The 144,179-nt window shown below is 44.5% G+C and overlaps 1 long non-coding RNA gene across 4 annotated transcripts; it reads right to left on the bottom strand.

The window, feature by feature from the left end:
- Window positions 1–63,315: 63,315 nt before the first annotated feature.
- LOC103350940 (uncharacterized) lies at window positions 63,316–127,175 on the bottom strand. Of its 4 annotated transcripts, none has more exons than XR_011381497.1 (6): window positions 121,154–127,175; window positions 120,869–120,966; window positions 112,627–112,733; window positions 109,882–110,691; window positions 86,761–86,887; window positions 63,316–69,263 (listed from the first exon to the last, which is right to left on the bottom strand). It is a non-coding gene; the product is annotated as an uncharacterized lncRNA (long non-coding RNA). The 4 variants fall into 4 exon arrangements; XR_011381498.1 differs by lacking the exon at window positions 63,316–69,263 and adding an exon at window positions 80,943–83,665; XR_007909683.2 differs by lacking the exon at window positions 63,316–69,263 and having other exon boundaries at window positions 85,167–86,887; window positions 109,882–112,528.
- Between the last annotated feature and the right edge of the window lie 17,004 nt (window positions 127,176–144,179).

Below are 144,179 nucleotides of genomic sequence, written 5' to 3'. Positions count from 1 at the left end.
TAATCTAAATTTTAACCATGGAGAAATGAATAAAATGTTATATATAACAAAATATCATACAACTGTTTAAACAAATCCATTAATGTTACATATTTGAACACTAAAGATCTAAAAAGTGTAGAGTGGAAATAGTGGGTTAAAGATCAATATGCGGAGTGATTAGCATTTATGTAGATAACACAAACGTACAGGCTAGCCAAGCCCCCCCCCCCCCATACAGATTCACACGGAGCTGAGACACACACCATTTCATGGCAATGGTTGCTCCTGGGGAAGGAGGAAGGGACTGGAACTTCAGGGGGTGTCACCTTTATCTGCACTGTTCCAGGCATGCACACAGGGATGAGCACATACACACCCATGTATTATGCCCAGATGGCTGCATTTACTAATGAATGTACAGATGTGTTTGCTAACATATTCTGTACTTCCTGTGTTAAATTTTTCTTCAACTTCTCCAAGTGTGCTTTCACTTAAAATTTTTTTTTAATTTATTTCAGAAACCAAAAGAGAAATCTAAGATCACTCACTTCCCAAATGCCCACAATGGCTGGAGTTGGAGCTGGACCAGGTTGAGGCCAGGATCTGGGAACTCAATCCAGGTCTCCCATGTGGGTGGCAAGGAACCACTTACTGGCACCATCATCTGCTGACTCCAAGGTCTATGTAATGGGAAGTTGAAAAGTAAGGAGCCAGAGCCTAGAATTGACTCCAGGTACCCTTACTTGGGATGTGGGTGTTTTTTTTAAAGACTAGACTAGGCTAAATGTCCAATCCCTAAATGTTCAATGCCGCCTGCAGCACCAGAACCCCATTTGGGCACCAGTTCAAGTCCCAGCTGCTCCTCTTCTGATCCAGCTCCCTACTAATGCACCTGAGAAAGCAACTGAAGATGGCTGCAGTGCTTGGGCCCCTGCACCCACATGGGAGACCTGGATGAGGCTCCTGGTTCTTGGCTTCAGCCTGGTCTAACCCTGGCTACTGGGGAGTGAACCAGCAGATGGAAGACCTCTCTCCATGTCTATTCCTTCTCTCTCTTTGTAACTCTGCCTCTCAAATAAATAAAATAAATCTTTAAAAAGTAAAAATTATGAATTTCCTTGGGGAGAAATGGTCCCCTACAGTGAGCATCTCTGAATGTTGGGATTATGGAGATTTAGTGTTTCTTCTCTGAATCTTTATGTTTTCTAATTTTACAAATTAAACTGATTTCTTTTAATAAGAAAAAATGGTCATGTATAGGGAAATTCTTATTGATTCTAGGATCAATGTGCAAAAGGAGTTTGTAGCCTGAGCAAGTCAGAGTTCCCTCCCGGGACTCGGGCGTTCTGGTGGAACAGGAGAATCAGCACCGATGCTGTCTCCATGGAGGCGCAGCTTGGGGTCAGCCCTGATCTGCACACAGCACATGCAGCAATGTTCGTCTGTGGCAACGCACTTTCTGCAGACCAGAGGGAAAAACTGTCTTCCTTTCGTTTTACAAGACTTATTTATTTATTTACTTATTTATTTATTTGAGAGGCAGTTACAGAGAGAGAGATTGAGAGACAGAAAAGTCTTCCACTGGTTCACTCCCCACATGGCCACAATGGCCAGAGCTGGGCTGATCTGAAGCTAGGAGCCAGGAGCTCTTCCAGGTCCCCTACGTGGGTGCAGGGGCCCACACACTTGGGCCATCTTCCACTGCTTTCCCAGGGCATAGCAGAGAGCTGGATCAGAATAGGAGCAGCCGGGACATGAACAAGCGCCCATACAGGATGTCGGCATGGCAGCCAGAGGCTTAGCCTACTACACCTCATCGCCGGCCCTCTCCATTTTCCTTTCTAGCTCAGAGCACAGCTCTGAAAACCTGCTGGCTTGTTGTATATATGTTATCAAAACACATGAATGCCTTAAAATGATTTTGATTTCTTAATCAGGAAGTTATTACTTATTAGGAAGAAGAATTTGAGTTGACTGATACTTTCACTGAGGCATCAAGATAAATGAACATATGAACTAGGGCTTCTTGAGAGAGAAAGGATGGCCGACACAGAGCATCTTCAGAAAGCTCAAGGGAAATGCATATCACCAAGCCATGCATGGATATCAACTTTTTGCACCAGAATAAATTCATCATTTACATCCATTTCCCCACAAATTTTCCGAGTACCTGCATAGATCAGGACTACCCTAGACATGGAACTTAAGGCCACTCTGACTGTGACTGTTGGGAGTACCCAACCCGGGCTGCCCCGCTCCCAGCATTCATTCTGTCATCCAAGGGGCATTTAGTGAGCACATACCATGAGCCAGGTGTTCTGCGTGTCCTGGGGAAATATCCGTGACAGGATGGCCCCTACTGAGCCCATCACCTGCACTGAGAAGCCTGGTTGACTCCAGAGCTGACCAGCCCGAGCCAGAGCTGCATCGAATTCTGGCATTTTGAGCCATGCATGTGCCGTGTTATTGGATTCCTGCAGTGGCAGTGGAGTGGGGTGGGGAGAGGAGGGCTTTAGCTGAGAAGGAAACCACATTGGGACATTTGGAATTACATAATTTCTGACTTGCAAGTGTAACGAGTGACATGAGAATCCAGGGTATACAACAACAGGATCTCACCTGGTTTAGGAGCTCACAGCTTTTCCCCAAGGACATGACTTTCAGGTGGGACGTGAGGAGTAACAGGAGCCCGGTGGGAGGGAGTGAAAGCATTCCGTGCAGGGGCCCCACACATGCAAAAGCAAGAAGGCAGTGCAGTGTCACGTATGGATCTGGGAGGCCGACATGGCTGGAGAAGAGAGAAGACAGTCATGTGGATCTTTTCTCTACCTTCCTACGTGTTATTCTGAAAGCAAATCCTGGTCTTGAAAACCACACTCTACGTCCCGCTGCTTCCTGGGGTAGGGTTTGATCTTGCAAGTGGCCTGGAAACCCCGTGTCCATGGGACCAGTGCCAAAAAGGAGCCCCATGTAGGAGAACAATGTCTGATGATGGGGACAAGTCAAATCCAGCGCTGGTAGGAGTAGGCTCCCTGCCTCTGTAGCACTGGCTCTGCTTGTTTGTTTGTTTCCTGGAGTACAAGTTTCCAAGTCTGGCCCTGAGTGTGTACGGCCTGGGTGGGGCAAGGTAGATCTGAGCTGTTGGATCTGTGACATGTAACTGCATGACAGAGGGTCCACCAGAGGAATGAGCAAGCTCATGGGGTGGGGTGGGGTGCTGGGGGGAGGGCTCAGCAGCATTAGCTCCCTGCAGTAAAGGAGCTGCTACAGGGTGGCCGGCGCTGGTTCCCATAGGACAAATGCAGTAGTTCTATAAAGTTGTGCCAACAATGGAACCAAACTCAACACAAAGAAAACAACATAGTCTGGAAAATCTGAGCTTGAAGACCAACTTTGGGTGACATTGGATAAGTCATTGGATTCTTCAACTGCAAAATGAAATCTCAACACCTGCTTTAACTATGTATGTATGGTCAGGATATTATTGTTATCAGTAGTTATCCTGTTGTGCAGTAGGACATCACTCCAGACATAGTTTCACCATGTATCTTGAACACTTTCCTATGTCATCATATAATCCCACAATTCTCAAGCAGATGGACATACCATGATTTTTTTTTACCAGTCCTCTATTGTTGGATTTTTCTGCTTTTCCAAACATTTTGCATTATAAATAACCCTGTATATTTATAAGATACTTATACATACATCTCTGCATATATTTCAGATTATTCTTTGAAGGCATTTCTGGAACATACTCTATGCACATTATAAGGCATGGACAAGTATTGGTAGAGAGAGGTCCAGTCCCCTCTTTTTTAATATTTATTTATTTGAAAGACAGAGTTACAGAGAGACAGAGGCAGAGGCGGAGAGAGAGATCTTCTATTTGCTGGTTCATTCCCCAGGTGGCCACAATGGCTGGAGCTGGGCCGATCCAATGCCAGGAGCCAGGAGCTTCTTCCGGGTCTCCCATGCAGGTGCAGGGGCCCAAGCATGTGGGCCATCTTCCACTGCTTTCCCAGGCCTTAGCAGAGGGCTGGATTGGAAGTGGAGCAGCTGGGACTCGAACCTGTATCCATATAGGATGCTGCACTGCAGGCAGCGACTCACCTGCTATGCCACAGTGCTGCCCCCCAACTCTTAATATACTAGGTAATCCTTTGTCTACACTTGCCAGTTCTCTTGTACTCACTTAGAAATATCCTTACTATTTAGTTGCGGCATCATTGTTTTAACTAGAATTTTTATTAGTGGTGAGTCTAGAAATATTTTCTAATATAATTTGGCCATTTTAAATTTCTTCTTTCTGGAATTGCTTGTTAATATGCTTTCCAATTATCTATTGAACGGTTGTCTTTCTATTACCAAATTATAAGAGCTCCTTATATATGTTGCATTTTCCCCCTTTTTGTCTTTTTCCTTTTATTTTCATGATTAAAAACAGAATTTATTAAATCCAACAGGCATTTTTGTTGTTGTCTCTCCCCTTGACCTCTCCAGTGCACCTCACAGGCTGGACCACGGGGGCCTCTGCAGTCTCTCTTCTTCCCTTGGCATTCATGCCGTCACACTCTTCTGCTTCTCCTCCGACTTCTCTGGCCAATCCCTTGTGGTCTGTCTCATAGGATGCCTCCTCTGCCCATGACTCAAATGTTCGTGAACGTCTGCCGTTTGCCACGGCTCCTCTCATGCTGTCCTCTCCCTCGGTGATTCCATCTCAACACCAGTCTTTCACCACAAGGAGACATTAAAAAGTTCGTGGAAATGTGCATTGGGAAAAAAAAATATGCATAGATGGGGCCGGCGCTGCGGTGCAGCGGGTTAACGCCCTGGCCTGATGCGCTGGCATCCCATATGGGTGCCGGTTCAAGACCCGGCTGCTCCACTTTCGATCCAAATCTCTGCTATGGCCTGGGATAGAAGTAGAAGATGGCCCTAGTCCTTGGGCCCCTGCACCCATGTGGGAGACCCGGAAGCTCCCAGCTTCTGGCTTCGGATCGGCACAGCTCCAGCCGTTGCAGCCAATTGGGGAGTGAACCAGCGGATGGAAGACCTCTCTCTCTGCCTCTCCTCTCTCACTGTGTAACTCCGACTTTCAAATAAATAAATAAATATTTTTTAAAAATATGCATGACTTTAAAAATGTTTTGCAGCAAAATACATGTGCCACTGTATTGCTTTCACTGTCCATGAACTTCCTGAATCCCCTGTGTGTACGCCGAGGTCTCGCACGGCAGGGCCACGTGCTTCAGTCTTCCCCAGGCCTCAGACCCTGCATCGAGTGCCTATTGAGCTTCTTCAGATGGATGTCCCTCCAGATCCTCAAACACTCGCCACTGGGACCACGCTCCCTCTCCTTTGTTCCTTATTTTCCCTGCCACACACCCAGTTGCTCATATTGGAAGCTGGATATCAGCCTTGACTCGCCATGCAATGTCACACGGTCAACAAGAACGAAGGTGTCACCTCCTAAGTCTTGCTCCTCCGTGTTCTCCACCACACACCTGCAGCCCCAGGCTTGACAATGGGTGGCTCCCAAATCTCCACCCCACACTCGCCTCCCATGCATCCTTCACGTTACAGACCGAGTTGTATTCCAAAGTATACAAATCTGATTAGCAAATTCCCTGTTAAAATGGCCAGATGGCTTCCTTGTTACACTTGGGACACATTCAAACCCCTTAATCTGCTCTGCCCACCTGATGACCCTTCCAGCCTTTTTTCTCACTGCCTTTTACCTTTTGCTTTCTATTGAGGTCCAACTGGACTACTTGATTTCATTAAATCTGAAATATCTTTGGAAAATTCACCATTTATGTGACAGTAAGAAAAAGATTGCCAATTAAAATTATAAAGCACCTTATATTGTAAGGCCTATCTCATTTCAGAGATGCGGAAAACAGGGGAATTATGGATTTTGCAACCATGAAACACACTTTTTCCATTAGCTCTGTGGGATCAGTTTTCATCATCTACCTGGGTCTTTCCATGTGCTATTTCCTCTTCCTACTTCCACCGCCTGCCTCATCACACACACACACACACACACACACACCCCACACTACTGTCTTTAACAAAATCAAGCATTAGGTGATACTGGTCTAGTACACCCATCTTCTTTGCATCCTCTCCTTTACCAAAGCATTTCCTTCCCCACTGGGCTAATGTTGGAAAGAGCCCTCCTCCCCAAAGGGGAGGCCCCCCTGGATTTTCAGCGGGATGGGCAATGAAGTCTCTCCTCTCTCAGAGATCTGGCTCTCCGGTATTTCCCAGCACCCTCTACCTCCACTTCACCCTCAGTCCTATAGAAATGGCTCTCCAGGAAGTAGACAGTAGCGTCTATTACAGGATGGTGGTGCCCTGCGCATGCACCACCCAGCCCTCACCGCACACTTCCAGACAGAGGCAACTAGAGATTTCCAAGGGCCCCATTCTCTACAGCTCTCACTTTTCTTTTTCATTTTTTAGACTTATTTTATTTATTTGAAAGCATTTCAGAGAAAAAGGGAGGGCCACAGAGCGATCACTCACCAAATGGCCACACCAGCCAGCGCTGGGCCGGTCAGAAGCCAGGAGCCAGGGGCCAGGCCATGTTCTGCTGCTTTCCCAGACAGGGAGCCGGATTGGAAGTGGAGCAGCTGGGACTTCAACTGGTGCCCATATGGGATGCCAGCATCACAGGCAGCAACTTTGCCAGCTATGCCACAGAACCGGCCCAAAGCTCCCGCCTTTCTTTTTTTCTTTTTTTTTTTTTTTTTTTTTTTGACAGGCAGAGTGGACAGTGAGAGAGAGAGAGACAGAGAGAAAGGTCTTCCTTTGCCATTGGTTCACCTTCCAATGGCTGCCACGGCCGGCGCACCGCGCTGATCCAATGGCAGGAGCCAGGTACTTATCCTGGTCTCCCATGGGGTGCAGGGCCCAAGCACTTGGGTCATCCTCCACTGCACTCCTGGGCCACAGCAGAGAGCTGGCCTGGAAGAGGGGCAACCGGGACAGAATCTGGCGCTCCGACCGGGACTAGAACCCAGTGTGCCGGCGCCGCAAGGTGGAGGATTAGCCTGTTGAGCCGCGGCACCGGCCAGCTCCCGCCTTTCTATTGCTGCTTTCTGCAGATTCCAAACATGCTGCTGAACCAAGACACCAGCCTCCAGCCATGGGGATGGAAGGGAGTCCTGGGGACCCCTAGAAGCACATTCTCTGGAAAAGGCATCAAGTGAGGCCCTAATGAACACGGACAGCTGCCCCCCAGTACTACAGAGGCCTCCAGTGCAGGTGTCGGCCGTGGAATTCTAGAATCCAGTGCCCCTGAGCTGTGGGTGCCTGGGACAGGGAAAGGCACCCCCAGCAGTGTTGTCACAGTCAAGGGTGGGAAATCAATTGTTTTAATGCTAATTGTTCTGGAGACCCCCCGCCAAGATCTTCCTTTCAATGTGGCCTAACTATTCTCCTCGCAGGCACGGTGAAGGGATTACTGTTTATTCAGCTGCTGACATGCTGCTGATTGGAACACAAAGGAGGGCAATCAAGGCTGTTGTTTTTTTATATGGCTTTTAACATTTACAAGGAAAAGGATTTCAAGGGAGACCGGGTAGAATGAAACCAGTCTGTAAACAGTTCCCAATCAGCGCAGTCCTCCGCCTTCTAGGAGTAGTCCCTCCACCTGCATATCTTAGCAGCCTCGTGCCCTGCAATCAGGAGCTGAAGGCAACTCGAATTCTTTTGTTCCTGACCCTGAGTGAAGGAGAGGGAGGGTCCGTCTCAAGGGCATCCCGGGCTCTGGGATCCCAGATCCGGTCTTGGGTAACTTCACGAATCTCCCGCCAGATGCTGCTGCAGGAAGGTGGCCGCACAGGAAGCCCCGCTCGAGATGAGAGGAGCAGGGCCAGCAGCCGGGAGGCTGTGCCAACTGTGCCCTCTCGGGCTGCCCCGACCTGCTCCTCGCAACTCAGAACTGCACCTGGGCCTCCGTCAGGGCCAGGGAGTGTGAGGCGAGGGCTACCCATTCCTTATTGAAGTCCTTACTCACTGGTGCATTGAAAAAAATGGCTTTGGGGGCCAGTGCTGTGGCTCAGTGGGTTAAAGCCGTGGCCCGCAGTGCCGGCATCCCATACGCGTGCTAGTTCGAGTCCCAGCTGTTCCACTTCCAATCCAGCTCCCTGCTGATGTGCCTGGGAAGGCAGCAGAGGATAGGCCAAGTGCTTGGGCTCCTGCACCCACATGGGAGACCTGGAAGAAGCTCCTGGCTCCTGACTTTGGTCTGGCCAAGTCCTGGCTGTTCATTAGGGGATTGAACCATCAGATGGATGATCTCTTCCTCTTTCCTTCTCTGTGACTCTTTCAAATAAATAAATAAATCTTAAAAAAAAAAAAAAGGAAAAAAATGGCTTTTCTTCTGAAGTCTTGAATCCCCAGAGGTGTCTCAGGAGACACATGGCCATATCACCTGCAAGACTTGAGAATATCGAGGTCGCCGGTCCCGTGGCAATATAATTCAGATCACCCGTGCACCCTGGGGGATGGGCAGAGACGCTGAAGGCCGAGGCAGGATCCAGCCGTGACAACATTTGAGGCTTCTCCTTGGTGTGTTCTTAGGGGCAGGCTTCCTCATCATCCCTCAGGCTGCTGGAGGGTTCCAATGTGCCTGGGACTTACAGGAAGAACACCGGATGGAGCCATCAGCCAGCCTGTAGATGGATGTGGTAAGTGTATCATTACTTAGTGGGTCACCTTTTCAACATGATTTTTAAGCCAAGTCCAGCTTTTTGACTCAGGACAAGAAAAACAGCTGTGTGTCCTTGGTGCCACTATTTCATTTTTCTCCTCCAGTTGAGTGTTTCTAACTTAACTAAAAGCCGCCATGCCCCCCGGGATTTCATGTTGTGTTTGGTTAATTCTCCTGGCTGAGAGAGGAGGGCCAGTGTTAGCGGCTTGCATCTGCACGTTCGCATCACGATTATCCTTCCTCCATGGCTCATGGAATCCGTGTGGGGTGTCCCTTCCCCCGTTGGGAAGTAGATCCATTCTGATTATTTCCCCAGGGATCGGCAAACAGCCATAGGGTAGGTCCATGACTCGGTGGCTCCCCTGCCAGGTGATTTACTTCAGTATACCTCACTGTGATGAGAGGCCGTGATGCCTTCTGGGATCTTTGGAATCAATGACAACCCGGATCTGATATCCAACAGACTTTAAACCATCTGGCTCCTTTTTCCTCAGCTGCCACTGGTGTGGGTTAAATAGGCAGGCAGCTAGACAGGGCTGTGTGAGCTGGAAGTCACTGGAAGGCCCCAGATGTAATTCTATCCTCCTACTTGTCAGTCAAAATGCCCCTTTTCCCAGGATGCACCTGCTTCACCCATGACCTAAGGGGGAAACCATGAAAATATGGAAATTAAGTTCCATGTGGAACCGATGGAGCTGTCATAAAATTCCCAGGTAGCTTCACACCCGTACAAACACCACCCCTACCCCCACATCATAAAAGGGGCCAACATCGGGGGAGACTGTCTCATTCTCCTTGACCAGACTTTAGCTGGAAGTGCTACACAGGTGTGCTCTCCTCCCCCACTCCTCCTCCTTACAGGCAAGCCTCTGGCCCACTGCCCACTCATGATGGGCATTTCTCCATGTGGGGCAACCCTTGTTCACGTGTGCATGGTGTTCACTTTCTCACGTCCTGAATACATTTCATGATCAGTTTGTGCACCTTGTAAGTAATCTTTGTGTAAGACAAGAATCTGGAGTAGTAATTAATGCACCCTTGGCCACATGGTCAGCTGGGGGAGCTAAAGCTGCCCTGCAGTGGGCCCCTCAGTGCAGCCAGCGGCCAGCACCGCCCCGTGGCCTCCCTCTCCAGGATCTCCTGCACCACTCCTCCTCCGCCTGCACCGTGGCGGCCCTCATGAACGACAACACCAGGGCCCTCCCCGATGCAGCTGCCGTGAGAGTTGGATCTCCTGCCCTGGTCTGTTTTCAGTGGCTCTGGCCGGTGCCAGCATCAGGACACTGGAGCCGCTGGACCTGTTCCAGCGGAAGGCTCTGTCCCTCCACCGCCACTGCCCCTGTCGACGAGGAGAAAGCAGAAGAAGAATCTGAAGAGTGTGATGACATTTTGGCTTTGGTCTTTTTGACTAAATCTCTTTCCAAATACACTCAATAAAAAAAGCTAAACCCTTAAAATAAGAAAAACGTTCTACTTTTTCTCTTCTCCCCAGCGTAGCCACTCTGGTAAATTCCTGAAGATCCTTATGAAGGAAGGATTGGGGAGATCAGCACCACCCTCAAAGACATAGTCACCGTACAAGTCCCCACTGAACTCACCTTGTTGGAAATAGCAGCCGGGTCCCTGAGCTAATAGTATTCTTCTCACTAGCACATCTTGAGCCACACTGGTATCCTGACTGCTCCTAAGACATTGCATGACCACTCCCACACAACCTTTGCAGTGTGGGGTTCCCAACAGCGGCACCTATTTGCACAGCTTGCTCCAGCATCTCCAGGTTATTCCATGGTACCCTTTCAGTGAGGCATCCCCCTGGCTACCTGCAACCCACCCCACGTGCCCTGTGCTGCTTCCATGCTCAGTCTTTCTCCGCAGCACTTAGGATCACTAAGGGTTTATTATTCACACTCAATTATTTTATTGCCTAGCTCTCCTCCCAAAGGTAAGTTCCAAATAAGGAAAGGAGCTCAGATTCCCAAGTCTCGTTCACTGGTCCATCTCCAAGGGCTAGGAAGAGCCATGCATAAGACAGGCGCTCTATCAATGGTTGTTGAGTGAATGACGCTTGCGTCATACCCACCCCTGCAGGCAAACCAGCCTTCTGCGAATGCTGTGTTATCACTTTCAACTCCACTGCTACCACCCCTAACCTATCCTGAAGAGCTCCTTTATTCCCTGAAGGCCCAACAATGTAGTTAGAGAAAAACACCACAGCCACCACCACAAGTGTATCCTTAAAAGTTTGTGAAAAATTAAACTCATTTTGGTACCCCCCAAAATTGAAATCCATGCATAGTTTTTTCATAATGGCACACTCTCCATGAACCTCTTAAAGATCTCTCATATGCATGATGACAAAATTCCTCCCACCACAATAAGTGTGTCTTTTTATGCCATTTTCCCACAACCTTTTGGAAGTACTCCTGGATGTTTCACGTGGGCTCCATTTTGGTTTTGCTTTCAACTGAAGAGTCCTTCAAAGGATCGGATCCATCATCCCCATCACAGGAAAGTTGAATCCTTATTTTCGTCTCCTTTTGAATTCACTTTGTTATTAATTTCCTTCATACTTTTACTTCTATTGTCTTAGATTAAAATGATTTGTAGATCTCCTCTGGGGTTGTCTCCTATCTTTGATGGGATTTAATGCTACTGCTAAGCTATTTTTCCAAATATGAAAACTGCTTTTTCGCTTGTCATTCCTCGCTCCAGGAACTACGTGTGTGGCACAGGGATTATCAGGGGTCTGAGAGGATGTGCTCATAAAATCTCTGGTCACAGTGTCTTTGTGGGGAGGCAGCTATTGTAATTTCTGAAGCTTTCTCTGATGTGTATCAGTCTACTCAGGCATTACAGACCTTCCCGCAGCAATTAGATACATTTAATATTTTCTGCAAAATGAAATCATGGATCCCAGTCACATTTTTTCACTGAGCACTACAGACTGTGTTAATTTTAAACTTCCTATAACTGTATTATACTCCGTATTTTGTTTCTAGTTTTAGTTCAGATAACTACTCTTTTCTTACTGATTAAAACTATTAAAATTGTATTTTATTGTTTTTCATAGACCCAGTTCTTTGATGTTTTTAATCTGCTATATGTTTCTAATTCATTACTCTCTTTTCTGTCATTTATTTATTCTATTTTCCTTAAGATTACCCTATTCTTTTTCTTTTTGTTAAAGATTTATTTATTTGAAAAGTAGAGTTACAGAGAGGAAGAGGCAGAGGCAGAGAGAAAGAAGTCTTTCAACTGCTGGTTCACTTTCAAAATGGCTGCAATGGCCAGGGCTGGGCCAGACCAAAGCCAGGAGCCAGAAGCTGTATCCAGGTCTTCCACATGGGTGCAGGGGCCCAAGGACTTGGTCCATCTTCCACTGCTTTCCCAGGCCATAGCAGAGAGTTGGATTGGAAGTGGAGCGGCCGGGACTTTAACCGGCGCCCATATGAGACGCTGCTGCCACGGAGGCAGCTTAACCCGCTACACCATAGCACTGGCCCCCATACTTTTTATTTTATAAAAGAAGGGATTGGACATTTAGCCTAGTCTAGTCTTTAAAACACCCACATCCCAAATAAGGGTACCTGGAGTCAATTCTAGGCTCTGGCTCCTTACTTTTCAACTTCCCATTAACATAGACCTTGGAGTCAGCAGGTGATGGTGCCAGTAAGTGGGTCCTTGCCACCCACATGGGAGACCTGGATTGAGTTCCCAGATCCTGGCCTCAACTGGTCCAGCTCCAGCTCCAGCCACTGTGGGCATTTGGGAAGTGAATGATCTATAGGTTTCTCTTTTGGTTGCTGAAATAAATGAAAAACAATTTTCAGTTAAAGCCACAGTGCTGGTCCCTACCTTATTATTTTTCTAATTTCTTTAATTAATTATTGTATTTAATCACTTTATTTTATAAATAGGAAAAGGATTTAAGGTTACAGTATTATAACCTTAAATATAGTATTAACAGTACCCTATAAATATTTTCTCGAAGTAAAATAATAAAGAACTCGGGAGGCATGTTTTGGCGCAGCGGGTTAAGCCGCAGCCTGTGTTGCTGGCATCCCATTCTGGAGCACTAGCTTGCACCCCAGCTGCTCGGCTTCCAATCCAGCTTCCTGCTAACATTTCTTGGAAGGAAGCAGAAGGTGAGCCAAGCACTTGGGCCCCTGTCATCCACATGGGAGACCCAGATGGAGTTCTAGGATTGTGGCTTCCGCTTGCCTCAGAGCTGTCTGACTGCTGTGAGCATTTGGAGAGTGAAATCAGAGGATGGAAAATCTCTCTCTCTCTCTGTCACTGTACTTTTCAAATAAATAAAATATATCTTTCTTTAAAAAAGCAATATCATAAAACGTTGGTCTTTGTCCTGGGTTCCTTGGAATTCCCTGAGTGATGAGCATGTCTTTGTAATTCATGCGGAGTCTAGGACCACACTGGAGTTTATGCTGAGCAGGTAACTCAGGATAGGGGCTGGCCACACCTGGAAAAACCAACCGTGTGATTAGAGGGTGGTAGATTTGACACCCATGGTACTGCTGTCCCCCTGCTTGTGTGCACACTGCCTTACAAACACTGCCTCCGCCTTCTGTAAACAGGGTATTTCTTTCTAACCACAGGCCTGTAAGAGAAAGGGCCAAGTCATGTCAAAGACCAAAACATCTCCACAGACAGCAAGGGGTTTGGGAATGTATGGAATTAGGGTAACTAACTACTCTTGCAATTCATGTACTAGTTACCCTAAGTAACTAGGGTAACAGAGCTGGCCAATGACAGAGCATGACAGCTGCAGAGGGAAAGGATGGGGGAACGTCCTCTGGGCACACAGCTTGACAACTCACGTCTTCACATGCATGGCCTTCCAAAGACGGCTGCGAAAACATCACTGGACTGTGTCACCTAACGTAATTCTCCGGAAGGGGACTCCCTGTCAGTCTGACCTTCACAGGCTCCAGCTACAAGGCTGCCTGTAGCCACTGCGGTCCAGTTTTATCAGGGACCCTGCAAAGACAGCTCGGCAGATCTTTTTGTAAAAGCAACTATTATGGGATGGCAAGTTACCATGAAACCAGCGGGCACAGAACGGTTATGGGCTATTACTATGTTAGGCAGAAATGGGAAGCTTGCTGTGAAGCAAGGGGGTGGGCAGGATCCTTTGCTGTTTCAGTATTAGTCCAACCTCCCTCCCCACTGCCAACCAGTACAAAGCCAATGATCGCATCAGGCATGCCTGCCTAATGAATCCCCAGTAAAACCTCTGGACGCTGGTGCTCAGATGAACTTTCTGGTTAGCAATCACACTGATGTGCCAGGTGGGCGACACATGCTGATTCCAGAGCAAAAAGACACAGAAGCTCTGAGTCGGGGGCCGGTGCTGTGGTGCAGTAGGTTAATCCTCCACCTGTGGCACCAGCATCCCATATGGGCGCCGGTTCTAGTCCCGGCTGCTCCTCTTCCAATCCAGCTCTCTGCTGTGGCCTGGGAAAGCAGTAGAAGTTGGCCCAAGTCTTTGGGCCCCTGCACCCATGTGGAGACCGGGAAGAAGCATCTGGCTCCTGGCTTCGGACTGGCGCAGCTCCAACTGTTGCAGCTACTGGGGAGTGAACCAACAGTTGGAAGACCTTTCTCTCTGTTTCTCCCTCTCACTGTCTGTAACTCTACCTCTCAAGTAAATAAATAAAATATTAAAAAAAAAAAAAAAAGAAGCTCTGAGTCAGGACCTCACTGAAGTGTCTTTTCATTTGATGGCTACTGATGTGTAGCCTTCAGAATAAAACTGCACTAGTAAGATGAGCAGTTTCCAGACTTCTGTGACTCAATCTAGGGAAATTTTGAAAAGGAGGAGGTTGTGAGAACATCCTCAAATTGGTAGCCTAGGGACTCCGAAACTGTGGAGCTGGTGTCAGGAATGAGGACAGTTTTGTTGAAGAAAAGGCACCTCACCTGTGCTGTCTGTGCTAATTCCAAATGGTTACTGTCGGAAGAAATCTTTTTGCTCTAGTGGATTAGTCAAGGTTCTATAGAGAACCAGAGTCGACAGGACAGGTACATATGTATACGGAGGGGAATTTATTGGTATAACTGGCTCACCTGATTATGGCAGCTAAGTCCCATGCTAGGTTTTCTGCAGGCTGGACGGTGGTAGCATGGCCCACTACATACAAATCTGAGGGCCTCAGAACCAGGGACACCCAGGACACAGTTCTCAGTTCAAGGCTGAAAGCCTGAGTAACAGCGAGGAAGCTGCTGGTATGAGTCCTAGAATCCAAAGGCCAGCAACTGCCGTCCAAGGAAGGAGTCCAGTGAATCCCAGCTCTCAGAGGAACAGACCATTTGTCTTCTGTATTTATTCCCTCTAGACCCCCACCCCGTGGGTGGTGTCCACCCAGAGCAAGGCCAAGTCTTCCTATCTGGTCCACCCTGACTCACATGCTCATCTCCTTTGGAAACCCCCTCCCAGACACCCACAAAATAATGTTCTAAGGTTTCTAGGCATTCCTTAATCCAGTGAAACTGATACCATGTAATTAACCATCACAGCTGGCAATGTGACATACCTTCCCATACATGAAGACGCAACTTGTAGGCTGTTTCTTTTTATTTCTGTTGTTATTAACAAAGAGCAGAAGTGTGGGGCCGGCGCTGTGGCATAGCGGGTGAGGCCACTGCCTGCAGTGCCAGCATCCCATATGGGTGCTGGTTTGAGTCCCGGCCGCTCCACTTCTGATCCAGCTCTCTGCTATGGCCTGGGAAAGCAGTAGAAGATGGCCCAAGTCCTTGGGCCCCTGCACCCATGTGGAGGACCTGGAGGAAGCTCCTGGCTCCTGGTTTCAGAACAGTGCAGCTCTGGCCATTGTACACTGTGGCCATCTGGGGAATGAACCAGCAGATGGAAGACTCTGCCTCTCTCTCTCTCTCTCTCTCTCTCTCTCTTTCTCTCTCTCCTTCTCTCTGTGTGTAACTCTGACTTTCAAATAAATAAATAAATCTCTAAAAAAAAAAAAAAAAAAACAAAGAGCAGAAGCATAACCACCCCAGCAACACACAATCCTGTGATCAACTCACAGGATTCTGTAGCTATCCTGTAGTCAGAGTTCTCTGTAGCTATTCAAGTTACGTCACCAGTTTCTACTTTTTTTTAAATTTTATTTTCTTATCCCATGTTTGCATACTAATTTGATGGTGAGAGTCAGTATGACATTAGTTAGCCTTTAAAGGTGCTACTCCAATAAACAACGATTCACAGTCCATTGTGATCAAAGAAAATCATGCCTTGGGAGGAGATGAGAGTGACAGCCTATTAAATTCCCAGGGTTCCTCCACGTGCAGGGTGGTGGAGGCCCATGTACACTAGGACAACATTACCCGTTTCCATGTGTAAGGAAGGCCAATTTTAAAGGAAAGCAGAGTGGAAACCTCACAAGTATTGTGGCAAACACTGCTGAAATCAGGCAGGCCACCTTGGGAGAAAGCTGCTCCAGAAGTCAGCACTGGATGGGACCCAGGAAATCTTTGCTTGGTCAGCATTTTCTGAGTGGGCGTCTTCCTAGCCCTCTTAATCTACAGGATTATGCTGGAGATGCTGCAAGATCCTCCACGGATGGGTATAGCCTCTGGCAATTAAGCTGACTTCACTGCCTATGAAAGAGGGAACATGCTGACTCGTTCTCCAGAAAAGAAAAAAACCCTGAAGTCAACAGAGAAGCTCCAGGGAAAATGACAATCATATAAATATAGAACTCATAGAACTCTCCTTACAGGATATTTTTTCTTTTCTAGAATAAATATATTTCCTCAAAATAATATATAGAGATGAAAATAAAATATTGGAACTCAACTGACAAGCATACTGAGAATCTCACCTGCAGTTTTGTTGGTTGATTGTAGAACAGGCAGCAAGTAGAATTTTTGGTCTTTTTTTTTTTTTTTTTTTTTTTTAATAGGCAGAGTGGACAGTGAGAGAGAGAGATACAGAGAGAAAGGTCTTCCTTTGCTGTTGGTTCACCCTCCAATGGCTGCCACAGCCGGCGCACCGTGCTGATCTAAAGGCAGAAGCCAGGTGCTTCTCCTGGTCTCCCATGGGGTGCAGGGCCCAAGCACTTGGGCCATCCTCCACTGCCCTCCCGGGCCACAGCAGAGAGCTGGCCTGGAAGAGGGGCAACCGGGACAGAATCCGGTGCCCCGACCGGGACTAGAACCCGGTGTGCCGGCACCGCTAGGCGGAGGATTAGCCTAGTGAGCCGCGGCGCTGGCTTATTTTTGGTCTTTAATAGTAATTTCTTTTTAAAAATATGATAACTGCTGGTTAATGGTGATTTATATATTGTGCACCATGATCTGAATTGGTTAGAATCCAATGAATATGTTTTAAAGCTCACTAAAGTTTGGAAGCCAGAACATAGCACATAAATTGCATTCACAGCCAGCATCCAGCACAAAGTGTCTTGGCTCATCAAACATCACAAGAGGAGTCCAAAGGCTACTGGGCCCTTGAGCTCCAGCTACCACCTTCCGATAATTCACCAGAACACAAGCACAAAGGGAAAGAGGACAGGCACCTGCTCCACGTTCTCTAGGCCTTTCAGAAAGCAGGAGGCATCTCTTTGGCCACATCCAGAAAAACTCACAAGAAAGGTGACACTGTAGGCATCAAGAGAATGGGTATTGCTAAAAGGGAGTGCCCCGTATGTTACCATGGCCAGACAAAATCTACAGTGCTACCCAGAATGCTGTTGGCATCACTGTGGACAAAGAAGTTAACAGCAACGTTCTTGCTAAGAGAATTACTGCACATATTGACAGTCCTAAGCACTAGTAGTAGCTTTCTGAAACTCATGACGGACCCACCTGCCACATTTGTATATGCTCCTTGTTAGAACCAATATAGAAATATTTGACAAAGTAACAAGACAAAATTTAGGGTTGACATTAACCATTTAACTACAAAGAGTTAGAATAAGATTCTTGCCCACCTCATCTGTGACAGCACCCAAGGCCTCATAATTCTTCTGCCAAGCACTGCGGTTTTCAATCAATTTCAGGCAAAGGACCCCTTTGAAAATCTGATAACAGTTACAGGACCCTTTCCTTGAAAAACAGACCAGTCACACTTTTATTTTCTCCTATTTCAGGAGTTCCCAGATCTCCTCAAGTCCATTAAAGTGTCCCAAATCAGGAAAGTGGAGGCAAGAACATAGTTACAAGAACTATACTACAGAAAAAATTTATTTTTAAAACAATGGGGTTTTAAAAAATATTTATTTATTTATTTGAAGGGCAGAATGACAGAGTTTAAAGCCATTTTTAAAAGATCTATCTATCTATCTATTTATTTATTTGAAAACCAGAATGATAGAGGGGAAGGGAGAAATACATATAGACAGAAATCTTTTATCCGAATGCCCCAAACATCCAGGCCTGGGTCAGGCCAAAGCCAGAATCCGGGAACTCCATTCAAGTTTCCCGTGCAGGTGTCAGGAGCCCATGCACCTGGACCATGTTTTGCTGCTTTCCCAGGCACATTACCAGGGAGCTGGATCAGAAGCAGAGCAGCCAGGACTTGAATCTGCACTCCAGTATGGTTGCTGATGTCACAAATGGTGGCTTACTCCACCGTACATGACATGACACCAGTCCTAATAATTTATCTTTAAAATGACCCAGAGCCTTTGCCTTCAGCAAGACTTCTCAGTGATCAATCTCTGTGACTTTCATTCACATTTTTAACCTGTACCTGCCTGGTGAGCTTCACAGAACAAACCAGCTGCAAAACACATAGCACGATTGATTTAAAATCCAATTTGATTTCAAACGAGAAGATATGGCATTGAAAAAAGTATAGTCCCTGACTCACAATGACTGACCTTAGCAATTTTTCAACTTTACAATGGTGTGAAAACAATACACATGCAGCAGAAATTTTCCTTTGACTTTTGAATGTTGGTCTTTTCTTTTGATTTCGATGTTTTCCGGGGCTCTTAAGATGGAGTACGATTCTGTGTCCTGAGGCTGAGCAGCTCCCAGGCAGCCTGGCCTCGCAAGCCTGGGAAAGCAGCAGTTACTCCACAGCTGAGTGTTGCGATTTGGTAGGCGTGGGGTATAAGTGCGTATTTGACTTCTGATATTTTTGGCACACATGATGCGTTCCCTTGGGGTGTAAACTCTTCATAAGTCAGGGAGCATGTGTACCGGCAAATAAAAGTCCTACATTTCTTCTTCTTGGAAGTAAGGATGACGGCGCTCCCCGACCACCGTGTTCCTCCAGGAAACAACCACAGAGCTTGGCCATGATACGAAGGCCACCCCACTGAAGTACTGCAGGATAAAGGGAAGCAGGCGGCCCCTGGTGCAGAATGCAGCCGGCTTGCAGGAGGGGCCGTGGGGATATGGACCAGTCGGTTCTCACCTGCCAGGCGGGTAGCACAAGGCTAGGTGGAGCCTGTGTGGTGCACATGGGGACAGTGCGGGCCACAGGTGAAACACAGGTCTGGGAAACCTGAAAAGGGAAGCCAGGGAACTGAGAACACGGAAAAGAGTGGGAGAATCTTACAAGGGAAAAAGCCAGAGAGAGGGTCCCCCAGTGCAGCCTGTCCACCTCGTTCACTGACCCGTGAACCATGTGTCGTGGAACCGACTCCAGGCGGTTCAGCACTGGCAGGAAATCCGAGCACCCCAGGGTCTCAGAATGAGCTGGCTGTCTGGACTTCAGCCACTCTTTCCTCTGATGCACACAGACGAGCAGTGAGCTGTGGATGCCACCTGTCAGACATCCCATGAGCCTCAGAAAATGAAGGCCAGCCAGGGTCACGGCAACGCTGTTTCTCAGAATGTGGAAGATGCTCATGACCCTGCAGATGCCAAAGGCTCTGCTGCATCCTACCAAGCACGCTTTCTGGCCGACTCGCTTTTCTAGGGAGCAGGGTCTGACTCCTGCTCTCCCCTGCCAGACCCCAGCTCAGCTGTGCCAACCATCAGTTCCCAGGGATGTTCCCCGCTGCACCTGCCTGGTGCAGAGGTCTCCTGGCAGTGAAAGGATTTCTTGTTCTTTTGATGCTAAAGGCTTCTTTCTCAATGTCTCATCTAAAGGACCGAAGAATACTAGGGCTTTTGTGAGCTGTGTTGCTTATGAGGAAACACAAGTCCAAGCCATGTGCTCTAGATGTAAAAGAGGTAGAAATCAAAAGGGAATAATGGCGGTAAAGGAGCTCTTCATGGTCTTGGCACATGTAAGAGAAGTGTCGGGTCTGATGAAACAGCTATTTTTAGCAGCAGTAATTTCATGTTCTCTAAACACAGCAGCCTGACTGCCTTCAGGAATTCAAGAGCTGTCTCCTCCACTGCTTAGCTGTGGGCAGGTAGGCAAGCTGCTGAACCTCCTGGAGCCTTGGTCTTCTCACCTGTAAAATGGAAACAGTGGTAACTACTCTCCAGAGATACTTTGAGGACATCAGGGGATATTCTACAGAGCGTGGTACAGAGCTTAGCATGGTACTGGGCACATGGTAGCGGCTCATGGATGCTGTTCCTGCCCTGAAGCGTGACCCTCAAGGAAAGTCTCCAAGGGACGAGTGGTGCTGGAGACTGCGGCAAGCCGGGGAGCTGGCAAGGGAGCGGGGTGGGTGGGGGAGAGAGCAGCGGGGTGCTACAAGTACATCTACTCACCCACGCCCCAGTGCCGTCAGTGCTCTGACATATATGCTTCCTTAAATGGCACTAGGGGGTGGACGGTCCACTTGCAGGGGTGGGAAACCTTTTTCTGCCAAGGCCATATAAAATTATCAACTGAAAAATTAGCCTGCTCGGCACTGTTGTGCAACGGGTAAAGCTGCCATCTGTGACACCAGCATCCCATATGGGCGCCGGTTTAAGTCCCGGCTGCTCCACTTCCAATCCAGCTCTCTGCTGTGGCCTGGGAAAGCAGCAGAAGATGGCCCAAGTGCTTGGGCCCCTGCACTCATGAGGGAGACCTGAAAGACGCTCCTGGCTCCTAGCTTTGGTCTGGCCAGCCCCGGCTGTTGTGGCTACCTGGGGAATGATCCAGTAAATGGAAGATCTCTCTCTCTCTCTGTCTCTCCCTCTCTCTCTGTAACTGTGACTTTTAAACAAATACATTTTTAAAAATTAGCCTGCTATTCATTTATTGAATTTCAAGTCTCAGCTGCGGCTGCCTTGACAGGGCCAGATCAAGTGATCACGGACCTTATACGGCCCATGAGCCTGACGTCTCCCAGCCCTGGTTGAGATTAAGCTCAGGTTGGGTTGCCCTATAATTGTCTTCGGAGGACCTGAGTTCAGCTCTGGGCTTCAGCTCCTGCTTCCTGCTAATGTGGACCCTAGGAGGCAGTAGCGATGGCTCAAGTGGTTGGGCTCCTGCCCCTCATGTGGGAGAGACCTGGACTGAGTTCCTATCTCTCAGTTTGGGTCTGGGCCAGCTCCTGCTGTTGCAGGCATTTGGGAAATGAAGCAGTGGATGGGAGCCATGTCTCTCTCTTCCTTTCTCTCTTTTTAAATCAATAAATTAATTTTAAAAAGCTACTTGAAAAATTTTTCTTGAACTAGGAAAATATAAGGGACTTCAAAAAGTTCATAAAAATTTAGGATTGAAATAAATTTATTTTGGTGCAAAAGTTTTTTAAATTTATATTTTTTCATTAAACATTTTCCATAAATGCATTGAAGACCCTAGATAGATTTTTTTAGAAAAAAAATTTAGATGGTGGGGAGATGGCTCTACTTGTCTAAGGAAGGAAGAAAGAGTTAAAAGTTAAGTCCTGAAAAAAAAATTGAGCAAAAAAGTGGCGAATAAGCATATCCCTAGACTTGCCTAGACTCAGAAGCCAGAAGGAAGCTTGGCCAAGAGCACACGTGACACACGGATTCATAAACATTTTGGTCTCGGGACCACTTTACACCTAAACAGTACTGAGGACCCCTGAGAGCTCCTGATGACATGAGTTGCATCCATCACTGTTATAACTGAGAATTTCAGACAGCACATGCATCAAATGGCTTCTTAAAAACAATACATCCATTACATGTAAACATAACATTTTTTAGGACCGCTGTGTTTTCCAACATGAAAAGAGCTGCGCTGTTTTACAGCTTTGCAGACTTATTCACAGTCTGGCTGGAAAGCGACCTTTGACCCTTGCTGTGAGTCCCCACCACCACCACCACGTAGTGGTCCCTGGAACTACAAAAAGATGGTGCCTCGTGTGGAGATGGAGTTGGAAGAGGAGGACCTCGTGGGGCCCCCAGAAGGTCCCAGGAATGCTGAGAGGTCCTCTCAGAGATCAAGGTGCTCTTTCCCAGTGAGAGTTTGGACTCCTGGGAGGTTGGGGAGTGGATACGCACTCGGTTTCCACCGTGTGGACTTGGCAAGTTATTTGATCTCTGGAGGACTTGGTGGCCTGCTCTATAGACCAGCAATGGCACTGTTACCGTGCACCGCTGCCGAGAGGATTAACTGAGGTGTTTTCTGCGTGTAATGTGCTTAGCACGGTGCCTGACTCGTGGTATTAAGTTAGTGGCTATTCTTTAAAAAATGTCATTATTAGTAATAGTAACAGATAGTCATGGATTTGACTTGGATCAACTAGAAGTGCCTGCACATTCAGGCTGGGTTCTGTGCAACCGTCTCCTGAGGGTTCAAAAGTATCCTAAGTATCTCTCAGTCACAGTCTTTGCACTCTGAACATCGTAAGGGGATGTTTCAAAAAGTTGAGGGGAGGGGGCACAGGGGTGGTACAGTGGTTACGATGCCACTTGGGACACCTGGGTTCAAGACCTGGCTCTAACGAGCGACTCCAGCCTCTTGGTAATGCACACCCTGGGAGGGAAGGAGGGAACAATGCCACCCAAAGGGGAAACCGGGATTTAGGTCCCAGATCCCAGGATTGGTGTCCCAGGCCCAGACATGGTTGAGCATTCGGGGAGTGAATCAGGAACGATGGCACTTTCTGTCTCTCTCCCTCTCCACCTCAAATATACAAAATAAATAAATAATACAAGTTTGGGGGAAAGTTCATGGAAAATTGAATTAAAAGATAAATTCATTTTCGTGCAAAAGAATTTGTGACCCATGCATAATTTTTTCATAATACATATTTTCCACAAATTTTCTGAAGACCTCTCCTATACAAACCAATGATCATTAAAAGAATTTTGATAGAGAACTATAAATATACTAATTTTTTAAATGAATAAATCTAAGACTAATAAAGAGTCATTAAAATGTCTTATGGGAAAACAATAAACTTTATGGACTCAATTAGCAGAATCTGGAGATTTTACCAAGTAATATGAGAGGACCAAACATGTAACTGAAGGCTGAGAATCTCAGTATGAGTCCCATTAGAAATTCTGACACATATTTTAAAACCATTAGCAGATTACAAGACTCACTCTTGAAAAACCTAAAGCCATTCTGGAGCTAGAGGAAGGAAGGGAGGAGGCAACGCCACTCAATTCCAAAGTGAAGGAAGAGTCTGGAGTCTGTTTGGGAGCGAGAGCACCCTGGAATTCTCTCTGTGTCCTGGTCTCTTCTCCTCTTCTGAGAGGGACACAGGACGTATTCAATTAAGGACTTACCCTACTTCAGTGTCACCTCATCTTAACTAATAACGTCTTCAACACCGTATTTCCAAAAACGGTCGTATTCACAGGTGTGATTAGGACTTCCACGTATCGTTTAGAGCTGTAGGCATTTGGTGCAGCCGGGAAGTTGCTGCTTAGGATGCCTGCATCCCATCGCAGAGAGCTTGCTTTGCGTCATGGCTCCTCCATCTCTGATCCAGCTTCCTGCTAATGCATATCCCGGGAGGCAGCAGTGATGGCTCAGGCACTCATGTGTCCCTGCCACCCACGGGGAGACCAGGTTGAGTCCCAGACTCTTGGCTTTGGGTTGACATAGCTCTGGCTGTTGAGGTAATTCAGGGAGTGAATCAGTGGATGGAAAATCTCTCTCTCTCCGCATTTCAACTAAAACAAACAAAAATAAAATTTTAAAATATGTATCTTTGTGAGAGACCCAATTCAGCTCTTAATGATCTCCCTAAGAAATGTACCAGAAGTACAAGCTGACCAAAGAACTCAAGGAGTTATCAGTTTTACCCCAACTAAATAAATAAGGAGGGACTTGCATTGCGGTGTAGCGTGTGAAGCCTCCACTTGCAATGCCAGCATCTCATATAGGAATGCCAGTGCAAGTTGAGGCCACACTGCTTCTGATTCAGCTTCCTGTTCATGAACCTGGGAAGGCAGCAGAGGATGGGCCAAGTACTTGAGCCCCTGCCACCCGTGTGGGAGGCTAGGATAGCGTTCCTGGCCCCCAGCTCCAGCCTGTCCCAGACCTGACTGTTGCAGCCATTTGGGGAGTGAACCAGGTGACATGCAAGATCAAGCTCTCTCTTTCTCTCACTCTCTCTCTTTCTCTCCATCCCTCCCTCCCCCAACTCCATCACTCTGCCTTTCAAATAACTAATCTTTTTAAAAATAAATTAATTAAATTAAATGAGGAGAACAATTAAGCCAAAGAGAGAATTAAAGTAGTCCAGAACTATGTGTTGCTGACAAAGTAGTTGGAATCTGGAGTGGGGAAATAAAACCCAGAGTATTCACTATCAGAGAAGGCTGCCTAGTGAAAATGGTCTCTAAGAATAAGCAGGACTTAAACCAGCGTACAATCGGGTAGCCAAATCCCAGGAGGTGGGCATAGTCTACAGGTAGGAGGCAGCCCAGGTGGTGCAGGAAGCAAGGTAGTACCTGCATTTATTAATTTAATTAGTGTGGAGTGACAGACTTTTCACTTCATTTTTACCCTATTCAAGCATTTCCAGAAGTCATTCTTTTCTACGCCCTTGCTCTTCGCACTGTCGATGCTGGAGATCAGAGGCAGAGGGAAAATGGGAGGCAAAGCAAGAATATGCTGTTGAGATGATCTTCTTGACTGGAAGAAGCTCGGTAATATAGTCTTTGTTTATATGTACTTGTTCTTTCATGTGTTTGCTCTTTTGAATACATTTTCCAGAATACCATATTATCAGACCAACATTCATGTATATAGTCCTAAGGAGGACTTGTCTTTAAGAATATGTCAGTGCTGGCCGGCGCCGCGGCTCACTAGGCTAATCCTCTGCCTTGCAGCGCCGGCACACTGGGTTCTAGTCCCGGTCGGGGCGCCGGATTCTGTCCCAGTTGCCCCTCTTCCAGTCCAGCTCTCTGCTGTGGCCAGGGAGTGCAGTGGAGGATGGCCCAAGTGCTTGGGCCCTGCACCCCATGGAAGACCAGGATAAGTATCTGGCTTCTGCCGTCGGATCAGCGCGGTGCGCCGGCCGCAGCGCACCGGCCACAGCGGCCATTGGAGGGTGAACCAACGGCAAAGGAAGACCTTTCTCTCTGTCTCTCTCTCTCTCGCTGTCCACTCTGCCTGTCAAAAAAAAAAAAAAAAAAAAAAAAAAAAAAAAAAGAATATGTCAGTGCTGACGTGGACTGAGCGCTTGGCACATGTCAGATGCAGTCACACGTTTGTAAGTCATAACCCAGATAATCTTCCCAGAACCTTTACAGCTGAAGAAAATGAAAGACCGAGAGGTTAGGAAAGTTGTCAGAAGTCATACAGGAATGGAATCACGAAGTATTCTTAGCATCCTTAACCACTCTCCTACACTGCCTCTCCTATAAATGAAGAGAGTATATGGGATATACATGATTCTTATGACTATATTCTTGTTTTTCTTGGTCTCAGCTGCAGCAGCAGGCATATGGAACAGAGACAAGTTCAAAAGTTCTAAAGAAAAAGGGGTATTTTTCAATGAAAATAAATTATTAAAAGGAAACAACTTGAGGGTTGGTGAATTGGCCATGTAGTAACCTGGAGACTTGGTAATGGGACTTTCACAGAATCAACCGGTTTTCCTCTCACTCCTGACTACTGTACTACCTCAGTGACCTGGGGTTGATCACTTCACTGCCTTAATTGGAAGTATCATTAATTTCCTTAACCTGCCAGCACTGTGCCAACACGAGGTGGTTTCCAACAGTTCATGGAAAATGCACATCATGGATTTCACACTTTCCAAAATAAACCTTTCTGTGAACTGCTTCAAGTTCTCCTCACAGAGTAGCCACCAGCCACCTGTGACCTTTTTACATTTAACTAAAATGGACACAACTAAAAATGCAACCTCTCTTCCAGACTAGCCACAGTGTGAGTGCTCAGAGCCACGTGTGGTCAGTGGCTACTGTGGTGGCCGGTGCAGATACGGAGCATGCCCATCGCCACAGCCAGTTTCAGGGGACACAGCTCTCTGCTGTGACTCCAGGCCGCTCCAGTCCCGACATCCTGTGACTCTGAAGCTGAGCCTGTGTAGTGGGGGCTGTGGGCAACAGGTAGTGAGATGCAGCACCTGGAGCTCCATGAAGGCAAAGGCAAAATGCAAGCTCAGGCGAGTGCTTGCACAAGGCTGGTTTCTCTGTGTCTTCACAGTGCAACAGTGCAAACAGAACACGGGTCTGGTGGTAAGGCAATAGCTGCTGTCTTTCACGCTTTGAACACAAGGCTATTATGTAGAAGGTTGCCTGGCCATCTCAAGGTTCTGCTTCTCTCGAACAGAACCAGCCATCCAGAGAGAGCTAATGCCTCAGAATATGAGCCTCATGTCTTTCTGGATAAAAGTAGTTCCCTGCAGGTTCCCCCACAGCATCCTAGCTGGCTGCCCGCTAAGAATGTCCTCAGCAGCCACTGACAACAGGAATGCACCTGTGCAGAAGCCCGTCCGCCCACGGGCACGGAGGCCGCTTGACCTCTGTCACTCCTCAGCCTTGCAGGTGGAGCCTGGCACCCGCTGTCTCGGCTCTGCTCTGAGCCCCAGGGACACAAGGAAGCTCCGCCTAACGGAAGAGTCCCCGAGGAGCTGGCTCGATGTACATTTTATTCTAAACCCATTTAGTGTTGATGCAAAAGAAAGGAAAACATCTTTGAAGTTCTGAAAAGCAGGACTTCAAAGATGCTTTCCTTTCTTCTTCCTACAATCTACTTTTTTAGACTCTTTTCTGCATATCTAAACAAAAAAAGCCTTTGTTGAGAGATTTGAGATCCCGACTGGCTTAAAAGAGGCTTTGAATCAAGGGACAATTAAATTTACTTTTCGCTACGGAGAAGGGGGCACGGTATCCACCACTGGCAAGCATTGCGGGGAATCCATCCTCGTAAAATCCTACGTTTCTTAAATTAAATTATAAACCCATTTCCCTGGGGTTTTGTTATAATCATGTGGCCAGGCATATGCTACTAGGGGTTAGATTTCTTTAAACACTTTCCCTCAAAAAAAAAAATTTTTTTTCCCAAAGCTTGGTCGTGCCTGCTAAGTTTTCTGTGCCTGCTTTGTTGAAGGGATACAGGCGGGCAGGAAGGCTGAAGGAGGCCTTGGTCACTGTTCTGGGGCCGAAGTTGAGACAGGCAAGCCCCAGCGTGAGCGGTGCAGCTCGGCACCACACAGCCGTTTCCGTCCCTGGCCCTCAGCTGATACAGAGCTGCGTGGCTCTGGGGGTTTGTTCCCCTTTTGGCAGCTCTTGATTCCTCATCTCCCCTGAAGCGTGGGCTAGTCCCACACACACAGTGACACAGCCCTGCCTCCGTGTCACTCAGGTGGAGCCCACAGACAGCAGGAGATGACACAGCAGATGGAAACGCGACTCAAATCCTCAGAGCAAGGAATGCCTGCACCAATTTGAAGGAGTACAAAAATATCACCAGAAAGAAATCACAGGGCGTCCAGGGAAGCAGCCCTGCCTTTGTTGTGGCGAATTCCTGATTATGATACTAGTGATGCTTGGTATGTACATGGCACTTTTCACCCAAGAACATTGAAATCCACAAAAAAAAGTAAGATGAAAGAATCTTGACCCCTGTGATGGTGCAGGATTTAGGTCTCTATTTCAAAAAGAGTTCATACAACAGGAATCCAGCCCACGGTCTAAGAGGCTTTGAAGTCTCCCATTAAGGGTAAAACATAAAAAGAAAGCACAGTTTGGTGAAGTCAGGGGTCATGCCTTTAGTAAGCTTCATTTGGTGTTTAGGACAATGTATATCTAATAAATGTTCAATAACAAGCCTAGGTTACTACCTAGCTTATTACTAAGCCAGTGCATCCATCATTTTCAAAGGCATTGCAACGTAATAAGTGAGGCAAGCAGATGGTTATTAAGTGTTATTGTGCAAAATGGAGCGCATTTAAAAATTTTTTTAAAGATTATTTTATTTATTCAAGAGGCAGAATGACAAAAAAAAAAGGGGGGGGGGGAGAGATAGAGAAATAGACCCTCCATCCAGTGGGTCAGTCCTCAAATGACCACAACAGCCACGGCAAGGCCAAGCCAAAGCTAGGAGTCCAGAACTCCATCCAGGTCTCCCAAGTGGGTGGCAGGGGCGGTCCCAAGGACTTGGGCCACCTTTTGCTGCCTTTCCAGGCACATTAGCAGGGAGCTGGATCAAAGCAGGGCAGGTGGGACTCAAACCACACTCTGATATGGGATACCGGCATTGCAGGTGGCGGCTTAACATGCTGCACCACAACACCAGCCCCTGGATCTCATTTGTAAAGAAGACCATTACTGGCCGGCGCCGCGGCTCACTAGGCTAACTCTCCGCCTGCAGCACCAGCACCCCGAGTTCTAGTCTCAGTCGGGGTGCCAGATTCTGTCCCAGTTGCTCCTCTTCCAGTCCAGCTCTCTGCTGTGGCCCGGGAGTGCAGTGGAGGATGGCCCAAGTGCTTGGGCCCTGCACCCGCATGGGAGACCAGGGGGAAGCACCCGGCTCCTGGCTTCGGATCAGTGCGGTGCACTGGCCGCGGCGGCCATTGGAGGGTGAACCAACGGCAAAGGAAGACCTTTCTCTCTGTTTCTCTCTCTCTCACTGTCCACTCTGCCTGTAAAAAAAAAAAAAAAAAAAAAAAAAAAGAAGAAGAAGAAGACCATTATTGCCCAATTCCTTTTGTCATCTCCTCTGTCAAAGGATATTAAAAGCAACTTGCTGAAAGCAGGGAAGGTGACAGGAAGGCAGGGGGCCACATCCCCTGTTGTCATGAAGAAGCCAAGAAAGCAGTGAATCCCCTGCACGAGAAAAGGCCTAAGCAGGCGGTGCTGACCCCAGGGACTCACCCACTCTGTCGGATGGCCTTGCTACAGCCAGCTACAGCAGCGAAGGGCTGGCCTCTGGAAGCAGCTGAAGGAGCCTCGTGTGTTTCACCGGTTCACCCAGGCTTTGGGCCGCCACAGAGCTACTCAGGTGCTGAAGCTGGCCCACAAGTGCAGACCAAAGAGGCAAGAGGCACAGTCTGGGCCGAGAAGAAGGCTGCCACTAGAGCAAGCAGGATCCAGCTAAGAGGAAGGACCCTTGTCCTTGATGCGAGGATCAGCACTGTCCTCCACCCCTCAAGGTGGAGCACAGGAAGGCTTGGCTTATGACGATGACACATGACATGGGTCTGTCTCATCAAGCTTAGCACCATCCTCTCTGTGTCTCCTACTACGCCATCAAGGATAAGGCAAGGCTGGGGCTCCTGGCCCCCAAGAAGACCTGCCACTGTCACCTTCAAACAGGGGAACCCAGAAGACAAAGGCACTCTGGCAAAGCTGGTGAAAGCCAGCAGGACCAATGACAAGGATGTATGTGATGAGATCGGCTGCCAGTGGAGAGTCAGGGTAATGGCTGCAAAATCTGGGGCTCACCTTGCCCAGCTGGACGAGCCAAAGGCTAAGAAATGGCCACTACTGAAATCGGACAAGACCCTCCTAAAATTCACACTGAAATGTGGCCCCTTAAAGTTCCCTAGAAATGCTATCCGGGGTGCCACATGTACTACTGAAATTTGGGGTGCCTTACAATTTCACCACGGGCTTATTATAAATCCCCAATATTAATAAGCCCAAGAGGGTTCTTGCCTAATATTTAGAGAAGAATTCTAAATTTCGGCACAGATAAACAAGGCAGCATGGTACGTTTTAAGCTTTTATTTAGTGAGAAAGATGCATAGGAGAGTGAGAGCTTTATTTAAGAGAGGTGAATAGGGGTTCATACCAAGCACCAGGAACCAGCCACGTGGATGAGCATCTAGGCCTGTATCTGGGCCAGGAAGCCTAGAGCACATGGCCCGGAGGCCATGCACCCTGGAGGCGCAGGGCTACAGCAAGCCCCCTCCTGACAAGAGGCCAGGGAAAAAGAGCAGGCTGGGCCACACCATGTCCCGGCTTTTAACCCATTTCCAAAGGGGAGTGGTTAATTACCTTAATTGGCTGGTGGGCACCCACGTGTGGCCAGGTAGGGGAATGAGGCCACTCAGGGGCATGGCAAAGGCATCAGGTAGGGGCATGAGGCCATACAGGGGAGTTGCAAAGGCGTGGTCTTCCAGTTCACAAATCTAACAGTTTTAACCTGTATGCCTGCCTGCTTCACTATCTGTATCCTGCTGAGGCTTTTGTACATGCAAATAATCAAACTTCTCCTACCGGAAGACGATAACCAGGAAGGTGCACTAGCACTGTGGGCCTTGTGGCAAAGCTGACTTGGGAAATAAGCTACACTCTTCTGCGCTCTCCAGACTTGCCCACTCTCAGCATCCACAGGTCACATGTCCCCACTCCCTGTGGCAGCATTAACAGCACATTTCCAGGGAGCTGCAGGACAACAGCCATCTTCAGGTTAACCTACTGAGCCAGCCATCTGGACATGGTTGGCCATTTTCCCTCATCAACAACCCTGCACGTGGCTGCCGAAGTAGCTGTGAGCTGTGAGCTGTCCCCTGGAATGCCTGCTCCCAACATGGGCACTAACTGCTATTATACCGCCCCCACCTGGGATGATACACACACACACACACACACACACACACACACGCACACATGCGCGTGCGCGCCAGAGACCTGCCTGTCCCAAGGCGGATCTGGAAGAGCCTACTCAGAAGATCCCGACAGTCTGATAAGATTCCAACTAGACTTTCAGCATTGCCTGTGACAGCTGGGCAGAGGAAATAACAGGGAATTGCTGTCATAGTAAGTACAGAAATAAATTGAAAATAAATTATTCGATGGAAAGCAGTCCTGGGCCAGGAGATTTTATGAAATGGCATCTACTTGTGGCCTTCTTGCCTGACGTCCTTTTAATTTATTTTTTTATCATTTCTTTTTTGATAGGCAGAGTTAGACAGTGAGAGAGAGAGAGAGACAGAGAGAGAGGTCTTCCTTCCGTTGGTTCACCCCTCAAATGGCTGTTACGGCCGGCGCTCTGCGCCAATCCGAAGCCAGGAGCCAGGTGCTTCCTCCTGGTCTCCCATGCGGGTGCAGGGCCCAAGCACTTGGGCCATCCTCCACTGCCTTCCCAGGCCACAGCAGAGAGCTGGACTGGAAGAGGAGCAGCCGGGACAGAATCCGGCGCCCCGACCAGGACTAGAACCCGGTGTGCCGGCGCCGCAGGCAGAGGATTAGCCTAGTGAGCATCTACTTGTGGCCTCCTTGCTTGATGTCCTTTTTTTTTTTTTTAAAGATTTATTTTATTTATTTGAAAGGCAGAGTTACAGAGGGAGGTAGAGACAGAGAGATCCTCCATCTGCTGGTTCACTCCCCAGAGGGCCGCAAAGGCTGGAGTTGCACCGATCCGAAGCCATTGAGCCAGGGGCCTCCCACACAGGTACAGGGGCCCAAGCACTTGGGCCATCCTTCACTGCCCTCCCAGGCCATAGAAGAGAGCTGGATCAGAAGAGGAGCAGCCAGGACCAGAACTGGCGTTCACATGGGATTCTGGGGCTTCAGGCCAGGGCTTTAACCCACCACAGCACCGGCCCCGTTGCCTGGCTTACGTGTTATCTCCCTCTCGCCTCCCTATTTTATTCAGTCCTATTGCTTATTAAGGGCCCAACTCAGCTGCTATCTTGTAAGCTCATTGTAGTATTTAGTTAAGAATCTCTGCTGGGCTGGGCTAATGGTGCAGGCATGGGAACGAAACAATCCACAGCTCCTAAACCCGAAGAATTTGCTCCCTCATTGTGAAGAGACATGGGGCTGACAGTCACACGGGGGCTGACAGCAAGACAGAGATGAGCATGAAGCTGGGTAGCACAGCGCCCTTCTTTGCAAGGGCGTTTCCATGAAGGCTTCATGCTCTACATTTTCTCTGTGATCAGAGGTGGGCGGTGTTTTTTTTTCCCCTTAGCCTTTATTATTTTTAGTTGCAAAGCTAACGCATGTTTATTACAGAAAAATGCAAAAAAAAAAAAAAACCACTAAGCTGTGGGGTTGGCATTTGGCCTAGCAGTTTAGACACTGGTTAGGATGTCCCAGTGCTTGGGTTTGATTCCCAGCTCTGGCTCCAGACTACAGCTTCCTGTTAATGGGAACCCTCCCCGTGAGGCAACGCTGCTGGCTCAAGTACATGGGTTCCTACCACGCGAGCAGGAGACCTGCATGCAGTGCCCCACTCCTAGCTTCAGTCCCCTGGCCGTTTGGGACATATGGAGAGTGAATCAGCAGATGGGAGTTCTTCTCCATATCTATCTCTCGAATACATTTTTTTAAAACAACCAAGCTGGGGCCAGTGTTGCGGTACAGCAGGTAAACCTGCCACCTGTGACACCAACATCCCTTATTGACACCGATTCAAGCCCTGGCTGCTCCACTTCTGATCCGGCTCCCTGCTCATGGCCTGTGAAAAGCAGCAGGTGATGGCCCAAGTGCTTGGGTCACGGCCACTCACGTGGGTGACCTGGCTTCCACCTGGCTGAAGCAGCCATCTGGGGAGTGAACCAGAGGATGGACAATCTCTCTCTCTCTCTCTCTGAATCTCCCTCTTTCTCTGTCACTCTTTCAAATAAATATTTTTTAAAAATTAAAAAAATAAAAACCACCAAGCTGAATTTTGATGGATGAGTAAGAGTTAATCCTATGAAGAAATGGGAGACAGGCAGAACTACTTGGGCAAGACCTGTGTGACAGAGAGGGCAAGGTGGAGAATGAAGAACACGCTGGAAAAGGCAGGAGAGGCAGATCACATGGTGCTAAAGAGTTTACACTCTGACCTCCTGCCAACGGGCAGCCACTGGCATACAGGGAGGGACCAGGGTGGGGAAAACAATGATGTTCACAAGACCCGCCCTGGGATCTCCAGGTCTGTCTGGGCCAGTGACAGCTCGTCCTTCTTTGATCATCCGGACACCTGCAGATGGCACACACAAAGGGCGTGACTTCATAAAGGACTGGAGGGCAGAGTGAAGCAGGGGAGAGAGGAGCACCCCTAAGACCAATGCCTCTGAGAAGATGGGACCCACCAGACGGGTGGGGCCGAGGAAGGGGGCAGCAGTGGAATCCGGCGAGGCCGCAGCTGGGAGGAGGGCTGCCTGCGGGAGCCGCCCCTGCAGTAGAACGCAGGCTCTGCCAGCCGGCAGACCCCAAAGCGCACACTGCAAGCTGACGACTTTCTTTACCCTACGCCCAGTCTCACCGGTGTCTCCACTCACTACGTTCTGCTAGCAGGCAGGGGCAAGGTAACTCATCACCCTTCCCCGAGCTCAGAGCAGAGGAAAGGCACAGGGGCACGGGTCTCCGCCTAGAACCCCCCTCCTGCTGATGTCAGCTTTTAGTGACTGCTCAAGCAGGCTATCTGTCGTTGGTCTAGCACGGTGCTGGCATCTTGGAGTTGCCCAATAAAAACATGTGTAACTGAATTTCAGTTTGGAGTCACTAAATGAAAGGTTCCTGTTTTTTTATTTCTCCTTCCTTGGCCTAATGAAGCTAAGGATTCCAGTTCTGGCATATTCCAAAAAAGTTAGGTGTGCGAGGGAGTGACTGAAGGAGATTTATGACATGAGTTAAAATAATGGCTGATGCTCGTTTTGTAAAATGGCCAAATACAGAGTATATGGCAGCATCTGTCTGAGAAGCCCACTAATTTATTCTGCTAAACATCTGGCTGCTCATCTCCAGGCTCTGTCTTGGTGAGTGCACACAAGGTAACTAGGACAGCAAGCTCTTTAGGCAAACGGGACTGGAAACCCAGCCCACATCATAAATGTTTTAATTATCCAATACTAAGAATTTGAAAGGAGGTGTGCATTTGGCACAGTAGCTGCTTGCAATGTCTGCACCCCATGTTGTAGTACCTGGTTCATGGCCCAGCTACTCTTCTTCTGATCCAGGTTCCTACTGGGAAGCACAAGATGGTAACTCAAGTGCTTGGATCCTTGCCTCCCACCTGGGAGACCTGGATGGAGTTCCTGGCACCTGGCTTCAGCCTAGATCAGCCCTGGCTGTTACAGACATTTGATGAATGAACCAGCAGCTGGAAGATTCTCTCTCTCTGCCTTGCAATTCAAAATAAATAAATAAAACTTGAAAAAATAACTTGAAAGGATTTTATAATCTGCCCAACTCTTCAGCTTACAAATGAGAAAACAGATGCTTAAAGGGTTAACAACCCAGCCATGGCTTTGAGGATGAAATGCTGAACTCCTGTGATGTCAGCATATCTGTATCAAGCATATCAGAGATTGCATTTGAAATTCATTTTTGGTTATCAAAAAATCCTTAAAAATCCTTTGGCAAAAAATATGAAAACATCATCAGAATTATAGATCACAGTATTACATATTTTCAGTGTTATGTATTGATAATTGCTTATGATTGTTCATATTTTAAAAACATTATTCACCTAAGTATATTAAAAATTTGTCTTTTCTTTTTACTATTTTATTTGAAAAGCAGGGAGACAGGGAAAGAGCAGATCTCCCATCTGCTGGTTCCCTCCCCAAATGCTGGCAACAGCTGGGGCTTGGCAAGGCTGAAACCAGAAGCTGGGAACTCAATCCAGGTCTCTCACATGCATGGTAGGGATCCGGCTACATGAGCCATCACCACTGCCTCTGAGGGTGCACATTAGTAGGGAGCTGGAATTGGAGGTGAAGCCAGGATTTCAACCCAACCACTCGGATTCAGGATGCATGCATTCCAAGCCATGTCTTAGTGACTTCCTACACCAAGTTCTTAAATATACTTTTTATAAAGCTACAGGGATTTAACTTTGACTATGGAAATAGGCCTCTGATATTTTTCTTTGGAAATATACTTTAATTAACACATTTTTTTTTTTTTTGTAATTCATCTCTTTGGGAGCAAAGCAGAATCTCTTTATGTGACAATTGTTACTACTCCGGGCCTTCCATATTATGCAGAATGCCAATAAGCTTTTAAAAAATTCTGGAATGATTTTAGGCTAAGCAGACAGGTTGTGAAGATAGGACATGGAGTTCCCAATACTGCTCACTCAGTTTATCCCCTTGTTAATTTTTTACATTATCAAGTCACATTTGTCAAAATTAAGGAACTGGCACTGGTAGATTATTAGAGTGTCACGGACACTCCAGACTGGTTTGGATTTCTCCAGTTTTCCCATGAATGCCCCTTTTCTGTCCCCAGATCCACCCTGGGCTGCACATTGCATTTACGCGTCAAATGTCCTTATTCTCTCTGCTTTTTGACAACTGCTTCTCCATCTTTCCTTGCTTTTCATGACCTTGACCATTCTGTTTAGTACCAGTCAGGTACTTTCTAAAACATCCCTCAGTCTGGGTTCCTGTGATGTTTCTCTTCATGATTAAGCTGGGATTATGAGCCGTTGGGAAAAGGACCACGGAGGTGAAGTTCCCTCCCAGATTTCTGTGCCCTGTCCCACCTCTCTTCCCACCGCACTCCCGTCTCCATACACATGTTTATGCACACTTATTTATATGTTTATCTTGTGGAACCATTTGAAAGGTAGTTGTGCATGTCATGACACTGGGCTCCTACCACCCATGTAGAAGGACCTAATGAAGTTCCTGGCTCCTAGTTTTGGCCTGGTGCATCGCAATCTGCTGTGGGTATTTGAGAAGTGAACCAGCAGATGGAAGACCTCTCTGTCTGTCTCTGTCTCTCTGCCTTTCAAATAAATAATCATAATGAAAACATTTGGTAGGAAAACTCTACTGATATTGTATCCTTCTCAATGTATCCTATTGGGAGACACATGATGTCACTTGTCCCACAGTTATTGATGCTAACTTTGTTTGCTGGACTAAGGTGATAACTTCTAGATTTCTCCATTGTAAAGGTACATTTTCTTCTTTAAAATTAGTAACTTCTGCGGTTTTGAGACTGTGTGACTCTCCTTTTCCCTAGTGTTCTTTCACCTGGAGGCTTTAGAATTCCCTATTGATTCTTTTCTAAATCAGCTGCAAAAATAGTGACTTAAAAATTATATCATTCCTGGCCGGTGCCACGGTTCACTAGGCTAATCCTCTGCCTTGCGGCACCGGCACACCGGGTTCTAGTACCGGTCGGGGTGCCGGATTCTGTCCCGGTTGCCCCTCTTCCAGGCCAGCTCTCTGCTGTGGCCCGGGAGTGCAGTGGAGGATGGCCCAAGTACTTGGGCCCTGCACCCCATGGGGGACCAGGAGAAGCACCTGGCTCCTGCCATTGGATCAGCGCGGTGTGCCGGCCACAGCACGCCAGCTGTGGCGGCCAATGGAGGGTGAACCAACAGCAAAGGAAGACCTTTCTCTCTGTCTTTCTCTCTCTCTCACTGTCCACTCTGCCTGTCAAAAAAAAAAAAAAAAAAAAGCTTATTTTAAAAATTATCTTCCCCATGCCTCCCCCTGTACCATGAAGCATTACTGGAGAACACCTTCTGCCTGGGAAGATGACATCATGAGGTCAGAGTTACTAAGTTCACTGGGGCCCAAAGAACCAAGGTGATTACGACATTTCCATAGGCAGCTGCCAAAGCATCACACGTCACATGTGCCTACGCCCACACCAGTCCTTCCTTCTTCTATCTTGTTGTGAAGGCACCAGTGGCTGTCTCCTCTTGTCTGTGTGGTTTTTTTGGGCCACCTCTACTCTACTTCTCACTTTTTTTTTGCCTTTCTAAGAACTTACATCTACTGATGATCCCACTTCTCCTGGAGTGTCAAGTTCTCCTGCTCTGTGGCTCCTTGCCATCTGCATCTAGATACACTGAGTCTCTGGGAGAAGTAACACAAACCTCTTTTTCCACACATAGCCACTTCCATCCAGCCACTATTCTCTTCTTCTCATCTCCTTCATGACAAAACTTTTTTTTTGTATACAGATGTATTTTATTTATTTGAAAGGTAGAGTTACAGAGAGAGAGAGAGAGAGAGAAAGAGAGAGAAGGAGAGAGAGAGAGAGTGATATTTCCCATCTGCCAGTTCACTCCCCAACTGATAACAACAGTCAGTGCTGGGCCAGGCCAAATACAGGAGCCAGCAGCCAGGAACTCCATCCAGGTCTCCCACGTGGGTGGCAGGAGCCCAATTACTTGGGCCACCTTCTACTGCTTTCCCAGGTGCATTAGCAGGGAGCCGAATCAGAAGTAGAGCTGCCAGGACTCCAGCTGGCACTCTGATATGGGATGCCAGCACTTCAAACAGTGACTGTACCCACTGAACCACAATGCCAGCTTCCATGATAAAACTTCTTGTCAGGGCTGTCTGCACTTCATTACTCTGTCCCTCCTCCAAACATTGGCTACTACCCCACCACTGCATTGAATCTGTTCTGAGAGACCTCAGCAAAACATGTGGACAACTCAACCCTGTCTTTTTGACGGTATTTGACAGTCAACATTCTCCTTTATGGTATTATCCACTGGCATGGCTTCTGCAACACCAAATTCTCTAGTCACTCTAGTTACTCGCTTTCTGTATCCATTCTCTACTCTCCCTTCTCTAATCATTCCTTCAAAACCGGTGTTCTTTAGAGAAGTCTATCCATCCTAGACTTTCTGCTGTCATCACTCCATACCTGCTCCCTGAGGGATTGCATCCACCTAGTAGCTTAAAGTACACTCGTAGGATGAGGGCTCCCAAATTGATTGTTCCCTCCACCCTCTGCTGAGTTCCGGAGTCCTATGGATATCTCTATTTGGAGGTCCATACAAAGACTTACGTATCTCCTCCTCCCTAACCCAAATCTGCTCCTCCTCCCAGTGCTCTGGCTCATCACCCATGTTTCAAAGCTGGAACCCAAGGCCATCATTCAGGACTCTTCCCTTTCACTCTCACCAAGTCCTGTTGATTCTACTTCCAAAGTCACTCTAGCACCTGCTCCTTCTCCCTTCTCTTCTGTCGCTGCCTCTTTTCAGGCAATCATTATTTCCTCTTTGTAGGCCCTACTCCTATCTAGATCACTTCTTAACTTTCTTCTCACTACCCCCAGACTATTCAACATGGCATGATGGCATCAAGATCAGTCCCGAACTTCTTAGTACGACCTCCAAGGGCCTTCATGACTTGGCCTGATCAGCACTTACAACTCCTCCCTTATGCTGTCATGAATGCAGAACGCTGAGGTTCCCAAGGTGTGTCAGCTTCCCTTGTCTTGGCATTTCCATCTTGTTCCCTCTGGCTGAAATACTTCTTTCCTGTTCTTTTCCTGACTGCCTCCTGCTCATCATTCTGCTCTCAGTTCATCTTACTGAATGCCGCATGTGAGCTGAGCGGAGTGTAGATTCTGCTATTGGTAGACGAGCTAGTAGATAGATGTTAATTATAGCTAGTTGATTGATGAAGTTGCTGACTTCAGCTATGTCATTACTGATTTTCTGCTTGCTGAATTTGTCCATTCTGATAGAGCACGTTAAAGCCTCCAATTATGATCTATTTCTCCTCGAGGTTCTATCCGTTTTTGCTTCATGTGTTTGGTGCTCTATCGTTGGGTACATACACATTAAGGATTGTTGCATTCATTCCATAATGTCTCTTTATTCCTGGTGACTTTCCTTGTTCCAGAGTCTGCTCTGTCTGAAATTAATAATTAAATTGTGCTATTCTCCCTTTCTTTTGATTAGTATTGGCGTGGTATACCTTCCTCCATCCCTTTACTTTTAATCTGTATGTTATTAAATTTGAAGTGAGTTTCTTTGTAGACAACACAGTTGGTTCTTGCTTTTTGATCTACTCTGACCATCACTGTCTCTTGATTGGTGCATTTGAGCCACTGCTGTTTACAGTGATTCTTGATGCAGGATTCACGTATCCCCCATTCCCCACTGTTTGCTGTTTGCTGCTCTTGGCCTTTGTTTTCACACTTGTCTTCCACTCTTCACTGCCTTTCATTGTCCAATTGAGCATTTTTATCACACCATTTTCTTTCCTTTCTTAGCGTCTGTCTTTCTTTAATGGCTGCCCTAGAGTTTTCAATCTACATTTACAACTAATCCAAATCCAGTCTCCTATAATACTCTATGGCTTAACAGGCAGTACAAGTGCCTTATAATAATAATAATAATGCTCTACTGCTTCTTTGCTCCTTACATCATTGTAGTCATTCATTTCACATACACATTGCAGGCATATGTAAAAGTTAATGGAACTGAATACATTATTGCTATGATCATTGTGAACAAACTGCTAGTTAAGAGTAACAGCAGTGTTTATTATACTTTCATTTATCCATTTTCCAAATCCCTTCCTTTCCTGATGTAATTCCAAGCTTCTTGTGGGTATGTGTAGGTGGTTTTTGTCCTCAAGCCACATCTTCTCTGCATGTGTTGGTCCTTTTGAGGACGGCATGTTTTTCAGATTCTCTTGCTTTCTTCTCTACCCCAAAGTTTGACTTCTGCTTCTATTTTACTCAACAGTCACACAGCTTTACTTCTGTTATGGCTTGAGTGTGTCCCCCAAAATTTTGTTTCTTGGAAACCAAATTTCTCGAGACAGCAGCCTTGAAAAGTGGGACCTGGTGGGAGATGTTTGGAGTACAGCAGCGGGGGCCTCACCCTGACAGTCGGATTCATGCTGTCACTCTGGCAAGAGTGGCTTAGTTACTGGAACAGCAAATCATTCCCTTTCCTTTGCACGCCCCCACTTGCCCCTCCACTTTCCACTGTGATTGAAGCAGAATGAGGCCCTTGCCAGATGTGGCCACCTGGTCTTGGACTTCTCAGCACCCAGACTGAGAGCCAAACTAAAACCTCTTTTCTTTATATTACCCAGTCTCAGGTATCGTTACAGCAACAGGAAATGGACTAAGACACCAGGGATTATGCTTTGGTAAGATTCCTTTGGGTTCCGTTCTTTGTGTTGTGAGTTTCACAGTCTGCCTATCTCGTTGGTCCTATGTTCTCTGTGAGGCAGGTCTTGATTTTCTCACCTCTCAGACAACCTGTTCTTGGTTGTAGGGTCACTCACTGGTGACCTCTTTCTGCTTTTGCTTGCCTTTCTGGTCACAGGTGCTATACTAGCAACTGTCGCGTATAAACCAGTCTCATCTGCTGAACCTAATGGAAATCATTAGGAAATGGTACACAGATTCCCCATCCCACAGTAATCTGCAAAATTAATTTTCCTTCCTACCAGGTGGGACTGGACTGCTCTAGCCTTATGTGCGAGACAGCTTCTAGAGGATGTTTTCCTGAAGCAACAGATTGTTTTCTCAAGGATGCTACCTTTGTCCCAAAAAAATTATAGCTAAAATTTATCGAGTACAAAGTGCCAAGCACTGTAACAAAGCACTTAAAAAATTTTTATTCTGCACTATAATCCTACTATTATTATTCTTATTTTATAGAAGGGGAAGAAACTAAAGTTTGCAAGTTCCAAAAACGTGTCCCAAGACAAGGCATGGATCAGATGTTTGTGCCGTCCCTTCCTCTCTTCCAAGAAATTCGCAGTCGAAGCCCTAACCCCCAGTGTGGTAGGCTTTGCAGCTGGGACCTCTGGGAGGTAATCAGGTTCAGATGAGGTCATGAGTGGGGTCCTCCTATTGGGATTAGTGTCCTCGTAAGTAGAGGAAGAGACTTGAGAGCTAGGTATTGCCATGCACACACACACACACAGCAAGAAAGTAGCCATGTGCCAGCCAGAAAACGGGTCCTCATCTGAAACCAAATGTGTCATCATGGTGATCTTGGACTTCCCGGGCTCCAGAACTGTGAGGAATAAACACCTATTTGGTTGTTTGTTGCTGCTGTTTTTAGATTTATTTATTTACTTGAAAGGTTGAGTGTCAGAGGCAGAGGGAAGAACAGAGAGAGATATATCTTCTGCCCACTGGTTCACCCTTCAAATGCTCCTAACAGTTAAGGCTAGGCGAAGCTGAAGCCAGGAGTCTGAAGCTCCATCTGGGTCTCCCACATGGGTGGCAGGAACCAAGCTCTTGGGCCCCTGTACACTGCCTCCTGAGCACATTAGCGGGAAGCTCAATTGGAAATATGGAGTAGCCAGGACTTGAACCAAGCACTTCAATATGGAACGCAGGAATCCCAAGTAGTGGCTTAAGCTGCTGCGCCACAGTGCCCTCCGTCAAATATCTGTTGTTCAATCCCCTCCGGTATTTTGTTCTAGCAGCTCGAGCTCAGATAGACAGTCAGTGACAGAAGATTATGACTCAGGTGCAGGACTAGCAAAGCCCAAGCCCTTAACCTTTGTTAGGACTGAACATGAAAACTCAGGTAGGTCTTTTGTTAACAGTTAAGGGTGGACACTGGATCCAATTCCGCCTCTAGGCCCTGGGCCTGGTGCGAAGTCTTGGGCTTGCCTTTGGAAGGAAGTTCTCCGGAGAGGATTGGTCATGTAAGCTGAGCCAGCTTGCTGCATCTCTCTCTGCCTCCTGGCCCCCCATGATCATTCCTGTATGCACACTTCATCACTGCCAGCCTCAATCGGACGCCAGACTGTGCATTTTCAGTCTATGTGCCAAAATCCTCCTTTCCCTTCCCAAGGAGCTCTTACCAGGTTTTTAATTAATGAAAAGCTGACTAAACAACCATACTACCTGTTCATCACTTTTGATGAATGTCTAAGTTGTCTGAACTGAACGTTCATGATTTACTTAGGTAGTTCTTAACTGATTTGGGGTATAGCCAGTTTCTGATCCCTAAGAGTAGTGCACATAGAGTTTTTTATTCTTTTGAGTTATTTCCTTAGCATGGATTCCCCAGGAAGGAGCATCTGGTAAGTCACCTAGCTCCTGGTATGTACTGGTGTCTGGCCAAATGTGCTGTTGCTGAAGAATTTCAGATCTCAAGACAGTTCATTAAGCTGCTTTTGATAGCACCAAGCACTGACATGAAGCTTCAACTAAAACCACTCTCCTAGCAAGGAGGACGAGGAGCGTTTCAGCCAGTAACTCTAATTTATTTCCATCACCTGTGTTCTCAGCAAAACCATGCTTGGCATGCCCCCTTTGCCCTCCTTCATCTCTCTAAATCCTGTTTAACCATCAAGACCATGCACTGATTCTGGGTCACATGGTCCTAGCCTGAACAAAACATACATTGTGTTTTTATCTTTTGTTTCATATAATGACAGGGAGACACTGTTAGTATCCTTCCTCCTCTCTCTTCACACACAGACCTTCAGTTTTAGTGAGAGTAGTTATGTGTCTGGCAAAATGGTACACTCACCAGCCCTTTGGAGTTAGTGCAGGAGAACTCCCCAAGACTTGTTGGGGTAAGTGCTACAAAATTCAAAAACTTGGTCCCCTTGCCTGGCGTGCAGCAAGATAACAACAGACCCCAGGATGTTGGAAGAGAGTAGGAGTTTATTCGCAATACACAGAGCAAGGAGCCGGGCAGCTGTCATTTAGTTCCTGAATTCCCTGAAGAATTAAAGGCACATAACTTATAGAAAGTTGGAGTTCAGCTGTGCATGATAAGCTTGTGTGTGGGTCTTGGGTTGGTCCGTAGCAACTGCGGCCTCCCTTTGGCTGGCCAGCGACAGGAGGCCGGCGCGTTCTGAAGATGCTGTGTTGGCAAATGGACTCTAGGCTGAGGTCCAGGGGAAGATTGCTTCTAAACGTGTTTGTACAAGGCTTGAAGCTCCTGAAAAACATCTCAATGAAGGCCCAGCATCAGGATGCTAACTCTCTGGGTGACAATTGAACGCTGAGACCTACCACTCAGCTTCCTACAGAGCCAACCCACCCGTGCACCACTCCCCTAATTTAATGAGTTACTCTTTAGAAAGGACCCGCCTTGTAAACACCACCTTGAAGACAGAGGAAGCCGCAAGTTGCGGAAGAGATACTGGGGCCTGATAAAGTCTCTACATCAAAGCCACTAGTTTAGTGGCAGTCACCTGACCTGGTTCTGGGCAGTGATAGAAGCAGACATCCCTGGGAGGCTGCCAGGCAAACCAGTTAAAGAGGAACTGACTCAGCACTGGAGTTTTGTTCTTTTCTTTCTGCCTGGAAATTAGTCGTGGTGCTTGGAGCATTAACAATCTTCTGATAAACATGAAGATGAAGCCCACATCCCAGTGCTAAAATCTGATCTGGGTATGGATGGCATCAGAGAGCCAACATGCTGGCCCTGGCCTGCCTACCGTTAGACTTCCCAGTACATGAGAGACAAATGGATCCTCATTTTTGTGCAAACCACTGTTATTTGGAGTTTCCGTCTCATGCAGCTGATACAGTTTGTATCTGATGTCTTTGAGTTTGTGAGAATCTTCAGGAGATGCAAGGTTCTTTGCCATTGGTTCACTGTATTTATAACATAGTTCCTTGCAAAAGGCAATCAAATTACCAGAAGCAATTATTGATCATAAAACCCCTAGTGAGATAAGAAAATGGGGCACCAGCTCAAGGTGCTTTCCCCTACTGATAAGCCACTTGGGGAAGAAGGAGCCTGGCGCAGATTCTCCTCATCAAAGGAACCTCATCAGCTACCATCCACTCAAGGTTCAACACCAGTGTTTGGTTTTGTTCTGACACAATCTACGCATTTCCTAGAAACCAGCCAACAGAGATATATCTAACTAGTAAGGACAGGGTTGAACCTTCAATGGCAATGAATGAAGGCTTGGATGAATGTTGTGGTAGCAAACGTACAGCATGAGGACAGCTCTGGTTTCGGGTTTTAGCTATTTCCTGAAGCAGGCGCAGGGTTTCTGATGAATCAGTCTCTGGACCTTGGTTTCATCATCTGGAAAATAATCCAAGTGGAGAAGAAGAGGACCTAGAACCATAAATCAAAAGCTGTCTAAATTCTCCTAAGTCTTTAGTTATATAGTTTTTGCAGGAAAATTAAAAGATAGGCTCTACTACTGACAAGGAAGCTAAAGTGAAGATTAAAAATAACATACAATTAATTCATATTAATTCATAGGTTTAACTATATCATTTGCAATCCCAATGGATTACATGTATAGAAATTAACAAAATAACAACTAAAATAAATGTGAATAAAAGGCATATTTTTATAATAAACACGATGATGGTAAAGTATCCTCATGAGATATTAAATTGACTTGCCAAGGAACTGGGGCTATCAAAATGGTCTGCAGATTGGGATAATAACTAAGAGACAGATCAAAGAGATAAAATAGAGATTACCTAAATTGATACATATATAATATATCATAAATAAAGAGACTTAAATTATTTAATATATATTTTGGGAAAAAGTAACTATCAATATAAGGAAAATAACCTGAGCATCCAAGGTAGAATCTAAGATTGACAAAGTACTTCAACCAAAAGAATTAGTTTTTGAATTAATATACTGTGTATCTATATGTATATACATACAAGAGAGTTTCAAAGAATTTGTAAAAAATGGAATCAAAAGATAGGTTTATTGTGGCACAAAATATGCAATTTTTAATATGCATTTTCCATGGATTTCATAATTTCTTGCACCAAAATAAATTTATCTTTTTTTTTTTTTTTTTGACAGGCAGAGTGGACAGTGAGAGAGAGAGAGACAAAGGTCTTCCTTTTGCCGTTGGTTCACCCTCCAATGGCTGCCACGGCTGGCGCGCTGCGGCCGGCGCACTGCGCTGATCCGATGGCAGGAGCCAGGTGCTTCTCCTGGTCTCCCATGGGGTGCAGGGCCCAAGCACGTGGGCCATCCTCCACTGCCTTCCCTGGCCACAGCAGAGGGCTGGCCTGGAAGAGGGGCAACCGGGACAGAATCCGGCGCCCCGACCCGGACTAGAACCCGGTGTGCCGGCGCCGCTAGGCGGAGGATTAGCCTAGTGAGCCGCGGCGCCGGCCAAAATAAATTTATCTTTCAATTCATTTTCTGTGAACTTTCTAAAGTTTCATTGTATATGTACATATGAAGTAAAATAATGCTACCTACACAGGGACTGGCACGGTGGCACAGCCAGTTAAGCCTCCACCTGGATGCCGGCATCCCATATGAGTGTTTGTTTAGCTCCAGTCCTGGCTGCTGCACTTCTAACCCAGCTTCCTGCTCACGAGCCTGGAAAGGCAGCAGAGGATGGCCCAGATATTGGGCACCTGCCACTGGTGGGAGATACAAATGGAGTTCCAGGCTGCTGTCTGGTTCAGCCCCATCTAGTGCAGTCAATTGGGGAGCGAAACAGTGTATGGAAAAGCTCTTTCTCTCTGTCTCTCCCTCTCTCTGTATAAGTCTGCCTGTCAAATAAGAGAGAAATCTTTTTTTTAAATGCTACACGTACGCAGTCTGAAAAAAAATGTATTTTCTGACAATGGAAGAAATAAATGATAAGGTTGACAAGTTTAGGTACATAAAAATGTAGACACATACCACAAAATAAGGAACAAAAGGTTCCCCAAATTATGAAAATAGCAAGGATAATAACAAGAGAGCACTGTATATAAGCAATTCAACATTCAACACTGTGTACATAGCATTCTCTCAGGTCTGGGCAATACTCGGGTGTGACTGGACAGGTGGTTAAAGGACATGAGCAGATGGTTTTCACAGGGAAAATACAAGTAGTGAACAAACACTGGAAAAAATGATCCACCTTCATAATAATGAAAAAATTGCAAATGAAAACAGCCCAGTGTCATTCCTCATAGATATTGAATTATTAATTAGAGATTTTTTAGAAAGAAAAAATGTGGGACACAGGTGCTTTCACACACGGCCTGTGGAAACGGTGACATGTTTTCTTCTGGAGAGAAATCTGTTGTGTACAACAGTTGTATGATGGTTCTGGAAAGAAACCAGAACTCATTGCATCACGTGATATGGCAAATCTGCTTTGAGGAACAAACTCTAAGGAATGAGTTCAACAGCAAAGCAAATACTATTTTTGCAAATGTTTACAGCTATGTTTTTGTTTGTTTGTTTGGCTTTTTTTTTTACAGCTATGTTTTTCATAATAACAGATGAATACAAAATCATTAGGAGCCAGGAAATGGCTAAGTAAACCTCAACAGTGATACAATGAAGCATTATATAGCCATTAAAATGGCAAATATGGGGGCCAGTGCTGTGGTGTAGTGGGTAAAGCCACTGCCTGCAGTGCCAGCATCCCATATGGGCGCCGGTTCAAGTCCCAGATGCTCCACTGCCCATCCAGCTCTCTGCTATGGCCTGGCTATGGCCTGGGGAAACAGCAGAAAATGGCCCAAGTCCGTGGGTCCCTGCACCCACGTGGGAGACTCAGAGGAAGCTCCTGGCTCTTGGCCCTTGATTGGCCCAGCTCCAGTTGTGGCCATCTGGGGAGCGAGCCAGCAGATGGAAGACTTTCTCTCTCTCTCTCTCTCTCTCTCTCTCTCTCCTTCTCTCTCCCTCTGCCTCTCTGTAACTCTGCCTTTCAAATAAATAAATAAATAAATAAATATTTTTAAATGGCAAATATTAAGAGTATCTGGGTTGCTGGAATGGTCTAGATAAAAAAAAAGTCAAAGAGGAAAAAGTAAACACAAAATAGTTACTACATAACAATAACAATGTGTAAGAGCAGGCACTGTGAAACTGAGCTGTTCTGAGGCATGAAATTTTGGAAGAGGTTAGCATTATTTGGTAAAGAAATTCCTTTTCGTACTTTTCTCTTATTTTTCTTCAGATTTCACAAACATTTCCTATTCATTTTAGATAAATTAGAAAATAGGAGTTCACTGGAGCTGGCACTGTGGCATAGCAAGTAAAGCTGCTGCCTGGGACGCCGGTATCCCATATGGGCACAGATTCCTCCACTTCCCATCTAGCGCACTGCTCATGTGCCTGGGAAAACAGCAGAGATGGCCCAAGTCCTTGGGCCCCTGCACCCATGTTGGAGACCTAGAAGAGGCTCCTGGCTTCTCACTGTGGACCAGCCCAGCTCCGGCCATTGTGGTTATTTGGGGAGTGAACCAGTGGATGGAAGACCTCTCTCTCTCTGTCTCTCCCTCTCTGTTTCTCTGTAACCCTACTTTCAAATAAATAAATAAATCTTAAAAAAAAAAAAGAAAATAGAAGTTTATAAAAATTCTTGACTATTACCTCCAAATCATAATATTTTAATGTATAGTGTTTCAGTCTTCTTCATGAATACTGTGAATGACGTTTCAACGACTTCCTCTTTTCCCTAAACCCTACTATGATTTTCTCTGACAAATAAACTCCTTCTTTCAGTCCCTTTCCTCAGCTAGGTGACCTGGATAGGATGGATATTCACAGAGTGGCGCATCCCAGCACTGCAGACATTGGTGTCAGAGGATTCTCTGGTGGTGCATGGGTGGGGGAGGAGGAGGGGGTCACAGCCACCAGGCATTGGAGGAAGCTCCGCAGCGCTCCTGGCACCACCCAATGGATGCCTGCAGCATCCTTCTCCAGTGTACCAACCAAAAACATCCCCAGAGATAAATGCTCCTGGAGGTGAAGTCTCCCTCAGTTCTGAACCACTGATCTGGACATAGCTCCTGAAGACGTAAGCCACTTAGCTGATTCCTGCTGTTTAAAACCCCAAGGATCTGATCTGAGACAGGCACACAACCAAACAGAACCACACAAGGCAACACGGCCGTTCGCCAATCCCACGGGGAAGGAGAAGCTGTGTCATTCTTTTCCTGGACAGTGTAGCATGAGAATAAGACCTGAGATCTGGAATTGCCATGAGGGAGCGTCTGTAATTTCGGTGGCCAAGCTGGGGGCATAAGGTAGGATTCATGAGGAAGCCACTGACTTGTAAGACAGAGGAGACAGAATCTGGAGACTCCGGGTCCCTGGCCACGTGGTTTGAACCGCTCGACTTACCTAAAGGTTCCATATTGACTTTCATTCACTTGAGAGTCCCCACCCCTCTTCATTTTTAAATGTTTATATGTTTTTACACATATTTGAAAGACAGACAGAGAGAGATCTTTCATCCCCACATTCACTTGTCAAATGCCTGCAACAGCGATGGCTGGGCCAGACGGAAGCCAGGAGCCTGAACTCCATCTGGGTTTCCTGCGCTTGGGGGGCAGGGGCCAAGCACCTGAGCTGTCATCTGCTGTTTCCCAGGATATATTAGCAGGGATCTAGATCAGAAGCAAAACAGTGGGGACTTGAACCAGCACTCTGGTATGCAATGCCAGTGTCCCAAGCAGCTGCCCAACCTGCTGTGCCAATGCCCCCCTTTTAAAAGCCAGTTTGAAATGAGTCATTATTTTTTTTAAATATGTATTTATTTAAAAGGCAGAGTGACAAAGAAAGAGAGGGAAAGAGAAAGACAAACAGACAGACACACGCATGCACACACACACACACAGGGGACGGGGTGAGGGGGGATGAATATCTTCCAACTGCTGGTTCACTGCCCAAATGACTGCAATGGCTGGGACTGGGCCAGACCAGGGCAGGAGCCTAGAACTCCATCCAGGTCTCCCTCCTGGGCTGCCTTCCCAGGCACATTAGCAGGGAGCTGATCAGAAGCAGAGCAGCTGAGACTCCAGCCAGCACTCTGATACGGGATGCCAGCATGGCAAGTGGTGTGGCAAACTCGCTGTGCTACAGGGGGGGGCCCAGGTCTCTTATCTTTAAAACCTAGAGGTCTAACGGAAATGTTTGTTTCTCACGTAGTGGATTGACTATATCTTTTAAAAATTATCATGTAATTAGGAGACACCTCAGTGTAACAATCTGTGTAACCACTATGGTGTGTTGACAGACAGTTTGAAGTACTTCATTTTTGCCTCAGATTTTCTGTCTCCCCTCGCTGCTTCTTCTCCCTCCTCTCTGCTGTCTCTGGCACATGACACGACAAGTAAATTCCCATTCCCCATTCTTCTCCTTTGCCTTCCTCTCTGATCTCCCCATTCTCCCCATTTCCACGTGTAGTTTCTGTTCTTTTTGCAACCAATGAATGTATGCTGAAACAGTCTGAAGTATTGTTCAGTGCATTTTAAAACCTCACATAAGGGGCTGGCGCTGTGGCATAGCAGGTAAAGCTGCCACCTACAGTGCTGGCATCCCATATGGGCACCAGTTTGAGACCCAGCTGCTGCACTGCCGATCCAGCTCTCTGCTGTGGCCTGGGAAAGCAGTAGAGGATGGCCCAAGTCCTTGGGCCCCTGCACCCATGTGGGAGATGGGGAAGAAGCTCCTGGCTCCTGGATTCAGATCGGCACAGCTCCAGCCATTGCAGCCAATTGGGGAGTAAACCAGCAGATGGAAGACCTCTCACTCTCTCTCTGCCTCTTTCTCTCTCTGTGTAACTCTTTCAAATAAATAAATCTTTAAAAAAAAAAAAAAAACCTCACATAAGAGATATCACACTGTCAGTATAACTTGGGCAAATTGATATTATCATTCAGTATTATATTTTTATTTATTTTTTAAAAGATTTATTTATTTATTTGAAAGTCAGAGTCACACAGAGAGAGGAGAGGCAGAGAGAGAGAGGTCTTCCATCTGATGGTTCACTTCCCAATTGGCTGCAACAGCTAGAGCTGTGCCGATCCAAAGCCAGGAGCTTCTTCTGGGCCTCACACGCAGGTGCAGGGGCCCAAGCACTTGGGCCGTCTTCTACTACTATCCCAGGTCATAGCAGAGAGCTGGATCGGAAGAGGAGCAGCTGGACTAAAACCAGCACCCACATGAGATGCTGGCACTTCAGGCCAAAGTGTTAACCTGCTGCGCCACAGCGCTGGCCCCTATATTTTTTATTGAGATGTAATTCTCCCATTTTAACTGAATAGAATCCATTGTATTAATAAACCAGAAGACAGCCATTACCCTATTCGGAGACAGTAGGAAGTTTTTGTTCTTCAGCTATTACAAACCATGCTACTGTGCTCCAGTGAGTGACTGTGCAGGCCTCCGTGTGCGTGCACAGTCTCCTAGGGTGGACATCCAGGGGTGGAACTCGCTTGTCAGGGAGTGATGCTCATCTTCAGCCTGCCCAGGACTCCCGTTTTGCTCTTTCACAGGGTTCCACCAACAACGTGGATGAGTCCTTGTGTCCCTGTATCTTCACCGAGGACAGATGTGATATGAGAATTACTAGTTTTGGCCAATAGAATGGGTACAGAATGGGGGTCTCATGGAGTTTTAAATTCTCATCTTCTTGATTTTGGAATTTAGAATCTTTTCAGATATTTACTAACCATTGTGGTGTTCTCTCTCTGAATTTTGGGCATTTTATCTCCTTTTTCTTTTAGATTATTTTTCCTTTATTACAGTCTTGTTGGAATTCTTCATTATTATGCATATCAATTATTTCTTGGTCACATGGATTTCAGTGTACAGTGTTGTAAATTTTTAAGTAGATTTATCTACCATTACCTTTGTGTATTGCATTTTTTCATATTTATTCCCCTGTGTGTGCATATTATTTTCCCCAAAAAGTATATATTATAGTCTTCATACTGTGGTATCATTTCCCAACTTGCTTTTCTTACTCTATATTTTGTTTTAAAGTTTTACCTACATGGGTCTTTAAAATCTATTTTATTTAGTTGTAAAAATCTTATGTAATAATGGTATTCTCCTATGTAGTCTTTAAAGTTTACAGTCTTGCTTTACTCATTCAAAATTTTTAGTCTACCTGAAATTGTTTTTGGCATATAAAATGAGTTAGGTATCTAATTTTGTCTTTCTACATGAAGAGTCACTTGCAAGAACTATTCATTAAATATCCATTCATTAAATCATTTATTAAAAAGTCTGTTGTGTTCTACTGACACATATTTATGGAATACTATGTGATGTTTTGATCTATGGAAAGTTTAAATTAAGCTAGTTAACATACCCATCATCTCATTTCATCTTCTTGTCATTTTTTCAATAGTGAGGTTTAACATCTATTTTTTTACAAGTTTTGAAATATGTCCTGCATTATGGTCATCATGCCATGCAATAGATCCCCGAAACTAACCCACTCTGTAACTGGAACTTTCTTTTTTTTTTTTTTTTCTCTAAGATTTATTTTATTTATTTGAAAGACAGAGTTACAGAGAGAGGTAGAGACAGAGAGAGGTCTTCTATCACTTCCCAAATGGCCACAATGACCAGAACTGAGTTGATCTGAAGCCAGGAGTCAGGAGCTTCTTCCAGGTCTCCTATGTGGGTTCAGGGGCTCAAGGACTTGGGCCATCTTCCACTGCTTTCCCAGGCGCATTAGCAGGGAGATAGATCAGAAGTGGAGCAGCCAGGACTCGAACCAACACTCATTTGGGATGCCAGCACTGCAGGCTGGGTTTTTAAACTCACTGTGCCACAGCATAGGCCCTGGAACTTTTTACCCTTTGACTAATACCTCTCTTTCCTCACTCCTTCCCTGCCTCAGTCTATCAATCTACCCATCAATCTATTTTTTATTTCTATGATTGATTTTTTTTTTTTTTAGAATCTACGTGTAATTCAGATCATGCAGTATTTTTCTGCCTGTGCCTGTTTTATTCCATTTAGCACAATGTCCTCCAGGTTTACCCAATATTATTACACATGACAGAATAAAGCCATATGGTGTTCTACTATGTGTATTACCTACACCGTATTTTTTTATCCACTCATTTGGATGGACACTTGAGCTGCTTCCATATCCTGGCTTTTATGCACAATGCTCAATGAAATTGGGAGTGCAGACATGCCTTTGATATATCAATTTAAATTCCTTTGGATATATACCCAGGAGTGTATTACTGAATCAATACTGTAATTTTATGTTGTCTTAGTATTTGAAAAATATAAATTTCCCTCCACCAAAAATATATTTACTATTCTTGTTTCTTCATTCATCCAAGTGAAATCTAGAATCACCTTCCTATGAAACCTAGTAGCCAAGATATAATCTGATTGGAATGTTGGTTGGAATTGCATTGAATTTATAGATTCAGGGTCAGGCAATTGCAATTTTCAGAAAACTTATTATCAAAATAATAAATTAATAAAGTGCTACTGTACCTCTCTAGAGCTCTTAGGCTTTCTTCCATATTTTTCTATAGTTTTATGCTATTGCCCATAATGGGCTTATACATCTTTTATTAGATTTATTTATAGAAAATTTGTGATTTTTATTTAAGCATTCTAATTTCTAATCATTGTGTATTTGCATATAATTTTAGGATACAGGTATTTTTATCTACTAATATGTCATACTCTCTTCTTAAATCTTACAGTTTATCTTGAAGAGTTTCATGTATTTCCTAGGAAAGCAATCTTATCACCACATTACCCTTCTTCCTTTCTTGGTCTACACCTTTAATTTCTAATTGTGCTGGCTTGGATCTTCAATAAATGCTTAATAGCAGTAGTGATAACAGGCACCCTACTTTGTTCCTGACTGATTAGAAGCATATCTGTTACAGTCAGGAATGGCTATGCTTCTAATAACTTACCCAAGCACAGGATACAGGGCTTTAGGTTTTTGGTAAAATTTGCTGGTATATAAAAGATCCCTTCTGATTCTACTTTACTAAAACTTTTTTCATGGATAATTGTTGAAATTTATTTATTGACTTTCCAGCATTTAGTGATGGATCAAATTAATCTTTTCTTTTGCCATATTAATATAATATATGATACTACAACAATAGATTTTCTACTAATGCTAAACCATCACTGGCATTTTGAGATCAATCCTACTTGGTCACAATGTGAATCCTTTTAATTGTTATTGTTTTACATGTTTTAACATTTGGTTGACTAATACCTTGCTTGGGATTTTTATATTTATGTTCAAAACCAAACTGGTTTGTCATTTTCCTTTCTTGTAATGCCATTTTACACTAACCTCAGCCAATGCATCTAACAGCCTATGGATACAGCTGACATCAATCTGTGTTATATACAATTCTAATGACTTCACTCTTGTTTGGATGAATCCACAACTTATTTAGATAGTTTGTTGGTTTTTTTTTCTTCTGAAGCAAATTTTATTTTTATTTTGTTTTTCATTGACACATAGTTATTGTGTATTTTACGGGGTAGATACTTCTACACAAATGTATTGCGCAATGATCGGATCATGGTATGTAACCATGTATCACCTCGAATATCATTTCTTCTATTATTATTTACTTATTTGAGAGACAGAGAGAGCTAGAGGTCATATGTCACTCCTTAAAGCCAGACCACCACCAGGAGCCAGGAATGTAATCCAGGTTTCCCACCTGTGTGACAGGGACCAAATCACTTGGATCCACATCAGCAGGAAGCTGGAGCCAGGAACCAGAGCCAAGAATTGAACCAGGTCCCCTGATGTGAGACTCTGGATCTCAGCTGCCTGGCCCCATGCCTGGCCCTCTTTGCTTTGCGGTCACAATGCTCAGAATCTTCTAGTTGTTTTGAAACATATCCTACCACGTTGCAGATGGGTCCCCATAAAAGATGGTGAACATGTCATGGGACCAGTTTTCTAAAGAAGCTGTTGGGTTTTCTCATCTTTCTGGCTCTGTCTACTCTTGGAGAGATTTCCTGGCCAAGTGGTAGAGGGCACTGCTTTTCAGTGACAGCCAGCTCCTTTGCCAGGGGACCAAGGTCTCCTCGGCCCTGAGGAGGGACATCATCTCAGGACGACCTGCAATGGCTCCAGTCCGGGCTGGTCCTGCCCTTTGGTTGGTGATCTTCTGCACTCTTCCTGCGTGGCCGTCTTGTCTCCGTCCTCACACTCTGCTGTCGCATTTCCTCTTGTTGTCATTCCAACATGAAGGTTTTCTCTGCCTCTGAGGTTCCTGTGGGTCTTGCACTTTCTGAGGCTAAATTTGCTTCTTCATTCCTCAAGGGAGCAGGCTCTTTTCCATAGCTCTAGGATAGATCCAGAACGGAATTCTAACTGGGGCGGTTCGCTGGCAGTCCCACCTACCCCTATTCCTGTCGGCAGCAGCTTGGCTGCTCTCTCAGGCAGGGCAGCCCCACTGGCTCACTGCCATGTCTTCCTAAGGACTCAGGTGGGGCCCTGGAATCCAAGGTCACCTTTCTACGGCAGAGGATCACTTCTGCTCAGAGAGTGCTCCCTGCTCTCCACTGGTCGCGATTCCATTTTCCCAGGCCCGTGAACAAGGCTTCCCAAGGAAACGTCATTTGTCGCATCCGCACCTTCAGCACCTTAACCTCGTGCTGGCAAACTTCGGCACACACAGCCATGGGATGGTGCACCTTCCCTCCCTTGATGGCTCACTGCGACAAGTTCACCCCACTTCTTGTTGCTGGTAATTGAATTCCCCCAGAAGGAAACGGCTTGAGTTCCATGGACATTTGATGTATGGATATTTCTAAGCAGCCTGACTTGGAAAAAATTAAAGCAGTCTCATAGTCCCACTCCCTCAGATCTCCTCACCAGTAAGACCCAGATTTTAATCTGCTCCAGGTGGCTACACTGAGGAAGGCTTCTCTCTCTCAGCATCTTCAATTAATGCCAAGTGTGATGAAAACTGGCAACGTTCAGGGAGTTCTGGCATGATTCAGGGCTGGGAGCATCCCGGCCACATCCTATCTTTTGGACCGCACTTTTCATAAGAGAAAGCTACCAGGATGGATGAGCTCCAGACAATCAGTAATCCTCTAGACTTAAAAATCGGCTCCATGGAGGAAAAGTAAAGGCAAATTACTCTCCACAGCCTTGAGATTCTTGACCTCAAAAGCTGTGTGCAAATTTTTTTTTGGAGGCCCTTTGCCTTGCAGACAGCTGAAATCTGTATCTGAGTTGACAGAAATTGCCAGATGCTCTTTATCAGGGTGTGTATTTGTTGCAATGCGGCTCGTGAGCTCAGAGGCATTTAAAATTGACCACATTGAAAAGCATCAAAATGCTAGTTTTCAGGAACAATCACACAACTGGACTTTCTTTGCCTGTTTGAGTTCAAGTTCAAGGCCATACCAAGTGGGATATTTCTAGAGGGACAATCCTAGAGTGGAAAACTGTGATCACTTGATGCTCCCTTCATCAAACCATAAAAGCCCAATAGAAAACCTGTAACTGGGCTGGCGCCGTGGCTCACTAGGCTAATTCTCCGCCTTGCAGCACCGGCACACAGGGTTCTAGTCCCAGTCGGGGCACCGGATTCTGTCCTGGTTGCCCCTCTTCCAGGCCAGCTCTCCGCTGTGGCCAGGGAGTGCAGTGGAGGATGGCCCAAGTACTTGGGCCCTGCACCCCATGGGAGACCAGGAGAAGTACCTGGCTCCTGCCTTCCGATCAGCACGGTGTGACGGCCGCAGCACGCCGGCCGCGGCGGCCATTGGATGTGAACCAACGGCAAAGGAAGACCTTTCTCTCTGTCTCTCTCTCACTGTCCACTCTGCCTGTCAAAATAAATAAATAAATAAATAAAAATAAACCTGTAACTGAACAGGAACTTCAGAGCAACATAGGAGTCACAACAAATGTTTTTCTTTCATTTTATGGCTCTGGTAAAGTGTGCGTGTTTTTTTTGTTTGTTTGTTTGTTTGTTTGTTTGTTTTTAAGGAGTAACGGGGAGTCAGCACTGTAGTGTAGCGAGTAAAACCACCACCTGCAGTACTGGCATCCCATATGGGTCCCGGGTCGAGTTCTGGCTGCTCCACTTCCAATTCAGCTCTCTGCTAAGGCCTGGGAAAGCAGTAGAAGATGGCCCAAGTGCTTGGGCCCCTGCATCCGTGTGGGAGACCCAGAAGGAGCTCCTGGCTCTGGCTCCTGGCTCAGATTGGCCCAGCTCTGGCAACTGTGGCCATCTAGGGAGTGAACTAGTGGATGGAAGACCTCTCTCTCTCTCTCTCTCTCTCTCTCTCTCTCTGTCTCTGCCTCTCTGTAACTCTGCCTTTCAAATAAATACATAAATCTTAAAAAAAAAGGAGTGACACTTTTGAATTCCACTGAAAACACAAAGAAATCAGAGTTAACAAAGATGGAGGAAAGATTAGTCCTTATGTGTAATGCATCTGGATAAATACTACCAAGATAACAGAGTAAAAAATCTCCTTCAGAAACTACAATGGAGTACAGAATTTTGATGGAGGTAATATCTTGGCTTTTATTACTGATAAGAGGTCATCAGAGAACAAGAAAATAATGTTCATGCTTTCTGAATAAAGTAAAAAAGCTTAGTTCATAGCATATTAAAAATTGCTTTAAATCACTAAAGTTTGTATTTAAATTAGATTTAAATTTTATTGACTTCAATGCACATTGTTTGAAAGGCTGGAGAAATAGAGTCAATTTTGTTTTATCGCACACATTACATAAAAGTCTTGGTAATGACTTGTTTTATGAGGCTCTCTATCAGTTGAATGTATTGTAAATATCCTACTCCACAGTGTATAGATGGAGAAAATGAACCACATGGAGGCTGACTTCACATTACAACAGCAGTGACGGAATTAAATCCAAGTCATTATCTGCGAAGCAAGAATCTGCCCTCCCTCACACTTGAAACCGGGAGCTCTCCCCGTGTGTGCACAGAGAGCAGCTCCAGAAAGGTCAGTTCCTGACCTGGAGAGGGGTCCGTTCTGCTCTGTGGGACAGGGCCTTTCCCTTGCGTCCGCCAGGGCCCGTGTGATGTTCCACTCTGAAGAACAACGACAAAAGACGGATCCCCTTAGCACAGTCCACACGGACTGGCGTCCCAGCAAAGCGAGCAAATGCGAAAGGAAATACACAGAATCAAGCCTCCTTTCACCGGTCCTGTGTCATCATCTGATGCTATCCCAGCTTGACCCTTCCTCCCAGGGTTCCCTTCTGCCCTGCCGGGTCTACCATAAACACACCCCTGCTTTGCAGCTGGAGTTCCTCACGTCTACAACCCTCGTGGCCCGTGCCCCAGGCCGGCCACCTGAGGCTTCCACACTCCGGGAGGACATCTGCACCTGGCTCACTGTCTTTCTCTCCAGCCCTGCTGCAGGGCCACCTAGAACTCAGGCCGAGGACTGTGCAACACTTGCACCGCACACTCTAGCCTCCTTCACTAATGTCTTTCTCTCCATCAGATGCTCAGACTGTTTGTGCCAGGCAACGCACATAAGAGGCTGTGCACAAAGCCTCTTGTCTCAAGCAGCTGCAGTAAAACTATCAGTGGAATCAGGAATCTCTCGATCGCCGGGGTGATAATTGTTTATGTTGGGGTGTGCTGCATCTGTGACCACGTAGAATTCCCAAACCTCCTGTTAAAAGTCCTTGGTAGAAGCCGGCGCCGCGGCTCAACAGGCTAATCCTCCGCCTTGTGGCGCCGGCACACCGGGTTCTAGTCCCGGTCAGGGCACCGGATTCTGTCCCGGTTGCCCCTCTTCCAGGCCAGCTCTCTGCTGTGGCCAGGGAGTGCAGTGGAGGATGGACCAAGTGCTTGGGCCCTGCACCCCATGGGAGACCAGGAGAAGCACCTGGCTCCTGCCTTCGGATAGACGCAGTGCGCTGGCCGCAGTGCGCCGGCCGCAGCGGCCGTTGGAGGGTGAACCAACGGCAAAGGAAGACCTTTCTCTCTGTCTCCCTCTCTCACTGTCCACTCTGCCTGGTAAAATAAATAAATAAATAAAATAAAATAAATAAATAAAAGTCCTTGGTAGGAAGGTTCCATAAGTTTCTCCTCAGCACAAGATGGCAAATGCAAATGACTAACAACCCATTCATGCTCAGTTAGTGTATATAAACTGTCATCATATGATATGAGGGCCGGCGCCGTGGCTCACTAGGCTAATCCTCTGCCTGCGGTGCCAGCACCCCTGGTTCTAGTCCCGGTTGGGGCGCCGGATTCTGTTCCAGTGCCCCTCTTCCAGTCCAGCTCTCTGCTGTGGCCCGGGAAGGCAGTGGAGGATGGCCCAAGTGCTTGGGCCCTGCACCTGCATGGGAGACCAGGAGAAGCACCTGGCTCCTGGCTTCGGATTGGCGCAGTGTGCTGGCCGTGGCGGCCATTTGGGAGGTGAACCAACAGAAGGAAGACCTTTCTCTCTGTCTCTCTCTCTCTCACTGTCTAACTCTGCCTGTCAAAAACAAACAAACAAACAAAAAAAAAAACACTGAGTTGGTGCCTGCTGCATGTGATGCAGTGAGTGCAGCAGGATCCCCAAGGGCTCTTCCCACAGGAACTGAGTCTCCTCGGGGACCATCACACTTGACTTGGGTTTATTTGTTGTTTGTTTTCCATTTGTCCCATGGGGTGGGGGTGGCGGGTGTTTATTTTTATCTCATTCCCTAATTTTTTTGGATTGTGTTTTTTGGTTTTCGATAATTCCATTTTTCTCCCAATGTTTGCTTTTTGAGTTATACCTCTTTCTTTTCAATTTTTATGTTTGCTATAGAGGCTAGCTTTACATCTTTAACTAGCTCATTACCTCTTCCCATATGAAACCTTAAATCATATACATCCACTTACCACACTCTATCTTTGTGCTATTGTTGTTATACAACATATTTCAACATATGCTATAAACGCTACAATATGTTATTACACTTGATCTTAGCCAAAGGGCCAAGAAGAAATTGCAATGTTATTTATTTTGCTCTTAAACAGTCAGTTTACCTGTTGAGGATTTTTTTTTGTTGTTGTTTACAAAAAGCTCTTTTACATTTACGCACGAATTTGCCATTTCTGGGGTCTCTTCATTCTCTTGTATAGATCTGAATTTCCAACCGGTGTTATTTGCCCTGAGCCTGAAAAGTATCCTTTTGCACTTACTGTAGCCCAGGTTTGCTGGCAACAAAGTCTCTCAGCTTCCGGTTTTTTTTTTTTTTTTTTGGGGGGGGGGGAACACCTCTTTCCACCTTCATCTTTGAAAGATATTCTAACTGGCTGTAGAACTGCCCTACCCCTCCCTTCAGCACTTCGACAACGCCACTCCGCTGATGCCAGGCGGACTCTGTGTCCGGGGAGAAGTCACCGGTGATCTGTTCTCCCACATGTACTGGGACCCTGCCCCCAGCCCAGCCCGCTGACGTCAGCCTCTGCTCCTCAGCATTTGACTACTGTGTGCCTCAGTGTGGACACCGTGCCTATTCTATTTCAGCTTTGCTGGGAGTCTTCAGTCTATGGGCTGACATTTTTCTATAAGTTGGAAATTAATTATTTCATTAAATGCTTTTTTCTTCCTCAACTTTTATCTTTCCTTCTTCTGCGACTATTTGTGTGTATATGAGACTACTGGATACTGTCCCACAGGGCACCGAGGCTCTGTCTATGTTTTTGGGTCCTTTTTTCTCTCTGTCCTTCAGTTTTGATAGCTTCTATTATCTTGGGATTTTCACCAGCCTCTTCCAGCAGTGTCCAGTCTGCTACTAAGCCAACATAATGCATGAAAATTTTAGGTACAACCGCTAATGATTCATTGTTGAATGTGCTACCAAGCATCACAATCCTTTATATATTCATAGAAAAGTATATTCACATTTATCATATTCATTTTCCAAAAAGTGATTAATATATGGTATCTGATAGTATTCAAAAAATCAATCCACTATGGTCATTTTCCATAGCAGCATGTATTTTTCTGCATAATTATATGTTGTTTCAATACATTGAAATTATTATGTTAATTATCAATTAACATTGATGGTATTTTTCTTAACATCCCATTGATGAGCAATGCATTTTCCCCAATATTTGCTATTATCAATACCTTAAAAAAGCATTCAATTAAAAATATAAAGAAATTTTTATTTCAGATATTTTATTTTCAGCTCTATACTTTCCATTTAATTACCTTTTTATTATTTCTCATTTCTTGATTGAAATTCCATATCTGCTGACTACTTATGTCAATATTCTCCTTTAAATCCCTGAGCAAATTTAGAATACCTGTTTTAAAGTCTTGTCTACTAATTTTAATGTGTCATCTTTGGGCTTGTTTCTATTGATTTTTTTCCTTCTGATTTTAGGCCACATTTGCCTGCTTCTCGTAACATCTGGCAATTTTTTTATTGTGTTCAGGGCCTTTGAGCGAGCAAGCTACTGGTGCCAAATTTTGATGCTTACTTGAGTTCACTTCTGGCACCCAGTTAATTTACCGATGGAGCCATCTGAGTTTGCCGAGACTAACCTCACACTACGTTGATAACTCTAGTTCTAGGACCGTGTGGCCCTTCTTGCTTTCGCCTGAACACCTGAGGGATTCCACAAGTGCTCGTGCTTCCGGCTGGCAGGACTCCAACACCTTGCCGTTCTTCCTGACCTCCAGCACCTCTGCTCCTCTCAGAGCCCTCCAGCTGCAATCCTCGGCCCCAGAGGCTCTCACCCCGCACAGGCACAGCTTGGTCTTTAACCAAAGACTCCAGGATCGAAAGGACCCTCCAAGAATTTGAGAAGTTTCCTTCTCTGTTGTACTCCAGTCCCTAAATCCTCGCTCTCCTAACAGCCTTGAACTCAGTCTCCGTTTCCTCACACCACACAGACCGCTACTATCTGTTGGGCTACATTCTCCTGTGCCACAGTTTGGAAAGTGTCCCCAGCGAGACTGGCGGGCTGAATCCACCACTTCCTTGCTTTCAAAGCCCACAGCCCTGTGCTCTGTTGTCCACTGCCTGAGAGCAGTGGCTTTTATATTTTGTCCAGTTTCGTAGTTTTTATGTTGGGAGGATTTCTTGTTTCATCAGGATCAGAACCAAAAGTCAGCTCAAGGGCTTTCATAAATATGGATCCTTAAGTTTGGGAAAGGAAACACTTTATTTTCATTTATTCTTTTGTATTTTTTAAATGTCACTGGAAACACTTCTACCGCTCTTCCTTTTTTCTCACATTTCCTCTTCTCTATATCCAGCTTCTTCTTTTTCTGATTATCCTTTCTCAGAGCGACTCAAAGTTTGCTTATATGCAAACTGGAATTCTGGCAACTACAGGAAAGTTTTATATGCCAGTAAATCTGCATGCACTAAAATTCTACTTCAAGGAAGCAGAGAAGGTTGATGTATGCAAGGCATACAAACAGTGAGGTTTGGAAAGCCAAGGTAAATGTAGCGTGCACAAAAATGTTTGCTTTAATTCCCTCCCAGCTCTACACGTATGGCACCTAGAGCACAGTCTTATTCTATTTCAAAGGTGCTCTCAACACACCTGTATTTTTCTCCAACAAGACCAAAGAACCCCAATTCAAGCTTCCTCACTTCCCTGAAACTTCGGGTTCAAGTGAAGAGCAGGACTTCTGTGGTCTGTCCTGTGACTTTAGTCACAATTAAAGCAAATCCCCACCTTCCATGACAATGCTTTCATGGTACAATAATCCTGACATTCCTAGTTAAGAACAGAACACATAGTACAAGACGAGTTTATCCTCCCAAGGCTGTGTAAACATCGTGTTGAAGCTTAGAGTGGAAGGGCCCTAGAGATCATCAAATTCAACTTCTTAACTTGCATGGCACTCAAATGAGGTCCACACTTTCTCAAAATTCACATACAGGCAGGCTGGTGGCTGTGTTTTCTGTCAGTGTAGGTTCTTTTATGCAAATGAAGGATTTGTCTCTTCCAGTTCTTGTGTTTTATTAGGTGTGGATCATTTTCCCAAAAAGTTCCATGTACTAGACGTCTCTGTAGAATGCCATAGTGAAACAGCCATATTGATTTTGCTTTGACTACACTGATGCATTCTGTTTCTTAACGCTCAGTTTGTTTCTAAAAGGACCACGTTTTGAGTCTACTTATTTTTATGTGATAATGAATTCATGTATTTTATTTAAAAGGGGTTCACATTACTGCACGTCTTACCAGCTGAAAAAGCAGAACACTGCAGCCTGTTTTGATTGCATTTTACACACCTCTTACATACCTGCATTTGTCTAGGTTTTTGGATGATTGGCTTATAACTAAAAGAAGAACATCACATACTGCTTCTATGAAAGCCCAGTTTATGTGGATCTAATAATTATCCACATAAGGTATCATCTATTTTCATGTCTTTGTCAAGAAATAATCTTCACTTGAATAAACATATTTGCTTCTTGACTACTTGTTATTTAAAATTTTGTAGAGTTTATACTTCCAAATTATTAATTAAAGAGGAATCACCTGTAAACTCTGAATGTTATAGCTGCCAACATATTTAAGGACTTAAGTCCACTAGTATTTATTAAGTGCTGTAAAAGGTCATGAAACAAAGAGCATGGTGTTGGGGCCAGCACTGTGGCGCAGTGGGTTAACGCCCTGGCCTGAAGCGCCAGCATCCCATATGGTTGCTGGTTCAAGAGCCAGCTGCTCTACTTCCGATACAGCTCTCTGTTATGGCCTGGGAAGGCAGTAGAGGCTGGCCCAAGTCCTTGGGCCCCTGCACCCACAGAGGAGACCCAAAAGAAATTTCTGGCTCCTGGTTTCGGATCAGCATAGCTATTGTGGCCAATTGGGGAGTGAACTATCGGATGGAAGACCTCTCTCTCTCTCTCTGCCTCTCTGTGTAACTCTGACTTTCAAATAAACAAATAAATCTTTATAAAAAAGAGCATGGTAGGCCGGCGCCGCGGCTCACTAGGCTAATCCTCCGCCTAGCGGCGCCGGCACACCGGGTTCTAGTCCCGGTCGGGGCGCCGGATTCTGTCCCGGTTGCCCCTCTTCCAGGCCAGCCCTCTGCTGTGGCCCGGGAGTGCAGTGGAGGATGGCCCAGGTGCTTGGGCCCTGCACCCCATGGGAGACCAGGAAAAGCACCTGGCTCCTGGCTCCTGCCATCGGATCAGTGCGGTGCGCCGGCCGCAGCGCGCTGGCCGCGGCGGCCATTGGAGGGTGAACCAACGGCAAAAAGGAAGACCTTTCTCTCTGTCTCTCTCTCTCACTGTCCACTCTGCCTGTAAAAAAAAAAAAAAAAAAAAAAAAAAAGAGCATGGTGTTATTTCTGTTTCCATGGTCTCTCTAGCCAAGTTAGGCCGTTAAGATACAGATTCAAATGAATGGAGACATTGTGGATGAGAGAGGGAAGTCAGAGATTTTTCCATAGAAAAAGTTTGAGGGAGGAATGAGAAGAGCTAGAGAATTTGTGAAGTTAGAAGGAATATATTCAGAGCAAGAGTAGTAGAATCAACAGACACAGGGACAAGAGCAAGCAGGCTGTCTGTGGGCACTAAATTAGGTGAGAAATAAGAACCAATATCTGGGATTTCTTGAATTCCAGGTCACTGATGAACATGGATGGGGAGTAACCACTATGTTGTTTTTTCTTTCTTTCTTTTTTTTGACAGGCAGAGTGGACAGTGAGAGAGAGAGACAGAGAGAAAGGTCTTCCTTTGCCATTGATTCACCTCCCAAATGGCCGCTGCGGCTGGTGCACTGCGCTGATCCGAAGCCAGGAGCCAAGTGCTTCTCCTGGTCTCCCATGCGGGTGCAGGGCCCAAGCACTTGGGCCATCCTCCACTGCACTCCCAGGCCACAGCAGAGAGCTGGCCTGGAAGAGGGGCAACTGGGACAGAACTGGCGCCCCGACCGGGACTAGAACCCAAGGTGCCAGCGCCGCAGGCGGAGGATTAGCCAATTGAGCCGCAGCGCCGGCCGGGGAGTAGCCACTTTGCAGAGGGGCCCAAACCTGCAGGAGCCTGAGAGCAGCGCTCCTGGTTGTGGGCATCTTCCTGAACTCTGCAGCAGCAGTGGGGATCCCCCAGGAACTTGTCAAGAATACAGTCTCGGGTCTCAGCCCATACCTACTGAAGTGGTTCCCGTGAGATCAGAGCTCAGCACTCCCCAGAACCCAGAGGACTCTGATGTCTGCTGCTGTGAGAACCCCTGCTCCATCAGTGTAGGGTGAGAACAAGTGCCCGGAGTCGAATCCTGCTACCAGAGCAGTGAGCCCACTTCCCTTTCCTGTACTTGCGTCTCTCCAGGTTCACTGGATGGAACACTGAGGACTACTTTTCTTTTAGTCACTTAGGTTTGGGGGCACAACTCCTTGACCTCAGTTAATGATGTCAGTAGTTTCTTGACTGTTTACAGTGGGACGATGATGTCAACAACTTGTGTGGTTGGAAGCTAATCTAGAAAGATCCTGAACATGGGCCCAGCCCAGCTCATTGCCCAACCCTGATGACGGGCACATCAGGCACAAACAACCAGGGCCACATTACTCTTTTCACTGCAAGCTTGATACTCTTAGTACTTGAGACACTCAACTTCTGTCACCCTGCCCTACAGTGACTCGTTCATCCTCCGGGACACGTGTGGGAACTGTTGCTCTTTCTCAGGAAGTGTCACTATGCCTCTAAGCTTCTTTGTTGTCACTATGAGACCAGGGACCTCAAATCAAATCAATTTGAACAAGGTAGGGATTAGCATCTATCAAGTAAGACCACGGAACGAATTCCTGCCTGCATGAATCCATTATGCCGCGGTCACACTGCTCACGTATTTATGTCCTGCCATTCATCAGGAACTTTCGAACTCCTACTAATGTTTCTTTAAAAATGCCTGAATGGAAACACGATCCCCATTCCAACCTGAACTTGAGCCTGCAGACGATGAGCAGCTTCCCTGCCTTCCAGAAGCAGCAGTTGTTAATGGAGATGGTCTACCAGCTCAGGTATGCACGAACATCTGTTAAAAGTACTTGGAGAGGATCGCATGAATTATAGATTAGGAAACATCGCCTTAGCCAAACATGCGCTTTTATGGCTTCACGGTGAAGTTGCCCAGGGTTCTAGGTGGAATTTTCAAAGTCGCGAGTTAAACAGCGTGCTGCCGTGCGGGGCTGACTGCACAGAGCAGGTGTTCAGGAGGCACTCTCTGCCCATTTAAAAAGAGTGAGCCAGAACTGGGCTGGGCCTCGCCGCGGCGATTCCTGAGGCAGCCTCCAGGGGGAGGCTTTCCCCGTCAGAGGGAAGGGGCCACGTTCATGAGCATTCAGACGCTCTCAGGTGCAGTCAGCAGGCGCGAAGAGCCCGAGCTGTGTCAAGCCTCAGGGTTGTACTTCCACCCTTTGCTCTTCGTGGGGTCACAGCTCTGCGTCACTCTTTACTCCACAGCCTGTCGCACGCTGCTGTGGGGTTGCAGGATCTTAGAGAGAATTCCTGATGAAACATTGTTGGAAAGCACGGTGACGCACGGCTCTCTGGGAGAGTGAGGGGCCAGAGCCGGTGGAACCATGACAGGTCAGCAGGGGCTTGGTTTTGCCAGTCCTGCTTCAATCCTTTCTCACTAAAGGCACCCTCCGCTCTGCAGTCTATGGTGTCTGTGGGATTGAGCACAGCGAGCCCCACTAGGGGGCGCCCAATGCCTCAACACAGTTCACCTTCCTGCAAAGTGAGCAGCTGCCAGGCCCAGTGCTGGAGGCCTCCTAGCCTCCTCCTCAGCCGTGTTCCTGGAAGGCCATCACCTGGAAGATGATGGCTGGACAGAGAACAGCACTGCCAATCCCCAGACGGAGGGATGAGGCAGGGGGTCGGGAAGGAGGAGAGGGGCTGAGAAGGGAGGAGGGGCCAGAGAAGCCTGGGGAAGAAGGGAGGGGAGAGAAGGGGAAGGAAGGGAGATGAGTGCAGGAGAGAGGAAAAGTGGGGAGGGGAGAGAAAGGGAAAAGAGGGGAGGGCCGCCTGCTTTCTGTAGGACTGGAGAGCTCCAGAGACAGTGGCCCACGGTGTTTCTGAGGGCTCCATGTGTGCCTGGGAAGAGTCACTTTGGGGTCACATTAGGAGATGCTGGTCCTAGGGCTTGGCTGTCTGAATCTTCCCAGCCTTCTGCGCCACCCTGCAACATTCATAACTTTTTGTTGCTTTAGCATCACAACCTGCTTTAGTCCAGTTCACCTCCTGGGAAACATCAACCGTCCACTCTGATGTCAGTACACGCCCAGGGGCAGCAGGAGGTAGGCCACAGAAGGTGGCTTTGGTAAACACTTCCTCCCTGTAGAATCACTCTTTATTACTGACAGTTTTGAACTGTGAGAAGAGGAAAAAGAAAGGAACTTTTCCTCATTTAGAAAAAATGTTTCAGGCTGGGCACTGGGAAGAGCAGGTACGCCTCCACTCGAGACAGCTGCATCCCACACTGGAGGCCTGGTTTTGAGTCACAGTTCTGCTGGTCCACTTCCCTGCTGACATACACACTGGGAGGCAGAGCGATGGCTCCAACACTTGAATCTCTCAATGCATGTGGGAGATCCAGACTAAGACCCCAGCTCCCAGCTCAGGCATGGCCCTGCCCTCATTGTTGTAAGCAGCTGGGGAATGAACTAGTGGATGGGACATCTCTGTCTGTCTGTCCATCTCCCTCTCCTTCTGTTTCTGCATTTCAGATAAGTAAAAAATGTAAAGAAAAGTTTCAGACTAATAATAGTGTCGACTAAGCTCTTACTATGGTCTAGGTACAAATGTAAGCATTTAAACAGTCTAATGCCATTTGAGGCTTATAGCAACCCAACAGAGTAGGTGTTATTACTTATCCCTGTAGATGGAGATTAAATGACTCACCCAAAGTAATACCACCAGCAAGCTTGGAGCCAAAATTACGAACCCAGACATCTGACATGAGAGTCACACTTAAAATTAGCTATAACTGATGTCAGCTAAGTGATGGAACCGGAACTTGAATTTAGATTTTCAAATTCCAAATCCTATGTGTCTTCTATACTCTTATATGATTCTCAATATTTTTGGTCTCATGAACTCTTTATATTCTAATTTTTTAAAATTTTATTTATTTGAGAGAGGAAGAGGGAAAGAGAGGGAGGGAGGGGGAGAGAGCGAGAGTGAGAGAGAGCGCTTCCATGCTAGGTTCATTCCTCTCACATCTGCAATGGCCAGACTGGAGCAGGGCCAGTGTCAGGGTCCAGGAATGTAATCCAAGTCTCCCACATGGGTGGCAAACCTGATTACTTAAGCCATCACGGCTGCCTCCCACGGGCGCCCTGGCAGGAAGCTGGAGTTAAGAGCCAGAGTCGATGTATAATGTGGGCATCTTAATCACTAGGCTAAATGCCTGCCGCTATACCACAGCTACTGAAGTCTCTGAAGAATATTGTTTCTGTAAGTTTTATCTGTCATTGTTTATGGTACTGTAAACTAAAACAGAGGAATTTAGATATTGGTTAACTCATTTAAAAGTAACAATAACACCCATTCTAAGGAATCATAAGTGGCATCTTTAGGAAAAGTAACTATTTCCAAAATAATAATAGAGTAACTGGGAACAAAAAGGCTTTCATTTTCTAGTAAACGTAGCACTATCTGGTATAGGAAACCATACATAAAAGCACAAAGAAAAGACAAAAACCAAAATCATGTGAAAATCCTACCTTCTAAGAGGAAGCCATGGGGCCGGCGCTGCAGCATAGCAGGTAAAGCCACCACCTGTATTGCTGGCATTCCATACAGACACCAGTTCCAGTCCCGGCTTCTTCACTTCCAATCCAGCTGTCTGCTATGGCTTGGGAAAGCAGCAGAAGATGGCCCAAGTCCTTGGGCCCCTGCACCCACATGGGAGACCAGGAAAAAATGCCTGGCTCCTGGCTCCGGATTGGCACAGCTCTGGCTGTTGTGGCCATCTTGAGAGTGAACCAGCGGATGGAAGACCTCTCTCTCTCTGTCTCTCCCTCTCTCTGTGTGTGACTCTGACTTTCAAGTAAATAAATAAATCTTAAAAAAAATAGGAAGCCACTGGGGCCATTTTTTTTTTTTTTTTTGTATATCGCTCAGCCTTCATGAAAGACTATGAAATGCACAGAGTTGTATCCAGACACCAAGACAGCAAACTTGAGTTGCAGCAATTTGATAGCAATACAATGCCTGTAAATTCAGAGTGGGGTGTCTCACGGTTGTCCCATGAGCAGGAGGGGACCACAGAGTTCTAGACTTGATGGGAGAGCGTGGAGCTCAGGGCACATTCAAGTTCATTAGAACTATGCAACGTACACCAGTCAAATGACCTCGCCACATGGGTGTCACTTCCTCTGCCAGGAGCCAAAGCTAGGCCATTCTAGACCCACACAAAAAGCTGCCAGGAGAGCAGAGGCAGGTTCCATGTGTAGCTCGGAGAGCCAGCTGTCCACAGCTGCCTGCTTTACACGGGTGGAGCGTATGGCCATTTCCTCTTGAACTCTGTGTTACAGAGAGATGGGGTTTGTGGAAGGTGAGGGGAAGCCAATCTGGCAACAACCAGCTGCCCAGTGGTAATCGCTGGCCAACAGTTTCGTGTTTTGTGATTCGCTGTGGCAGGACAGCCCCAGTATCCCAAGAAACCATGTGATGCCTGCCTTTTACTTAGGCCCACGCACACACACTGGCGAGCTATTGCATAGCTCTTTCTAGGGAGGTGTTGGGGCCAGAGGCCTGTGGCCGCTCATGCTCCAGCTCTCCTCAGCCTTTGCAGACTTTGTAGGGGATCTAGAACTTACTGCACGCCAGGGCAAAGTGGTCAGTGACAGGCTGACAGAAGCCTGTGGTTACAACAAGGAAGCTAGTGAAGATACAGAGTGTGTGGCCAGAGGCAAACAGTGGGGGCATGGTGTCAGCCCTTGTTGGAAACAGTCGGATATCATCAGCTGTCCAGCAGTGGCCACCTCGCAGCGCCCAGCAGCTCTACAGACCAGTGACCAGCCAGGCACTATCCTGGGGACTCGCTGCATGAAAAGCCAATGGGAAGTCTGCGGTAGCAAGCACTGAGTTGCCAGACTGGGTGGCCCGAAAAGGAATGTCGGATGACAAGTGACAAATCTAACACGTTTCCTCCTGACTCTGAATCCCAGCGAGTGCTCCTAAATAGTTAAAGCAGTTGCCGAAGGTGGCTTATTCTCTCGCAGAAACTCATTCCTCCTAACATTGCTTTCTGTTTTCTCTAAATGGTGACAAATGTAAGGTTTTAGTTTACGAAGAGAACGTACAGTCTTACTCCATCTAAGACTTCAGGCACAGAACACCTGCTCTTGCTACCAGGGGAGATGTCTCCCTTCAGCTGTCGGCTGTTGGCCGCCTCTCGTAGACTGGTCTGAGTTGGACAGGAATGGTTTTGAGGGAATGCTATCCATAGGATACGGACTCAAAATTACATGTTCACAGCAGGGAGAACAGAGGCAGGAACCCACGTGGACGTCAGACCAGCTCCCGATTCTCGTGCCCATGCCGTGTGTCTCGTTTCCTTGCCCTCGTTTCGCATTTCAGCACAAGCAGCTCCTTGCCATCCCTGTGTTTATTTGACCAGTGTCAACTAAGAATGCCACGGGGTGATTTGTGGTGGGAGAGATGTGTTCACTGGGCCCGGCCTGCTATCCAATACCGGCCATGTAAACCTCTTCCTGCAGGGTTAAAAAGGAGCCGAGCCTTTCGGAAAGTTTACCTTTCGTTTTCTGAGGACTTCCAATTTCTTGGTTGCAGCTGGCCATGCTCTCAGAGCAGATGAGATTCCCTGGGAAAGAAAAGATCTGCGGACATCCAGCCCAGCTGGGCGCAGGGAGCGCAGGGGCCTTCCCAGGGCAGCCACCTCTCCGGCCTGGCTCCAAGGACGGCAGAATCCCAGGGCTGCTGAGATTCTCCAGGGATACCTTCATCCAACAAAACAAAACCTTTCAGTTCCTATATCCAAAGGAACTTCAAAAAGTTAGCAAAACATTGAATTACAATTTATTTTGGTGCAAAGCAATTTGAAACCCGTGCACGAGTTGATTTCAAGAAGCTCACTGGGGGCCGGCACCGCGGCTCACTAGGCTAATCCTCCGCCTTGCGGCGCCGGCACACCGGGTTCTAGTTCCGGTTGGGGCGCCGGATTCTGTCCCGGTTGTCCCTCTTCCAGGCCAGCTCTCTGCTGTGGCCAGGGAGTGCAGTGGAGGATGGCCCAGGTGCTTGGGCCCTGCACCCCATGGGAGACCAGGAGAAGTACCTGGCTCCTGCCATCCGATCAGCGCGGTGTTCCGGCCGCAGCGCGCCGGCCGTGGCAGCCATTGGAGGGTGAACCAACGGCAAAGGAAGACCTTCCTCTCTGTCTCTCTCTCTCACTGTCCACTCTGCCTGTCAAAAAAAAAAAAAAAAAAGGAGAAGAAGCTCACTGGGTTGCTCTTGCATTTGGTGCCATCAACCAAGCATGCTTTGGCACGTGTTTGCTGAGTGCCTACCTCATAGCAGACACTGTGCACATTTGCCAACTGTTTCCTCGGAAGACATTTTCCAGGCAACATGGGTTGTTGACGGTTAGCTGAAAGCCGTACCTCTCTCTGAAGCGCCTCTTGGCTTACAATTAGATCTTCTTGGGAGAAGACCTTCCCTAGCTAACCAATGCCCTATGTTTACGGAGAAGGGACAAAGTTCTTAGCACGTGTTCCAAATAAAAACGAGAGCTGAAGGGGTCTGTGAGGAACCTAGCTTCCGTGTTGATGTTGCCCTCGGCGCCTGGGAAGGAGTCCTGACTGGCAAGCAGGAGCCTTCCCCAAAAGTGAAAGAAGCAGTTAGACAGTGGGGAGGGGCAGGGACAGGTCCTGCTGCCTTGGCTTCCTGGGTGGCATCTGGAACAATGGCGGCAGGGAACTGCCACTACTGCACATCTCTCTCCCTGAGCAACGGCCTCCACATCTGTTCCAGGCCTCTAATTACAAAAGGGAAAAATAGCCATTTTGCAATGGCATCATAAAGAAGAGAAAATAGAAGTGATTTAAGAGCAGTTCTGTGTTAGGCTGTTCCTGGGTTACACACGCCAAGCAGAGAGAAACTGCTCTCTCCCTGGGCTGAGAGAGGTCCCTCACCACTGCTGGTTCTGCCTTGGCCTGAGTGTGCATGGGATAATTTCCACAGTCGCCGAGGAGGAAGAGCCAGGCCCTCCAAAATGGGACAGCCTCCAGCTGCCCTGACAGGAAGAGGTCTGCCGCTGGGGTCACTGCTCACTGATCCACGACAATCGGTCGCCGTGACTTCTAGAATATTTGACTTTCTTGGGGAAAAACGTGATATGGACATGGTACTATGAGTCTAACTAGGAATTAAATTATTTTCTTTTCAACTGTGCCAGTGATCCAGGGGTGAGGGTGATCAGGTTTAGGACATGCTACCCCAAACTGTGGCACACTGAACACTTCAAGCTGAAGGAACCCAAGTGGATGACACAAACGGGAAGGTCATTCTCACCCTCGCCTGCCCTGCTCCCTCTAACCGGATGTTCAGCCCTGATGTGACAGGGAAGGAACATGCTTATTCCTGAAGATGCAGGGTCAGAGGGAGCAATACGATCAAACCAACCTTGCCAAGTTCCCCCGGCTCCTGACCGCTCATGCCCATCCTTTTGTCCACTCAGACTTCTTGTGACTATCCGCTCTTCGTCAAGACTAGATACAAGACACACAGCTTCACCTGCTTTGTGTAACAACGGCCCCAGGGTTGAGTAAACCGTATTACGTAAATGTGTTCACTTTTCTCTTGTCCATCCGTCTTTTGTCACAGTGGCCTCAGCCTTGAATCCAAGATGGGCAAGGAAAAGATCTTTCTCTTCCCCTATAAGGGTGTATCCCAAATTTTCTTAAAAAGAAGATGTATGAAAATATACAAATCCTCCGCCTGCAGCGCCAGCACACAGGGTTCTAGTCCCGGTCAGGGCGCCGGTTTCCGTCCCAGTTGCCCCTCTTCCAGGCCAGCTCTCTGCTGTGGCCAGGGAGTGCAGTGGAGGATGGCCCAAGTGCTTGGGCCCTGCACCCACATGGGAAACCAGGAGAAGCACCTGGCTCCTGGCTTCGGATCAGCGCGGTGTGCTGGCTGCAACGCGCTGGCTGCGGCGGCCATTGGAGGGTGAACCAATGGAAAAGGAAGACCTTTCTCTCTCTCTCTCTCACTGTCCACTCTGCCTGTCAAAAAAGAAAAAAGAAAAAAAAATATACACAAAGCCTTAGAATTTCCTTCTCCTGCCCTCCTCCTCCTCCCCCTCCCCCTCCCCACCCTACCTGTGCTTGCTACCCTAATTGCAGAGCACCTTAAAAATCATCTGTAGCAGCAGCAGCATGCGATAGAGGACCGGGCACACAGCGTGAAGCTAGGGACTTCTAGGTCCCTGCTGTGCTGGGCCACGCGGAAGCCATGCACACCAGAACAGGTAACCACTTTCCTGAGCCTCATGTCTCTTGGGTGTGGGTAGGGCTGAGTGGGACTTGCTTTGCCTCCCTAGTGACTATAACCATCACGTGGATCCAGACTGGGTTGGGCTTGGTAGACCAGAAAGCACCTGTAGGAGGATGTGTACTGGGATCCACACTTCTGTCCCAGAGGTGAGGAAACGAGGCCAGGAACCTGCAGTGCTAAGGTGAGAGACTGACCTTGCATTTGACCCCAGCATTCACCCATTCAGCCAGGGGTAGATGGCACTTGTTGGCATTCAGTACCATGCTTCTCACTAGAGAAGGTGGATGGGCAGAGGGAGGACAGGCTGCAATGGTGGCCACACAGAGAAGGCAGACTCTTTGCCCTGGCAGAGCTCGTGGGTCTTGTTGCACCTCCCTAGGGAGTAGAAAGGCAGCTTCCCACTGTGAACACTGCCAGGGACTTACTGAAACCTTGCGGAAATCCCTTGGTTTCTCTGGGCTTCAGCTTATCCCCTCACCATAAAGTAAAAAGGTACAGAATGATATGTAGGAGTTCTTAAAACTCTAAAATCCTCTTGTGAAAATATTACTGAATTTCACTGGGACAATAGCCTTTATTTGTTGTAGACCGGAAACGCTCATTTTCTCTAGGGATTCTTTGGTTGGCTGCTTTAAGCATATTTGTCATTTCTGTCTTTGATGATGACATACATGTAATAAGGAAGATAATACATAAAAGTTCTTTCTGAAAAAAAAAATCATCCACAATTGATGTAAATGAACTCTAAATAAGCCTTTATTGGGTTATTTGGAGGAAGGAAAGTAATTTATTTTTTAGGACAAACCCTGTTTAGAATAATTTTAGTGCAACTTTGAGGTGTTAAGTTCTTCCTAGTTGTTTTGCCGATAATTTCCATGCCGGAGCCGGGAGGAGAGGAGCAGGAAGCTCAGGTTCACTTTGGCTAAGGGGATGCGGTCCTCAGACCACTATCGTGGTGATGACTGGTGGGGGAGCTTATTCAGCAATCTTGGATTATCTGATGTGAGGGGAAACGACACAAGTCAACCACCTAGCCTAAGCTGACTTTTTTTTTAAAAGAATTACTTTATTTATATGAAAGTCAGAATTACATACAGAGAGAAGGAGAGGCAGAGAGGGGGGGGGGTCTTCCATTCTTCTGGTTCACTCCCCAAATGACCGCAGCAGCCAGAGCTGGGCTGATCCGAAGCCAGGAGCCAGGAGCTTCTTCCTGGCCTCCCACGCGGGTGCAGGGGCCCAAGGACTTGGGCCATCTTCTACTGCTTTCCCAGGCCATAGCAGAGAGCTGGACTGGAAGAGGAGCAGCCGGGACTTGAACCGGCACCCATATGGGATGCCGGCACTGCAAGCTGGGGCTTTAACCCACTGCGCCACAGCATCAGCCCCATGCTGACATTTATTTTAAAAGCCGTTCTTGCATGCTGAGAGGACAGCAAAGTGGGAATCCCTTAGTGTGCGTTATACCACTGGCCCCTGGCTCGCGTGCGCTTGCCTGGGCTTGTGTGGGAGGTTTGGACCTCCCTCACCAGGCACACCCAGGCACATTGGCCGAGTTTTCCTGAAGCATGCAGAATCCCTGAGACCACCGGTGTGCTAGAGAACATTCAGAGTAGAAGCAGGCTCGGCACAAATGGAAAAGAAATCAGACACCACGAGTCAAGGTGTAAGGAGAGGCGGCAACGTTCCCACGTTCATCTGGCGTTCTTAGAGTTTCAAAGCCTGTCAGAAACAGAGGGTGGGCACTGTGGTGCAGCAGGTCAGGCTACAGCTTAGGATGCCCCGATCCCAAGCCCGAGTGCCTGGGGTCAGGTCCTGCCTCTGCCCACCAAGCCAGCTGCCTGCTATGCACCTGGGAGGCAGCGGATGATGGTACAGATACTCGAGTCCCTGCCACCCACGTGGGAGACCCGGATGATTCCTGGATTCAACCTGGCCCAGCCTGAGCTGTTGCTTTTTGGGGAGTGAGCCAGCAGTTGGAAAATTCTCTCTCTCTCCCCCCCTCTCTCTCTCTCCATACACACACACACACACACACACACACCCTTTCACCTTTCAAATAAGTGAAGTTAACAAATAAACATTTAAAAGCATCTTACAGAAACAGAATAAGAATATAGCAAAAGAAAATAAAACAGAAATACCAGAGAATCTTCCTCAAAAGGAAAAACATGTGAGCCACTCACTCCCATAGAGAAAAGATGGAGAAATTTCAGAAAACCAGAAGGCATCTTGCTTCTCATTTCTATGTATGAGTCAAAGTAGGCCCCCATTTTTACCTGTTGTTTTCAGTGGAAAAATCAGTTTTCAAATCGCATTCACAGATTACTTTGTTGAATAGTTGTGGTTTTGTCTGATTCAATCAGAAAAGAGTTCTTATTGATGGCTGCCCTATAAAAACATTTTTTTTTCCATTGAACAGTTTTTGGAATTGTGATCAAGTGGTTCTTTGGAGCAGTCCATGCGTTTTGATGTTCATATTGATTGGGTTCTATACAAAAATTACCCTAAAATATGTCACTTGGCATTTGGGGAAACAGCAGCAGAAGGAGGGCCACTCCCACTTGCCCCTCACCCTTCTTCCCTGAAGCAGGTCAGAAGACCCTCAAGGGAGAGGCGCCCTCCCCACAACTGGAGAAAAAAGCCCCCTGACCTGTGGAGAGAGGCTCACAGAGAAGAATCGGAACAAACAGGCCTTGCGGGGTTCCTTCCAGTTAAGGCCCTCAGATCCCACCTTCCTTGTCCAATCCGACTTCGTCACAACTGTCCACTCTTCCCCACACCTAGCACAGAATGCACAGGCTTCTCTGTGTCTTTGGCTCCTCATTTCCTTATGGAGTCTCCCATGTCCCATAAAGCTTACGTTAAATCCATGTGCGCGCTTTTCTCTTAGGAATCAGTCCTTTGCTACAGGGACCTCAGCCATGAACCGAGTGATGGAAAAGAAAGACGTCTCCTTTTCCCCTGCTGTATTTGAACGCAGGCCCACAGACTTTGGAACCTGTGTGGAAAAGGCCTCCCTAAGCTACAAATGGCACGGGAGAAAATAAGCTGTTTGCTCCTGATACAGAGATCTACACTCAGAATAACTCCAAGAGCGTGCTCTCTGGGTAATCCGATGCGACGTATTCAACTCAGGTGGATTTTAAAAATGACTTTAAAAAATAGATTGCACTCTAATTGCTTCCATCTAAAACACCCTCATTTCCTCTTCCCCTAGTGAGGCAGCAAAGCCCTGGGCTTCTGGAATTCACCTAGCCTTTCTATAGCACCTCAGTGAGCTGGAGGAGGGGCAATTAGCATGCAAATATGTCTTTCAATGTCCGATCTCAGACAAGCTTTCAGCTCCTCCTGCCGGGGAATTGATTTTGCCAGAGGAATCGGAGAAGGTGTGCTTGTCATTTAGACATGCCTGTGTGACTCCGAACACCAAGAGTGAATCTCATCTAGGCAGTAACTGATAAGGAACCACATATGAAATGAGCTGCATCACCATGGCAAGGAAAGTACCCGTGCCGGGGAGTGATCTGTGTTTGCCGGCTGAAAGATGAAGAATATTAAATGAGCAAGCCTGTTTTTCATGTACTTAAAATGCTGTAAAATCACCTAAGGAAGGTCAGTGATTATCTGGTAAATGACTGTATTAGTGGCGTGTATTGATCGCACAACTTCTTTTCTCATCTAGGCAAATGACCTCCCTAAGAACGAGGGGGCGGGGCCTCTGTTCCTTCTGCTCTTCCTCTTTTTGCTGGTCTGCCTAGGTTTACTCTGGTGACACCTGGAAGGACAGCATGCCACTCTCCGCTGTAGACCCGTCTCCTTGGAATGCCTAAACCCTAGAGTGCTAAGACAAGATGCCCCTGGATTTCGGAGGGGTTTGTTTGCCTCTTTGATTTTTAGATAGTACAATGGTCTTCCTGTCTGGGCGGGTATTTTGTGACCCGGATGATGTATCTGGATCGGTCTCAGCAGGGAGGACTTCCTGTCTCAGACATCAGGAGCACCGGAAGCTTTGGGGGCCACCTTTGGGTGGGAAGGAGCTTTCCTGAAATTTGGGCTCTCAGTCTTTTGGGCAAAGGACAGAGGTTGGGGAGGAGAGCTTTGTCCTTGAGTGGGTGGTAAGGGGGATGAGGAGAAAAATGCACCTCTTCTTAGCAGGCAGGATGATGGGCACATCATTTTCTAAGAAGCCTAAGAGGACCAAATGTTAACAGTGGCTGGTTACCCCTGGCCATGGAACAGTGGGTGACTGGCGGTTGCTTCTGTATGTTTTTGTCTAAACGGTTTAGACCCTCTACCATGAGACTATATATCACCTTTAGAATCCTAAGGCATCCGTTATCTTTAAAGTGCCCCATTCTAGAAGAGGGAAGTGTTGCAGAGCTGGTTGTCAGCAGGAGCTCAGCCCCTTCTGGGCTGGGGTGGGACCCTGTCTTCTGGAAGGGGAAGTGTGTCAGTCACGGCAGGGCAAGGACAGGGTGTCTCCTCTCCATGAAGGAAGCTGTCCATCGTCTGCTGGGTACTGAGAAGCCACGTCTGCTCTCCATCCTGACTTAGAGCTGCCTTTCCCTTAGAGCTGCCCTTGACTGTGGTACCAGCTCCTAGCATGTTGATTTATGGAGCTATTTGGTGTCAGGTAATTGCCCATCAATATCCTATTTATCACCCAGCTTGTCATGGGTCGTGGCTGCTGTTCCACAAAGCCAAGGCCTCTGAGAAAGGACCAGTGATCAAAGTACAGGAGGAGGAGGATCCCACACTTAACACATGCAAGTTCCCATCTCCCCAGTTAGCTTTCCTTAGGACAAAACAGGCGACGGCTGTACTACCTGGGGATGGTCGTATGACTTCTGAACACAAGAGAATCCCTGTGTCCCTAGTCCTTCTCATTCAATAGCTTCCTAAATAAATGCCCGTCTTCTGTGTTCAGGATAGGAACAAAAATCAGTAGTCTGATAAGTTAGAAAATGCCCAGATGAATAGACTGGAAATATATATTTCAAAACACAAACTGATAGAAAAAGAAGTGTCCTTCTTTACTATATTTCCCAGAGTGCCTACAAGTTGCATGTATCTCTTAAAAACAAAATAATTCATTTTATATATGTACGCCAATACTCAAAATTAAATAATCAGAGTTGATCATTTGGGTTCTCAAGTATTTTGTGCTTTTAAAAATACAGATTTTTGGGGACAGCGTTATGGCATAGTGGGTAAGGCCACCGCCTTCCGTGCCAGCATCCCATATGGGGTGCTGGTTTGAGTCCTGATTGTTCCACTTCCAATCCAGCTCTCTGCAATGGCCTGAGAAAGCAGCAGAGGATGACCCAAGTCCTTGGGCTCCTGCACCTGCATGGGAGACCCGGAAGAAGCTCCTGGCTCCTGGCTTCAGATCAGCCCAGCTCTGGCCGTTGTGATCATTTGGGAAGTGAACCACTGGATGAAAGATCTTTCTCTGTGACTCTCCCTCTGTCTGTAACTCTACTTCTCAAATAAATAAATAAAATCTTATTAAAAATATAGATTTTGGGGGCCAATGTTGTGGTGTAGTGGGTAAAGCCATTGCCTGGGATACCCATATGGGTGCAGGTTCATGTCCCGGCTGTTCCACTTCTGATCCAGCCCCCCTGCTGATACACCTGGGGAAAGCAGCAGAAGATGGCCCAAGTGTTGGGCTCCTGCCACCCATGTGGGAGACCTGGATGAAGCTCCTAGCTCCTGGCTCCTGGCTTCAGCTTGGCTCTGCCCTGTCTGTTGCGGCCACTTGGAGAGTTAACCAGCAGATGGAAGGTCTCTCTTTCTTTCTGTCTTTCTGTCTCTGTAACTCGGACTTTAAAATAATCTTTTAAAAAATACAGTTTCCCTTCGAAGGTGTCTTTTATGTTCATGCTAAGGAATCCATCCTTCTGGAAAAAAAAGATTTTGGAACGGAGGGCTTCAGAGAGGAGGCTCTGCGTGACCGAGGCAGCGTTAGGTGTGTAGGTGCAGGGGGGAAAGGGTGGAAGATGAGTAGGAAAGCCAGTTTTACTCTCAAGGGTTTTGCCAGGGGTGGACCCTGGTGACTCAGCGTATCCCAAATCTCAAGTACAAAACTAAAGAGCACCCCTCCCCCCAGCATCTTCCTCAGCAACACTTGAATTCCTGAAAAGCTCAGCAGTTGCAGGGAGCCCTAGGTGTCGGGAAACACTGGATCTTCCTGGTCCCCGCCTGGTCCTCGAGGTTCCAGGGCTCTAGTTCTGAGCTCTGCGGGTAGAAAAAAGGAAGCAGAGACTTCCAGCATTTCACAATAGAAATCTCCAGCTCCTGACACTGAATGATTAAAGATGATTTTCTTTTAAGGAAACAGAACTCTTTTTGTCATACTTTGCAGACTTTCCTTCTACTGTTTTTCAGATATGAAGACAGAGGTGTAGGAGCATGAACAAAATCTTTTCCTTCTACCTGTTTTAGGTTCACTGGTTGGACTCTGCAAATTAGACTACCAAAAGACAGATTAGCACGAGGACATCGTACTAGCTTATTCAATGCAATAAATACTCATTTGTTTGTAGGACATGGGAGCCTTCCTAAGGAAATGAAGTTGAGCGTTTCTACAATATGTTTGATAAGGAGAGGGAAGTCACGGGAAAATGTAATAGGCCCAGGGCTACACTGGGGAAACCAAGCAAGGCTTCTTCCCCGAGCCCCTCAGCATCCTCTGTGTTCAGACAAGGATGCTCCTTTCCTGTGGGTGCAAGGAGGGTCCCTTCCACAGGCAGGTCACATGACCTGCATTAGGTGAAGGCCACAGCAGCCTTCCTGCTTGGGCTATTTCCTCAAATGCCTTCCACTTACAATGTCCACAGTGCCCAAGGGCCAGGTCTGGAGTTAGTGTGTGCTGAGCCCCACCAGAGGGGGACCTATGTTCACCCAAGTCGCCCTGACAAACCACAGTGAGGGTGACAGAGGGGCCTTCTGATCTGTTCTCTTACATCCAGCAGGGCCCTGGCTGAATGAAGGGGGCTGGGAATTGCTTCTAGCATTTATGTCTGAAGGTTATGTCTTCTATTTCTGAAAATCCGAGTCTCAGGGCACAGCACAAATGAGCTGAGGGCAGGTGACGTTCATCAGAGGCGTCCTCTGTGCCAGGCTCTGTCCACACCACTTGAAGTCCCTTTAACTCTTACCACACTCCAATGGGTGGGGGACTCTTGTCGCTGCCACTTTTTAGGCCAAGAAACTGAGAGCCTGGGAGTAACGTGCCTAAGGCCACTTGCTGACTCAGGAGCAGAGTGGAGGCATGAACTAGGGTGCTCTGTGCCTTCATGTCATCTCCATAGCCTTCCCATCTATCACTCACACCCTGCTTGCAGAGGGCCAGTTGAAATGCTCACCTCTGTATGGAGAAGTTTTCTAAAGTAATTATGTTGAAATAGCTTTCTGGGCATGTGCTAATTATGTACTAACAATTGACATCCTCAACAATAATCCTCAGGAGTGAGTGACTCCATAGCTTGAGATGGGGAAGAGATAGCTATTATTCCCTGTGAAAACCACATATTCAAGTCCCAAGAATAAAAACAGCATATTACCATGTACTGGGGCCCACAGGGAACCTAGCAGCTGCATGCTGTCAAGGCCCGAGGACTGTAGTGATGAAACATTCCAGTGGTGTGAGTACACAAAGACAGGGAGGTGAGACACCCAGTTCAGCAAATAATGAACCTGGAATAACAGCACTTCAATACTGACAGTGCCTTGCACAGCCAAAGCATTCACTGCTGCACGAGTCCCCAATTTTCTAGAGCACTCATTGATCCTTTTACAGAAACACATCCGATTTTTAAAAGTTTGGATCTCATTTGTTTTAAACTGTTGGAGACCAACCCCTTCTTTGAGGTTGAGTGTAGATTTTAATATATTATCGATCCCAGCAGAGTAAGTAGACCTGATCTGAGGGAATAGTTTGGAGCTAAAGGGGTCCTGAACATGCTATTTGTGACACAGAAATGATTCTAGCAGAAGGTATTTGAGTTCTGGAAACCTCTAATCTGCCTAAATGCAGAGCCATCCGAAAGAACTCTGTTGAGATAAATCCCCTCCTGCGGAGGAACCAGGAAAGGCTGATGCTCTGTGGAGGCTGGAAACCAGCACGGCGCCTATGCAGACACTGCCGGAGCACTGTCACTCCTCCCCTCCACTCTGCCAAGGCCCACGCATCATGAAGAATTATCAGGGTCACTAAGTGCCCTTCTCCTTCCCTTATTAAAGTGGTATATAAGCTCCAAATTCTAACTCCTCTTTGAGACACAATTTTTGGTGCTCTTCCTTACACACGTGATGGTCTGCTCTTGCTCATCTATTGGCAGTTTAATTGCAGGCGCCCAACGCTGAACACAAGACAGTAGAGGAAGAGTTTCTTCTCCAACTTGCCAAGATAGATTCTGACCGCTTCTGTGGAAGTTCAGTTCTGAGCTCTGTCTGTGGGGCTTTTGCGTCCCTTCTGCATGGTGTCTTTGATACAGATATCAACTGTACCTGAGATGACAGGACATGTCCTTGAGGGGACTGCTCCACCTGTGTCCTCTCCCATGTCTTTGACCCTGAGGGCTCTGAAGCTCACGCAGTGACATGGCTGAGGGAGCGATCTGGCTCCTCCCCTGTAGTGATTGACATTAAGGTTCTGGACTGGGCTTTCCTGGTGGATGGCACCCTTCTGACCCAACCCAGCCCAGGCTTTCAGGCCCTGGAAGAAACAGAAACCTAGCATTTTCTGAGTATGCCCATAACTAGATGGTGAGACAATAAGGACTAGAGGCCGGTGCTGTGGATCAATAGGCTAATCCACCGCCTTGTGGCGCCGCCACACCAGGTTCTAGTCCCGGTCGGGGCGCCGGATTCTGTCCCGGTTGCCCCTCTTCCAGGCCAGCTCTCTGCTGTGGCCCAGGAGTGCAGTGGAGGATGGCCCAAGTGCTTGGGCCCTGCACCCCATGGGAGACCAGGAGAAGCACCTGGCTCCTGCCATTGGGTCAGCGCAGTGTGCCGGCTGCAGTGCGCCGGCCGCGGCGGCCATTGGAGGGTGAACCAACGGTAAAGGAAGACCTTTCTCTCTCTCTCACTATCCACTCTGCCTGTCAAAAAAAAAAAAAAAAAAAAAAAAAAAAAGGAACCATGTGGTTCACATTAAGATCCATGGGATTTCATGGTAGCATGTGCTTTGAATATAGTGATGCAGCATCATCAGCCCCAGGGAGCTCAAACCTTGGGGCACTCAGTCTGTAAAGCAAAAGTGTGAGAAGGGAGCAGTGTCGTGATTCTGCAAACGTTTCTGACTCACCAACGATGTTTGCATAGCCCGTGCTCACGGCTTCCAGGCCTGGCGAGGGTTTGCCTGTTAGTGAGTGTATGGCACTCCCCAAAGCTGGCTAGGATGGCTTCATGACCTGTTCAGACTACTACTGAAGTCTACTTCCCACAATTCTTAGCTCACATTTTATTTTTTATTGTTGTCTAATTTAGCTAGGAATAATAATAACTGCATAAGAAAACTCTCATCTCATTAAATTTTTTTCATCTCATCCTAATCCTTAAAGAAGTAAACAATTGCACACAAAGAATACAAGCTAAGCTTTTTATGCTGTGAGAGTCTGAGGAACTATTTCTCTCTGGCTCCATCTCTATCTTATTTATATTAATAAAATGAGACTAAAAAAACATTCCCTGAAAGCTAAATAAATGAAGTCACAGAGCTAGAAAATTGTTATGCAGATAATGACTATGAGTGAGTTAACAGATAAATGACTTGATAATACAGATACAAACGCATTTGTCTGGGTATTGAAGGGTTTTTCCAAAAGTAAAGATTATGGAATCAAAAGGAAAGATAGACACTAACTTGAATCTTTCAAAGAAAGGACCCTATAAATAAACTCACTGAGCGATCATTTGATTTGTATGTCAGATAAGTAAGTACTTAGAGAGCACTGTTTGTTTCAGCTGTTCTCATCAGCAGGATTAATGACTGCTTAAAAGTGCCTGATTCCATTTGTGTGTCAGCTGCTCTTGCATGAAACAAACTGGGACTTTCTCAAGATAATCAGAGTCTGCCTGTCTGCAGGATCTGGGGCCTGAGACCCAGGAACTAGAAACGGAAACTGGTGACTCTTAGCTCATGGCTCCGAGACTCAACATCCATGACGGACAGATACCTTCAGCAGATGCTGCTCCCTGGGCACTTGTGAACAAGGGCCTGCTCATTTCCAGGCTCTGGTTGGTGCAAAGATCTTAACTGATTTGAAAATGTGTGCATTGATAATAGGTTTATTAAGAATCTAAGCAGTCCTGATGGCAAAAATAGTGCTTTAACAAGCAGTTATGCAACGTGAGTCATTGCAGATCACACACAGGCGCCTTCCACCGAGCAGCAATACTGAAGCATGGATGGATAGTCCTGCTGTCTCCTTTCTTAGCAAGGCAGCCACACACAGGCTATACCCACCCTGTGGCAGAGGAGGCGTTGGTGATGAAGGAATGGACACATACATAACGAAGAAAGACTTAGGACACGGGCTTCAAAGACACTGAGGATGTTTGCACTTTCATTTCCTACTGCACGAGTTCAAATGGAGCTGTGCAATCATGGTGTCCCCACACAGAAAGGCAAAAGGAAATCAGCACTCATCAGAAACGAGAGGGATGTTCTTTACCACCCAACAACTTTTAAAAGCATCCAAGTTGAAGTGAAAACTAAAATCCCATTTTAAGTCTTTAAAATCAGTTAGCTTAAGGCATAAAGACCATCAACAAGTGTCAAGATGACTTTGACAATAAGGTATACGCCAGACCTGAAAGAGCTTTCCACCACATCGGGGGAGATCAAAGCATAATAGCAAATAGTTGTCAAATGCTTATTACTGTTAAAAATAAAAATAAAATTAAAAATGGAGGCCACAGGTCAGATTCAAGACACTTCAAAAAGTTCATGAAAATCATAGAATTAAAAGGTAAATTTACTTTGGTGCAAAAAATATTTTTTTTGAAAGCTGCACAGTGCTTTTGTAATACTCATTTTCCATGAACTTTTTGAAGACCTTTCATATATATACTCATAAGCCAATTGCCTAGGGCCACACAGCCAACACTTAAATAATCCTGATTTCCCAAAAGGACTAGCCCTGAACGAAACACAAATGTAAACTTTTGTCATTGTCAATACTGCTATAGAGAACAATTGCTCCATGACCCTTACTAAAACCCAGGAAGGAAGACTTTACCCAGGACCATTGTAAAGGTGAGGGGTCACTGCCATGGGGTCATGCCGCGGGGCAGAGAGATTGGGCTCAACTCTGAACATAGCGTGGGCAAGCGGGAATTATGGCAAGGAGAGGATGAGTGGGTGGAAAATTACTAAGAGGGAACATCAGAGGTTTGGGGATTCTGGCCAAGCCGACCAGTGTGAAGGCAGGCCGGTGTGAGGATGGGATGAGAAATCTGACCAGATATTGAGGTGATCAGGTATTGATCAAGGGTGGTGGGTTCTCACTAAACAGGTCCTTTGCTAAAACTAGAAGTTACAAGAAGTTCACAGGGGGGCCTAAGGGGCATTTCTTAAGGTTGATGACATTTTGGCCAAGGTGAGGAATTTTTTAAAATATTTGTTTTCACTTTAAGGCACAGAGACACAGAGGGCACAACATTGAGGAAGAAAGAGACCTTCTATCTGGTTCACTCCCCAGATGCCTACAACCATCAGGCTGGGCCAGGCGACGTCCAGGAGCCTGGAGCTCCATCCAGGTATCCTGTGTGGGTGGCAAGGACGCAGGTTCTTGCGCTGTAATCTGCGCCTCCCAGGCTGTGCAGTAGAAGGAAGCTCCATCTGAGAAGTCGAGGTACAAATCAGGCACTGTGATGCGGATGCAGGCGGCTCACGCGGCATCTGAACCACTCGGTCAAACGCCCACCCCGAGCACTGGATCTTTGTTAGCATTGATTCAGTGAGACGAAAACAAACAGCTACAGATAAATTAGCTTAGTTGGTTTTAAAGAAAAAATCAAAATTTGTGCTGGAACTACTATAAAATTGAGGATATGTTGTTTAAAGTTTTCCAGTTTATAAGTTATTTTTCTTTTTTGTATGAACAAGAAACTCTTAAAATTCTAACTTGATCTCATTTTGATTTTGACAGCATATATGCACTATTTAATTTACTTCTGAGAGCAGGAATGCCTTGTGAAGTGATGACTATTATCCCATCCCCATTGTAGACATGAGGAAACCAAGACATTTGCTAAAAATCCCACAGCCAAGACCGGCAGAAATGGTACTCACATCCAAGTCCTGTGACTCCAAGGCCCACATAATGCTTTCTGCCACTACCTGAGCTACAGGTACATTAAGGAAACAGCACTGTGAGGCTATAGACATGTGGGAAAATGCCAAAACGAGTGCTCCAGACACCGATGTACAGGGCCATCAGTGGAACAAAGGGCAGCTGGGGAGGCTTAGTGAAGAAGGCAAGGCCTGGTCTGGATCTGGACTTGAACTTTTATCTAAAAGATCTGTCAGATGACACAGCAGGGTGATATTGAGGGTAACTGCGATTCATGTTCTCAAATACTCCTCTGGTGCTACCAGAGAAAGAATTGGCCTTATGAGTCATTGAGCTGATCTGCTGTGACCTTGCTTATGTAATTAAAATATATGTGTATATATATATGTAATATATATATATATATATATATATATATGTAACATTTGACTCTTACAGAGAAATCGACTCGGAAAACTTCACATAAATCAATCACCTGTATTTTGTAGTTGAGGAATTCCATAAAGCCTTGTACACTGATGAAGCTACGGGGAACCACTTCTCCATGGGTCTCCCTTTGTCTCTGCACACCTTCCTTCCTGTCCTTTGTCCCAGACTATTGTTTCAAGGGCATCAGCGAACAGTCTTGGAAGTTCAGATATTGTCTCCCTTCCTGTCCATTATAGATGATTGGAAGGTTTTTTTTTTTTTTTTTTTTTTTGACAGGCAGAGTGGACAGTGAGAGAGAGAGAGAGAGAGAGAAAGGTCTTCCTTTCTCGTTGGTTCACCCTCGGTTCACCCTCCAATGGCCGCTGCAGCTGGCGCGCTGTGGCTGGCGCACCGTGCTGATCCGATGGCAGGAGCCAGGTGCTTCTCCTGGTCTCCCATGGGGTGCAGGGCCCAAGGACTTGGGCCATCCTCCACAGCCTTCCTGGGCCACAGCAGAGAGCTGGCCTGGAAGAGGGGCAACCGGGACAGAATCCGGCGCCCCGACTGGGACTAGAACCTGGTGTGCCAGCGCCACAAGGCGGAGGATTAGCTTAGAGAGCCGCAGTGCCGGCCCTGGAAGGGGGTTCTTATGCTTACATTTGAAGATGTCCATCTAGCTCAATCCACACTGCCCTCAAGAGACTTGAGAATAAGTACAAATTTCACATATATTAGACTTGAGAACAAGGAAAATTGACATAAAGAGGCAGCATAATGATGCTTGCTGCACTATGAGTAATACAGTCCTTTGTCTGACCAGGTGTCTCCAGCCAACATAAAAGTGGCTTGCAGAGAGAGTAAAATCTCTGATCCTTCACAGTTCAGGACAGAAGAACAGAAAAAAGCATTTTATTTTCCTTTGTAGTTAGGTCAAATGCATCCTCACCCGCACTAAAAATAAGACACCTGTGTTGGCACTCACTAGATTAATATCGACGAGACAGATCCATCTTTCAACCCAGAGAAACCAAGGAAGACAACATAGCATGGGCAGGAGTCTCCTGTTAATTAAGACGCCTAGGGACTAAGCCCTTCCAATTTCCATGCCCACGAAATGCTCATCCTCTAAAGCAGGGCTGGCAAACTAGGGCCCATGAGCCAAATCTGCTTCCCCACCTGTGTCAGTGAAGACAGTTTTATTGTCCAGGGATAATCTATGGCTGCTTTTTTGCTGCGATAGCAGGGTGGAGCAGCTGCAACAGAGACCATGTGACCCACAAAGCCTAAAATATTTACTACCTGGCTCAACCTGGGGATCTAAAGGAAGACACAGACACATGGGGACTAAGGGATACAATATGATGTGACTATGGAGACACACACACACACACACACACTTACATATCCGCCTCAGCTGTCATTCATTTCATCCTCCCAGCAGCTCGATGAGACTTACAGTTTGGGAGGATAGGCTCAGAGGCCAAACTAGGTTCAAATATAAAACCGTGCCACTTACTAGCTGAGTGATCTTGGCTAGATTAACCAGCCTCTCTGAGCCTTGGCTTTCTCACTTGTTAAGTGTGGATTACATCATAGGGTTAATGGAAGAGTTAAAACTGCACAGAACAGCATCCAGCACATAGTATATTATGTACTATTGTTATTTAGCCCCACTTCCCGTAAGAGCAAACTAAGAAACAGGGAGGTTGAGTAATTTCCTCAAAGTCACACAGCTTAAGAGAGAGGCAGAACTTATTTTCATCTCTGCTTCAAAAGCCTGGGCTTTCTAGCATTGTTGTTATTTCTCAATAATAAAGGTTTATTGACTTTGTTAGCAAAAGCACCATAATAAAATTTCTTTACCTTTTTCAACAAAGTTTTTTAAAATGTGTGGTTTGTGGTTTATTTATTGGCAGATCATACAGTTTCTTGTACTGTGGGGGTTTCCGCAAGAGCGTTATTTGAAGTCATTATATTAATATATTCAGACCCGACACTTTGATGGTTATCTCTTCAAGTGAAGGTGACTTGCATTTTTAAAGTAATCATATTCCTGGACACAAAATTATAACTCTTAACAAGGCTTTTGCTAGTGATCTATATAATACTCAAGTAGTTTTTAAAAAAAGAATAGGACTTTTAACTATTAAACCCTGAGTGATGTGATACTATTGTATCCTGTAAGAATGTACCAAGTGTCCTTTCTATATAGCCTGGAGTCCATGTATCTTACCTGTAGTGTGCAGCTGAGCTTAAAAACAAACAGCAGGTGGGTCACAGCCTTGCCTGGGAAGGTTCCAAAGGGAAGTGCACCACGTCCTGCAGCCCTCTGCCTTCCGCCTCCATCTCCGGTTCCTGCTCTGCAAGAAAAGTGCACACCATGATGGCATCTTGCGGAGCAACAAGTCACTCGTTGTAAGAACTGCGTCTCAGTGAGAAAAGGAAAGGTCCCTACCCACATGATTTTGTCTATCAGTTTGGGCTTCTAGTGCTTTTCATGGATGACAGTGCTACTTCCCGGGCAAGGAGCTCACCCAATTTGAAATCTGCCGTGTCCTGTCAGAGACTGCTCGGCCAGCACCTGCCCCTGCTCCGGTTAAGACCGTGGTCCAGGGCCAACGCCGTGCCTCACTTGGTTAATCCTCTGCCTATGGCGGCGCTGGCATCCCATATGGGTGCTGGGTTCTAGTCCCGGTTGCTCCTCGTCCAGTCCAGCTCTCTGCTGTGGCCCGGGAGTGCAGTGGAGGATGGCCCAAGTGCTTGGGCCCTGCACCTGGCTCCTGGCTTCGGATCAGTGCAGTGCGCCGGCCAGTGGCCATTTGGGGAGTGAACCAACAGAAGGAAGACCTTTCTCTGTCTCTGTCTCTGTCTCTCTCTGTCTCTCTCTCTTTGTGTGTCTATAACTCTACCTGTAAAATAAATAAATACATAAAAGACCGTGGTCCTGAATTCCAGAGCGTGCTGCGGTGAGGTGAGGGCTTCTATCAGCCCTGGGGCCTGCAAGGCAGTGTGGACTCGTGTATGACGTGCACTGGGATGAAGGGCTTAGCCTCAGCGATCTGGGGATTGTTCCAAGTATCTGTGCATTTTCCAAGTCGACTTTTTCTTAATGATTTATAGGAGATCTTTGCTTGTGAAGGATAGTTAATGTTACATGCGCGGCACGTTTCCTTCTCCCAATCTGTAAGTTTGCTTACTGTATTTTGCTGTCAGGAGCTTACAGGTTTATGCAGTTACCCTTATCATATGTAGTTACTTATGTCTTCTAGTCTTTCTATTATACATACAAAGGGTCTTCCCTTGCCAAGATTATAATTTTCCCAATACTATTTACTAAATAGGATATCATTTGCCCAGTGGGCAAAAAAGGCACTTTCTTTTCTTTTTTTAATATTTTATTTATTTATTTGATATGTTTTGCCATCTCTCTGAAGCTCCCAAAGACAAACCCCCGGTCTCTGGCCCCCTTGAGAAAGGGCTCTGTGCTGTTAGCCAGCGGATCCTTGTAGAAAACACATCCATTTCCCTCTGCACCTGCTGCTGGAGGGCTGAGGCTCAGATTTGCATCCATCTTTAACAAATGCACAGCATTTTCATGGAGGGATTTTGAATTTGAAGCTTATCCCTAGCTTATCCTTGCTGAACTTCTATGCCTACCCCTAGACCTGCTTGTCATTTAGCTTTAACTTGTTAAAACTATATATCTTTGTAATCCACTTTAAATATTTTCTGTATCAAAACAGATTTGAAAATGCTGACATGAGCCGGTGCTGCAGCTCAATAGGCTAATCCTCCACCTATGGCGCCGGCACCCCAGGTTCTAGTCCCGGTTGGGGCACCGGATTCTGTCCCGGTTGCTCCTCTTCCAGTCCAGCTCTCTGTTGTGGCCTGGGAGTGCAGTGGAGGATGGCCCAAGTGCTTGGGCCCTGCACCCTCATGGGAGACCAGGAGAAGCACCTGGCTCCTGGCTTCAGATCAGCGCGATGCACCGGCCGCAGCGGCCATTGGAGGGTGAACCAACGGCAAAGGAAGACCTTTCTCTCTGTCTCTCTCTCTCACTGTCTAACTCTGCCTGTCTATATATATATATATATATATATATAGGTTCATACAAAATGATTAAATAGCCTTAATTTCAAAAATTAAACTGATTCCAAACATCTTCTAGAAAAATAGCTACGTAGGTGAACTTTAGACTTGAACCCAACGAAGCAGCATGTGCTGATGGGAGTGCTCTCAGGGAGCCATGTCTTCGCCTTACCCTCTGCAATGTGTATTTACTCCCTTTTTTGTGCTCAACCTTGAAAACACAATTCCTTACCGAAGATTTGATTCATTTTATACTTTAAAGTTTTCTAGAATATCAGACTTTTGAAGTTATATTTAAGATGTATAAAAGATCAGAATAATTTTTAGCTAGATGTACTTCTAAGTTAATACAGCCAAGACGGACATTTTATAGAAATACTGCTTAATTTTTTCATTCAGTAAGTATACTAAATATTCTTTATGATAAATTTTAAAGACTTTGAAGAAAACTTTTTAGAAAGGTATTTGTGATACACAACCAGAAAAGAGCTGTAAGTATGTAAACTATCAAAAGCTTAACGAGAGAGAGATGAGTGACTGAAGACTTTAAAAGTCCAGTGGCTGTACTTAACCAAGAGTTTCTGGAACATTCTAGACTTGAAGAGTGACAGTCGTGAGGACATAGAACGCTCCTGAGGGCAGTCGCCAAGGGCTTTGCCACGTGATTCCGAAATGACGGAGATACTGCTTGGGAAATGGCGGGCTGGAGTGTGAGAGCAGCAGCGAACATCAGATGGCCTAATGAGACTGAACTCGTGCCAAAACCCTGAAACCTGAATCACAACTAGGTTCAATCCAAGTGTCTTCATTTGTAGACAGAGAGAACACTTTTAATGATTTTATTTAAAGAGGTGAAATTGGTGAACTCAGAAAGTGGATACAGTGAATTTCTTATTTGGGCTGGGGAACATTTTCTCTACGAGGGCCATTTGGAAATTCATTTATGGACCATACAAAAGTATCAGCTTAAAAAGTTGCCTGCTCACTGTGTTGTAGTGGGTAAAGTTGCCATCTGCAGCACTGGCATCCCATATGGACACCGGTTCAAGTCCCAGCTGCTCCACTTCGGATCCAACTCTCTGCTATGGCCTGGGAAAGCAGTAGAAGATGTCCCAAGTGCTTGGGCCCCTGCATCCGTGTGGGTGGCTCCTGGCTTTGGATTGGCTCAGCTCCAGCTGTTGTGGCCGTCTGGGGAGTGAACCAGTGGATGGGAGACCTCTCTCTCTCTCTTTCTCTCTCTCTGCCTCTCCTTTCTCTGTGTAACTCTTTCAAATAAATAAATAAATCTTTAAAAAAAGAAAAAGTCACCTGCTGGCGATATATTGAATTTCTAGTCCCATCTGTGATTGCCAGGGCCAGAACAAATGATTTCTCAGCCTTATATTCCCCACCCTGGAAGGAATCTGTGAAGAACTGGTCTCTTTACATCTTAACTGCATCAGCCTGCCTGGCTGGAACGTGAAGTCAACAGTGAACACCTCAGGTGTGTGCAAGCCTCCAATCACTCCCTTCCAAGATTCCTTCATCAGCCTCATTGCAGTCCACGCTCGGCCACACTCCCCTCTAACTAGAGAACAGCCAAGATCGATTTCATCAGCCAGAACCGGTAGGAGCAGAAACAAGAGAAAAACCAAGGGTGATGAGAGACTGTGGTAGAGAAAAATCCTTACTTGTGACCCCCGCCCTGGCTGTAACGGAAATACACAACTCCTGCGAAGAGATGTTTAGGTGGGAAGCCGGAAAACGTGGGATATTGTGATTGGAGACAATCACATGCGGTGAGTTCCTTTGTGCCTTAAGATTCTGCAGACTCAAAAGCCCCGGGTAGGTCCTGCTGGGAAGTGACAATTTCCAGGCAGTTACACCAGGCTGTGTCCACACAAGATGGACGAGGTAGCTGCAGAAAAGCTATTCCACGAGCTCTCGGCATAGCCTATCAATCTTTCCACACGTCTACGCTGCGCTTCTGCAGGGAGACCAATTTCCGGCCAATTTATTCTGGGGAACGTGGGTGGGTGCTGTGGGGCAGGAGGGGCAGAACTGTGTGTGGTTGGTGCTCCTGGGCTGTTGGCCGCCACCTCATCAGGGCCTGCTTGTTTCTTGGAAGGTTTCTCTTCCATTGGCCTTTGATGGTTTCTGATTTTAGGTTTTTTTTTTTTTTTTTTTTTTTTTTTTACATCTTTAAAGCAATCTGGAAACTTCTCAGCCACACCATAGAGAATAAAAGGCACTGGTTCAGACTACCCAGGCTTGAATTTCAGCCTAACCACAAAGCTCACCAGCCGCTCACCGCAACCGAGTGACTTTCCACTGCTGAGCTTCCATTTGTGCACCTGTGCACCTTCCGCTTGGGCGGGGTGGGGGAGGGGAAGTGAGGAAGGTGAAGGTCAAGTGTTTAAGAGTAAATACTCACCAGAAGGCAAGAATTGTGTTGTTTAAGCAACCAATTAATTTATTGATTACATACTCTGAAATAACTGCACCAGGTCATCTTGGGTGGGCCAAGATGATTAAGACACGGTTGTAAAAAAAAATAAAAATAAAAAGACAAAACCCAAATGGTGGAATGCGTTTTAATCTGGTCATTCAGACACCTGTTAAGATGCCTGTGTCCCAGCCTGGAGTGCCTGGGGTTGATCCCCAGCTCCAGGTTCTGACTCAAGTTTCCCCAAATACAGACCCTGGGTTGCATTCTTGACTGCTGGCTTTGGCCCAGCCCAGTTCTAATCATTGCAGGTGTTTCAGGAATAAACCAGTGGATGGGAGCGTACCTTCTATCTACCTGTCTCTCAGATAACTAAGTAAAAATTTAAGTGAAACAAATTCCTAAAAGACAGGGTTGCCATTTTCAGGGTGTTACATTTTGTGTCGTTGACATTTTGTGTCGTCTGAATCTGCCTGGTTAAGGGTCAAGCACAACACAAGCAGTAACTGAATGTACCGCTCTCAGAGAGCTGGGGAGGAGAGACAAAAACAAGTATGGAGCTACAGGATATCATGTGAAGTAAATTTGCTGACCTCTTACTCCACGTCAAGGCACTTCAAATCATCAAAATGACCCTGTGAAATGAATGCTGTCGCCTGTCTCATTTTAGAGAGAAAAGCTGAGTCCTGGAAATGGCCCATGGCCTCACTATGCAGTGACCTAAAGTGAGATCCAGGGACTGAGTTGCTAACCTCAACGTTACACTGCCCATCAGAAAGTCTCTATTTGCTTGGAGAAGCAGGACTTGGGCCATCACGTAAGAGAGGGAAGAGATGCAACTGGAAGAGCTGAGGCAGGAGGCAGGTGGGAGGCACAGTTGCTGGGGAAAGGTTGGCCAGGTAACACAGTGTCTCTCCAGCTCTGGACATCCTGGTTCTGCTGTGGCACCCCCACAACCCTGCACTGTCATGGCTATAACCTGAATGTTACAGGTGGAAAACAGCCATTAGATTGGGGCCTTGCTGGCTAGAAAGGCAAAGGGCTGGAAGGGTGGGGAGGGAAAGTATGGGAAATTAGTGGGAGAATTAGTAGGGCTGTGGATGATTTATCTGTGCAGCTTAGGCAAGAAAGTAAAGCCAAACAGTGGCCAAGAAACTAGAATAAAATGAGGGGAGACGGGCTGGCGCCGTGGCTCAATAGGCTAATCCTCCACCTAGCGGCGCCGGCACCCGGAGTTCTAGTCCCGGCTGGGGCGCCGGATTCTGTCCCGGTTGCCCCTCTTCCAGGCCAGCTCTCTGCTGTGGCCCGGGAGTGCAGTGGAGGATGGCCCAAGTGCTTGGGTCCTGCACCCCATGGGAGACCAGGAGAAGCACCTGGCTCCTGCCATTGGATCAGCCAGTGGAGGGTGAACCAACGGCAAAAAAGGAAGACCTTTCTCTCTCTCACTGTCCACTCTGCCTGTTAAAAAAAAAAATGAGGGGAGACACAGGGATGAGCGATTTGGAAGGGGTGGGAAGATGAGATACTTTTATCAGTGAATACCGGTGTTTCTGACTTCTGTGGTGGGAGAGCTTTGGCAATGAATTGCATGACTCAGCTGAGGTATCAGGTTATGAATTCAGCTTGGCATACAAGTTTAAGATGCCTGCTATGGATTGAACGTGCGTCCCAAAATTCCTCTGCTGAAGCCCTAATCCCCGCCGTGATGGCCTTTGAAGGCGGGGTCTTTAGAAGGCGATTAGGTTTAGATGAGACCTTGTAGGTGAAAACCCACGATGGCATCAGCACCCTTACAAGAAGAGGAAGTGAGCAGACAGCCTTGTCTTTCTCTGCCATCTGAGGAGTTAGCAAGAGGGCAGGTGTCTGCAAATCAGAAAGCAGGCTCTCACCAGACACCAAATCTGCTGGCACCTTGTTCTGTAGCCTCCAGGGCTGTGAGACCCTGATATGTGCTGTTCAGGCTTGAGGTCGATGCATACTGCTGCAGCAATCCACACTGACGGACACAGCGCCTGTGAGACACTGCCGTGGAGCATGCTGGGGGGTAACCAGACACAGGATCAGGACACAGAGAGGCTTGGGGCATGGAGGAAAGGCTCTGTAGACTTTAGGCCACATCGAGGGAGATCTCACCCTGAAAAGTGGCTGAAGGGAGAACAAACTTTCTGGGCTCAACCTAACGGGTAGTGACATGGCTAAATTCATCCAGAGGGCTGGGGTAAATAATGCCCTGGGTTGGTGCCTCCCCCGGGAAATGAAAAAAACTGAAGCCAGCCGGTTCATCAAGTACTCTGAGACATTTGGTGGCAAAGCCAGGCTGAAGGGACAGGCTGTGGGGATTTGGCACTGAGTTCCTGCACAAAAACAACAGCAGGTGGTGCCTGACCTTCCACACCACTTCCGGTGTCAGCGAAGCCTGCCACAAGAAGCCAGTGAAGCTCACCATCCGAGATATCATGGGTCAATATTCAAGGGGTTGATTTCTAGATTTATATGACATATAGATTTATGTGATTTATAGATTTATATGAAAACAGAAGCCAACAAATGCATGGAGGAGAGGAAGAAAGAAGTGACAGAAGTGAGGATAAAAGTAACTAAGGGGAGCGATATCATAGAAAAAGAGCAGTCAACAACAAATCGTTTGATGTTTTAAGGAAGGCGGTCAGTGAGGAGGTTGTTATGGCCCTTACCAAGAGCACTGGAGTTGAGGCCAGATGGGGGTGAGTTAGGAGGAAAATGAGCAGAATCCAAGGAGAGAGGGGGAATTGAGATAACTTTGGGAATGACAATCACTTATGGATATAAGCAGTGTGAAATGTCTTTGATACAGAAGTATGAGTTCAAATTCTAACTCCATCCCTCTGCTTGACCATGGGAGAATTTTTTCCCTAAGTGTCAGATTTCTTGTCTTCAATGTAAGGGTGGCTGAGGGCCACTGCTGTGGCACAGTAGTTTAAGCCACTGCCTGCACCGCTGGCATCCTACATGGGCACCGGCTCAAGTCCCAGCTGCTCCATTTCCTATCCAGCTCCCTGTTAATGTGCCTAGAAAGGCAGCAGAGGATGACTCAAGTTCATGGGAGACCCAGATGAAGCTCCTGACTAAATTCCTGGCCATATGGGGCATGAACCAGCAAATGAAAGATCTCTCTCTGTCTTTCCCCCTCTCGCTGTAACTCTAACTTCAAATAAACAAATAAATCTTTTTTAGAAATAAATAAAGTAAGGATAGTAATTTCAAACTCCAGCTGTTTTGAGACTGTTCATGATTAAATTTATAAAGTGCCTGGCATACGGCTTAAATGAGCTGCAGTAGGAGTTCTAAGTAGAATGAGAAAAGATTTCTATTTTCTTGTTCTGCATTTTAAATGTAAGCATGTTAGATTTTAAAAATGTAACAACCAATGGGGAGAAACAGATTTAAGGAAGGAGAGAAAGAATAATTGATAGAGCAGGAAATCTAAGGAAATAGGAAAGGCTTGCATTTGAATGATAAAATTAGCTGGGAGGTAAGATAAACATGGATGCAAAAAGGCTTGTAAGTATTTGGAAGAGGCTATGAATTTTGTACATTCAGTCAAGGTGCAGGAAACATTTCCTTAGCTCTTGTTGCATGCCAGGCACTGGATACAATGAGTCAAGAGATGACGACTCCCTCAACCCTGACCCTTCCCCAGTGCACAAAGCAATCCCGCTCAGGGGCTCTCCCAGGAGCCTGGGGACTGTGATGTTCCTCTCATGCTGTCACTCACCCCACACCTAGGCCATAACCAGCTCCTCTGGATTCTATCTCTGGAATTTCCTTCTAAATTATCCCACCCTCAGTACGGGGCGCCCATCCTTCTTGCTCTATTCGCCTTCTAGTCTTCCTGTCTCTCATCTTGCCCTTGTTTGCTTGCAGAGGCAAGAGACCCATCAGCACTGCCTCCTAGTGTCTGCATCAGCAGGAAGCAGGAGTCGGGAGGCCATAAAGCCAAGACACTCCAATATGAGACAGAGTCACTCTAACTGGCATCCCAGCCACCTGGCCAGACACCCATCCCTAAAGTTATCTTTTAATTCCATTTCCCAGAACTTTTGACTTCCGCTGAATGTCAAATATAAGTAAATCTGCATGTCAAATGTAAGTAAAGGATAGGACTAATAGAATCTAGTTACATTGTTGCAATGGGTTCACTTCAATATTATTAAGAAAAAAACATTTTTTACCTAATTAAGGCAAAATATCTTAATGACCTTGAAAAGCAAAGCTCAGTAGTGGATTTCTTTTTGAGCCATCTAATTGGTACAACATTGGATTTAAGTTGAAACTGTGGTTCCCCTATGTGGAGCTCCTGGCTGAAAATAGTCAATTTGCAGTCCTACTACCCATTTTCTCTGCCCCATGATTATGTCAATCATACTGAGATCAAATCAATCAAGTTTGATATCTCACTCTAGATGTCTTCGTGTAATTACTTGTACAATTGTATGTGTGAAAAGTATATCTCCTATATAGGTCGGCACATGCTCACTCGGACTTACCTCCAATGGTGGAACTAGAAATGTGCCAGGGAATTTCAACACAATCTTACCAAGGAGGCAGGTACCAATGCCAGTGCACTTGGTAAAGTGATAAGTATAAATACACAACTGATCAAAAAGATAGGGTATGTGTCGATGAGATTTCACAAATAAGACCAGTGTAAGCAACTAATGAAGGACAGAATTAAAAGGGAGAGAATGATCCTGTGGGGGAAGCAGGACACACAGAAGACTCAGAACGGCAAATGCCCAAAACAGCACTCGGGCCTCAGAATCAACCCTTGGGACATTCGGATCTGGCTAAAATGTCCATGAGAGTCTCACAGGCATGTGAAGCCATGACATGGTGGCAAAAAGCAATCTAAAGGAAAGATCCTGGTGAACAAGACCCCAGCAGAAGGAACAGGCCATCAAGGAGGGAGGCGCCTTTCTCTGAAGGGAGGAAGGAACCTCCACTGTGATACGGCCTTGACGAAACAAGTTCAGAGTTGGTGAACTCAAGGGGTTTCCATAGCCTAGACAGCTCATAGCAAGAGTCTTGGGTGATTGCTGACGTCATAAATAAGAGTGCCAATTGTTAAATCGACAATGGGAGTCACTGGGTACAGGCTCCCCATGTAGGATCTCTGTCCTTAATGTGTTTTACTATGAAACTTAAAAACAACACTACTAGTCGAACAATGCCCTATACCTTGTGCGGTTGTATGAGTGCAGCCTGTTGAAATCCTTGCTTAGTGTATACTAAGTTGATCTTCTGTATATGAAGGTAATTGAAAATGAAACTCGATGAAGGGCGGGATGGGAGAGGGAGTGGGAGAGGGGAGGGGCGCGGGAGGGAGAGAGGTTGGGGGGGGAGCCACAACAATACAAAAAGTTGCACTTTGTAAATTCACATTTATTAAATAAAAAATAAATAAAATAAAGTATATCTCCTCTGATTTTTACTGTTTATCTTAATTTTTAAAATTTACTTACAGACGTGGGTTGGCACTATCTTTACTCTATTCTAGGATAACCTGAAATTCCAGCAATTTCATTCAACATGAAGAAGAAAATGAATGCTAATTTTCCTAATATATATAAAGCAATATAAAAATATCATGCTAAATATCAATGTAGCTTTAAAAGTTTATCTTGTTCCTGAAGACTATTTTTAAAAGGTTTAATCTGCGCTTCAAGGCATTGTGCTAATGTATGGTTCTTCTTTCATGGAATTTAAACTCAGAGACAGGAGGAACACAGAAAAATTTCTCATGAGATTCACAGACATTTTCAAGTTTTATAACTGTTTTTTTCTTCCTAAATGTATTTTTTTTTGCAATTTAGAGAAAAAAAGATTACATAACACTAAAGTTAGAGGATAAAGAAGAGGAGGAAGAGCCAGAAGGTCGGGGGGGGAGGAGCGGGGGGAGGACACGGCTGGCCAGTGAGCCAGCAGGATGAATTCTTTGCCTGTGCTTTTCCTCTACTGGGCCCCTTCGTGCAGTCAGTAAACACCTGGAAAAGTCCTCTGGTAGAATTACAAATTATAAAGACAGAATTTCCTCTAGCTATGTGTGAAGCCAAGCCAAAAAGAACAAAGATAATACCAAAGGAAACGAGGTGGGGGGAAAGCTACTGAACTGACTCTCCATCCCCACTCCCACTCTGCCAGGGGACCCCAGTGAACACTAAGGAACCAAAGCCCAGACAACCTGCACATCTCTCCCTGGCTTGATATGGGCTCAGGCTGAAAGAGAGACAAGTATGTGTGACTGATGAAAAGTATCTCTGATAGGAATAAAGTGAGAGGAAATTTGATAAATGCTTATAGGAGCTGGATCAGAGTTCTGCTTGAGTCATCACTTTTCAAGGACATCAAGAAAACTTCAGTAGCGAAAATGTTCTCTTCCAGGTCTGGTTGACAAGAAGTCAGATCTGGCAGCTGTGTCAGTTGCAGTTGTCACATCCAAGTCTGGTGACAGCAACTCACTTGTACTTGGAGTAGATACAAACTCCCATGGAGACAGCAGCTGTTGTATAAGCTAGCAGCTCACCTATTGGGTGGTGTCAATAATGAAACTCATCCTTCATTTCTAGTGATCCCTAATCCCTTACAGCTATATGAAGTTAAATGCTCAGTCAGCCTTGGGAGGAATCAGATTAAATACTCTAGAGGTGGGTATTTGGTCTAGTGGTTTACATCCTATCTGAGATGCCCATGTCCCATGTCAGAGTACCAGGATTTGAGTTCTGGCTCTGACTCCTGGTTCCAACTTTCTGCTAATGCAGACCTTTGGAGACAGCAGGCAGTGACTCAAGTGGTTGGGTCCCTGCCACCCACATAGGAAGCCAAGATTGAGTTCTTGACGCCTGGCCATTTGGGGAGTGATTCAGAAGGCAGGAGTCTCCGTAGAATGACAATCGCTTTAAGTAGCATTCTGACCTCAGAATCAGCCCTTAAGGCATTCTGGTCTGGCTGAAAAGCCCATGAGAGCATTTCAGGGATGGAAAAAGGCACTGTGGCAAAAAAAAAAATGTCCTACATGAAGAATCTCTGTGAATTATACCCCAGTGGAAAGAAGGGGCCATCAAAGAAGGATGTACTTTTCTCCGAAGAGAGGAGAGAACTTCCACTTTGCTTTTGGTCTTGTCTAAATACTGATGGAGGTATTCAAAGGCTTCCATAGCCTCAGAAGCTCAAGTCAAGAGCCTTGAGTGATCACTGTCATCATACATAAGAGTGTTAATTGTTAAATTAACAACAGGAGTCACTGTGCACTTACTTCCCATGCAGGACCTCTGTACTCAATGAGTTGTATTGAGAGAATTAACTATAAAACTTGTTCTCAAATAGTTTGTGTGTGTGTGCAAATTGTGAAATCTTTACTTAGTATAGAGTTGGTCTTCTGTGCATAAGGTTAATTGAAATAGAATCTTAATGGAGAATTGGACTGGGAATGGAAGAGGGAGGAGGAGGTGGGGTGGGAGTGGGGGTGGGAGGGCAGGTATGGTGGGAAGAATCACTATATTCCTAAAGTTGTACTTATGAAATTTGTATTCCTTAAATAAAAGGTTTCTTGGGGGGGGGGAATAGGTCTCTCTCTCTCTCTCTCTCTCTCTTCCCCTCCCTCCTTCTCTTTCTCCCTCTCTCTCTTCCCCTCCCTCCTTCTCTTTCTCCCTCTCCTTCTCAAATAAAACCACTGTAGTGAAAAGGGCAACTCCGTGAGCTTAGTACAGATTCTAGAGCCTGCCCAGGCAACCATCTCTTATGAGGCCACACACCCCTACTTTACAGCAGTATGAAACACAAAATATCAGACCTATAACAGAAAGATGGAGGATATTTATTCTATTAAAAATAACTGTGAATTTGCCTACTGTTTAAAATAACTTTTATAAAAATAACTGTAATATACAGTGCATACAATAATATACAGTGTATATAATATACAGTGTATACAATATACAGTGTATACAATATACGGTATATACAATAATTTTTATAAAAAATAACTGTAAGTAATCCTACTGTTTACAATTCACAGTAGGATTTAATTAAATTCTGAATGCAACTAAAGAATGATTTAATTTTCAAAGGTTTAATTCTTTTTTAACTTCTTTGAGATCACATTAAATTATGCTATTGGTGGTTTCACTAGAAAAAAAATAACAGGCATTTACTCCAAGTAGTTTCCAGCTCTCTGTTCTGATTCTTTGTAGAAAAGTAATCAAAATAGAAATTAAGAAGCTTTTTAATTCATTGTTTCTGCATCAGAGTCAGAGCTAAAGGGATGTAAGCTGCAATTTTATTATGGCCTATTTGTCTGAAGGTTGGCTAAAAAAGGAAACCACTAAAATTAAAAATTTTTCAGGAAATTAAAAACATATGTGTATAATAGATAACTTCCTTGCTGAGAACATGTGAATCTACTCCTTAATATTGGTTATGGGCAGTATTGATTTGATCACTTCACACACACACAGATCATAAGTCAGGGTCAGAGGGAAGGCACTCTTCTTTATCAGGGTTTCCTTCACCAGTCAATTTTGGTACACTAGAGGCTTTTTAATCTTCTTTCACTTTTTCTGTTTTCTCATGGTATTTTCTTTTAAAGTAATCAACAACAACCAAAATAATTTCTCCTACTAAACAAAATAATTTCTCCTACTAAGTAAAGATTTCACAACAAAATAATTTCTCAGAACATAAGCATTGTGTTCTGAGATAATCTGAAGTACATCACAGAAATAAGGTATTTTATACCTCAACAACCATACCATATATACTTTAAAATTTTCATTTTAAAGAGTGATTATTATGCATGGGAAACTAATTTCAAGGAGAATACTATGTAACTGATAAGTATTTTGAAAATCACATATTGGGCTCCTGCAAAATAGCCTAGTCACGGTGTCTGGTACACAGCAAGTATATAATAATTATGTATTGAACTGAAAATTTTTCCAAATAGAAAAAAGAAAAAAAACAAAACAAGAATTTCTGAGTCACACAGAGGCAAAGGCTCATCTGAGATTTATATAGAGAAACAGATTTACTTGTATATGTTGTTAAAGTGGAATTTGCTTAGTAATCAGTAAAACAATACCATTTACTATCAGATAAATGTCTAGACTTAGAGAGTTAGTAGTTAACATGTAGATTTTTATCTAGTAGAGATGCATATAATTTCCATCCAATGGGAAAGATATTCCCAAATGTTTCAGGTTATTGTCCTATAGTTTGTTATCCAGTTTTTGTGTGTAACTCAATGGTATTTTCCTATATCCCTTAATTAAACTGGATATGAATATCTTGCACCTCAAATGTTCTTTGAAACAGTGTCAACATCTTATCAGTTCCCTCATTAATTGATGAACTGAACAAACACAGCAGCCTGGGTTCTCATTCCAGGTAATGTGGAGTAAGCACACCCCGCCCTGTCACTCCCATTGAGGTGGTGATAAATCCTGGATAGGATACATGCAACAGCTCCTGGAGGCCCCTGAGAAGTAAACAGTAGCAAGAAGATCAGAGAAGACAAAAATCTGAATTACTGCTGCACTGATGGTGAACTTATCTTTTTATTTTCTTCAGCTAGTCCCTGTGCGGAACAAAACCTAGCCAATAGCTAGAAGTGAGTGTAAGCACATAAAAAGCTGAGAGAGAAACCCTCCTGAGAAACAGGTGAAAGAGAGTGTGGAGGCAAGTGACTGTTTTTCCTCCCTCCATCCCTCCCTTCGTCCCTCCCTCCCTTACTTCCTTCCTCCCTTCCTTCCTTTCCTCCCTCTCCCCCACTCTTTCTTTCCATTGTTGGCCACCTCAGCTCCAAAGCATCCTGCAGCAGTGGTGCCAGTGGGATCCTGTAGCAGCCTCAGATGGCTTTATGATCACCCCATCCTCCTGATGTTTGACTGTAGATGTACTATAGCTATGGCCATAGTGTGGCACAGCAGTATAAGCTAAGTTTTCTGGCTGGAGGACCTAAAGGGAAGTCTCAAAGAATGAGCCAAATACAAGGAAGATCATGCATAGAAAGAAGCTCAGAAAGCAACCCTGTAAAATTAAGTCTGTATTCCTAAGTCTACCCTGAGTTGGGAATACATGGGTTGACCTGAAACAGCACACACATAGACTTTGAGAGCTGTGGGATAGACTACAATCCAAATTCTAAACTGGACAGTGGTTGCAATACATGTGATACTGACACAAATAGCCCTACAAAGCTTTGAAAGCTGGACTGGCCCCGAAATGACAATCCACTGAAAGTTGGTTGGAATTTAAATCAAATTAGGCCAATTATCTGCTACACGGGAGGAATATCCTTAGAATATAAATAAGAGCCATAAGACTTATAACACATTGTGATACCCTAAAATTATTCAGTTCATTAAGAACCAGGAACATCTCAACTTATAGGAGAAAAACAATCAATAGACACCAATACTTGGCTGACCCGGATGTTTATCACAGTCAGATTTTTAAAGTGCTCCAAATAGTGAGGTAAAACACTCTTGAAATGAACAGAGGTAAAAAATCTCAGAAAAAAAATAGAAGACACACCCATGCTTAAAAAAAAACAGAAAGAAATGGAGGGGGAGAGGTACTTTGGTACTAATAATGCTTTGTTCTTAACTTGGGTGCCAGTTTATGACTATAATCAGAGGACCAAAAACTCATTTATCTGTAAACTTATGTGCATTTCTTCGTATGCATACTGTATGTCAATAAGATGTTTGGATGGAAGATGTAAAAATAGAAATTTATAAATGAAAAATATCATAAATTTTTATTAGAAATACCATAACCAAAAGAGGTTTAACAGTGAAATAAAGTACAAGAAACCCATGAACTTGAAGATAGAACAGTAAAAATGACCCAATATGAACAATGTGGGAAAGAATGGAAAAACAATTGACATGCTCTTGGGGATGAGGCAAGGAACCTGAGGTACAACTAAAAAGTTCTGATATTAGCATAATCAGTCTCAGTAAATTAGAAGAAAGGGTGTAGTACAAAAGATATTGAATAAATATGGGCTGAGATGGCTCCTTAGATTTGGTTAAAGTCATAAATCTACTTATTCGGCGCCGGATTTGTGACGTAGTGGGCTAAGCCTTCGCCTGTGGTGCCCGCATCCCATATGGCCGCCAGTTCTAGTCCCAGCTGCTCCACTTCCGATCCAGCTCTCTGCTATGGCCTGGGAAAGCAGTGAAGGAAGGCCCAAGTGCTTGGATCCCTACATACACATGGGAGACCTGGAAGAAGGTCCTGGATCCTGGCTTTGGATCAGCACAGCTCCGGTCTTTGGGACCATTTGTGGAGTGAAGCAGGATGGAAGACCTTTCTCTCTGTCTCTCCTTCTCTCTGTCTGTAATTCTATTTCTCGAGTTAAAAAAATAAAAATCTTAAAAACAAAACCTACATATTCAAGAATTTCAGTGAATGCCAGTAAAGTAAATCCAAAGAAATCCATTCCCAGACACATCAAAATCAAAGTATCAAAAACCAAAGAGAAAGTAGATAACATGACTGTCTGATACAGAAAAATCTCAAGGAATCTAATAGAAACACCCAAGAGCTAACAAGTGAGTTCACTTAGGTTTCAGGATAAAAAGTTAATGCACAAAAACTCAACTCTTTTTCTATATAGTAACAATGAACACTTGGAAAGCAAAATTAAAATAAAGTCTTTGGAAGATCTACAACTAAATACTTTGGATGATTTACAGCTAAATAATTTACAGAAAATATATTAAGGTTCTTACATGATCTGTGTGCTGAATATCAAAATGCTGATGGAAGCAATAAAGAAGACCTATGATGATACATAGTGTACTTATGAATCTAAAGATGCAATGTGTTGAAGATGTTGATTCTCCCCCAAATGATCTCAGGTTTTAATGCAAGTCCACCAAAATCCCAGCAAAGTTTTTTCTAGACATAGAAAGTTCCATAAAACTTTGTATATGGAAAGGCATAAGCTGAAGAACAGCTAAATCAGTCTTGACAAAGAAAACCAAAATGAGACAAATCATTTACTTGATATTAAGGTTTATGATATAGCTACAGTAACTCAGACAGATAACTAGTAGAGGGATTGACACCTAATAGATTGATGTACCAAAACAGTGGACACAGAAACAGACTCATACCAATAACTCAATTGATTTTTGACATAGATACAAAAGCAGGTCAATGGAAGAAAGCCTTTACAACAAATGTTGCAATTAGGTATAAAGGATCAATGTGATGATAAAACTGTCCATTAGCTTAACTGTTTGTGAGCCTACTCATGTGGTATAATTGTACAGGACTCAATATACATATGCAGAAGTGAAACTGGGAAACCTAAACAAAATAATTGGACAATATCACGGTCAAAATGCTTGTTATTATATTGTACTATAATTTTAAAATGCTATAATTGGGATACATGAAATGTTTATTATTTCTTACAAGAGCATGAGAATCTATAATTAGCACATAAAAGTTCCTATTAAAAATTTGCTGGCCATATTTGTGATACCTAAGTCTGGACTCTAATCTGTTCATTGATCTGTCTATCCCTTCAGCAACACCACACTATCCTGGTTGCCACAGCTTTATAGTCTTAAAATCATGAAAGTAATTCTTTCAAGTTTATACTTTTCAAAAGTTCTTTTGGCTTTAATAATTTATTATTATAATAATTAATTAATGTGATCATATGGTTTTTCTTCTTCATACTGCTAATGTGGTTGTTTACACTGATTTTCTTTTTTTTTTTAACTTTTATTTAATGAATATAAATTTCCAAAGTACAGCTTATGGATTACAGTGGCATCCCCCCTCCGCCCATAACTTCCCTCCCACTCGCAACTCTCCCCTCTCCCACTCCTTCTCCTCTTCCATTCACATCAAGATTCATTTTCAGTTCTCTTTATATACAGAAGATAAATTTAGTATATATTAAGTAAAGATTTCAACAGTTTGCACCCAAACAGAAACACAAAGTGAAAAATACTCAAACAGTAAACTGTTGAAATCAAACTGTTGAAATATTTACTTAATATATACTAAATTTATCTTCCTTAATGTGCTGTGCATTGAGATTTAATGCTATAACGAGTACTCAAACAATATATTTCACTTTGTGTTTCTATGGGGGTGCAAACTGTTGAAATCTTTACTTAATGCATACTAAACTGATCTTCTGTAAAAAAAAAAAAAGAAATTATCAATTCCCAACTTGACTCTCACTGGGATTAAACATGACAATAGGTCTGATCTGATTTCATCATCATTTAAAAAAAATCATCTATTATTTTTCACTTTATGTTTCTGTGTGGGAGCAAACTGTTGAAATCCTTACTTAATGTATACTAAGCTGATCTTCTGTATATTAAGATAATCGAAAATGAATCTTGATGTGAATGGAAGGGGAGAGGGAGTGGGAAAGGGGAGGGTTGTGGGTGGGAGGGACGGTATGGGGGGGAAGCCATTGTAATCCATAAGTCGTACTTTGGAAATTTATATTCATTAAATAAAAGTTAAAAAAAATGCAGTAAAAAAATACTGTTTGAGTACTAATTATAGCATTAAATCACAGTGTACTGCACATTAAGGACAGAGATCCTACATGAGGAGTAAGTGCACAGTGACTCCTGTTGTTACTTAACAAATTGACACTCTTGTTTATGGTGTCAGTAATCACCGTAGGCTCTTGTCATGAGTTACCAAGGCTATGGAAGCCTTTTGAGTTCGCCGACTCTGATCATATTTAGACAAGGTTGTAGTCAAAGTGGAAGTTCTCTCCTCCCTTCAGAGAAAGGTACCTCCTTCTTTGATGACCCGTTCTTTCCACTGGGATCTCACTTGCAGAGATCATTCATTTAGGTTTCTGTGTGTGTGTGTGTGTGTGTTTTCCCCAGAGTGTCTTGGCTTTCCATGCCTGAAATACTCTCATGGGCTCTTCAGCCAGATCCAAATGCCGTAAGGGCTGATTCTGAGCCAGATACACTGTTTTTCAAACATGAATTAGCCTTGCATTCTTAGGATGAAACTATCTTGGTCAGATAAGTTATTATTCTTATTTATTGCTGGATTTTATTCGCTTAATATTTATTAAAGGATTTTTGTATGTAGGCTCATGATGGATATTAATCTGTAGTTAATTTGTATGTCCTTGTCTGATATTGGCATTATAGTAATGCTAATTTCTTATGAGTTAGGAAGCATCTTCTATTTTCTGGAAAAAATGTGGTGTAGGTTTGGTATTAATTATTTTTTTTAAGATTTGTTTATTTTAAAAGTAGAAAGACAGAACTAGAGGGACAAAGAGAGAGATATTCCATCTGTTGGTTTACTTAGCAAATGCCTACAATAGCCAGAGCTGGGCCAGGCTGAAGCCAGGATCCTGGAACTCCATCCTAGTCTCCCCAAGGGTGGCAGGTATCCAAGTACTGGGGCCACCATGGGCCGTCTTTCCAGGTGCAAGGGCAGGAAGCTGGGACTAAAAATGGAACTTAGATATGGAATGTGGGCCTCCTAAACAGCCGTTCAGCCTGCTGTGCTGCAACACCCTACAAAGTGTTAATTCTTTAAAATTCACCAATAAAACTATATGGATGAGGAAATTTATGTTTTGGAGTTTTTAAATGAAATGAATTCATTTACTAGGACTACTTAGGCTATCTATTTCATCTTTGGTGAGTTTTGGTAATCTGAGGTTTTTGATGAATTGGTCCACTGAGTATAAGTTGCTCAACTATGGTACTTGTAACATTCTGTTATTTTCCTTTAATGTGTGGGGGGTTTGTAGTGATTGTTTCTTCTTCAACCCCTGATATTTGTAATTTATGTCTTCTCTCTTTATTAGTTGTCAGCAATTTGCTGACATTATTGGCCTTTCTATAAAATCAGCTTTTTATTTTATTTTCTCTAATGTTTTTTTGTTTTCAATTTCTTTGATTTTTGATTACTATTATTTCCCTCCTACTTATGTTGGTTTCATTTTCTTCCTTTATAGTTGCTTGAGGTAGGAGCTTATTGTATGAGACCTCTTTTGATTTCTGATGTAAGAATTCAGCGCAACAGATGTCCTTCTCAACACTGCTTTAGTTGTGTCCCACAAAACTTGATACATTGTGCTTTCATTTGCATTCAGTTTAATTCTGTTATGTCAGAGAACACTTTCTGTATCATTTTAATTATTTTAAATTTGATGAGGTTCATTTTATGGCTCAGGATATCTGCATATTTCACATGCACATAAAGGGAAACAAAAGATGTATCCTGCTATTGGGAGTATTTTGTGTATATATATATATATATATATTATATATTGTTAGTTGCTAGTGTTGCTCAAACTTTGTATATCCTTGTTGATTTTTGGTTGTTCATAAGTCCTACCAGTTGCTGAGAGGGACATGTTGAAGTTCTCAATTATAACTGATAATTGGTCTACTCCTTTCCTTTCTATCAGTTTTTAATTTATTTTCATTTGTTTGAGGGTGGCGTGGGGAGAGAGAGATCAACCTCATGGGATCCAAGGCAGGAGCCAGGAAAAAATTCCACTGCCTCCCATTTGGGAGGCAGGAATCCAATTACTGGAGCCATCAGCACTGTCTCCCAGGGTCTGCAATGGTGAGAAACTGGATTCAGGAGCCAGAGCCAGGATTTGAACCTGGGCACTCTGATGTGGGACATGAGCATCTCAATTGTTAGAATTAATGCCTACTCCTCTGTTTTTGTTTTCCTTATTTATTTTGAGGTCTTATTTTTTGATGCATTCACATTCAATAATATGCTTCCTCATGGTTTAATTCATTTTATTATTGGGTTATTTCCCTCTTTATTAAATTTCTTTGTTTTTTAGCCTACCTTACATTTAAAAAGCCACTCCTACTTTCTTTAAAATTAACATTTGGGGCCGGCGCCGTGGCTCACTTGGCTAATCCTCCGCCTGCGGCACCGGAATCCCATATGGGCACCAGGTTCTAGTCCCGGCTGCTCCTCTTCCAGGCCAGCTCTCTGCTGTGGCCCGGGAGTACAGTGGAGGATGGCCCAAGTGCTTGGGCCTTGCACCCTCATGGGAGACCAGGAGGAGGCACCTGGCTCCTGGCTTCGGATCGGCGTAGCTCCGGCCGTAGCGGCCATTTGGGGGGTGAACCTACGGAAGGAAGACCTTTCTCTCTGTCTCTCCCTCTCACTGTCTGTAACTCTACCTGTCAAATAAATAAATGATCTTTAAAAAAATTAACATTTATATGGTCCATCCTGTTATTTTCTGTAAAATTATGCCAATGAATTGGAAGTGATTTTTTGTAGACAGATATACAGTTATTATTCCGACAATCTGTCTTTTGATTTGTTCTTACTCCTATGCTGTTCTTTTCTTGTCTTCTTGTGAGTTACCTGAACTTTTTTTAGGATTCCATTTTGGCTTTTTATAAAAGTGTTTTTGAGTATAGCTCTTTGTACAGCTTTTGTAATGGTCACCGTGGAAATCACAAATACACGTATGGTTATCACAGTGTAAAGTCATCTATATTTTACTACTTCAAGTAATATGTGGAAACCTTGCCTCCACTCAGGGCCCCTTACTCTCTCCACTTATAAATATCATTGTCTTGAGTATCAGCTGTTGTAATTTTTGCTTCAATCATCACATAAAATTTATAAAACTCATGAGGAAATGAATAGTCTATTTTTTTTTTTCAATTCCTTCTCTCTTCTGGGTCCTTCCAGATTATTTTATCATTTCTTTTCTGTTTGGAGACTGTTATTTAGTCTATCTATAAGGGTAGGCCTGCTAACTGTAAAATCTTTTCAGTTTTCCTTTACTTAGAATGTCTTTATTTCTCCCTTTTTATTGTTAAAGGACAGTTTCACCAGAAATTTATGATTGGCAGTTGCTTTCATTAGCACTTGAAAAAGTGACAAGTTTTTTTCTCTGTCTTCCATGGTTTTAGATGAAAAAACCCACTCTAACTTGAATTGTTGTTCCCCTACAGGAAATACATGCTTTTTCTAGTTTCTTTCATGTTTTTAACTCTTCTTTATCTTTCAACAGTCTCAGTTTCTTTGATTTTTGATTACTATTGTTTCCCTCCTACTTATGTTGGTTTCATTTTCTTCCTTTTTAGTTGAATTGATTTCTTTGGATTTTACCTATTTGGGGTTTTCTCCTCTTCCTGAATTAAAGTGTTTATATCTTTTGCCAAATTTGAGGAGTTTAGCTATTATTTATTGGAATTCAGTCACACTCTTTTTCTTCTGGAAGTACAATGACAAGAATGTTGGATCTTGTATTACTGTCTTATAGGCCCCATTTTCTTTTCAGTTAATTTTCTCAGTTGTATATATTGGTAAATTATATTATTCTTTCTGCAAGATTACTGACTCAATAATCTATCTTCCTCAGGCTACTAATGAGCCCATCCAGTGAAGATTTTATTTCTGTCATTGTATTTTTCAGTTCTATAATTAAAAAAAGAAGATTTTACTTATTTGAAAGGCAAAGTGAGAGAGGAGGGAGGGAGGAAGGGAGATAGGGAAGGAGGGGGAGGAGGAGAGAGAGAGGGGGAGAGAGAGAGAGAGAAGGAGAGAGAGGAAGAGAGAGAGAGAGAGAGAATCTTCCATCCATCACTCCTCAAACAGCCACATCAGTTGGGGATGGGCCAGGTCAAAGCCAGGAGCCAAAAAGTCCATCTGGTCTCTAACATGGGTGGCAGGGTTCCAAGTACTTGGGCCATCTTCTGCTGCCTTTCCAGGCCTATTAGCAAGGAACTTGGACTTTCAGCAGTGCCACCAGGACTTGAGCCAGCACACTGTCACAGGAAGCTGGCATTGTAGGCAGTGGCTTAAACTGCTGAGCCACAACCCAGTCACAATTCTATAATTTATATTTGGTGTGTTTTTATAAGTTCTACCTTATTGCTGAAATTTTATGTTTTTAAAACTTATTTCAAGAAAAATTGTGAATGCTTTAAATATTCTTTGGAAAATTTTAAAGTTCGATTTATCTTAGCATTGACATTAGCTGACTTTCTTCACTCTTGGTACGATGAGTCTTTTTAGAAACCATTCTGGACACGTTTATTGTTAGGAAATTCTGGGGCAATTTATTTTAGAAAGTAGTCACTCTGTTTATGTTCAACATATAGGTTCTGGCCTACTTTTGTGGGCTGATCCCAATGACAGGTTAGTTTTCAGAGCCTTTCAGTGTGTGTATGTGCTGTTTGCAGGGAAGGTTTTAGTGCCATTGCGGCACACAAAGGTTCCTGCTGGGGCTTCCTGAGGAGATACAAGGGATTTCCCCATTCTGGGCCTTATTCTAAAAGGAGTGAAGCCTGGATCCTGCAGGGAGCAAGAGGCTTCCCTAGACAGAGGCTTCTTGAGGCTGAATCCTCCCAGCCTATGTCAGATGGGTAGCACTTCCGCTCAGGGCACTTGGGGCAGGAGTCCCTACTCCATGTCTCTTGGTGGGTGAGGGTCATCTCCAGTCCACCAGGACAAAGGGGCTTTCTCTATTCAGTTTCTTACTGTGCTTATGTCTCTTTTGCCAGCTCTGCCCAACGGCTTGAAGACTCCCAGCAGCAGAACAGAGTCTCAGCCCCACTGGGACAAAGCAGATTCCTAGGCTATGCCATTTCTTTGCTGACCAAGGACCCTTTTTCTAGGGCCTCCTGGCTGCAAGCATCTCTGGATAAGGGAAGCTGGTCTCAGGCCTTCAACGACACCTGCTGTAGCCAGGTCCCACCTGCTAGTGCTGCCCAGACGCCTTAGCAGGGAGGGAGATGAGGAGGGGAAGAGGATGGAATCTGGCTGGCAGAAGAGGAGTTTGCTCACCTTAGACACTTCGTGTTGGTGTGGCTCCAATCAACCCACTTGTCAGTGGAACTTGGCTGTCTGGTTTTGCTGGACAGACTATTAGTTACTTTCTGGTGCTGGGTTGGGTGGTCTTCTGTTGGATACAGGACATGGGATGTTGTGCTGCTGTGTTGATTCCCCCATAGAGTCCCCAGCCAGTTCACCTTCTTAGTACCATCTTTGGAGTTCTTTTGTTACCTCTTATATTATTTCCAAGGCTAGTGGTTGTATTTAGCAAAAAGGAGCAGATAAAAACTACTCATTGCCCTTTTGATGTCTGTCAATGGCAGTACCAAAAGACACTTGAAATGCTGTAATCCCAAAAATCACAATCCTGGAAAATTAAGACCCTCAATCTTCAAATCGTGAAAGCCAAAATCCTGAAAACTGTAATTCCTATGGGTGAAAAGAGTTTCTGGGAAGCTATATGATACAGGAGTGATGAAAAATCCATTCAAAAAATGCATCATTTATCTGCATTGGCATTCCTTCCAACAGATGAAATTCCAAAAGCTTTTAATACATTGAAGCTGCATTTGACTGAAGAAGCCACTGAAGTTACTGACTGGTTTGAAAATAATTATGTAGGATAATAAGACACTAGAGCAGCGACGTTGTTGTTGAAAAATCAGGATTGTCTGTCCCATATTTGAGATCTGTGTATGAGTGCATGTGGAATCAAAACAACATAGAAGCATGACGCAGAAGATGGGAAAGTTTAATCAGGAATCCTCATGTCAGTTATAATGAATCATGTGGGAATTTCCAAAAAATCAATGTGAATGCATTCTAGGGGAGAAAAAAAGAAGAAAAAGACATTGTGACACAAAATTTCAAAACACAGTTAATGATCATGGAAGTCAGTCAGCTCCCAGAGGCTATCTCCATGCAATTGCCCATTATCCATCCCCATAATGCGCTTGTCAGTAGGTTGAGCTGTTTTTTTCCTTTTTTGTTTTCTTTCTTTTTTAGCATCTTCCCCACACTATTTTAATTTTTCACCATTATTTTTAGAAATTTGCATCATTTTCAATGTCAGAGGCATACATTGTGCAAAGATGCTCAGGAAGTTCTAATCTGTGTTGCACATTTTTGGCAAATTTGACTCCAACACAGTGTGTTACCGCAGCACTGACTTTGTAAACATTGTGTGTGTGTGTATTATATATAAATGCTCAGACTTACTCAGGAGGTGTTGAGATGTCCTTTGTGAATGCCTGCAATCAAGTGAGATAAAATTCTTGGAGACCTCGGTTCTTTGGATGACTACGTAAGTGGTGATGGGATCAACATCATCAAAGACTAAGGTTGTCTATCATAATGCTTCAGATGACCAATTATTTTTATTACTATTTTTTATTTTTAAGAAAATTGATTTATTTGATAGGCAGAGTGACCCAGGTAGGGAGACAGGTCTTCTATCTGCTGGTTTACTCCCCAAATGGTTGCAACAGCCAGTGCTGGGCCAGCCCAAAGCCAGGAGCCCAGAACTCCATCCAGGGTAGCAGGGACCCAAGTACTTGGGCCATCATCAGATGACCAGTTATAAAGCTGGGTGCACACAATTACCAACCAGAGTGAAATGCATTTATACATTTTGCTTGTTCACTATTTCTTTATAAATGCATGTGACTGCTATTACTACACCTGATTGTTCATGCTTATGGAAATATGTGCTGTTATTGCTTGTTCTATTGTGTAAAGTGGCCTATGAAGTGTTCCATAATTTTTTATATTGTCTCAAAATAAAGCCCCTTTAAAAATCAAATAAATGTCTTTTAAAGAAGTTTTAAACTATTTTAGCCAAAATCATGTTTTTGTGAGTTTGATCTTTTGGGACTTTAGACTTTAGGGATTTTAATCTGTCAGGGTTTCAACATTTGGGATTATAGCATTCTGGATAGTTTTCTGGGAATTATGGCCTGAACCCACCTTGATCTGCAAGAAGTCACTAAGTGATTCTGACAAAGGTGTAAACACAATCAAGTAAGGAAAGGCTGTTATTCAGCAAATACTACAGGGGCAATTGGATGCCTCAGTGCAAATTAAGCTTTAACCTATTCCTTACATCCTATGCAAGAAATGAACTCAAAATCCATGCTAGATCTAAATAGAAAATCTAAAAGCATTCAAATTTTAGCCAAAAACAAAGGAGGGAATCTTGATATGGAGTTAGAAAAAGAGTTTTTAGACATGACACTAAAAATAAAATTTTTTGATAAACTGGACATCATCAAAATTAAAAAGTTTTGAACTGAGAAAGATACACAGAGAATGAAAAGACAAGGTACAGATGAGCCACAAATCTAATACAAGACTCACAGCCAAGAAATATTAAGAGTTATCAATATTAAAGAGTAAAACAAATAGCCTGATTTAGAAAATGTGCATTAGACTTGAATAGACACTTCAGCAAGAGGATATCAGGATGGCAAATAAGTAACATCATTAGCTATTAGGGAAATGCAAATTAGAACAATGATGTGACACTATTTGCATATTAGAATAGCTAAAAAATACTGACAATACCAGTGCTAATGAGAATGTGGGGCACGTAGAACTCTCCTACATTGTTGATGAAAATCCAAAACACTATCACTACTCTTCAAAGGTTTGGCAACATCTTCTGAAATAAAACATACAGTTATTATATGACCCAGAAATCCCACTTCCATGTATTTACACTAGACAAATTAGAACTCACATCTACACAAAATTCTGTACCTGAATGTTGAGTGCAGCTTGATTTACAATCACCAAAAACTGGAAACAACTCCAGTGACCTTCAGCAGGTGAACTGATATATCGTACTGCATCCATACAATGGGATTCTGCTCAGAAGGAAAAAGAAATAAATTACTGATGCACTAAAGAGTTTGGAATAACCTCCTCATGCTGAGGAGGGAAAAAAAAAACAGTCTCAAATTTCCATACCGTACAATCCCATTCACAGGGCATTTTCAAAAAGACTAAACTGTAGGAGCAGAGAACAGATTGGACAATACCAGGTACTTGGCTTCCTGCAGCAATGGAAGTGTTTGACATCCTGATTGTAATGACGGCTACACAAATCTTTCTTTCAAATTCATAGGATTGTATATAGAAGTACATTTTATGGTATAGTTAATCTAAAAAAATAAAAATTTGCCATGTATCCATTCTATGTTTGCATGAGAGTTATCATTTTCCTTTTATATATATGATATTTTAACACTACAAATAGTGTGACTCATTCCAGGCACTTTGCAGGTATGATTTGATGAACTACAGCCCATTCCCTACTCTGTACCCCTTCCTCAAACATCACATCCTCAACTTAGACATATTGGTGTCAATGGACAAAATCATCATTTTGCTACAATATCCCCGGGCTAATGTGTAACATCGTTTCTGCCATCTGTACCTCAACAAGGCTCACTTTATCAAACATCTCCCGAGGGATCGCTACTAGCCGAGAGCTGGGACTGGGCGAATATTGCCTGTGACGTTAGAGGACCCTCCGGGAGGAAGTGGGAGGATTTCCTCACCCATTCCAAGAGCAGCTCTGCAAGGAATTCACAGACACTGAAAATGCAAGATGCAAGGATCACAGAGTCACAGCCTCCTCACTTCACGGCAGGCACAGCTTTTGCTTTTTTTCCTTAACAATTACCAATGTACAAGTCTAAAATGTGGTACTCTCAAAGATGCATTTCCCCTTTTCAAGTAGATCTTGGCTTCTGCAATGTCACACAGAGGCAGATCAAGAGGCAGCCACCTGTGGCCCCAAATGACCTTGGGTAGTGACCTTTACAATGAATAAAATGAAGTCCTATCTTCCCAAGCAGTGCAAGCACTTGGCGAGACTCCACTGTAGGCTGAGAAGCTGCCTTGAAACCTTAGGCACAAACACAGACTGCTCCCCTACCCCAGGCCTAGCTACCCAGCTCTCCAGAGTGATGGGAGAAGTCTCCAGAACAGACTAAGGTGTGAGTTGAAATGGTGGGGCTTCAAGGGGGAGAACACTGCCTCTAGTTCCTGACTTACAGGCAATAGTGCTTCCCGTTCAGCCAGCCAGCTTGCTCTGATTGATCTTAGTTTTCCATTTCAGTTTTTCCAGAAGAATTTTATCACTTAACTAGTTATGTATACATATACCGTTCAGCTTATTGTTCAAAAGAATCATTACTTTACCTATGTGTCTCCCACACGCCTCTCTATGGGAAGCACTGTGCCATTTGTCTACTTCTTGAGACAAGATTTTCTCACACATCTTGTTTACAGAGGTAGAGCCTGACGATATCAAGAGCAAATGGCAGTTTTTATTGCACCTCTTATCTTGCTACCTTACTGCAATCCAGGAACGAAAAACAACCAATACGGCACAGGTCAAGAAAGCCGAGAACATGGGGGTAGGCCAGGGCAGTCAGGCAAACTGAGCACCTGTTCTACTAGCAGTAAGTGAGGGGCAGGAGTTATTTAAGTAGTACTTGACACACATGGTGTGAGGGAGGGATCAAGTGAAGTTTATATGACCTTTAGTTGTGTTGTTTTGTTTTGTTTTGTTTTGTTTTTGCCAGGCAGAGTTAGACAGTGAGAGAGAGAGAGAAAGTGAGAGAGAGAGAGAGAGTTATAGACAGTGGGAGAGGGACAGAGAGAAAGGTCTTCCTTTGGTTCACTCCCTTAATGGCCGCTATGGCTGGCGCTGCACCGATCCGAAGCCAGGAGCCAGGTACTTCCTCCCAGTCTCCCATGCGGGTGCAGGAACCCAAGCACTTTGGGCCATTCTCCACTGCCCTCCCGGGCCACAGCAAAGAGCTGGACTGGAAGAGGAGCAACCGGGACTAGTACCCGGCACCCCAAATGGGACTAGAACCCGGGGTGCCAGCGCCGCAGGCAGAGGATTAGCCAAGTGAACCATGGTGCCGGCCAACCTTTAGTTTTAATTTGAGGAAAAATAGAAAAAAATCCTTTCAACTACTATTTGAGAACTATAAAACTTTTAACCACAAGTCCCAGAAGTTTTTTTTTTTCTAATTAAATACTATATTTGCTTCAGCTTAGCAAAGGAACAAGTCTCATTAAACACACAAAACGTAGGTTATGATAAAATATCTAAGCAAGAATTAATTATTTCCCAAGTATATCACCTTGACGCCTTTCCTTTTTTGTAAAACAAATTGGACATCTTCACATACATAGTTAAGATTTCAGATGCTTGGACTTATTTCTGGTGTTTCTGTTCTGTTCCATTGGTCTATCCATCTGTTTTTGTACCAGTACCAGGCTGTTTTGATTATAACTGCCTTGTGGTATGTCTTGAAATCTGGTATTGTGATGCCTCCAGCTTTGTTTTTGTTGTATAAAATTGCTTTAGCTATTCAAGGTCTCCTGTGTTTCCAGATGAATTTCAGCATTATTTTTTCTATGTCTGAGAAGGATGTCTTTGGCATTTTGATTGGTATAGCAGAAATCAACCCAAGCATCTACAACCAACTTACATTTGACCAAGGAGCTAAAACCAATCCCTGGAGCAAGGGCAGTCTTTTCAACAAATGATGCTGGGAAAAATGGATTTCCACATGCAGAAATATGAAGCAGGATCCGTTCCTTAAACCTTACACAAAAATCCATTCAAAATAGATTAAAGACCTAACCTACGACCTGATACCATAAAATTATTAGAGAACACTGGGGAAACCCTTCAAGACATTGGCACAGGCAAAGCGTTCTTGGAAAGGACAAGTGGGATTACATCAAATTGAGAACCTTCTGTACTGCAAAAGAAACACTCAGGAAAGTGAAGAGGCAACTGATAAAATGAGAGAAATTATTTGCAAACTATACGACTGATAAAGGACTCCCAAGGGTTACTGTTGTCCCGTCTCCTGTTTGGTGCCCTCTTTCCAGCCTGCTCATCGCTGCAGTCCCTTACATCTCTGCAACATATGCGTTCACAATTCTGTTACTGTGACAGTGACATCCTGCAATGATTTAGTTTTTTTTTTTTTTTTTTTTTTTTTTTTTTTTTTTGCCAGGCAGAGTGGACAGTGAGAGAGAGAGACAGAGAGAAAGGTCTTCCTTTTTGCCGTTGGTTCACCCTCCAATGGCCGGCCAGCGCACTGCGCTGATCCGATGGCAGGAGCCAGGTGCTTCTCCTGGTCTCCCATGGGGTGCAGGGCCCAAGCACTTGGGCCATCCTCCACTGCCTTCACGGGCCACAGCAGAGAGCTGGCCTGGAAGAGGGGCAACCGGGACAGAATCCGGCGCCCCAACCGGGACTAGAACCCGGTGTGCCAGCGCCACAAGGCGGAGGATTAGCCTAGTGAGCTGCGGCGCCGGCCATGATTTAGTTTTGTTAAAAATCATTTCCTGTACACTCTGTTTAAACCCAGCTGTTTGTTTCCTCTACAAAATCTTGACTGACTTATAACTGAAATCTTTCTGAGACAGATATCATCTCTTAGTCACATTTAAATTTCCTATTCATCTTCTTTTCTTGGATTTTTTCAGTCATTCAACAAATACTTATTGAGTACCTTCTGTGTGCCTGGAATTGTTCAAGTATCACAGATACAGCAGTGAACAAAACCTCTGCCCTCACAGAACTCACATCCCAGTGGGGAGACAGACATTAAACACAATAAACTATACACACACACACACATACTACCATCCAGAACAAACCCCTCTCCATTTGGAATAATATCTCTTTCCATTCTTTTGGAATAGCTGGCATAGGCTATCTGATTGGATTAGGGTTCTTCAGACATCGATCATCTTGAATGTTTTTTTTTTTTTTATAGCATAGCTTGGAGCTACATCTACACAACTGTCAATGAAAATGCATACATAACATTTTACCTTATCAGGCCAGTATGTCATAACCTCATGACCTAAAGTCCCAACTCCCTTTTATCTAATTTTTATCATTACAACATATTTACTAAAGCAAAAGGGTTCAGTTGACCTAAAATTTGACCTTGTGTTATACTATAACCATTTTAATGAAGAAAGAGTTGAATAGTTTGTATTACTTTTTATAATAATGGGCAACTGATGGAAAAGTAGTTACACATGAATTTCCAATTGCAATGTTTTCATTAGTTTTCCTGTGATTTTTTTAACTTTTGTCAACTAAAATTTCATTGTGACTTTTATATTTCATTTAGAGTGCTTTTTTCTTGATTAAAGATAGAAAACTTATTTATATAATATATGATGTAAATAGTCTTCCTAGATTTTGTGTTCAAAATCCCTGAGAAGCAAAGTTACTGGAGGGTTGGCCTGATGGATTTTTTGAAGCATTTTCATTACATAATAATTTCCTTGCAAGTGGTTCTTCCATGAGATTGCTTCTCTTCTAGTGGCTCCTCATTCCTCGGGCTTTTTGGGCACATCTTCACCTGTGGGTTGCAGAAGATGCTACGTGACTTTAAGGAGGAGAGAGAAGCCAGAAAACAAGGTTTTCCACTGAGCACTCTACCAGGTGCCACACAGGAGGCTTTTGATGTGATGTTGTTACTGCTTAGAATCCTATAAACTAATGGGGATGATCATCCCAAATGGCTGGATGTTGGAGGAAAACGGGGGGCCAACTTGTGGATTACACGTAGCTCTGTGTCCAAAAATTGCCAGGTCTCGGAGCCGGGAGTGTCTCAGACATCCTACACGACTGGAAGCAACCTACTCGTCTCCTCCCTCACCTTGAGTTTTGTATCTCTGTCATTCATGTGGAATTTACTGAATTCTGCCTGATATTGAATAGTTCTGCAAGTTGAAACCCCAGGTGGGCTGGGGGTCATAGTTTGTATTTCTCCCACCCGCCTTGCCCTGTAATTTATATATTTAACTAGTTGTTGATATCAAAAAAGGAGCAAGTAATTAAACTTTGAGATGTTGCTACACAATTTATGGCTAACTAAATATTCTACAGGATGAGTATCCCTAATTGGAAATTCTGAAATTTGAAAAGTTGCAAAATCAGAAAACTTTTGGGCATTAGCATGACGCCACAAATAGAAAATTTTACATCCTGATACTTTGTTTCTTGTACAAAAGTAATGAAGATATTGTATAAAATTCCCTGCAGGCTGTATGTATAAGGTGTATATGCAACATAAATAAATTCTGAGTTTATATTTGGATCCTCTCCCAAGATATCTCACTATGTATAAGCAGATATACCAAAACCCAAAAACATCCCAAATCCAAAACACTCCTGGTTCCAAGCAGTTTGGAGAAGGGATGCCCAATCTGCATCTACTTACCTACCCTCCTAGTAATCCACATACAAATATAGAAAATTATCTTTAAGGGGCCAGTGTTGTGGTGCAGCAGGTTAAGTGACTGCTGTGACATCAGCATCCCACATAGAGTGCCGACTTGAGTCCTGGCCACTCCACTTCCAAACCAGCTTCCTGCCGATGCATCTAGGAAGGCAGTAGTTGAGGGCCCCTGCCATCCACGTGGGAGACCCAGATGGAACTTCTGTCTCCTGGCTTCAGCCTGATCCAGCCCCAGTTGTTGAAGACATTTGGGGAATGAACCAGCGGATGGAAGATCTCTCCCTTGCTCTCTGAATGCTCTGCCTTTCAAATAAATAAATCTTTTTTTTAAGTTAAGTTTATTTCTAAAAGGAAGAAAAGAAAAATATCCTTAGAATTTTGAATTCCATAATACATGCATATTCTCTCAGGTGGTTTTGCCAGAGTCTCTGCAGTGAAGGTCAGTGTTCTGCCTTTGATTATAAACCACTGTACTTTCTGAGGACTAATGGCACAGGAGTTAATTTTGTAATTTCCAGGTGTTTCCATATTCATTTAGAAGTGAAATTCATTTAAATATTGAAGCTCTGATTGAGACAACTTGGCAGCTTTTGTGGGAAAGAAGTCCAAAAGAAAAGCTTCTATTGATAGCAACAGAAAACTACACTTCCGGTATATTATCCTTTTTAATTACTCAGTAAGATTGCCTTCCTTGAAGGTAAACCAAATACCATCTCATACATGCAAATGTCTCTTCTAACCTGAAGCAGCACATTGGGTGAGAAATACTGCTCGTTCTGTAGGTAGCTCTGAGTAATTACAGGAATTGAGTTCTCCAGTCGTATAAAGCTGTCTTGCAGTATTATTTTTTAAGAATTATATACTTACTCTTTGAAATGTAGAATCATAGAGACAGAGAGAGAGAGAGAGGGAGGGAGAGACAGAAGGAAGGATAGAGGGAGGGAGGGAGGGAGGAAGGAAGGTGGAGAGAGGGGAAATATTCTATCATCTGGTTCATTTCCCAAGTGCCTACAACAGCCAGGGTTAGTCCAGGATGAAGCCAGGAGCCAAGAATTTAGTTCGAGTCTTCCACAGTTTGGCAGGAACCCAAGCACTTGGGTCATCATCTGCTGCCTCCCAGGTGCATTAGTGAAAAGCTGAATTGGAGGTGCAAAGCTACTGGTTTTCAAACTAAGCACTCCAGTATGGGAAGTGGTTGTTCCAAGAGGTGGTTTAACTTGCTGTTGCATGATGCCTGCCTTTTTTTTTTCTTTTAATAAAAAGACTTATTAAAATCTTACAATAAAAAGGTGCTATTTTACAGTTCTAATAGACTTTTTAGTGTTTATTCCTAATTTACTAAAATCTTTTTTTCTCCGAAAAAAACTTTTGTTTAAGGAGTACAAATTTCATAAGTACAACTTTAGGAATATAGTGATTCTTCCCACCATACCCACCCTCCCACCCCCACTCCCACCCTACTTCCTCCTCCCTCTCCCATTCCTAGTCCCATTCTCCATTAAGAAAAACAAACAAACAAACCTGTTCCTCAACAGTCAAGACAAGGGCTGTTCAAGTCATTGCTTTTTTTTTTTTTTTTTTTTTTTTTTTTTTTTTTTTTGACAGGCAGAATTAGACAGTGAAAGAGAGAGAGACAGTGAGAAAGGTCTTCCTTCCGTTGGTTCACCCCCCAAATGGCCGCTGCGGCCGGCGTGCTGCCCCGATTCAAAGCCAGGAACCAGGTGCTTCCTCCTGGTCTCCCATGGGGTGCAGGGCCCAAGCACTTGGGCCATCCTCCACTGCACTCCTGGGCCACAGCAGAGAGCTGGACAGGAAGAAGAGCAACTGGGACAGAATCCGGCACCCCGACCGGGACTAGAACCCTGGGTGCCAGGGCCGCAGGCAGAGGATTAGCCAAGTGAGCCATGGCCCGGCCAAGTCATTGCTTCTTAAAGTGTGAATTTCACTTCTACAGATTTCCTTTTAGGTGCTCTATTAGTTATCACAGATCAGGGAGAACATATGGTATTTGTCCCTTTGGGACTGGCTGATTTCACTAAGTATGATGTTTTCCAGATTCATCCATTTTGTTGCAAATGACTGGATTTTTCTTTTCTTTTCTTTTTTTTACTGCTGTGTAGTATTCCATAGAGTAAATATCCCATAATTTCTTTACCCAGTCTTTATTGACAGGCATTTAGGTTAATTTCAAGTCTTAGTTATTGTGAATTGAGCCTCAGTAAACATGGGGGTGCAGATAACTCTTTTATTTTCTGATTTCTTGGGAGTGTGTAATAAATGTGCAATCAATTTAATGTTTATGAAAACTGACTGAAAACCAAAGTGTAGATATATTTATTTCATAAATAGGTCTAATAAATGTCTATTATAAGGAGATGGTTCTTTATAAGGAAAGCTTTTGAAGGCATATTAGACATGTTAGTTCCAAGAAAGCCTAAGGAAGTATCAGGAAGGTGGCGAATAAACAGGAAGCAAACCAACCACCTCTCTTATGAGGGTCTGCCCCTAAGGGGAATATAAGCAAACTTTCAAATCTAAAACTAATGCATGGCTGGTCATCCAATGAGTGTCCTTTGCTTAACTGGGCTTTTAGTTTACATGATATGTGGTAATTATGCAAAATCAGAAAAAGAGAGGGAAATACACACTTTCATATTCTCTTGTCTGTGTTAGACAACGTCACATGTAATTGGTCTTACCTGTTTCTCATTTCCTCTCTCCTCTTCATTTCTAAGGACACAGCCACTTTGTGGTTCTAGATATTTTGTTATTCTTTGTCAGCATCTCCCCCTCTGTTCTGGTTAACATAAAACATTTTCAATGAAATCAGCAGACAAGTACAGTTAACAGTTTGTTTACTCCCAGGAGCCCAAGGTTTTAATTTAAGAATGGTTGACCAAAAGATAGACAACAGGACAAGAGGATCATGACCACTCTATCCCCCAGTGGACCAGGGATAAGAAGGGGAGTGAGAATGCGCATACCTTGAACACTTAAATATTCCATGCGATAGTTTAGGCACTTTCCATAGTAGCTCTATGAGTTAGGGGTCACCATTTCCATTTTACAGGTAAGACAACTGAGGACCAGTCTCATCTGAATCTAAAGTCTATGTGACCCTTTAGGCCAACCATCCTCTTGGATGTTGGGAGCACATTAGGGTCTATGTTTAAGTGTGGAGTGAGCTGCAATAAATGGAGAAACAAGACAGAGTGGAGATGGTGTGCAGAATGAATAACTGTGCTCATTTGCAGTAAGCAGTAGTCAATAGTTAAATTGTGAATATTTAACCAGTAAATATTTCTCTTTTTTTCTTTTTTTTTTTTATTTGACAGGTAGAGTTACAGACAGTGAGAGAGAGAGAGAGAGAGAGAGAGAGGTCTTCCTTCCATTGGTTCACTCCCCAAATGGCTACAACAGCCGGAGCTACACCGATCCGAAGCCAGGAGCCAGGTGCTTCTTCCTGGTCTCCCAGCAGGTGCAGTGGCCCAAGCACTTGGGCCATCCTCCACTGCCTTCCCCGGGCCATAGCAGAGAGCTGGACTGGAAGAGGAGCAACCGGGACTAGAACCCGGCACCCATATGGGATGCCGGCGCCTCAGGCAGAGGATTAACCAAGTGAGCCATGGCGCCAGCCCAACATTAATATTTCACACTGCCCCTGAAATACCTGAGAGTATTCTAGGTCCTATGAATATAAAGGTGAAAAAGGCATGGTCCCAGATTTCACACAACTCATTGCTTAGCAAGAAAGTCAAATAAGGATGAGATTTAGCCTAGTGTGAAGATGCCTGCATACCATATTGGAGTACCTGGGTTCAGTTCTCAGCTGTGACTTTTGACTTCAACTTCTTGCTAATGCAGAACTTGGGAGGCAGTGGTGATGGCTCAAGTAATTAGGTTCCTGCCACCCATATGAGAGACCTGGGTTGAGTTCCCAGCACCAGACTTTTCTCTTGGCCATTTCTGGCATTTAGGAAGTGAGCCCTACAGATGGGACTGCTCTCTCTCTCTCTCTCTCTCTCTTTCTCTCTCTCCACACACGCACGCACACACACACACACACACAAGAAACAAAAATATCCTTCTTTAACATATTAGAACACCTTTAAAAAACCAAATCAATAGATAATCAAATCAATCCATCAGTCAACACCAATTTGTGCAAGTTATGCAGGAGGATGTCAAAAAGTTTATGAAAAATTGAATTAAAGAATAAGTTTAGGGGGCATTGTGGCACAGTGAGTTAAGTCTCCACTCATGACACCAGCCCACCAGCATCCCTCATGGGTGTTGGTTTGAATTCCACCTGTTTACTTCCAAGCCAGCTCCCTGCTAATGCACTTGGGAAAGCAGAGAATGGCCCAAGTCCTTGGGCTCCTGCACTCATGTGGGAGACATGGATGGAGTTCCACTCTCCTGGCTTTGGCCTGGCCCAGCCCTGGTCACTGAAACCTTTTGGGAAGTGAATCAGCTGATGGAAGATCAACTCCGTCTGTCTGTCTGTCTCTCTCTCTCTGTCTTTCCCTATCTCTTTGTAACTGTCTTGCAAATAAATAAATAAATAAACCCTTAAAAAAGAAAGTTAATTTGGGGGCAAAAATTTTGAAATCTGTGTGTGCTTTTATCATAGTTGCATTTTTCATGACCTTTTGTTAGGTCCCTCATCCTTGAGAGCGAACCAATTAACAAAGGAGTCTCAGTTTTGCAGGATAAGTAAGTGTAATAATGTTATATTACACTTGCTAACATTGTATTGTATGCTTGAGATCTTCGAAGATCTTAAATGTTCTCATCACAAAAGAAAACATAAAAAGGTGTCTGTGAGGTGATGGATATGTAAATGACCTTGACTGTGACAAGCACTGCACAGTGCACACGTGTATTAAAACATCATGTTGTACACTATAAACATACATAATTTTTATTTTTCAATGATACTAAAATAAAGCTAAGAAAAATATAAATAAGAAAACACAATCTAAAAACTCAAATTCACCAATGAATTATCATAAAGTACAGCCTAAGGTGATCACAGAAGGCTTAACAAAAACTAACAGAAAGAAAACAAAATAAAAGTAAGAATCCATCATGTGTATATAATAGTAAAAGCTCTTCCAGGTCTGGCATGCTGGGAGCTTAGACTTCTCTGGAAGATGACAGGCAATCATTATTTCAGGCACAGAAGTGCCTTTCCAAAAGGAAGGTAGCTTGGAGGATGCATTTACGTAAGGCCATACAACAGGCGGCAGGACCTTTCCTACTGTGTTGAGACTGAAAGGTCTGAACCGGGGAAGTAAAAGTGAAAAGTGAAAGGAAGACATAGATTTCAAAGGTACCTAAGACAAAGAGTGTGTAGGACTAGGACGGTCATTTGGTATTGAGGACGAAGAAGAACTTTTGGATGCTTCCTAGGCTTAGACAACTGGGTGGTAACAGGGATCAGGTAGCAGAGGAATAGAGGAAGAGGAGGCTTGGGAGCTGGGGGAACAATGAGCTCGGTTTAGAACATATTGAACCTGAAGAGTCTCCAAGTTGGCAGGGCTGGGAACCCCGACAGGCAACTGCATAAATATGTCTGGACTCAGGAGAGGGGTTGAAGCTGGTGCACAAATATGAGTGGGAGATAAAATGATACAGAATAAGAAAAGGAGTAGAGGAAGCATCCTGAATACCTTTTGCAAGATAGCAAAAGGGTTGAAAAAGAGAGAACATGTCCAGAAACAAAGTGACATGGATTAAATGAGGTAAAGATGAGAGTGCTTCAAAATGTTCCAGAAAAATATTAACATCAAACATCAGAGCAAAACAACCCATGCTGTCAAACGATGTGCCTACTAATATTCACGAGTTTACCAAACAGCTTCCTACCAGAAGGATTGCTCAGAAAATTTAGGATTAAGAACCATACTGCTCAATAAGAAAAATAAGGTGTTGAGAAAAGCTAAGAATTGCAAGGATCAAAAATTAAGGCTGGGGGCCAGAGCTGTGGTATAGCAGGTAAAGATGCCACCTGAAGCACCGGCATCCCATATGGACACCGGTTCGCGTCCCAGCTGTTCCACTTCTGATCCAGCTCTCTGCTATGGCCTGGGAAAGCAATGGAAGATGGCCCAAGTCCTTGGACCCCTGCACCCGCTTGGGAGACCCAGAGGAAGCTCCTGGCTCCTGGCTTCAGATGAGCACAGCTCTGGCTGTTGCAGCCATTTGGGGAGTGAACTAGCGGATGGAAGACTTTCTCCTCTCTCTCTCTCTTTCTCTCTCTCTCTCTCTGCCTAACTCTGCCTTTCAAATAAATAAATAAATCTTAAAAAAAAATTAAGGCTGGCTGACTGTTGTGTTGAGAACCAGAAGAAAAACTGAAATCTGCCTGAAGGGTGATATGTACAATGGGACTGTGTGGACACTCATCAGCCAAGTGGCCTGTCCTCCCCTTATCAAGAGAATAGGAGGCAAATCTTCTCCAGGACCACATGTAAAAGGAGACGTCTGCCCCAAATCCAGCCAATGTTTTGACTGGCCCATGATAATCATCTCTCGTGAACATGCTCTGACAGGCAGAGATTTTATTTGACTTTTGTTAGGCTTTTGAACTAAAATATTTTTTAATTAGAACCATATATAGGCAAATAAGAAACCAAAGTCACCCATGTAAACTCCAGCTACTGCTGAGGAGGTAACAAAGAAAAAGCATGAAAGAAAGCAGAGCAATTAAAGAAAATATTATGCATGTAGAGAGAGAGAAGGAGAGCAAGAAGGTCCTATTTGGAACTGACTTTTAGCAGTAACATACTGTTTTAAAAGCATAAAAGGTAGATATAAGACAAAAGAATATTATAAACCTTTTCAGAAGCAATAACTGAGACCATTTGTATAAAATGTTACATAAATATTGTATACATATTCAAAAAGTCCATGGAAAATTGAACTAAAAGAAAATGCACATTTTCCACAAACTTTTTGAAGTCCTCAGTATAAATATGCATGATATTTCTAAAGAAGAATGCTGAAGCTTGAATCTTTAGCTCTATTATTCAGTTCTTATTTCAAAGAAACATGACAGGTGGTAGTTAAGTTTCAGCACATAGTTCTGGAGACTTGTAAATATAATTTATTTATCTTTGTTGGCTCCTACTTAGAGTTTCTTCAATTATCCCAAGGGTCAGAGGCTCTGAGTTCTAATATCCACTGGAAATTGACTGGCAACATGGAATCAAAGGAAGACAGCAGAGAGCCCATTGGATTTGTGGTGTGGTTATTCTGCAGTTTTTCCATGTCAGGCTCTGACCAGTGTTTACTTCCATGATGGTACCAGATACAGAAGAAAAGAAAGGTACCACACTGGGAATATTTACATATTACATGTTGATGGACAGACAACACCCACCCCAAATGTTCTTCTCTATATCCTCTCTCTCTCATATATTAGAAGTTTATGGAAGGAAGGAAGGGGGGAGGGAAAAGGCCCCCATAGAGCAAGGAGTCATGATTTTCCATGGGACAAGGACTAGGGTAGGGGCAGGTCTTCTCTCTGCCCACACACAGGATGTCTTATATTTCTTCACCTGACACCTGAACACTGACTACACCAGCTTAACCCACAGCACATTTCAATTACTTGGAACCCCTGTGTGTTCCTCCCAGCTCATCCACCCTTTTGCACCCTGAAAAGCAACAGCTTTTTGAATATAGGATTAATGGTTCCCTTGCAAAATGAATTTCTCTGGAGAATAAGGGGCTCAGTTAGTGCTAACCCTGAAGGCACTCTGGCACTATGATATGGGAATGTGGCATCCCAAGCAGTGACTTAAGTACATGCTAAATGCCCCTCCGTGTATTTTTAAGTAATTTTAAGGCATCTTTATGTCCTAGCCCAGACATACAATTCTTTTGTCACTTAATGTTTTTTCCCTTTGACAATGTTCACTTCTTTAACATCTTGGAGAATTAAGGAAGACCATCCAAAGGACGTATTTCTTTCTTTTTAAAAATATTTACATGCCAGTGCCGCGGCTCACTAGGCTAATCCTCCGCCTTGCGGCACCGGCACACCGGGTTCTAGTCCCGGTCAGGGCACCGGATTCTGTCCCGGTTGCCCCTCTTCCAAGTCAGCTCTCTGCTGTGGCCAGGGAGTGCAGTGGAGGATGGCCCTGCACCCCATGGGAGACCAGGAGAAGTACCTGGCTCCTGCCATCAGATCAGCGCGGTGCGCCGGCCGCAGCGGCCATTAGAGGGTGAACCAACGGCAAAGGAAGACCTTTCTCTCTGTCTCTCTCTCTCTCACTGTCCACTCTGCCTGGCAAAAAATAAAAAAATAAAAATAAATAAATAAAAAATAGGAAATATTTACTTATTTGTTTGAAAGTCAGAGAGGGAGAAAGATCTTCCATCTACAGATTCACTCCCCAAATGCCCACAACAGCCATGGTTGGGCTAGGCTAAAGCCAGGAGCCCAGGAGCCTGGAACTCAGTTAGGGTCTCCCACATAGGTGGGACCCAGGCACTTGAGCCATCACCTGCTGCATCCCAGAATGAGAATTAGCAGGAAGCTGGAATCAGAAGCAGAGCCAGGACTTGAACCCAGGCGCTCAGTAATGGGATGCCAGAGTCCCAAGCAGGGTCTTAACTGCTAAGCCAGATGCCTGCCACCAGTGGTGGTATTTCAGTGACAGCTATGTCGGAAGCCATAGTACTTTAAGTAAATGTACACCAATAAATTCCCAAAGGCCTTGTCTTGTGTGGGTGTTGGGGAGTGTTGGGGGAAAATTGAAGGAATACACAGGAACACATTCCATCATTTTAGATTCTCTTGAAAACTAAGAAAAATTGGGTCATCGAGATACAGAAATTTCCATCAGAAGCACCTGAGCTCTCGGTCTTTTTTCTTTGATTTAGCTTCTTCCTTTTTCCTGCACGAAAGCATATTTTGCCTTGGCTCATTTATATCTCTACCGTCTGCTTTTTTCTTTGCTTTTTATGGAGACAGTAAAGGGAAGTACATTAAAAAAAAAATCTAGCTGTTTAAAACACCAAAGATCCTAGCAGTGGAAGACAGCTTTTACTAAATTGAACATAAAAGCCAGCACAGAAAGGCAAACCACGCACGCACAGTTGAGAACAACTCGCAGCATATGTGCATATCTGCCCATAATTTGCTTTGTGCAGCCCTGCTTAAATCTAAAAAGAAACCCTGAGATTAATTTATTATAGTGGAAAGTCAAACTATTATTCTTACCTAAAAAAGGTTCACTTCATTTCTAGAAATACAGTGAGGAATGTGTACTCCTTTTTAAAAAGGAATTGCATTGATTTTGTTTCCTTCAAACTCTAGACATTGTTTTATTTTTCACTATAAGCCGAAAGCTGTCATATTTTTAAAACACATTTCAGTTTCTTAAGTAGCATTGCATTATCTGAATGAATGGGACAGAAGTCAAACTGCTTTGTTGTAAAATCCAGAATTACAGGACCATATGTTACCACAATAATTTAAAAATATTTTCTGATACTTACTATCACTAGCCTCCATCCAGTTGGAGTTTAATCAAGTTTAAAATGTAAATGGAAAAAATTGAATATGGGGATGTATGAAGACATCTGTTTATACCATCTGATATACGTAAGTAGAGACGATGTTTGACATGTCAGGTGTCGCTCATCTATTACAAAGTCCTCACTGTCTTCTTCCTCCATATTTCTCAAATCTCTCTTCTTCCACCAAATCCAATCCATGCCCTCTCTCTCTTACATATTGATTTAAATAATCTCCTAACAACAGATCTGTCCTCTCCCCTTCCAGTCTTTCCTCCATCTTATAGCAAAAATGATCTTTTAAAATTTACAATGAAATCGTACTGCTCCCTGACTTTAAACATGTATGGCCTCCCATCACTTAGGATAAAGCCCTGCTCATGTCACATGGGCTCGCAGGCCCTGCATCAGGAGCCCCTCGCTCCCTCTCGGGTTCCATGCACCCCACTCCACCTCTCCCTGCTGCCCTGTGCCTCAGGCCTCCCCTGCAGCCTCCCGGATGCCAGGGTCTTTTTCACGGTGGGGTATTCCCACATGCTCTTCCCACTTGCTGGCACGCTATTCCCCCTGCCCCAGATAATTCCTATTCGCCTCCCGTCATTTTGTACAAATCTCTCTTCCCCAGGGAAGCATTTCTTGATTTCAAAACTAGGACTTTTTTTTTTTTTACATGAGCTGAGAGCATTTGTTTGCTAAATACATGCATCTCTTTTTGTTTCATAAATGACGTTTCCACAAAAATGTCCATAGTTAGAGAATCTAAGTAACACATTTAAAATATTATTTCACAGTACTTGTTAAAGGAAGGAATTCAACACACACACTGTTTTATTTAAAGCTCCCAAGTGCTACAATCAGAAAGCAATTATGGAATGGGGACTCCTAACATCCCTAAGAGAAATTTCGTTACGCAAGTGGTGTCTAACTGGGACTCACTTATTAGGCTGTTGCCTGTGTCTATGTCTCTGACTCAGGTTCCCTTTGCCCAAGAGCCCTTCCCCTAGCCCTCGTGCACTCCTGCCTGAGTAAATCTACTTTCACTCTTCGATCCCTGCTCAGCAACCCACCCTTGCAAAGCTCCTCATGACCATCGCTACCCCTCCTACGTCTATACCTGACACATGCTTCGTAGAGGTAATGTGTGTGTCTTATTGACACCTGCAATGCAGGCAGGATTGATATATGTTATGATTAGAATCAATTCACGGTGAGAGATGAAGAAAAACCTCTGCAGGTGTTGAGAAGGAGTGAGGGAGGAAAAACGCTCTGCTTAGGTTTCAGCTTGCAAGAAAGGATAGGATCCAATAAAATTGGGCTCTCCACTGTATTAGTCTGTTTCTCATTACTGTAATGCAATATCTGAGGCTGAGTAACTTTATAAAGAAACGAGGTATAATCAGCTTACAGTTCGGGAGGTTCAAGGGCGTGGAGCCCACATGGGCTCAGTTCCAGGGAAGACTGTGCAGTGGATGGTGTCACAGGGGCAGGAGCTCATGAGACAAAGAGAGCTCTCATCTCAAGACAGGAAGCCAGAGGGAGAGGCGGGGTCCTTGCATAGCAAATCACCCTCATGAGAAACTCGGGGTCCTCTGAAAACCACCTTAATCCCTATGTGGGCAGCGCCCCCCTGTGACCTAATCACCTCCTCACAAAGGTCGCAGCACCTTCCGCACTGTCACGCTGGGGACCACGCCTCCCACACAGGAGCCCTCGGCGGACAAGCCACTTCCAGACACAGTCCCACTTGCAGCACTCACAGCTGCTCCTGAGATCCATTCACTTCCTCCTCACCTCCCACGCTTCTTAACTTACACAGTGAAGTTAGTTTTACACGGAGTTCGATGAATGAAATTCTGCATGTTGGATAACTCCTTAGGGCTTTATCAAGGGGGTGCCTCCCTTTTGCCTTTAAAGACAATGTTAACTCTGCTTACTTGAGGGGGTCACCAGATGACACCATTTGGCACGTCTCAGGCTTGGATCCTTGCTGCATTTTGAAGTTCACATTCGACCCATCTGCAGAGGCTGGTTACATGAATCAAGTGTGACCTTGGGCAGCACAGAAATCTGTTTAACAGAGCCCACCCACCGGGGAATCCGTGGAACCCGATGAAACAGATGGCACTACTGGCAATAAGAACCTTGTTTGTTAACAGTGATTACAACCATGCCCAGCAGCATGACTTTTCGTATGTCTCTGTGAGTTTTATCACACCCAGGCAAACACGTCTCGGCGGCAGACGTGCTGCAGGTGGCCGGGAGAGGGGCACGTGGGACAGTCAGAGGGGACAGGTGAAAACACCGGCCATTCCTATACACTCTCCTGTTACCACAGCTGGATTTGGAAAGGGGTGAGCAGGATTCCTGACTCTTGGTCCAGCCAGTTTTTCAGCAAAGGTAACAGTTCAAGAAGTGGAGGGTGTTTGCTAAATTGGCCAATTTCTGAGTCTAAAACCATGATCCCCTTGCCGCAGCCCCCAGCTGCACAGTACTGGAATATGGACCCCCAAACTCTGGCTGAACTCCAGGCCTGAGGAAACTAGCCAAGGGCATTTTCTCCTGTTCAGGAAATATTATTTAAAGAAGCTTTTTCACTAATAAGGGAGCGAATTACAATGAACTATAGACAGATGTTTAACCTGAAGGGCTTTAAGTAACATAATTATTAAAGTACACCCCAGCAGCAGAAACAATTGTGTTTGCACTCCACAACCAAATTTTAAAAACGCAAACATCATGTCATTGTGCCTTCATTGGTGTGATCACGCGACTCTGAGAATGCACGCTTCCGGCTGTTGCAACATCTGCTTTCCAAAGGAGACCTGAACAAGTGCAGTGAGGATGGCCCAGGCTCAGCCAGCATATCCACGAGCCAGTGCACTTGTCTTTGTGACTGATTTTGAGGCAGTCAATCAAAGGCTGGGGAAATCCAATGTCATTTGCCTACAAGGCACATGGAGTCGTTATTGACTTATCTGGTCACTCACAATTCCTCACTTGCATACATGCCACCTCCGTTTCAAAAGCCAGAACAGTCTGCCAATAATTGCTGGCCTGCACAGGGCTGACTTTTCTCCTAATAAAACAGGACAGTGGTCAAGGTGCTAGTAACTCTCGTGGTTACCCAATCAGCCAGCTTGCATAGCTGTAGATGACAAGGGACACAGTCTCCACGTAAGCAAACGCACCACACTGTGGACCTTCATAACTGAACAATAAGGACACTGAATGCTGTCTAGTGTGGTGGCAAGCACTCGCCAGGACTGGCTTATTCTCTTCAGCACCAGCTCCACTTCCTTGGCCAGCCGTGTCATTCCCTAGCACCCCTTTCACGACCCTGAGCTCATGCCTACTCTGTGACGCGGTGCTGTTTTATTGCTTCGACACTGGTTTTTCTTCTGCGATTATTCACGCCTTGCCTGTCTCCCTGACTGCAGTGCTGGATGCCACTCCCTGGAAACTTTGCCCCTGCCCCACGACCTCTCGGCAGTCCAGACCAGCAGGTGGCACAGAAAGACACCCGAACACTGGTGAAACAATTACACAAGAAGTTGGGTTCCAGACTCCCTCTTATACTGGGCAGAGGGAAAGCACTTAGGTGCTCAACATAGAGACAATCTGGATTCACATTTTTCTGCCGGTTTGTTTCATAGCTGAGAAAGATAAAAGTCAGAGACATTGGGGCCAGCGCTGTAGCGCAGCAGGTTAAAGCCCTGGCCTGAAGCACCAGCATCCCATATGGGTGCTTGTTCTAGTCCCAGCTGCTCCTCTGCTGATCCAGCTCTCTGCTATGGCCTGGTAAAGCAGTAGAAGATGGCCCAAGTCCTTGGACCCCTGCATCCACATGGGAGACCTGGAAGAAGCTCCTGGCTCCTGGCTTCAGATTGGCACAGCTCTGGCCATTGCAGCCATCTAGGGAGTGAGCCAATGGGTGGAAGACCTCTCTCTCTGTCTCTACCTCTCTCTGTAAGTCTCTTTCAAATAAATAAAATAAATCTTAAAAAAAGAAAGTCAGAGACATTAAACCTGATTCATGAAGCAAGCTAATCAACACAGAATTAAAGCCCTGGGCTTCTCCCTTTCAGTCCATCATCTTTTGACATTTATCAGTCTTTTAAGCTTCACAAAGAAGAGATTTTTCAGGGAGAAACAAAACAGAAAGACACACTTACTTCCCTTCATCACTCCTTAAGGAAAAAGAAATAAGACGGCCGGCACCGCGGCTCACTAGGCTAATCCTCCGCCTATGGCGCCGGCACACCAGGTTCTAGTCCCGGTCGGGGCTCCGGATTCTGTCCCAGTTGCCCCTCTTCCAGGCCAGCTCTCTGCTGTGGCCAGGGAGTGCAGTGGAGGATGGCCCAAGTGCTTGGGCCCTGCACCCCATGGGAGACCAGGATAAGTACCTGGCTCCTGCCATTGGATCAGCACGGTGCACCGGCCGCAGCGCGCTGACCGCGGCGGCCATTGGAGGGTGAACCAACGGCAAAGGAAGACCTTCCTCTCTGTCTCTCTCTCTCACTGTCCACTCTGCCTGTCAAAAAATAAAAATAAAAAAAAAATAAAAAAAAAGAAATAAGAGAGGCAGAGGAAGAGAAAGGAAAAAAAGAGCAGAGGAGGGGTAGGGAGAGAGGAACCTGGGAGAAAGAAGGCAGGGAAGAAAAGGAAAGGGGGGAGTGACAGGTTCTAGGGGCGCCGGGCTGTCGTGTCTGGAAGCATTCGGAGATCAGGAAGGCAGTGGGCAGCCTTCTCGTGGGGAAGGTTCAGAGAGGCTCAGGGTCCGGAGCTCTGATCAGGATCCAAGGCTGGAAAGGTGGAGGGAAGAGCTTCAGCTCAGGTACAGGGCAGACTGCCTGGGAGCTGAGTGTCCACCCACAGCTGTCAGCCTGCACAACACGTGCTTGCACTGTTTCCAATCCAGTACGACCAAGGTTATACGAAGACTCCATCAGGAAGAGGGGAATCTAGGCTCTACGGGGTAGAAATGAAAAGTATCCACTTAGTACACTTGGATGGAGATAATACAGGGCTATGCTTGCCACAAAGACTCTATTTTATCTATTCACTTCAGAAGCCATTTAAAGTGATACTTTAAGGAAGTTCGTTGAGGTATCACACAAAAAATTGAATCACCCTTAACAAAAAACCGAACCTCTGAAAAGGCTATGAAAAACAGCTCATATTGTGAGCACCCTAACTCAAAGGATTTAGAACTATACAACATGACATATACATATACAAATGACATAAATAAGAATTTAAAACACAACAATCTTTTCAATTCGATGAAGTCGCTCCAAAATGATTATGGCAATGCACATTATGAAAAAAAGTATACATGGGTTTCATGCATGAAAATAAACATTTTTAAATTCCATGTCTATGAACATTTTAACCTCCCTCAAAGAGAAACTAGGATGGCAATGAGATGCATTAATTTGCGCTGTTCAAGTGCACTGTCTTTATCCTAGATGGCTACCTATTACATCAGGTAATTAGCCACCAGCTCAATGAATGTATCGGACATTTATTTTGGTCACTACACCTTAAAAAATGATAAACATAAGCATCTGTTGGGCACACACTTAGCACAAGAATATTAGCTCTTTGAAAGCATCACCAGGAAATGCTTTCTAGATCACAATCTTAAATGTTATTTTAGGTACATCAGAGAGTGCTTCAAATTCAATCAGCGTTTTACTAATTCACCTGTTTGCCCCTCCCCCAACCTCTCCCTAAATCGCCACTAGGGGTCAGTATGAAGCCGCAGTTCCTCTATTGTTAGGAAGCAAACTCTTCCCAAAACCTTTTCCAAGGAAAAACCTCAAGCAACAAAGACAATAACTGTAGAACGTTAGCATCAGTATGTCCAGCCTCCACAGCAAGTTTATACTATGAGTTTACATTGTTCGGGAGGCTGAATTTTAATTTTGTAAATCACTGTGGCTTATATCCGTAGCCAGTGTTTCTTTGACAAGAATTCTAGGCAACAAAATTACTTACTGAAGTGAATCTGGGCATGGATTGGCCAAGGGGCCTCTTCTGAGACAGGCTTTTCAAAGGGCGACAGTGCCCAGCCTTCTCAAAGGTGTGTGTATCGCCCTCTGCCGGTAGAGGGATGGAGGCGGAGAAGTGAGACTTGGGTTACTCTGCTAACTTTCAGAGGTTCCACCTGGCCCCCTTCAACACCATCACCACCACTCACAGCGGCGCAGCCAGGGCTCCACAACAGAACACAGGCAATGCCAAGGAATGAGCATTAGGTCAAGATCCACAGAACAAAAGGAAGAAATGGTAACAATAAACAAATAACGTTACTTTGCCCTCAACTTTACTTAATGAAATACACATTTAAAAAAGGGGAGAAGGGTGTTTGAAAAGCGCTTTCTATACATGCTACAGAGATTTCACAATCCGAGAAATCACCTGCGCTCACGCCCCTCCCAACAATACTGAAATGACTGATGGGAGTTTGGTTATTGTGAATACATGCAGTACTGACTTTGCTTGCAGCTCTCTCACAGCAAGTATTCACTTTGTTTGAAATACTGTATGAAGTTCCTGTGTGGCCTGCCTTGCACATCTTTTTCACTGCACATTACATGGCTTTCTCAGGCATGATACTCCATTCATAACTCTCACAGGTATTAAAATCATGTAGTCAATGCTTTATTTCTGTGTTTGTGAAGAGAATTTTTAGTATCGATCATACAAAGTGCCAAGTCATTTATCTATAATGAGGACATGTAAAAGTCCCCAAAGCATTGAAATGCACATGTATTTAATCTGGGGCATTTTCTCTCTTTCTAGAGTCTCACTGGGATGTACTCCTTGCTCATCTCATCATTTTCCTTGTGTGGTCCTGACCTGCAGGTCCCAAAAAAGGAGGACAGGTCCCAGAGGGGAGCTCTTTGACTCAGGCAGGTGGCTGGCCATGGTTCAGCAATCACGTTGCTCTCCAGGTAACCACTGTATGTACTACCATTTAGAACTTTCTTGGGTTACTGCTCTTGTGGGAAGTAAGAAGTCGTGCCGAAAACTTTAAAATATATAAGAAACAAGGAAATGGAAATAACAGGTTCCATAAGATTGACGAGATCTGGTTCTCCTTGGAACAGTATGAAGAATCAGGGTCAGTATGATGTATGTGTACACAACATAGACTCAATTATATATTCACCATGGCAGAACACAGTTTTCACTAACTTACCTACAGGAATCAAAGTAGTTGTAGTTGCTGCTTTTTATATTATCACTTTATTACATTTTATTCCCCCAAACAATTACATCTCTTGGAAAATATCTGGCAAATATTTATACTAGTTTACCAATGGCCAAATTTAGTTAGCATTGAAAAAGAGAAATGAAAAACACCAAATCCTTCTCATTCTTGATATAATTCTAAAATCTCTAATTCTGATCAGATCCAACAGATGGCAGTGATGTTATAAATTAATAGTTTAAACTATTCTCATACTAGAAGAATGTCAACCAAGAATAATTCAATGTTTCAGTAATTATATAAATACCATAAAACTTGATAGGATTAACTGAATGTACGAGTACAGGGTAAATACATGTGAGCTTTAGTTGAAAATAATGTTCCCTAGTTCAGAAATTACTGATTGGGAATTGTCCAAGAGATGTGAAGTATACAAATAAAGGATATCTGGGTCCAGATGAGTTAAATGGGCTACATCTTTGTGTAAAATCCATTATTGCTCCTTGGTTTCCATTTTTACCTATTCATTTATTTAGAGGTTATTTTAATTTTCTCACTTTTTATGTATTCACTTAAAATATTTTTTTCTCTCTCTTTCACATCTAATCAGTGAATCTGGCCATCTTCATCCTCTTCCTATGCCTCCAAAAAGTCATATTATCAATCATTGCCTTTTTATATTTCACCCACTTAAAGTAAGCTTTATTCTACAGAGAATAAAGAATGAAATCTATCAGTAGAAGGGGATCGTGGTGGGTGGGCATATGGCATACCAGTTACAACTGCTTGAGACGCCACAGTCCATCGCAGAGTGTCTGAGTTCTGAGTCCTGGCTCTGCACCCAATTCAGGCTTCCTGCTGATGGACACCTGAGAGGCAGCAAGAGATGGCTCAAGTAGTTGGGTCCCTGCCACCTATGTGAGAGACCTGGTTTGAGTTTCTAGAAACCAGCATTGGCTTTGCCCAACTCCAGCAGTTGTGTGCACTTGGGGAATGAACCAAGATGGTAGACTGTCTCTCCCTACCCGCTCTGTTCCTCCAGCCTTCAAATAAGTAAATAAATATTTTTTAAAAAACCTATTATAAGTAAACCTCCACTGTTGCTTCTATGACCAAACTGAGTAAAAACAAGTAAAACAGCACTGATGCTTTCTTTGTGTTTTAGGTTGATGTCAAATAGACTGTTTTTTTTTTTCCAAATAGACTTTTTTGTTTTATTTTTGGATACAAACCTATTTCCCCCCCAAATTCCTACTATGGAATGGACACTGTTGTAGATGCTTGGAATACATCGGTGAATTACACAGGTTACTCCCCTCATGACTGCAGGTGGTAGGGGTAGGAGAGGGGGAGAGACAGGCAAGAAATAATAAGTGAAACAGGTGAGTTTTACATCACATCAGAAAAGAGTGGGCGCTGGGGAAAAGGGCAGCAGTGACTCAGGATTGATAATGCACCCAAGGGGACGGACGAGTGACCAGACGTGAAAGGTGAAGGAGTAAGCGGCAGGCCGACAGGGTTTTCCTAACTAAGGAGAAGTGCGGCTGCAAGAATTTTTAAGAACATCTATTAAGGTCTGTTTATTTCCCAATTCCTCATTTTACTGATTCGTAAGTAGAAATTTGTCTTTGAATTACGATTTTGCTCATCCGTAATTCAAGTGGATCGAGAAACCTCACCTATCCAGAACATAAATGAGAACTATGGAGGAAGAAACGGCCTCTTCGAAGCCAGACTATGCCCTCATCTATGGCTTTTATGTACAGTTTGATGAAGCTGGGTTCCCTGGTGTCTAAGTGTTCGACTGGCAGAACGAAGGGATGTGAAGGGAATCTTGGCAGGAGGAAGTGAGAGGTTCTGCCATTCCGATCAGCTGACAGCAGTGAAAATTAGTAACTGACAGACTGCCAATAACAAGTCCATGAAATGTAATCAAGCCCCAAGGGACTGCCACCTGGCCCCACACTCAGAGAGTGGGGCAAACAGCCCACAGTCCCTGTGGGCCCCGAAAACCCCCATGTAATGGCCACTTCTCAAAACAACAGTTTGATCAGCTCAGACAGATGAGGGTGAAGGATTTTAGAATATTTTAATGCAAACTCATTACAAATTTATAAAAGTTTTGTTGATTAAAGAAGTAAATTTTTATATACCCAGGAAACCCAAATATCAGGAGTTTCATTCACAAAGGCAAGATCTTTTGGCACGAATCTAGGTGATGTCCAAGTTACTTTAAAGTTGAAAATCTCTCACAAAAGCATAGGATGGTCTGGTTTTGATTTATATTTCCTGCTAAAATTGCTCCTTACTGCATGACTTTATTACATGTGAATGGTTTGTCTTGTGAGGAGGCAAGATGCAGGCAAATTTGAAATCAGATATTTTAAATTTTAATTAATTTACGTAGATTATAAAATTCTGTTTTTAGATTATAAAAATATTTTAATAAAAAGTACTTGTCAGTTTTGAAAACTGTTGCCACAAAGTGTGCTTCTCTTACCCCTGGCTTTTTTTCTTTATGTTACAAAATTTGGGGGCCAGCATTGCGGCACAGCAGGTAAAGCTGCCATCTGCTACACCAGCATCCCACATGGGCACCAGTTCAAGTCGCAGCTGCTCCACTTCAGACCAGCTCTCTGTTAACCATGTGGGAAAAGCAGCGGAGGATGGGCCTAGTGTCTGGGCCCCTGCACCTACCATGGGAGACCCAGATGAAGCTCCTGGCTCAACCCTGGCTGTTGTGGCCATCTAGGGAGTGAACCAGCAGATGGAAGATTCTCTCTCTCTCTCTCTCTCTCCCCCATAACTCTGACTTCAAATAAATAAATAAATCTTAAAAAAAAAAAGAAAATGTTGATATACCCATGACTTTCCAGGCAAAAATCTGTTACATAAAGGAAATTACACCAGGTTTATGTTATCACAACACACCAATGATTACTCAGTTCATAAAATGAACCACCAACTCTAGAAAATGCCCTGAACTTAAGAATTAGAAATTCATGTTAAGCACATCGAGATAAGAGTACAGCGATGGGTTACATTTTAACCTGCAAGAAATTGTTGTTTATGGTACATAAGTGCATTTTTTTAAATTAGGCAAGCAATTATGAGACAATGGACCTGGACAAATTTTGGTCTGGGATTTTGCCTCCTTCCTACGTGCGACAGAAAAGCAATTAGAAAACCCCGATTCCACCCACTGCAGCAGCACAGCCACAGTTCCTGCCAGGAGATATGATCAAACAAGCCGCTTCTAAAATGTGACGCTGGGAACACTCGCCAGCGCCGAGGCTTAGCTAACAGTCTTATAAAGACAATGTACGTAGGAAATATTTGTTATTAAAAGCAACCAGTCACCTTTGCTGTCACTCATGGTGTGTTTGGCTTTAGCAAGTCGCACCGCAGGAGGTCTGCTAGGATTGGCAAGGAGGCTTATTAGTGGTCCTTCCTTTGACTCACACCTCTGCTACTCCAGTCTTTAGCATTTGGCACAAATACATCAAATCTGACTCCTTGTCCTCCTTAAAAACATTTACTTCCCATTTTTTTTAATTAAAAAGTTCAAAGTAAAAATTATATAGGCTCCAAAGAACATCCAGAAAACTACCTGCATTCATTTCCCATTTCCCTTACCAAATACGAATTAAAAAAAAAAAAAAAAAAAAAAAGCCGGCGCCGTGGCTCAATAGGCTAATCCTCTGCCTGCAGCGCCAGCACAATGGGTTCTAGTCCCAGTCCGGGCGCCAGATTCTGTCCTGGTCACTCCTCTTCCTGTCCAGCTCTCTGCTGTGGCCCAGGAGTGCAGTGGAGGATGGCGCAAGTGCTTGGGCCCTGCACCCCATGGGAGACCAGGAGAAGCACCTGGCTCCTGCCTTTGGATCAGTGTGGTGCGCCGGCCACAGCAGCAACAGCCATTGGAGGGTGAACCAACGGCAAAGGAAGACCTTTCTCTCTGTCTCTCTCTCTCACTGTCCACTCTGCCTGTCAAAAAATAAATAAATAAATAAATAAATAAATAAAAGCTAAGATAGAATATATAGTAAGTTAAAGAATAGCAGCAATTAAAAATTAAACATTTGTAAGACTAACAGTATTAAAGTTGACTGTAGCAGAGAAGTTAGGCATCATCTAGTCCTACCCGGCACTTCTACGCTGACAAAATGGAATTAGAGTCAGATGACAAAAGTCTCTGAAGAAACAGATTAGTAAACTGAAAGGCAAATCTGAGGACCTTTTGGAACTACCGAACATCCTATTTTTCTATGAATTTATGTAAAACTGTGAAACGAGATAAGCTAGGCACACTCACATCAAATCAACACAGCCATACACTCTGGAGGCCAATTAAAGGAGTTCAGACAATAGATACCTCTGCCTGGCCTGGAGGTAGAAGTGCTTCATGTTGCTGATAAAGACTTTTTGTACCAGCGTGACTATGTTGGAAAAACAAATGAATACGCTATTTTCAAACTGCTACTTACCATGACTCAGTATTCTGGAAGAGTGTGTGTGCTTCCGTAGAGATGATGATGACCCTTAATTTAGGAAAGTCCATGTCAAAGAGGCAGCTATTAAAGGAATACAGTTTTGTTTTGATGCTTATTCATTTCTGCTATGTTTTCATCTGCATTGTTAAGAGTTTTTTTAGTTACTCCATTAAGGTCTTACAAAATATTTGTGTAGGAGTAGAGAAAAGGAAAGAAAGGTCAAGTAATAGCTGGGTGCAGAGAATTTATCTCACATCAGAAATGAGTAGGAGTAGGTGTCTGGCCCAGCACACCATATCCAAGAGCCGGGGTTTGATACCTGTCTTTGGCCCCTTACTGCAACTTGCTGCTAATGCAGACTGGGACCTGTCACCCATATGGGAGACCTGAATTAAGTTCCTGGCTCCCGGCTTCGTCCTCACCACTACATTTGAGAAGTAAACCATTAGATGAAAGTCTTCTCTCTTTTTCACTCTCTCCTTGCCTCTCAAAAAATTTTTTAAAAAGGTAAGTTTATAAAGGGGTAACTTTAGCAATGATGTCACAAAACAATAATAAATGAAAGCTAATTAACATACCAAATGAGATGTTGGAAGGGCAAATAATTTTTTTATTTGTGATAACTAATTTCAAGAAATATTTACTGTTTTATAAGGCAATCTTATCTTCTGTACTGGAATTTCCAAGACTGGCTGTTAAATAAATATGTATATACGGGCCGGCACCGCGGCTCACTAGGCTAATCCTCCACCTAGCGGCGCCGGCACACCGGGTTCTAGTCCTGGTCGGGGCGCCGGATTCTGTCCCGGTTGCCCCTCTTCCAGGCCAGCTCTCTGCTGTGGCCAGGGAGTGCAGTGGAGGATGGCCCAAGTGCTTGGGCCCTGCACCCCATGGGAGACCAGGAAAAGCACCTGGCTCCTGGCTCCTGCCATCGGATCAGCGCGGTGCGCCGGCCGCGGCGGCTATTGGAGGGTGAACCAACGGCAAAGGAAGACCTTTCTCTCTGTCTCTCTCTCACTGTCCACTCTGCCTGTCAAAAAAATAAATAAATAAATAAATATGTATATGCAGAAATATTAGGTAAGTTTTCAGTTTGGCTTATTTTTTTTTCCAGTCTCCGTTTTCCCACTTGTTCAAAGACTTTTGATAATTAATTTTGCAAATTAATAGAAATTTTCACCACAGTGCTTGGAATGCAGAGGGCATTCCTATCTCCTAAAGTTCTGCATGGCATTGTCTATAAAATGTTGCTTTAAAATAGTTTTTAAAATGTTTCTATATATATATATCTCTAAAATGTATGTCCTATCAAAATGAATCTTCTAAAAATGTTACTATCAAATTTTTATAAGTTTTCTCTAATATTTCCAACATTATCCAGTATTCTTTTTAGTAGAAGCCTATACAAGTTACTCCTGCATATTTTCCCAACAAACTTTGAAATAATCAAGATTTTGTAAAATTTTTGGAAAACAAGTCAAGCTGATGACTCTATTTTCGTGATCATGATATCTCCCCTGCCCAGTAAGGATGATGACGACTCTATTTTCATGAGGGATCTGAAGAATAAACCAAGATAGAACATCGGAAACAATATACAAGCTATCTTGAAATATATAAAATATAAATTCGAGAACGTCTTGCACTGTGAAATAGGAGGGTATTTCAAAAAAGTTAATGGGAAAATGGGATGAAAAGATATTATTTTGGTACCAAAAATTTTGAAATCCCTGCACAGTTATTTCTTGGTACCCTTTTTTCCTGACTTTTTTGAAGACCCCTTGTGTCCAACAGGAAGTGGAAGTGAGTGCTGAGTGAGCTTCTCCACTCTGCATTAGCAGGTCTGCAAGTGGCCAGGCTGCCAGACGGGAGCCGCAACTTCTAGGACCTTTTCTTTGTCACTTTTTCACAACTGAACTAATTGCGGAATCCCTACAGAAAAAGAAAGTTAAAATGTGACTTTAAAAAATGTCCAAAACATTTGTTTTCAGTTTGCTTGTCTTGATTATTGAAAACATCTTTGCTGACCAAATCTCACACATTGCTGGAATAGCTTGGGAAGCAGCACTTTTAGTTCCATGATTTTCAGACAAAAGGGCTATCGGGCATTTTTCAACCTCTTATTCATGAAAATATTTTCTATTTTCAGCTTCCATAAACCCAAAGAAAAAGAATTCATATTTTTGCTACAAAATGATACAAAGATTACTACTATCCCACGCAAAGTATGATAGGGATTCAAACTATGTGCCAGATTTAGTAGCACAGTCTAAGCTAAGTTCATACCTACTTAACCTTTAGAACGCCACAGCTGAATCATATGAATCATGGATGTTGCCTTTTCCCCTGCTCCCTTATATGATATCAATACTGCAGCAAAGAAAATGCTGCAATAAGAAAGATGAATGTTTTTAACAACCATGTGGTGACATGGTGTCCAGTGTTCACACAGGCTATCTTCTCACTAAACACAAAAAGCTGTTCCTTTGATGGTCATTTTAAATGCAAACCCCAAGATCTGAAGAGTGCCCAGGATGTGTAAACTGGTGAGCAGGATACTTAAGACTCCAGGGGAGGAGCAGAGCAGGGAGGAAGTAAAGATAGGTACTTCCTGAGTAGATATAAAAATAAGCACATAATAACAAGTAGATAATAATTTTAAAAAGTTCTTATTTAGTAGATCCTGACTCTTAAGGAACTTCTACACGCATATCAAGAAATCATAATCATATTTTATCTCAAAATACAATATACGCTAATAAGCAAAAATTAAAATAATTATTTAAATGATAATTCACTACAAACATAATCTAAAAATACATTTGAGTAGTTTTCTTTATTTGGAAACCAATAAAATAATGATTCTATGCAATGACATTGACCCCATTATAAAATATTAAATTTGAATCCAAAGTATTTTTTTTTAACAGGCAGAGTTAGACAGTGAAAGAGAGAGACAGAGAGAAAGGTCTTCCTTCCATTGGTTCACCCCCCGAATGGCCGCTACGGCCAGTGCACCGCACTGATCCGAAGCCAGGAGCCAGGTGCTTCCCTCCACCTTCTCCCATGTGGGTGCAGGGCCCAAGCACTTGGGCCATCCTCCACTGCACTCCTGGGCCACAGCAGAGAGCTGGCCTGGAAGAGGAGCAACTGGGACAGAATCCAGCGCCCTGACCAGGACTAGAACCCGGAGTGCCAGTGCCGCAGGTGGACGATTAGCCTAGTGAGCCGCAGCGCCAGCCAAATCCAAAGTATTTTTAATGTTCTTTATTTTTTCCTAAACATTACTTCCCTTGAGTTAGTTTGATTTTTTATACTAGTAAATACTGCTTTAAACTAAGACGATGCTCCTGGCTTCTTGATCAGCTGATCTCTAGCTGTTGTGACCACCTAGGGAGTAAACCAGCGATGGAAGACCTCTCTTTCTCTCTGCCTCTCCATCTCTCTCTCTCTCTGTAACTCTGTCTCTCAAATAACTCTTAAAAAAAAGTACCAGAGACTGATATAAAAGAGTTTACAAAAAATTCCTTGCTAAATTACTTTTAGTTCCTTCAAAAAACATTGTCATAGATTTTATCCACCATTAATAATCTTGTTAAAGTTTATAAAAATTAACTTTTATAAAGTGAATTTTCACTATCAAAATAGGAGAATGTGTGAAATGTGCTCTTAGGATGTTTATATATATATATATATATATATGTATATACAAGAATATTCTGTTAAAATAAGAATCCCTGCAAAAAATGCTGACAGTAATTTAGATTACAATCTTTACATGTGTAAGTCACTCAGACAAAATTTAATTAACTTGCTTTTCTCCAGAACTATTTTTAGAAGTTATTAGCACCTAGGTTTCCATTGTAAAGTTAAGATATGATTTTTCCCTCCCTTTCATAGCAAGTTTTTTAAATGAACGCCTTCCCACAGACCCAGTCCCACACTCAGATGCACCGTGGCTGCAGGTGCTTTGGGCCTTGGTTCATCAGCTACACAGATGTCTGGCTGTGACTGACACAGGCTAAGTGACCAGCACTCCTGCTCCCGTCTCTTGAACCAGTCATGAGCCTTGTCCTGTAATCCTATCATTTTAATTTCTTCTTCCTTTCATTTAACATTACAATTCAGGCATGTCCTAACTGTGTTTCATAAAAAAGCTGCAGTTAAAACTTCTCTCTCAAAGTATGGGGTTCCTAAAATGTTTTAAAATATATGTAGTCTTTATTAGTTTTCACTGAATAAATAATATCTGAATGTTTTCCAGAGTCTATAACCTAAAATGCTTAGATTCATCATTAAGATTTCCTGAATAGCTCTAAATCAAATTTCCTAAACAGAACACTGTAAAGGGTGGATTCTATCAGGAAAAATTAGCCCAAATAATTAATTCGCAGAGACAAAGATTGGAGTGTGTTAGCACTGCATTCAAAAAACGGTAATATATGTAATTATCAGAAAGATTTTTTTAAGCAATTTAAATACATACTATGGACAATTAGTTTCTTAGCCCTGCTGTGAGTGCTCTCAAAATCCAGCTGTGCTTACCACACTTCAGAAGTGCTGACCACAGCATGGCTGTAGTAGATTTAAAAGATGAATTAACATATTAACCAAGTACTTTCATTGAATTGCTACACTGAGAAGTGAAGTATTTGTGTTTCAATTACACAGATAATAAAGATGGCAAGATAGTTATGCTGTTAACAGAGTAATGCTCTTTAAAAATAACATGTGTTCAACATCACTGAAATAAAACGCATGAGGTTTTGT

Source organism: Oryctolagus cuniculus, chromosome 13 (genome assembly GCF_964237555.1).
Source record: "Oryctolagus cuniculus chromosome 13, mOryCun1.1, whole genome shotgun sequence".
Classification (NCBI taxonomy): Eukaryota; Metazoa; Chordata; class Mammalia; order Lagomorpha; family Leporidae; genus Oryctolagus; species Oryctolagus cuniculus.
Note: the sequence above shows the minus strand (reverse complement) of the source record. Positions and strands in the feature narration are given on the sequence as shown.